The sequence below is a fragment of the Antedon mediterranea genome, chromosome 2 (assembly GCF_964355755.1).
Source record: "Antedon mediterranea chromosome 2, ecAntMedi1.1, whole genome shotgun sequence".
Lineage (NCBI taxonomy): Eukaryota > Metazoa > Echinodermata > Crinoidea > Comatulida > Antedonidae > Antedon > Antedon mediterranea.
In genome coordinates this window covers 25,471,515-25,615,693 of record NC_092671.1, presented here as the reverse complement: position 1 = coordinate 25,615,693, position 144,179 = coordinate 25,471,515, and the positions used below count along the sequence as shown (strand labels likewise).

General features: G+C 33.7%; 6 protein-coding genes and 1 long non-coding RNA gene across 7 annotated transcripts; 6 read left to right on the top strand and 1 right to left on the bottom strand.

The window, feature by feature from the left end:
• The first annotated feature begins 6,212 nt into the window (after positions 1–6,212).
• On the top strand, positions 6,213–20,672 carry LOC140039832 (uncharacterized). Its single transcript, XR_011842635.1, has 4 exons — positions 6,213–6,249; positions 7,140–7,186; positions 8,481–8,603; positions 20,566–20,672. It is a non-coding gene; the product is annotated as an uncharacterized lncRNA (long non-coding RNA).
• Positions 20,673–26,386: 5,714 nt separating this feature from the next.
• On the top strand, positions 26,387–40,072 carry LOC140040784 (rho GTPase-activating protein 1-like). The gene is made up of 8 exons (XM_072086957.1): positions 26,387–26,558; positions 30,934–31,065; positions 31,503–31,688; positions 32,544–32,678; positions 33,766–33,839; positions 35,034–35,240; positions 36,140–36,249; positions 36,784–40,072. Exons 1-8 carry the CDS (start codon positions 26,452–26,454, stop codon positions 37,009–37,011), a joined length of 1,179 nt encoding a protein of 392 aa, XP_071943058.1. The 5' UTR covers positions 26,387–26,451; the 3' UTR covers positions 37,012–40,072.
• Positions 40,073–42,223: 2,151 nt separating this feature from the next.
• Positions 42,224–55,948, top strand: LOC140039798 (mitochondrial carrier homolog 2-like). Its single transcript, XM_072085397.1, has 11 exons — positions 42,224–42,428; positions 45,808–45,892; positions 46,468–46,574; positions 47,238–47,303; positions 47,808–47,917; positions 51,979–52,038; positions 52,871–52,961; positions 53,488–53,520; positions 53,899–53,975; positions 54,656–54,725; positions 55,051–55,948. The coding sequence occupies exons 1-11, from the start codon at positions 42,318–42,320 to the stop codon at positions 55,099–55,101; spliced, it is 861 nt and encodes a 286-aa protein (XP_071941498.1). The 5' UTR covers positions 42,224–42,317; the 3' UTR covers positions 55,102–55,948.
• Positions 55,949–57,496: 1,548 nt separating this feature from the next.
• On the top strand, positions 57,497–75,070 carry LOC140040783 (mitochondrial carrier homolog 2-like). Its single transcript, XM_072086956.1, has 11 exons — positions 57,497–57,634; positions 58,950–59,034; positions 59,666–59,772; positions 60,392–60,484; positions 60,950–61,059; positions 61,565–61,624; positions 64,575–64,668; positions 65,297–65,344; positions 65,745–65,812; positions 71,129–71,204; positions 72,184–75,070. The coding sequence occupies exons 1-11, from the start codon at positions 57,524–57,526 to the stop codon at positions 72,262–72,264; spliced, it is 933 nt and encodes a 310-aa protein (XP_071943057.1). The 5' UTR covers positions 57,497–57,523; the 3' UTR covers positions 72,265–75,070.
• Positions 75,071–77,954: 2,884 nt separating this feature from the next.
• Positions 77,955–106,047, top strand: LOC140040782 (uncharacterized). Its single transcript, XM_072086954.1, has 21 exons — positions 77,955–78,407; positions 86,389–86,508; positions 88,604–88,779; positions 88,980–89,052; positions 90,046–90,173; positions 90,362–90,465; positions 90,580–90,736; positions 91,318–91,412; positions 92,189–92,252; positions 94,073–94,258; positions 95,625–95,876; positions 96,288–96,528; positions 97,003–97,202; positions 97,439–97,581; positions 98,373–98,464; positions 98,891–99,223; positions 99,499–99,567; positions 99,918–100,034; positions 100,868–101,085; positions 102,116–102,237; positions 103,189–106,047. Exons 1-21 carry the CDS (start codon positions 78,104–78,106, stop codon positions 103,325–103,327), a joined length of 3,333 nt encoding a protein of 1,110 aa, XP_071943055.1. The 5' UTR covers positions 77,955–78,103; the 3' UTR covers positions 103,328–106,047.
• A 359-nt stretch (positions 106,048–106,406) lies between these two features.
• Positions 106,407–116,879, top strand: LOC140039797 (uncharacterized). Its single transcript, XM_072085396.1, has 10 exons — positions 106,407–106,646; positions 107,103–107,273; positions 107,616–107,847; positions 108,388–108,531; positions 108,755–108,826; positions 109,079–109,196; positions 110,039–110,172; positions 110,780–110,997; positions 112,668–112,850; positions 116,559–116,879. Exons 1-10 carry the CDS (start codon positions 106,473–106,475, stop codon positions 116,763–116,765), a joined length of 1,653 nt encoding a protein of 550 aa, XP_071941497.1. The 5' UTR covers positions 106,407–106,472; the 3' UTR covers positions 116,766–116,879.
• A 2,988-nt stretch (positions 116,880–119,867) lies between these two features.
• On the bottom strand, positions 119,868–137,144 carry LOC140040781 (uncharacterized). Its single transcript, XM_072086953.1, has 4 exons — positions 135,924–137,144; positions 127,262–127,397; positions 126,616–126,719; positions 119,868–124,438 (listed from the first exon to the last, which is right to left on the bottom strand). Exons 1-4 carry the CDS (start codon positions 136,794–136,796, stop codon positions 123,914–123,916), a joined length of 1,638 nt encoding a protein of 545 aa, XP_071943054.1. The 5' UTR covers positions 136,797–137,144; the 3' UTR covers positions 119,868–123,913.
• Between the last annotated feature and the right edge of the window lie 7,035 nt (positions 137,145–144,179).

Here is a 144,179-nt window from a genome sequence, read left to right as displayed (position 1 = left end):
TGTTTTTATTGTATTCAGAGAACACTTTCTTGTGAAACTAATAAGGGGACAAAAATGTCCCAACTGCTATTCAGGAGAAATCGGGGACAGTTGTGTCCCAATGGTGTCCTTTGAAAATGTCTATGTTGTACACCTTAATATTAAATTGTAAATGTTTAATATACTTTAGGCTGGTATTAATTGTATTTGTATTTTTCATAATTTGTAGTTTCATTAAAATTTTGAAACGTGCAAAACAATTTTTCGTAAAAAGGTAAGAATTATAAATAAATAGTTTAATATGTTAAAAGGAGACTTGTTCCACCACCAGAACTGAGCGATAGTCTCATTATTCTATTGAATGACCTAAGCCTCCCACCTAGCCTTTTGACTATTTAAGTTTTCTTCGTTAAATAGAACATTCAATCTAAATTTATGAAAATTATTCTTTCTATTCAACTCATAAACATTCAATATTTCGTATAATATTTCATCCATTTTCTGATATGACTTGCCAAATGTATTGTATTATAAAATCCTATTATTATTGTTATTATTATTCTGTATTTTTCATTTGTAGTTTGTAGATAATTTATTATACACTATGACCTAATGCACATTATACTACTATTTATAATGATATTTACCGTAATCATTTGGGAAATTGGGTGAAAGTCTATTGTAAGTGGGTTGATACATGTAGTGTGACTGTCTACGTTTCTAATTACCAGGGTTAATTAAAGGGCTATAGTCTCATTATTCTACTGTATACTGTCTAGGGAGTGAAATGATTGTGTAAATATGTTATAGTTATATATTGTTGATGAGCAAGTGTTAATAATAAGCTAATAATAACATACATAATTATTATGTTATTGTAATATAATTACAGTATTATGAAGTAATTATAGTATACATCCTGTGGAGTGAAATTTGTAATAGATAAATGTTCTAGTTTCAGTATATTCATGGAAAGGAATAACTATGATATTGTAATAAATTAATATTATGGTATACTGTACAATAATGAACGGTCCTAAATCAATTCTTGTCATAGACCTCTCTTCTCTATTCTCTATACGTCTTTCTACTCTGATACTCTTATTTTCTCTTCTTCTTTGATATCTATAACATTTACTACTTATACTTGATATGCAAATTAGGGGCTTCTGAGGAGGATCAAATGTTGCCTCCAAAAGTTTCCCACCAAATTTATACTATTCTGATTGGCTCATAAATTAAGCACACCTAGTCTGAAACATCCTTTATCTAACTACAGGAAAACAGAAACATAATATTATGACAGTCACTTGGTGTGCAAATAGTATGTACTTTGTAATGATCGTGTAATAGTACTTTTTACGAAAACAAAATCTGTGTAAAATCAAAGAGCACATTGTCTGCTGATGTAAACAGCAAAGCATGCTATGCGATCTCATTCACAACAAGATCAGAACAATGACAATGACTTAAATGTTATATAAAACAAACAATGAATGTAGAAATAATTTCATTTGATAAAAAAATTCTTCTTTCACTCAGGCTTTATATTTCACCTCACAAAATTATTTGTACCATTGCACTCATAAACATTCATTATTTGCATAGTATACAGTCTGCCTGTGGAGTTATTGTGTATAGGTTTATTCATGGCAAGTAATTTTGATAAGCCAAGAATAAACAATTATTATTACGGTATAATTTACTACAATATTGCAATATAAATTAATTAGGGTATACTGTGGAATAATGAGGTGATTTAATAATATAGTATACAGTGCGTCTGTATAATATAGTATACAGTGCGTCTGTATAATATATTATACAGTGCGTCTGTATAATATATTATACAGTGCGTCTGTATAATATAGTATACAGTGCGTCTGTATAATATAGTATACAGTGCGTCTGTATAATATATTATACAGTGCGTCTGTATAATATATTATACAGTGCGTCTGTATAATATAGTATACAGTGCGTCTGTATAATATATTATACAGTGCGTCTGTATAATATATTATACAGTGCGTCTGTATAATATAGTATACAGTGCGTCTGTATAATATAGTATACAGTGCGTCTGTATAATATATTATACAGTGCGTCTGTATAATATATTATACAGTGCGTCTGTATAATATAGTATACAGTGCGTCTGTATAATATATTATACAGTGCGTCTGTATAATATAGTATACAGTGCGTCTGTATAATATATTATACAGTGCGTCTGTATAATATAGTATACAGTGCGTCTGTATAATATATTATACAGTGCGTCTGTATAATATAGTATACGGTGCATCTGTATAATATAGTATACGGTGCGTCTGTGTAATATAGTATACGGTGTGTCTGTATAATATAGTATACAGTGCGTCTGTATAATATAGTATACAGTGCGTCTGTATAATATAGTATACTGTGCGTCTGTATAATATAGTATACAGTGCGTCTGTATAATATAGTATACTGTGCGTCTGTATAATATAGTATACAGTGCGTCTGTATAATATAGTATACAGTGCGTCTGTATAATATAGTATACACTGTATCTGTATAATATAGTATACAGTGCGTCTGTATAATATAGTATACAGTGCGTCTGTATAATATAGTATACAGTGCGTCTGTATAATATAGTATACAGTGCGTCTGTATAATATAGTATACAGTGCGTCTGTATAATATAGTATACAGTGCGTCTGTATAATATAGTATACGGTGCGTCTGTATAATATAGTATACGGTGCGTCTGTATAATATAGTATACAGTGCGTCTGTATAATATAGTATACAGTGCGTCTGTATAATATATTATACAGTGCGTCTGTATAATATAGTATACAGTGCGTCTGTATAATATAGTATACAGTGCGTCTGTATAATATATTATACAGTGCGTCTGTATAATATAGTATACAGTGCGTCTGTATAATATAGTATACAGTGCGTCTGTATAATATAGTATACAGTGCGTCTGTATAATATATTATACAGTGCGTCTGTATAATATAGTATACAGTGCGTCTGTATAATATAGTATACAGTGTGTCTGTATAATATAGTATACAGTGCGTCTGTATAATATAGTATACGGTGCGTCTGTATAATATAGTATACGGTGCGTCTGTATAATATATTATACAGTGCGTCTGTATAATATATTATACAGTGCGTCTGTATAATATAGTATACAGTGCGTCTGTATAATATAGTATACAGTGCGTCTGTATAATATAGTATACAGTGCGTCTGTATAATATATTATACAGTGCGTCTGTATAATATATTATACAGTGCGTCTGTATAATATAGTATACAGTGCGTCTGTATAATATAGTATACAGTGCGTCTGTATAATATAGTATACAGTGCGTCTGTATAATATAGTATACAGTGCGTCTGTATAATATAGTATACAGTGCGTCTGTATAATATAGTATACAGTGCGTCTGTATAATATAGTATACAGTGCGTCTGTATAATATAGTATACAGTGCGTCTGTATAATATAGTATACAGTGCGTCTGTATAATATAGTATACAGTGCGTCTGTATTATATAGTATACAGTGCGTCTGTATAATATATTATACAGTGCGTCTATATAATATAGTATACAGTGCGTCTATATAATATAGTATACAGTGCGTCTGTATAATATAGTATACAGTGCGTCTGTATAATATAGTATACAGTGCGTCTGTATAATATATTATACAGTGCGTCTGTATAATATATTATACAGTGCGTCTGTATAATATAGTATACAGTGCGTCTGTATAATATAGTATACAGTGCGTCTGTATAATATAGTATACAGTGCGTCTGTATAATATAGTATACAGTGCATCTGTATAATATAGTATACAGTGCGTCTGTATAATATAGTATACAGTGCGTCTGTATAATATAGTATACAGTGCGTCTGTATAATATAGTATACAGTGCGTCTGTATAATATAGTATACAGTGCGTCTATATAATATAGTATACAGTGCGTCTATATAATATAGTATACAGTGCGTCTGCCTGCGGAGGGAAATGATGTTATAGTTATATTCATGGTAATTAAGAAATTGTTATTAAAAGCCAATGTCATATATATTTAAATTTTTATGATATTGCAATATAATAATTATAGTATAATAATCAAGTGAACCAAGTAATTTAAATTTCCTGCAGAGTGAAATGATTGTGTAGTTATATATCACTGACTAACAATAATTATACGCAAGCAATACTAATTGTTAAGCCAATATAAGCATAATTATGAGAATAATTGTTGTAAGTAAAGAATAAGAGAGGAAGTTAAACATGTAATTTATGGTTTCTCTTATTTTATAAATGATAAACTATACTATTAGGCTACAGTATGTTGACACATGGTGTATGTCTGGTGCGGCTTATGCTATTTACAAGGTAATCAGTTGAGTAAACCAAGGCATTCGCTATATTAATGATAAAAGCGCAGTAGCGTAGCAACTATGACCGCTAAATCCAGGGGCCCTTGGAAAAGGCTAAAAATGCCTGAGGCATCCAATGTTGGAGGGCCTCTGTGTTTACACCACTGCAACAGTGTATTCTTTCTTATTTAAAAGAAGCCTAGGGTGATTCCTGAGCTCAGTTCTTCTCAAATGCCAATCTACTGTTAGCCATTGTTTCATCTTGAGTCTTCCACCCTACAATGGTTTCATTTTCTACATTTTTGTTTACTAATGCAAAGGATATCGACCTCTCGAAGTGTGTTGTTGATGTTACTAATGCACCAAGCATTAAAACAATCAACTTATTGTTACAGTACTATTTGTTTCCCAACACCACACCCAAAGCAAACAGGATATACTTAAAACAATATAACACCACTATTGAAAAAAGAAGCTCCTCCTTTTAATTCCATTCTAGAATTTATGTAAATAAATAATAAACAATTATTAAACAATTTAGCTGTATATCTGTTTGGTTCAGAGCATTCCTTATTAGCAGCAGTCGCAATTCAAATCAAAATACTTGTTACTTATTCCAATTGAACTTAGACAGAGAACTCAAATAAATAAGCATCGCGGCAGTCAAGTTTTCGAGCTGCACTGATACAATTGAACGGCTTTTTTCAATTATTTACTGACTTAAACTTCATTTATTATTATCTGAAATGTAACTGATAGAATATTTTTTTTAATTAATTAAATTGCTACAGAGTACAAAAAAATCAAAATTAGCTCTTCACATAGAAATGTCTTCACTGTGCCAAAAACACTTCAGACAGATGTAAAATTGCAATAGTAGTACAGTTTTCCTGTGAGAAATGGGTCCCAGCAATATCTGAGTCTTTACAGGCTACAGCAAATATTATTGACCAGATTTTTCTTTGACATTCGGTTTATACATGCTTTGGTGCATAAGCAGGAGTTAAAAGCTGTCCCCTACTGCAATTTGAATTTGATCCATACTGTAGGTGTATAGAGTCAACCTTTGATTAATCAGCTGCTTCCATTTGTGGAATGGAGGCCAACATTTAGCCCTCCTCTGCTGTGGGAGCAGAATTAGCCATGGAAGAAGAACACTCTACACAACCACAGGACCATCACTGCAACCTACAGGTGGGTTCCTTTTGCACAATATACAGACTTCACGATTTTGTTTACAAAAAGATGAGAGTGCAATATATTATAATTGAAATAGGAAAAAACTAATGGACATCATGTGATATGAAATAAACCAATCAAGTGTGTTTAATCATTTCAGTTTATGGAATGTTATTTATGAATAGGTCCCATCAAAACAATGAAGAAGTGTAGTGGGATAGGGGATTAACCAGTTACAAAAGATACTCCACAGAATGTTCAACCTTGTATATTTCGTTCTACACACCCTCACAACTAAGCCTTTTTCTTTTAAATCTTTTATATATTGTTTACAATTGACTGCATGAAGAAGTATGTGGTATTTTATAACAATCTTTTTATTAGTTTCATTTTAGTTTACTCAACTGTGGAAAGTATTCCTATATTGAGGATCAGGAACTGTGTGTTACATACCTGCTAAATATTGGTAATCTATTTAATATTCATTAGGCCTATTAGTTCTATTTCCATAATTGTAAACAATGTCATATGACTGTTTACACATGGGAGAAAAGTAAAGTCAAATATTTATTTATGGTTTACCCAATGTTGGAACTATACATGACCATACTGTTTTTATGTATGTACAATTCTGTATTACAGGATTTGCCTAGAGTGAATTATGCCATACCTAGATTACAGTAGGTATAACATTTTTCTTTTTTTTTAGTATGTTAACATTTAAACTTAGGTTTTTCTCTGTTTTTTTTTAGTAGTAAGTCGATATAGTGTAGTTGTCAGCAAAATCCTTAAGTAGACATTTTCCAGTGAAACAAATGAGGTGCTTGTTTTACCAGGACTATATCCCGTATTCAGGGGACACCATTATTAGAGGGACACCATTATTAGAGGCACAAATTGTCGTTTCCTGAAGGTGTACTCCAAAGTTGTATTGTTTGGTGTTTATTGATTGCTTAAAACAAGTATTTCATTTGCATATTCATGTTGAACATTTGAATATTCACATTAGTCGGACATTTGCCTATCAGACTGGACATTTGCATAAGTATTCACATTGCCCATTTTGTATTTAGACATTTGCATATTTGGCATTAATCAGTACTTTCTTGTTTAACACTAATTTGCATATTTGAATATTCAGACATTTGTATATTTAAATATTCATACATTTGCATATTTAAATATTCAGACATTTAAATATTAAATGAAAACATTCTTGAATCTGATTTCACATTTTTTTTTCGCATGCATTGATCTGATTTGCTTTAAATACTTTTAAATGTCATTGAAAATATTCATTCAGACAAGCAGAACTTTAGATAGTATCATCCATGAAAATCGTTTTTTTGATGTTGCAATGTTTTAGTTAATCATTGATATGATCATATGCCCACGTACACTGTATGTAATTATCCCTTCAAAGTAACCACGCAATTACATTTCGATGTTTAATATTCGTAGCTTTATTTTTGAATTAGATATTTTTTATGTTTGAAGAAATCTAATGAATTGTTGATGAGGTCACAGGGTCATCGTATAATAATTGATCTAGTTGTTTCCTTTTCTTTAGACAATATCATTCAATAAGTTCAACGGACGCCACTTCCTCCTTCTCTGGTATGTATAATTAGTTGTATAATACATAATTCAATAATTCATTTCTCTTTTATTATTACTGTATATGATGCTATAACTACAATTTAAATGCAACAACATTTTCTTAAATAATTCTATATAATTCATGTTATAGAATTTAATGATTTTTTTTTAAATACATTATTCACTAGCGTAAATATAATTTTTATATTTTATTATGTAAATATTTAAAATTGTGTAAATTTGTATGTAATTTAAGTTGACTGCACCACTATTGAGTGTGTTGCTGCTGATACAAAAGTGTTTGTCAATAAAGTTATTATATTATTATGACAAATTAAATTAATCTTTTAACCACACTGCCTCCAGTCTTTAGTGGGATATAAACGTTCAAGTGGTCATTGTAGGTATAAGTTGACCCACTACATTTTTTTATAAAATAAAACAATAAATAATGAATTGTTTTCAGTTGAATAGGGCTTGGCCATTATTCATTAGACACCCTTATTAAGAAGGACACTTTGTTGGCTGCTGAAGGTTCCCCCATATTTTTATTTTTTTTTTATTTTAACATATTTTACGAGGGTGGTCCATCCAGCCACAGCTGATCATTAGGGACCCTCACAAAAATACATCATGACAATACATAAACATGTAACAAAATATTGTATAATATAATATCGAGTTCTAACCCCTTTTTATTAACATATTATTTTTACATTAGATCATTTTGATATATGACATGTAATAATTATAAAACCTTATTATTGTATCTCTTTGAAAAGGTGTATGAAAAATTTATAATTTCTTGAAAAGTATTACAGTTGGAACAAAGTAGGATTACAAATCAAAGTGTACAAAATTATAAACTATCAATAATATGTAATAATAATTACATATTATTAGTGCTGTAGCCATGAGAAATAAAGTGGCAAGGTGGTCGCAAGAAAAGAGAAACAATATGTGTGCTAGCCCCAGGGTTGTTAAAGGCCTCTGTGAAAAGTGGTCAGGTTGAAACCTTACATCTGGTGGCTATGGCCCTGATTATTGATAATAATCGGACTAAAGAGCCCCAGAGCATAAACAGCCCCAATGCAACTACCAAACGTTGGAGGGCCCTTATGAGTGCTCATTTGGGATACTTCTATTCAGGGGACATACATATCAAAGGGGAAATATATGCATTGACATTGCAGCCAACACCTACTGTATTCAGGGGACACACCTATTAAATGGACACTTTGTTTTATTTCGAAAGTGTTCTACTATATTAAAAGAATGGTATTGTTGTATGAAATCAATTAATTTTATGTAGATGTATTTTTTATATTGTTTAGCTACCAGAAAGTAGATAAGTGTGGCTAAATCCATTTTCATACCAAGTCTGGTTACCATAGTGATGTAGTGTGGTTTACTTGAATACTGACAGCTGAAACAGGTAAGATTCACTATTCTTTCTCTAAATGTGTTATTTTAAATTATAAAGACTTTAAATATATCTTGGCTTTGCTGTTGTTGTTGAGTATCTGAAGTTGACGAAAGATTCTGTAAACTGAAAACTTTATCTTTTAAATCAGCTGCATACGTTGAGACGATGCTTTCTCACATTTACAATACAAAGAGAAAAAAATATATTATCTTATAACAAACTAAATTTAAGAAAAATGAAAGAAATTTAACTTATTAGGAAGTATTAACTTGAATGTTCTGAATCTAGCGTCGTGGAAAAAGAGATTATTGTGAATAGGATTTAGTATTTACCCTAACCGTAACCATGTTTCCTATGTGACACATGTACTCTATCATAGCATTGCCTTGATACAGTAAGGAAAATTGTCTCTTTATAGTCAAACATTGTCAGTCCTTAACATTTTGCATCCAGAAGTCTTGATGTCCTTTTCATTCTCCTATTGGTTTCCAGACTGACAGTAATGCATCTGTCCAATCCACAGCCGAGTAACCTGCCCATGTGTTTACGATTTGTTTAATTGTCTATATTTCTTAATGTATACTGTGTAAAATATATAATTTGAATCTATACAGTAGTTTTAGTGATTGAGGTGGTTCGTTCCATATTTTAGGCACTAAATAATCCGTAACCTGTAAAGAATAATACAATGATTGTATCTACAATTTTTCAATTCTTTTTTGCAATTTTATATTTATATATTTTAGATTTCAGTGTATGAACTAGATGAACTAAAATTTGCAAGTTTTGTGAATCACGTTATTCTGCTAATTTATTGAGATTTTTGTCAGAAACAAGAGAATGCTATGAATTAGGAAGTTTCTCAAATTATGAAATATGAAGATGAAATATGATGATGAAAATGGATAAGACACTCCGTTTGTAATTTGATCAACATTATTCGGCAACATTAAATGTCTAATAAACATTTGAAAATACTAAATTACAAAATGAAAATTAATAAAAAAAAAAAGACTTTGAATAGGCCATTTTGCAGTTTTAATCAAGTTAATCACTTCCACAGAAAAAAAGCAGACAAGTTGACAAAAGGAAATGAAAATACTGTATGTTAGGAGGCCAGTTTCCAGCATTCTACCATATTCCAATGTCAATAGTCTCTCTTATATTTGTTTTTGTTAATGATCAAATAATTAATTCAAATTATACAGTAATTACCCAAAGTAAACAAAGACTAACTCTCTTCCTCTTCACAATTAGTACATATCCATGGACTTTTAGTCTGCACAGTTTCTGGTCATTCCCACATCTAAACGATACTAACTTTACTCGAATGTGAGGTTGTTGTCACTTAGCCATTAGCTGTGCCTTTGTAGGTTAATCCAATGGTATTAACATAGGATTACATTTTCATTTAAAGATTATATTCAGTATTTGTTTCACTGTCGTTCACACTACTTAAAATCGATAATTTTAGTATTTGACTTTTTAAAAACATTGTATTCAGCATATTGTAATCTACTGGATCATTATCCCCTACTGTACCTCACACCATGCCCTCACCCACAATGACAATGATATATATATATGGGGAAACAGTAAAAATCCTTATTTCATTTTTCCAAAGAGAAAACTGTGAAAAATTCAATAAACAACATGAAAACTACTGGAAAAAACACATTTTTTTCTAAAAATTATATACAGTTTTCCAAGATTAAACAGTTGATGTCTTAAGATATATTAAATTGAACTAAAACATAATAATACTATATCTGACCGATTATAATCCCATGCTCGACTATAATCCCACCCCCCTAATTTTCGCCAAATGTCATACCAGATCCCCTGGGACTATGCTCAGTCATATAGTAACACTAAAATATTTAACAATCTTGTATTAATTTACTATTAAATAACACTAATACCCTTTTTTCACATCTGCAAAATAACAATTAATTTGTAACCACGTTTTCAATGTGAAGACAATTTTGTGGAAAATCTCCCGAGATTTCACAAAAACACACATATAAGAGGCCATGTTTTTTTGTTCCGAGATGTCCCGAGTTGCACATGTGTTATTTAATTAATTAAACTGACCAATCATAGTAATCAAATAACGCCAAACTATACTTTCTTTCGAGATTTCTCAAGTTTCCATTTTCCTGTAATAAAACTATGTTGCAAATTATTTATGCAGATGTGAAAAGGGTATTAAATCATTTACATAAGTTAAAGACTGTTGAATATATTTTTTAATACAAAAGAATTTTGTACATGTCATAATCTAGAAATTTTAAAACTTTAGTTTTAAACATTTCTAGATTAGTTTAGTTTAGTTATAATGGGAAAGTTTAGGCGAGTGCCTTTTTAACCCCATATAAACTACATTGTGTCGATGCGATTCTTGAAGGTGTTAGTGGTCTCAGAATTAACAACGTCAGCTGGTAAACTGTTCCAATGGTTTATTACTCGTTGCAAGAAGGTATGTCTTCTACAGTTCCATCCTTTATGGAAAATAGGCTTGAAAAATCTCAGGTGATGTCCTCGAGTAATTCTGCTAATGTGATTAAGATGTGAATAAACGGTTAATGTATTCATCTGTTTGAATTCGCTAATACAGTGAACACTTTATACTTGCTAGACTAAGAGATGTTTATAACAAGATCCTTCCTATGCCAGTACTGTGTGTTACTCACAATTAATCTTCTAGCTGCTCAATTACATTGTAACTTTAATTGATCTTGCCAGGTATTTTAAACAGATCATGAGAATAGTATGGTAAATTAAATGTAATCCTGGTCAGTTTTGTCTTATCAATGTAAATTTTACTTCAGAGTTAAGTAAAAGAAGAACAAGTGCAGAACAAATTTGAGATTAAGGAAGCAGCATGTGCACCAAAATGATGATATAATTATAACTATTTTTTTATGAATGCCGGTGATTTGACCATTGTGTAATTAACCAATCAAATTGCAAGGATACAGGTGTTTTATAATATATTATAAGATCCAACTTACTCTATTTAGTCAGTGTTAAAGCCAAGTATATAGAATTGTTGTGAGTCGAACATAAATGTCAAAGGAATAGACCAAAGATTGGATACATTGTTTAGCCGTCTATTGGAACACAACTAAACTCATGAATATATATAAATAAAATATTTTATTTGCTCGAATTACATTGAGTTTTACACTTCTAATGCCCATAAAATAGTAAAACATGAAGTCTTCATCTGTCGCTACCAGACATGTCTTTGTCTCTCTCAAGGTAGGATCTCAACTCCCTATCTTGGTTAAAGCATGTTCCTCCATGGTTAAAGTAACATGTCAGCCTAATTTCAATGATGCTAGTCAAAATAAGCATCCACGGAAGTAAAACATATTGGGCAAAATGATACAATAAAATATCCCTCCCTCAATAAAGTAGGTCTCAATAATCAAATAAATTCAGTCTCTGACAGAATTGATTTATGTTATTTTAAAAATAAATCAGGGCATCTTTTGTTTTTAAATACATATAAACATCTTCTTGAAATCAATATTCAACACATATCATAAAGATCAATATGTTTACTACACTTTATTAGGTCATCATCATTACTAACAATTGCTAAACACCAATATGTGCTGGGATTCAATATTTCAACACACATTTATAGGTTAAATTAAATAAATTGAAAATAATAGCCTTTTACTCAAAGAAGGTGCCAAAATGCAATGTGAACAACATTTAATGTATCCTATGACTTTCCATAAAGCATGATTACCACGTATAAGTGTTCCTATTTTACATCTCATGCACACATAATAATATAGTTCATTTATGGTGCATCTCAATGTGCTTTAAACAATATTACCACAGTCATTTTGGAAACATACTTCAAATGTTGCAGCTAGTAATCAGCGTAGATATGTTTTGATCTTACCAGGTACCCATTTGCACACCCTGGTGCAGAGGGGCAAACGTATTAAGTAAACTTATAAAGAACACAATTAATACGATGAATGTTGGACTGATCAACCCCTGATCTCCTCCAACGTTGTACACACTGTGCTTTATACCAGCTCTCACAATGTATTTTCTCACACATACATGTAGCACATGCAGGCATCATTCAAAATTTCTTTCTGAATTTGTTTAACTTTTGGTTTAAATTTGCTGGTGAAATTGTTGACAAAACATAGTTTTTTTCTGTACAAACCGGTTGCAAATAAGGTTGTCCCCTGAATATAGAGGCTCAAAGGAGCTATTCTACTGTTATGCTAAGTATACTATTTTAAACTTATTTCAATATTACAGTACATCTTTAATGTTAAAAATATATTTAGGAAATTTAATACAGATTTGTCTTTAAAATTCTAAGAAAACAAATCATAAAAATACAAAATATGTACATAGTTATTAAAATAAAAAAGTTTGAAGAAACAAATATTTGATGTTCACGGTTGTTATCAATTGGGTTGTCGCCTACGGGTGCATGAAAAGACATCATCCATATGGTTGCATCTTCCCACACTATCATTAGCCTTTGCCATTTCTATACTAAGCCTCCTTCGGCTATCATGAGTAGATTTTGATTAACTGTACACAGTGCTAATGTTCTCTGAGATGGTGTATGACCCTTTTATGCTCGTTTTCAACTCGCTGTGCACTGTAATAGTAATCGGACTTGTTCGTAATGCCTTTACTCTGTAAAATTGATACACTTTTAATGTATAATTTATTGCATAGGTAATTCTGTTTAATATTAAATCAATCAATATCTAGAGAAATGTTGATTTTTATTACTGTTTTTGAACTAAAGAAAAGTTGTTAAATTTAACCCTTTAAACTTTGAATTAACATTTGAATCTTTTTATTAAGATTTTACTTCCAATCAAGCTCTACTGTATGCAATTTAACCGATTAAAACAACATCTTCAATTGCTTTAAATTGACAATTATTTATTACCATATTTGAATAAATGCCCTGAGAGTTTATTCAAGGAAGGCGTTTATTTATTATTTTTTTGTAATATGGTAATAATCAATGTAAAATTAACAAATAAATTAGATTTGAAAAATTACAGCACAATTAATATCAAAGAACTGATAAAAATTGTATCTAAATGATTGGTAAATTATACATCATTGATGCAAATACAAATAGAAATGAGTTAGAAATTGTGTGTATACACAAAATATTGCATGTGGCGTTTATTCCAAGCGATGTTTTATTAAGTGGGGGGTTGGGAGGTACATTTAAATTCAAAGGGAAGTTTAATCAAAGTGGGGCATTTATTCAAATAAATATGGTATATATGTGATGCTGTAATGATATATACAGCTTAGAACCCCTATATATAGGGGACACCTTCTCTCTTCCACATAGAGAAGGCTTGAGAGGCCACTCATTAAATATTTGCAAAAGGCAGGCAATTTTTTGAAAATAGAATTATGTTACGATTGGAACAAATTATCAGAAGATATAATTTCTAAATAAAACTTACTACTTACTTACTAAACAAAGAAATTGAGGGTCCTTCCTCAAGGACTACAAAGCTTATCTACCAAGTATGTAACCAAGTATAGGACTACAAAGCTTATCTACCAAGTATGTAACCAAGTATAGGACTACAAAGCTTATCTACCAAGTATGTAACCAAGTAAGTATTGTTTTGTGTAAGATGTACAATCGATAACTCGACTTTGCAACCCAAATAGTGAAAAAGAAATTATGTAGCATACAGTATCTAATTATGTTATTGTCCAAGTGGTCAGCTGTCCAAGAGATGTCGGGATGTTTTCACAATGCGAATCATTGGCATATTTCATAATACAATAGAAAATATAAATGTTATTATAGTGCCTTTTTATATGCAAGTGAACATAGTTGTTACTGATTTCATTGTTATAACTTATCTGGTTTAATTCCATAAATATTTGACATAGAAAAATATTTTCAATTAAAGTTCTTACATATTTTTATTTAATCTGTACTACTTATACACCTCCTATAGGATTTCTAGTTTAATGTTTATTAGTATTGCATATTCTAGCCTTATTACCATTGCTGGTGTTTTCAAACTGTAATGAAATTGAAATAAATAAATTGGCAATATGCTATGAGTTGTTTACGATTTTACGATAAAAGTATCGAAAATACAACTATATTTCATCCCATTGCAATTGTCACACAATGACATAGGATAAATGTCAAATTAAATGACCTGCAGCTCCATTTGTCATTATATGATTTACATCTTCCATTTTACCTTCATTGGAAATAATTTCAGGAATTTTTTAGGACTTTGATTTCAAATTTATACATATAAAATGTATCTTTTAGATATCCCATCTTGTGAATTAATATACTTGAAACTTGTTGGGTGTGGGTGTAAATAACAGGCTAATTTGCCTTTTGTGACCCACAATCAGTTATGCCTGGCAGCCCAGAAAGCTATTAAAGTCCAACTTTCATAGATGTTGTGTTTACTAAATCATATGGCAATACTGTAAGATGAGGGCATTTCAATTTTATTTCTGTGGAGGACTAATGTTGTTCAATTGTACAATGCTATCCACCCTACCATGAAAGCCCCACTGGTCTAAATGGTAAGGCGCATATATGCATATGGTTCTGGGTTTTAATTTTTGTTGGGGTGGTTTTTTTCTCATCCTCGCAGATTTCCTCATCACGGTTAATTCTTGTGAATTAATATACTGAATTAACGAGTATCACTTAGTTTTTGTTGTGCATACATATATTTGAGGACTAAGTGTTGTTCCACGCTGTCCAAGAACCAAACTGTGAAGCTCCAGTGGCCTAATGGGGCCACTTTTCTCATGCTCACAGATTTCCTGATCTCAACCATTTCAAATTAATAAATAATTGATTTCTTGTACCAATTTGTGGTTTAAAATATCTTCTGTCACAAATTGAAATGATTTTAATTTTGTATTTTTTTATTAGTAATTAATATTGTTATATTTCGAGACTATAAGGTTTTTTTTCATTTAATTGTCATTTGCTCTTTAAGTAACTTTTTTACTTTTTTGCCTTTTTAAACATATTTTTTCTGTACAGGAATTTATTTATTTTCTATTCTGTTGAATGTATAAAAAATAAATAATAAAAAAAGAATTCTTCAATTATGTATTTGAATTTTTATTGCATATTATTGTCATCTAAAGATGATATATGTATATATAAATCTCTAGATATACCGTTAATGTATATGTTATTTGTCTCCCTAATGTCAACCGATTTCTCCCTATAGGTCACCTTTCTTTTGTTTCCAATGTACCATTTTTTAACTTCTACCTATCATAGAGTATAGTGGGGTGGGGGAGGTGGGTGGGGAGTGGAATATGGATAATACCGTGATATTACTTTAATCCCAAAGTCTTGTGTCAAAAGTTAACCACTGGGGAAGGATTATACTCGAGTATTAGGATATTACAAACGTTTTAAAACCCATGAGCTGTAATTTGGTTTTGCAAAAAAATCCTGTCGTGAAAACCACATCCAAAAAACTACTAAATTCATGCAGTGTGACTATATAGAATAGCTACTTTAAAAAGTAAAAAAACAGCAAATAATTATGGCTTTATTTGATTATCTGTTTTAAGCCTTGTTCGCACTGGTCAATTTAACCATAGTAGCTTTACCCAAAGTCATCGGAAGATTTGACCATCGTTTGCCCTTTGATATTTTAGTTTTATCGTAATGTTACCAAAATTTAACTGCGATGTTAAAAACAACGATTGACTCGCATGTGTTAGCATGAGTTGCATGTTCGGATTGAACTTTTTAACCGCATGGTTAATTTTACCAAGACCATGGTAAGTTATACTGGGCAGGCAGTGGTCGGGAAAAGTAGCTATTGTACTTGGTTAATTTAACCGTGTGGGGATTGTAGCCATGAGTGTTCAGAATAGACTTTTCTTGGTCACTTAGCCGCAACTTGGTTAATTTGACAAGATTAAGTCACATGCAGCAGATCAGAAAGGACTTTTTAAAATTGTTAACCAACTCCTTCATCATCGCCAGGTGGTATCACCTCTCCCAGATAGTCTTTCTGACTTAGATCTTGCGAACAGGTTCTGTCAGTTTTTTCACAGACAAGATCAAGATCATCAGAGACGACTTCAAGATTGATGACATGTCATTTAATGAGCCTGTGACAGCTGTTCATCAGCATCTCACAACATTTACACCAGCATCTCAAGATGAGATCCGCAACATTCTGATGAAATCACCAACAAAATCATGCAGGTTAGATCCAGTTCCTACTTCTATACTGAAGAAGTGTATAGACGCAGTCGTTCCAATAATAACAGAAATCATTAACCATTCTCTTAATACCGGCATAGTGCCAGATGAACTGAAAATTGCTCACGTTCGTCCTTTAATAAAAAAGCAAAACTTGGATCATAACACGCTGAAAAATTACCGCCCGGTGTCGAATCTTTCTTTTCTTGGAAAGACTCTGGAGCGTGTAGTGACATCACGCATTACTCCATATCTTCAAAAGCATAATTTAAATGAGAATTACCAGTCGGCATATCGTGCATGTCATAGCACGGAGAGTTCCCTTTTAAAGGTACAGAATGATGGGAAAATAACGCTATTGGTGTTGTTGGATTTGTCAGCAGCGTTTGATACAGTTGATCACCAAAGACTGATAACCCGTCTGAGAAATCGCATTGGCATAAATGGTGTTGCTCTTAACTGGTTCCAGTCATATCTTACAGGAAGACGTCAGCTAGTCTGTATCAATGATGCATTCTCAGATGAAGCTTGCCTGGAATATGGTGTACCACAGGGGTCAGTAATTGGGCCTGGCCAGTTTTCCATTTATACGCTTCCCCTTGGTGACATTATTCGCAAACACAGTCTACATTTCCATTTCTATGCAGATGATACACAGATTTATGTGTCAGTAAATCCAGTGCAAAGGGATGTTGCTGCAGCAATCAGTAAGATGGAAGCCTGTATAGAAGATGTTCGCAATTGGATGACAACAAATTACCTAAAGTTGAATGATGGAAAGACAGAGTTTATTATCGTCGGGTCTAAATGTAACATCTCCAAAATCAACATCACACATATCAGAATCGGAAACTCTAACATCGCTCCCTCATCGGTGGTCCGGAATCTGGGAATCATGCTGGATAGTAATCTCACTATGGAAGCACAAATAACAACTGTATCCAAAGCAGCATGCATATCGATTAGGAACCTTGGTCGTATTCGCGGTAATCTTAACAAGAAAACAGCTGAATTGATTGTACACTCATTTGTCACTTCTAAAATTGACATTGGTAATGCCTTGTTGTTTGGCATACCAAAATCTCAAATACAACGTTTGCAGCGCTTGCAAAATATGGCAGCTAGAATTGTAACTTATACAAAATCAAACGCTCACATAACTCCTGTCCTGATGGATTTGCATTGGTTGCCTGTTCAACAACGTATTAAGTACAAACTTGCGTTGTTTGTATTCAAGATCCTAAATGACAGTGCTCCTGCTTATTTATCTGACCTTGTGGATCGTTACGAATCATCCCGCAGAGGCCTACGATCATTGTCACAAAACCTTCTTCAAGAGCGTAGAGCGAAAAATCAGTGGGGTCAGAGATCTTTTTACGTTGCGGCCGCAAGTGTATGGAACAGCTTACCAGCAACAGTTAAATGCTCAACTAGTCTAAACAGTTTCAAGACCAATCTAAAGACGTCGCTATTCGCTGATGTTCTCGCACGTTGTTAATGCACAAAGCGCCATGAGCGCCACATGGGTGGAGGATACCGGCGCTATATAAGTTTTCATTTATTATTATTATTATTAAGTCCAGTGTGATTGCAGAATTAAGATTTATAGGTTTCATTAGTAAGTATAATAAAATGGTATTCAAAATATTTAAATTGGAATATAAAAAACTATAAAATACATTTGACTATGGTATGTTTATTTTGTTTTTAAACTTACACTGCATTGAGATTCACATTTGCCATTTAAGATCCACAAATGTTAAATTTCCATTGATTTATAGCCTTGATCTTTAAAATGAAGTTCTAGTTTTGCTTTTATGCTGAATGCCTTCAGGATACTGATACTGCATGTATAGTCCATGTATATTTTACATACCAGTCTTTCCTTGCAAATTAACTGAGTATCTTAATAAGTTTTTATGTTCTTCGCACATGTGGCATTTCATATGCATGATACTTTAGTTCAAATTGTTTGAAATGCCAACTGGTAGTGGACTAACATAAAAAAGACAATAATTACAGACTTGGGACTGCCTAAGTTTAATGAACATGTGACTTTGGGAAACTCCAAGCCATGTCAGAGAGTAACCCTAGTTCACACTGGACTTAAAAAATAAAAGGTCATTTTATAACAAATGTCATCTGTAAATTTGAAAATTGTTCGCACTTGGATATATTTTTACACAGTTAGTTTCACCCATAGTTTTACCAAAATTTAACAGTGATGGTAAAGTTCATGTGTTTACCTCAGTCGCATAAAGTATGTTCAGATTGGACTTTTAGCCAGAATGCTATAGCTTTACTGAGACCATAATAATAAAGTCTTCTACTGGGCAGGCAGTGGTCAGTAAAAGTGACCATTGGAGTTGCATTTAACCCTAAGGGAATTGTAGCCAGTGTTAGGATTGGGGTTTTCTTGGTGAAATAGACAGTGACATTGTTTTTGAACAAATTACGTCCAGTGCAATTGAGACTTTAAATTTTTTTTTTTAACCTGGTTAAACCATGGAGGACTTCCTCCACGGTAAAACTAAGCATATGAATTTAAAGAAATGGTCAAATTTATCCTTTTTTGTCTGACGTGAACAAAGCTTTAGCAATTTCCATCAACACTTCATTTTTAAAGGTTATAGTTTTCTTGCTAGATTATCAGAAAAGTTATTTATTGATAAATTGAATGTGAACAACATCTTAAGATTGCTTAATTGGCCGCAGATTGCTGTCAACAAGTAATTTTACATGCTATGCATTAGGGAAAGCTATATTTTCATTTTAAATCAAAATTCATTTTAAAATAAACATACAGTATATGTATGAGAGATAGATGGTATGTATCGAAGGCGGTGATTTGTCCCAAAGTTTTTCCATTGTGCTCGCCTACAGTATGTCAGAATTAAGCATAATTTATATATAGATGGTATGTGTGGGTGCATGTATAGGCCACTCTTTCTAAGGGTCTGTCTATGTATACTATCAAACAGTATGTGACAAAAACATGTGATGTGCCCATATAGGACATGATGATGTCACATCACTACCATATTTGGGCATATCACACTTTTTTTATAGCGTATAGCGTAAACAGAGCTAGAGCTGTCCTCTGTTTTAAGTGTGTCAGAACATTTAATTCATGGTCTTGATATTGTTTGCATTGCCTTAATTAAAATAATTTCTTGTGAGGCATGTAAGATTTTGCAGAAGAAATCCAATTTAGAACGCCAACTAATTCATTTACACACCCACATGTTTTACAGCAGAGATTCACCCACACACAAAATTACAGTATGTAGCCAAGATATATTAACCAATCATCCGCATGATCTATGAACTCCTCAATGTTCATCAACCAATCGGATTGTTTAATCAATAAATGGTTTTTATTCAATTCCAATGTCACTGCTGAGTGGTGTGCCCAGATGTATCTTGCTTTCCATTTCTTTAAAACTAATACATGATCCACTTGTCAGTGTGATACATATGAATACTTTATTGATAGCGGTACGAAATGTCCATATTATTTCATGTATATGCTACAGACATTCTTTAAATTCGCTGCACATGTATAGAGAGCTTTAGCTTGAGTAGTGGTCGTTTACATTGCATATTGATTTCTATCTACTATCTAACTATCTATTTTCCCAGGTTTCAGCTGTGCACGCACTTAATCGTTCTTTACAATTTTTATGTCTCAAATTCAATCATTTATCTCATTCTATGCAGTTCACCGAGCGTAACAGAGTGTTAAACGTATTTATTTATTGCCTGCCAATGCGGCTTACTTGAATGTGCTGGATGAAATTAAGTCAACGTCAAATGCTGTCTATTTCTTCGGAATAAGTGAACTCAGATTTGTTTTGCTGCAAACAAAATGGCAAGTACGCTTTTCTTATTAATAGGAACTTGTAATCAATTTCTAATGATCTAGTCATTCAAAGAGACCAACTTTTGAAATTTACATATTACCGAGTTTTATTTAAAAAATATTTTTTACATTCAATTTTTTTTTCTCTCTTTTAATATAAAGTGTAATAACCAAACACATTGCATATTTATTTTACCATATTTAAATTGAAATATATCTACCTATAAAACAATATATAACAATATGTATTATCTAATCATTTATTCAAAGAGACTATAAAATAAATTATTGGGTTTTATTTTCTATTATGTAAACAAATTGTCCTCACATATTCACTTATTCTGTACAATGCTTTATTATCTCTCTTTATTAAAAACAAACCAATTGGCAGCAAATCTGCTGAATTGCATGGTAAGGGAAAATATACATTCAAAAGACAAGTAAAGTAATAGTCATCATTAAACAAAATTATCGCAATAAGAAAATATAAAAATATGTAAATGTAAAGTATAAAAAATATAGTCTTATTGCAAGGATATAGTATATATACATTATTGCTTAATTACAGTATAAAAATATCAGTGATATACGCTAAACAAGTTTGCTTTTCATAAATGGCTAACCTCTAAGAGGACACTTTTTTCAGAGTCTTGCTTTTAAGAGTTTCATGCTTCTTCACCATCAACATACTATAATGCATGCTTATTTAAATTTGTTTGGGTTTTTAGGAGGCCAGCAACTCCCATGAAGTGTATGAAGACATTGCTAGACACAGGATTTTTTCTGTTCCAGGTAAAATTTATGTTTTTATTTTATGACAATAATGACAAAATTAAATGAACAATTCTTCAGCTTTGAAGCAATGCCTTTAGCAAGTGTACAGTATTAGACAGTGGCATACCAAAGGGGTATTTGGCATCTGTGTTATGGCCTTTAGCAGCCCTAAAAGCTGGAAACTAAGAGTTTTAAAGGGCATTATTTTTTCAACATATTTTGTGCTCAAAAGCCCCTCAAGCTCTGAGGCCAAGAGCGATTATAGCTGTTATGCCACTGGTATTGGAATAAATAAATAATTTAAATGTAACATCCTTTGATATTTGTAAGACTTGTTTTCTTTGAATCATCTGAAAAGGTCATGTTTGAGATGTAAAAATGACATCGGTGCAAATTATCCTGTACATATACTTGTCAATTCATTCCCTGCAATGAACCGTATGCCTATGACTGATTATTAAGAGTAATAATAATAAAGATATTGTGATTTATGTTAGATTATTAGCTTGTAGGATTAAATCCAACTGGGATAGCTGTTCATGATTTCGATCCAAGTCGGCCCTAAACCGTCTCGGCTAAAGTCAAGTCGGCCCCAAGTCAAGTCGGCCCCAGTCAACTCGGCCTCAAGTCAACTCGGCCTCAAGTCAACTCGGCCTCACGTCAACTCGGCCAAAAAATAATCGGTCAACTCGGCCCCGTTAAAGTATGGAACGCAAAAAGTGCAAATGAAGGGGATTGATAAAATAATATTTCTTCACAATTTTTTAACTATAAATAATTCTGACTTTTAATGAATATTAATATTTAGACAATAATATATTTAGCAAAAAAAATAGGACTGATTTCACCAACTTTCCTTTATTTACGTTTAATAAAATTTCAAATTGCACAATTGAAAACAATTCGTAGTTGCGCCTCCCTGCGCCTTTGGCAGCTTTTTCGATATCTACAACTGCTACGTGTTTCCCCTTTTTTAAAAACGCAAATCATGGACAAAAACGATATGTACGATCATTTTTTCTATGGCCAAATGGTGGAACGTAGGCCTCCGTCTTCGATTTACTAAAATGCGGTACCTGCACGTGTTTTTGTAACACGCGGGTACTTATATTCATATCAGCAATGAGTTCATTTTTTTATATGATATTATTTAATTATATTATTTTTTTTATTTCTTCATTTTTTCTCAAGCGTGGATAGTAAGAATCATAATAATATTAAGCACTTTTTGCGTTCCATACTTTATTGTGGCCGAGTTGACCAATTAGTTTTTGGCCGAGTTGACGTGTATTTAGTTGAAAATAAAACAGTCGAGTGTCATTTTAGCATCAGTTATACTGCTCAGGTGTCGACAAATTCTAGTTTAACGTACTTGAGTATGTAAAACAGGCTAATACATTATTCAATATTTGATACTTATTTGCTATGATCTTCAGAAAAGAACCCAGTTTTGATCTATTTTGGCATAAAAACAAAACATTTTTACTCTAAATTGAATTTATCTGTAGAATGATATCATAAAGGTATTTTTTTTTCTATTTTTACTGTACCTGTATATTCATTATAATATATTTTGTATTTTCCATTTTGTAGATAAATTATTTTTAACAATTAATTCCTATTGTTTATTTATTTGATTATATTTCCAGATTCCTAAATTTTAAAATTTGAAGCAATATATGTTAAATTTTATTTTTTGATTGGATTTATTTGAAATTGAAAAAGAACAACTCATGTACAAAATGAAATACCAAAGTTGTAAAAAAAATAGTACATAATATTAGTATTTTAGTAAAGGTTTTGATTTTGAAAAACAAAATTATAATAATTGTATTTACTGCATTTCTGTATTATCCTTAGGCTAGGTAAAGCTTAAAGCTAGTAATACTAACAATGAAGGAATTAGTATGTAGGTGGATAGACTCGACTAATTACAAGACATCTAATATCTTGGCTTACAACAAAATCATGCTTTATTGTGAGACTTTGTCACTGCTGATGGATTAACATAAACGTCATACTAAATTTACTTTCCTTCTTTGTTTTTAAAACAAAACACAAAATTGTTAGCATTAGTAATAATTACTGATATCTGAAAACCGTTCCATAGAAAAAAAAACAACATACGGTGTGTTTCACATTTTCTATTGTTTATTGAATATGATTGATTGATTGATTGATTGCTTTTATTCGATATTCACACACAAAAGTTAAAATATACAATGTACAAAAAGAATACCAGGATAACCCATTAAGTTGACAAATAAAAAGTAAACTTATTTCCAATGGGGTCCAATCCGCATTAACTGAAAAAGTGAGTGGTTGGGCCTAGTACAATATATCATTAAGTTGGACGCAGTAAAAATGGAAAAACAAGAAAATACATATAAGACAAGATAACATCAAAAAAAAATATTAAAAAATAACTTAATTAAACTGATATTCCAAGCTGTTATTTTGTATTGATTTGAGTGAATTGGGGAGCCTGTTCCAGTCACGGATACCTAAGAAATAAAAAGTCGAATCATTAATGCCAGTAGCCTTAGGAGTGACAAAATTAAATGTTGTACCCCTGGTGAAATGGTTATGATGATCAGAAATTAACAAAAAGTTATCCTTAAGGAAAGAAGGCGTATTAAAGTTATAGCGAATTTTGTGAACATAATTTAATCTTAAAAACTTATTTCTGAGGCTGACATTAAGAAACCCAAGATCGTAAAGCTCTTTGGCACCTATGTGAGACCTCGGACCAACATTTAAAATGAAACGTGCCATCTTGTTTTGGGCAGTTTGTAATTTATGTTTAACCGCCGTACCATGCCGAGGCAGAATAGTCAAATGTACATTGTATTAAAGCAGTGCTTAATAGTTTACGACATTTTTTATTCAAGCTTGGTACAACAACATTGGTAAATACCCCATTTAGTTTTCAACAGCAGTTTCACAGAATAAGCAGTTTAACCATATCATTAAGATTTCTACAGCAGACCTATCTTATAAAATTACAGAAAAGTCCTTTAACTCTTTTGGGAGTGATATTATTGTTTTTGTTCTGCTTTATACTGTTGAGGTCAATTGAGGTTATTAGTAATGTTGTTGCAAATTTATATTTTATAATAAACATGTCTAAATACGTCCTTAAATTGCTGACCAGGCACTCATGCCCAATTATAGATAGTGCCTACTATATATATCAAATTAATGAATGTGTCAATTTGTAGTAGCCTAGAGTATAACATTCTACTATGTAGTAAGAGACGGAGTTGTAAAATACTAAGCTACGAAAACTTGTTATTACAAAGTGCGATAGTGTTACAAAATGCAACAGCTCAATTAGTGGACAGACTGGTTTATTACTAAGTGTACCAATATTAGAAAGTGCGATGTAATAGACATGCTAGCACAAAATCAACAGATTTGTCAAAGTTTAATCCTTTTTTTTTAATTTTATAATACTATTTTTTTTGGTCTTTTGTCTTAAGTTTTGATTTTATGTATGTGAGAAAGAACAAAAAAGAAAGAAAATAAAGATTATTATACATGGTTAATTCAAGATTCAAGAAATTTTATTTGTCCATAAAAATGGAAATTCACTTTGCTTGGTAGATTAAAACAGCAATATTGCAACAATTTAAAACGTGCAGTATTATAACAGATTAAACATACAAGATAAAAAGTTAAAAATACTGTTAAAAATGTAAAACTATTAAAAAATTGCATTATCGTCTTACATTAGAATTAAAAATATGAATGCTATTTACAACGAAGGATTTTCTAGTTCTACAAAGATTTACTCTTGGAGGTCGTAGCCTAATACCTGATCTATTTAAGTTATATTAACAGTAATGTAACGGATGAGTGGGGTCTTTCATAATATTGTTTACTTTAAAAAAAAATACTCTTTTCATAGATAAATGAACAAGGCATCAGATCAGCTTTAATAATACGTTGTGCAATTCTACGTGGTCTCTCAATATTTTTCTTATCATTTTCAGTAAAGTTACCATAAAAACATCCAATGCTAAAAGATAAAATACTTTGAATAATACTTTGATAAAATAGAATTAAAATAGTGTTATCAACTCTAATTTGCTTGAGTTTTCTGAGAAAGTAAAGCCTTTGAGATGCCTTCTTGGAAATCATGAGAGAGTTTGACTCCCATTTTAATTTGTTGTCAATTATAGTACCTAAGTATTTGTATTGGGTTACTCTTTCAACCTCGGTTTCTTTAATAGTTATTACATTATGTTCAACTGCGGTTTTACGAAAATCTATTATCATCTCTTTGGTTTTAGTAATATTAAGTATTAAGTTCATATCCTCACACCACAACTAACAAATCTTCCAACTTCATTAACAAATTCATTTACATTATGCTTACTATCGCAAAGAAAACCACTAATTACAGTATCGTCAGCGTATTTTACAATATTGCAATCTTTACTTAAAATATTAAAACTACTTGAATAAAAAGAGAACAAAATTGGAGAAATAACACATCCTTGAGGAGCTCCAACACTGATAGATTCTTTGTTGGATAGGATACCATTACATTGCACTTAACCATCTGCGGTCTATTAATCCAAAAACTATATATAACTTTGGCGAGCTGAGGTGAGACATTAAAACTTAATAATCTATCAATTAAAACATGTGGTAAAATACTATTTAATCTTTTTTTTTTTGTTCATTTCTTGTCATTGCAAAAAGTAGACTTCATGATATGAAATTCACAAGGAAATAGAATTAGACACATCAAAGAATTCGGTAGATAGAAATATGAATAGGTTTAGTATATAAACCTTTTAATTCAAGCAAATAGTTTCACTTATGGAAAAACAGGCTAAAAGCTACAGTATCTGGGTATACAATGGGTGATCTCAGATGCTGAGGAGATGACTGGCCAATATCGTGTTGCAACAAAATGCGCATGATTAAAAGAAAGTTCTTCAATTTGAAATGATCATTGTATGTGTTTTTTAGCAGGAGTGGATAGGATATATGGAGGCAAACTTATTCTTTTCTTCTGCTCCAGACTGCCAGCTAGCAATGAAATTGATCATACTCGAATGTTGCAGTAAGTACCAATCATATTTCTTTATACAGTACTTTATTTCTGTTCTACTATGATATATCTATGTTACATCAGAGACTGTTTTAAAACTGGCCAAGGATGAGACTCTGCAAGGGAATATAGCAACCAAGGGTTGTAGACTGATGAAGCAACCTGGGGATATAGTAGGTAGTCCTCAGAGGTTCTTGGAGGTAGACATGGATCACTGATGTTTTGGTAGAGGGTGATTGTGTCTAGAATGTATGACTGACATGACTTTTACCCCATTCACACACACAATAATCCTCTTATGTCAATCCCCAACCGCATAATATAGAAACAAACTATTTTTAAAAAATATCACTTACTCAATCTGGAATGGTGCGGCCACACACATCAAATTCTAAATACGTAGCTACGAGATCTCTTTTCAATTTGTTTAAGTTGGTGTAAGGACCACAAATACATGATTTATGTCTATGTTTGCGGTTGTAGACCCGACAGGGTTCTTTTCATCGACTTAGATACTATGTACTGAATACATAGAGGCACAAACTAATCAAATATGTTAATGCAAGCTTGGTAGTGAGCTTTACATTGTGCCATGTTGACGGTGAATGACTGACTTCCCACTACATTTTCTGTATATCATATTTGCAGAACAACATATTGCATATCGAACGATGTAATGTTTGATTAAGTTTGACCATTGAAAATGTAAATAATTAGTAATTAACTAATTAACATTTTTTGGGGTGACGTTAAATGTTACAAAATCATCTAAAAGAATCAAATAACCCTGTTTGCCAATTGATGCTTTTCTTGGGCAACATAGGGCCTAACAATTATTTGTTGGCCAATGTTTGTTGATGCGTTTTTGCATGTTTTTATATATCTGCATTTTGTTGCAGTTATGTATATCAAATTGAACAGTATATTTGATATGCCTACAAAGAATATTAATTTCTACTTTTCTTTTAACACACTGACTTTAGCATGATACTAAAACATTTTCAAGTTGTCCCTTTGGGTCATTTTTGTCAACAATATTTTCACTTTCCTTAGCTTTTAAACATGACAGATAAAGCATGCTGTCAAATAAAATCTTGTCAAATCAATTTTTATATAACTATATACATATTATTTTCTCTATTAAATGTATTCACTGCATATTACATTGTACATAAGAAATTCGTGAATGTGGATTTTTTTACTGCTTTGGTATGACATATTATAGGAATAGTATTTAAACTACACAAACAAAAATCTCATGCACCTGTGAACCCTTCTGCTATAAAACAAACACTTTCTATACAGGGACACCTCTATTAAGGGGAGACCTCTATTGAGGGACACCTATTAAGGGAACACTTCTATTCAGGGACACCTCTATTCAGAGGACACCTCTATTCAGAGGACACCTCTATTAAGGTAATACATCTATTGAGGGGACACCTCTATTGAGGGACACCTCTATTAAGGGGAGACCTCTATTGAGGGACACCTATTAAGGGAACACCTCTATTCAGGGACACCTCTATTTAGAGGACACCTTTATTAAGGTAATACCTCTATTAAGGGGACACCTCTATTGAGGGAAACTTCTATTAAGGGGACACCTCTATTGAGGGAAACTTCTATTAAGGGGACACCTCTATTGAGGGACATCTCTATAAAGGGAACACCTCTGTTCAGGGACACCTCTGTTCAGAGACACCTCTATTAAGAGGACACCTCCTTGAGAGACACCTCTATATGTTTTAACACTATAAAAGCCCACACCTATTCAGTGTCTCCTTATACCAGAATTATCACCTCACCTTCATTATGCTGACATCTTTTCCAGCAAAATAATATATAAAACTACCCTTATTACTACACATTCAAAAAATGTAGTACAAAACTGTTTTCAGACGATAATTATCTGTATTTGCTAATCAAACTTTCCCAATATTTCTGTGCTATAATTAATTATTGAAATATACAAACTCATTTAGAAATTATTTGACATTTTAATTTGCTATAATATAGTTAAGGAGTGTGAATATCCATATTCCCTAGAATATTATAACAGTTCTGGGATAATTTTTAAATTGTATCCGGCCCATTACCAGCAATTACCAGCATACTAAACTACAGTGTGTATAATGACATGTTAAATGCAGTGCGCTTTGGCTTCTATCCATTTCATTTCCTAAGTAGTATTACACTGCATTAGATGTCATGTCTTGAATTGTAATTTATCATTCCGTTTGACTGCTTTTAACCTGTTCCCTGCGAGCTACTGTATATGAATAAGCGTTCAAGCATTTTTATAGCGGAAGTGCATGGCTTGTTAAGTAGCAACCTTTTATCAATATCGAGAACCTGGGTTCAAATCATTCTCTGGTTCTCAATACCACAAATTTTCTCATTGCAGAAGCATAAAAAAATGTCATAGTTTATTACTGATTATATTTGCTGTTAATTCTGTGCTGAAATATAAAATCTATCAAAGGCCTACGATATTAAATTTTTGTGATTTTATATAATATGCTATATACTTTTTTTTTATTTTGTAACCATTTTGTTGGATGAAATAGAAGAACAAAATGGCAATTATTTTATTAAGATTAGCCCATTCAGCATGCAAGTCTGTCTAATTATTGTACACACATGTTGTTACAAGATTCACACAAATATAGAATGAAAGATGGAGGCAGGAGTTTGTTGCAGTGGGTAGCATAAATTGTAACTCCTGTACGGCAAAATCACTGCTATGTAATTCTAAACTGTAAGTAATTGTAAAGATTGTTTTGCAGTTTAAAAAAGAATAAAATGCTTATTAAACTAAACTGGGTGTTGACACATGTACCTCTCTCGACAGAATTTCCCAGAAGATTGTGTCTTTTTTTGTTGCTGCCATTGAAGACTGAGTAGAGAATTTTCCTCATTAAATTTCCTTTATCATCTGCCAGACTAACACACACTTTTTTGATGCATTCAAGAATATACAAGACATACACAGTAAACACAATTTGTGTTAATATTCTTTAACATAAATTTATGATGTATCGATTGCCTCTTAACCTTCGGTAAAAGTAGATTTGGCAATCATAGAGTTAAGATGATGAAAATAACCAATTTGAGTACTTGAACTAGTCAAATATCCTTCTCATTAGAGGCCAAGGAAGAAATTGAAAGTACGTCATCACCTCAAAGTCTAATATAATAATCATATATTATGTTGACATAAAATATCTGCCTTCCACGTACACTTGGTTTGCTGTCAATAAAATGTACATCACAGTAATGAATATTATGTTTGATAAATTAGTGTTTAAATTTGGCAAATTTCACAATTGTCAGAAGCATTGCACTACAGCAGCTGCAGCATCACCACCAATAAGCAGTACACAAATGGAGTAGCACCACCAGCAATCATCAGCAGCTGTAGCGCCACCACCAATCAGCAGTACACAAATGGAGTAGCACCACCAGCAATCAGCAGTACACAAATGGAGTAGCACCACCAGCAATCATCAGCAGCTGTAGCACCACCACCAATCACCATTACACAAATAGAGTAGCACCACCAGCAATCATCAGCAGCTGTAGCGCCACCACCAATCACCATTACACAAATAGAGTAGCACCACCAGCAATCATCAGAAGCATTGCACTACAGCAGCTGTAGCACCATCACCAATCGGCATTACACCGAGCTGCATGAACCACCACCATCATCAATCAGCAGCACTACATACAGCAGTTGTAGTACCAAACATCACCAACTAGCAGCATTATACTACAATAGTAGCACCACCAAAATTGATCAGTGGTTGTAGCAGTACCAATAAGCAGCAACAGCAGTGCCACAACATTATTTTGCTTGTATAGCAGCATTACAGTATTTGTAGCATTGCCACACCTATCAAATAATTCAGCAACATCATTAGACTTTGCAGTACTGTAGGTATCTATAGCAGCAAAACAATCCATTAACAGCATTATTGCAGAAATGGTAGCAAGTACATACAAGGGACTAGTTGTTCCACCAGCAGTTACGACCTACAGCAGTAGTTGGTAGCAACTTTACACTGCACAGTAAGCAGTATACTGTAGTTGCAGAAAGCAGTATTTGCAGATGTTTTGTGAACTACGGTACATTATATTTTGTGGCAATAGGTACATTCATTTACGGTATCAATAAAAACATGACCATATTCATAAATTAATTTTTGGTTCATTTGTGATATATGCCCATTTTAAATATCAAACATACATTATTTATTAATGTAAATCTACATACTGCTTCTTTTGTAAAATGTGATAAAGCCTATTTTTAAATATCAAACATGAATTATTTATTATTAATGTAAATCCAGTTTGCATTTATATAATTCCACATACATTTCAGGTATATGAAATACACCTTGGACAAACATGTAGAAGAAGATTATACCTTGATAGTGTTCCAACACGGGTTGACATGGAAGAATAGCCCGTCGTTCCGCTGGCTAGCTCAAGCGTACAATGAGTTGGAACGGAAGTAAGTCAACACTGTTTCTATATAATTGATCATCATACATAAGATATACGTTATTGATTTCCAGTTTGCAAAAATGCATTTATCATTTCTAATTTGAACTAGGCAGGTGAAGGTTTTCATATGCATTGTAGAACAGGTGTGACGATGATACTAATTTATTGTGGACAACATGATTGATAAGTTCTGCTTTGCTTCAAGATTTTTATAATTTATTTAAATACAATAAAAAATACGTTTGGCCCAAGGTAACCTCCTGCCACTGCTGGAGTTTGAATCAGATATTGAACTTGTGTTGGGTTGGGTTTTTTTTTCACACCAAGTAAAACGGCAGTCTTGATTTTCCAGTGTTTTAACCTTTTAGTATCATTGTAATTTTTAAAATATTATTTGATATTACTGTACAAGTTAATTGAGATTTTATTATGTTTCCTTTTTAGATATAAGAAGAATCTTAAAAGGTTATACATAGTGCATCCATCTTTCTGGGTTAGACTTGCAGTAGCATTATTTAAGCCGTTTATCAGTTCAAAGTTTTACCATAAGATACATTACGTGGAATATGTAAAAGACTTGCAAAGTATATGCTGGGTTGATAGTTTACAGATACCAGAAGAAATCAGAAGGTTTGTATTCATGATTACTTGTGTAACAGCACTCAACTTTTTTTGATAACTTTAAAACTTGACTTGCCAACCAAATACCAGAATAACTGTGAACACCCCAGTAATTTTGATGACTGGAAAACTTACTTGAGCTACATGATTTATTTCCCGCTTGCCCAGTAAACCATTTTTTAATTACTCCTGGTCTTTAATTAGAATCATTATATGAACCAGCACAAGTGTTATATATTTCTATCTTTAGTAGAAGATACTTAATACAACCATTGTTACAGTAGCTCATCCTGTGGTTGGTTAAGATGAATTTTTTTTTTTTTATGACAATGTCAATTAGTCTTAAATTTATCTAAATGATGGATCAAACTAAGCCAGGACTGTTTAAAGCACCTTTGGCTGGTGCCATCATTGACCAAGGGCTTCGCTGAGGCAGATACTAGATGCAGGGGGTGCCATAAGAGTCAGCAGTGCTGATTTCAAATGCCTAATGGGAGCCCAGCTCTATATACCGCACCCAATATTCAAGCTCGGGCCCAACATTACTTAACTTCGGTGATCTGACAAGAACTGTTGTTTCAACGTGGTAAGAGCGTATATAAAGTTGAGATGATATTAAGCTGAAATAAAGTTGTGTGAAAAAACATGTTTAAAAATAGTACCGGGTAATGATTTAGTAGATGCTCTCATCTGTGTCTGATGACATTTCAACAAATCCTGCAAATGTTGATGTGTATTCTCTCTAGATTTTTTGAAGGTGCAATTGTTAAATTTTAAATATGGAACAATAAATTCTTTTTAAACATCTTATTTTATTTTTTATTTAAATACCTAATTATTTTATCTCATTTTATACCTACCTAGGTACGAACAAAACGAGTTGGTGAAAGGAAGCATAAACCCTGATTCATACAGCAGACCAAACTCATGGCAAATGAGATCTGCAAGTTACTCAGATGAGCATCCTACAACGCAGCAGTTTGGTGTTTCATTGCAATTGTAAGTCTTGAGAGTTGTTGTCCATGGCTATGTTCATACATTTACATTTTACCTTTTACTGCATTTATAAAAGCAGTTCAGAGTGTTCATCATTTCTGTTCCTGGAAAAGTGTGCTTGTGATGTGAGACCTTTTGTAATTGACTTAACTTTAGATGATGTTCAAGTCTTAAACGTGGTTCCACACGACACAACGTAAATTAACCTACGCAATATAAGAAAATGCACTTACAATAATTGTGTCAGCCCTGTCTGTGTGAAATCAAACCTGCTCTAGTTGCCCATTAACGTTAGTTTCCGTAGACTTTGACCTAGTTCACTTGGCTCTGCGCTGTACTTAATTGTTTTCCAGTATTCTTGCGTTGTTGCGTGAAATCAAACTGATTTGATTTCTCGTAGAAATGTTTGCAGCACTGTTGCGTCGTTGGTCCTACTTGTGATAATGTAATACAGCACTTTGCATCAATATGGTGCTGCAGTGAGTTGCGTTCTAGTGGGAACCACCATTTACAATGCCCCAAAAAAACCCAGTCTTTTTATATTGATTATAGCATTTTCTGTCTCTTGATCCAAAACCTTTCAATTTAATATGTTCTCCCCTTGGAGGGGAAAATGCCTATGTCAGTTTATCCAGGTAAGCTTCAGCACGAATACACTTGCATATTCCAATAAAAGTAATAATAGTATTTTCCTAAAGCTTGGCTTTTCTTTGCAACAGTTCCATAATATCACTTAATTATTTATGTCACAATTAAGATCCAGCTAAAATCACCCAAAGGACTTTCCCCCTAGGCCTGTTTGATTCTAGGTGTGATTTAAATTTAGGGGCTAAAAGGTAGCAGTTTCAATCTGTTCGATATGGTGGCTCTGTGTGAACTTGGTACAGAAATTGTGTCATCTGCTTTATTGTTTAAAATAGATGAAAAGGTTCTTAAATGAATATCCTTATACTAATTACTACTGGTTTTGAGTGTTCATATTCAAGGCTTTTAACATGAATTAATGGCTTTATTATGTTATAATTACATCTTCTTTTCTAATCAATCTTTCTTTTAAATAGATTTTTCTAATGGCTTTATTTTTTTCTAGTTTGAAGGATAATAATGATGGAAATCCTGTTCCACTTGTTATTCAAGAAACAATTGCCTACATTAGAGAGAACGGTGAGGCTTTTAGACTAACTTCAACATTTATTAACATTATTAGAGAAGATAATTTGGAAATATCAATGTAAAAAGGCAATGTGTATATATTATATTTTTCTAGTTAACATGCAGTAGGTAAAGGTTTGTACATCTAAATACATCATCAAGGTACAGTAGTTTGGTATACAGTAATAAATAAGGAGCTTTCCCACAAGAATCTCAATGTTAACTTTAAAACTATTTCCCATCATGCAACGTGCAATCTCCATAAACAAATTAATCTTAAATACGTGCATCGAGAACCTTTTTTCTGATTAAAGCCTAAATCCGTGCCTGTCTGCAGAATAATTAAGAAAACAAAATGGTAAATTTAAAGATATGTTTTTGAATAAGCCAAAAAATAAGAATTGTTTATTGCAATGTGCTATTTATCACCCAATATTCATGTTTTAAAATGCCCAGCTAGGCCTACTGTAGTCTAAGGCCAAGGCATTCCATGATTTGTTTTATCAAAATCAGAGTAAGTAAAATATAAAATTCAAAGAGAAAAGTATAATTAAAATTAATAATTACTGTTAGTGTTAGAGACATTATTATATATATACATTGGCCACAGTGAGAAATTTTTGTTGAATGTGCGAGACATGCGTTGCGATCTAAACTTCCCATCGAGCGAAATAAAAACTAACAAGTACGTAAAGCAAATGTTCGCTGAACTACGCTGTTATGCAAATTAGTAGAATTTTGACATTATACGTTCGTGTACATGCCTGTGCTAAAAATATCTATTAACTACAGTATGGTCCCTAGAGGTTTGTAGCTTACAGTTGGTTCCCTTTATGCCAGTCTATACCCAACTTGCCAATTTGGATCAACCAGGGGTATACAAATATTATTAATAATTATTTTTTAAATATATTATTATTGATTATTTTTATACCTTCCTGCATTAACATGGTTCATAATTTCTTCTATAGTTATTTTTGTTTATGATCACTTTGGATGATGCATGATGAATTTTATAAAATTAACTAAAATATATGTTATATTTTTCGCCTTTTTTGGTATGTTTCAGCTAACTGCAATTGCATCACGTTGATTGTTTGTCTTCACTCATCGTGTATCAAATATGTATAAATGTTGTATTGTACAAATCACCTTTGAACAAATATAAAAAGGATAAATGAATGTGGTGAAATTTTTCACTTCCAGGGTTGGCAGTAGAGGGTATTTTTCGACGGTCACCAAATGCAAGGATGGTAAAGGTCATACAGACGCAATACAACAACGGGGAACGTGTTAACTTTGACGATTACTTGGATATCCGTATACCTTGTCTCATTCTCAAATTATTCTTCAAGGAATTACCTGAACCAATCTTAAGTAACGAGCTTTATCCACATATTTTATCTATTTATGGTGAGTTTATTTACTCTCACACTCCAGAGTACCTTGTGGTTTATGTAAAATCGAAACAGAAATTTTATTTGCTCCCATTTTTGTTACACAGTGAGTCAGCAACTACACATGTTGACTGATATGTTCGATCAACCTGTAGTATGCGTTGTCTATAATTGTTCTACCTCACGTCCAAAGTTGGAGCGCTGCCTCTTCAAATGAATAATTTTAACGAGTGAAATTGTACAAATAATTTTATTTTTGTGAAGTTGAATATAACTTTCATTTTATGAAATTATTTTGTACCATTTCACTCAGAATTGTTTGTATAGTACAGTATATTTCATTTGTATGAAAAAGTGTGCCCTTACTAGTGGTTTTATAGATATGGTAACCCTGTTATTGCTTATTTAAGCTAATTTAATTATCAAGATGATGTGATCCCTACATTTTCTCCAACATCACCATTTAAAAAATAAAAATCTCTGTTTGCAATTTGTTTCACTTTGTGGGCTGCAGTTTTAGCTAGATTACCTTAGCTTATTTCATATTTTTAAGAATTGACAGCAAATAAGTAAATGGTTTTTTTCATTTTGAATCATATTGTTTAAAATGATCTGATAGATTTAACATTGTATGTGTTACTTGTTTATACTTTCAACATGATATTCATTTTGGTGAGACCTTCTACATATGCCATTATATTCATTTTCTTGATATTCATTTTTGGTGAGACCTTCTACATATGCCATTATACTCATTTTCTTATTTATGAGTAGAAAAGTAATGTTGGCTGGTTAAGATTCTTGTCCTTACAAGTATAATATCTGATTAAATGCAATTGTTGACCTTTTTAGATGTTCTATATCCATATTATAAATTATCTGCAACTCGGTCTAAGCTATTTTTATCTCTTTTAGATATTCCAGATGAGAATATTCGAGTAGAGATCTGCCGTCATCTAATCAGCGAGAAAATTCCTGACGATAATTATATAGTGCTTGACTATCTGATGCAGCTTTTATTAGATGTAAGATGTGAAGTTCAATTTCATCAGTTTTACGTTTATAATAACAATTTGTTTGCTATACTTATCAAAATCATACGGTCATCATAATATTATTGTTTACATTATTTGTTTGGAATGCGTATCATACAGTATTAATGTTAGTTGTATCATAGTGATAATCGCAAAAAAAAACGCTTTAAAATTATGCCTATTGGAAAAAAAAAAGAATTATTATTTTATTTAAAGACTGTACTTATATGTATATTATATATATTTATGTATTTCCAAGTTTAATTGAGAAATTATATCTGTAGTTCAGCATTCATTGGCTGCAATAATTATGTATGGTATTTTCAAAATAAAGATACCAAATATATCATATCATATTATGTTACCATATTATTATTAGTATGTAATATACCATTATGATTATTAGTATTATTAGTGATATCATAAATTATGACACATTGTTATTTGATATAATATTATAGAATCATTTCTGATATCATAATCTTTCAATCATAGCACATTGTTTTTTTGTTTTTTCTGTTATAGGTTGTTAAGCACAGTGATAAAAATAAGATGTCTGCCACTAACCTTGCTGTTGTTTTTGGGCCAAATCTTGTCTGGTCACCTGGTCAGACTGTTTCATTAGAAGCCCCTCGGGCCATTACGGTCTTTATCTCTACTCTTCTTCTGCATTATCATGACATTTTTGTGCGCGAGATGTTTCAACCAGACTCTGTTAATATAGATCACAAGTATTTGGATGAAGATGTTTGAAATAATTTAGCCACGACATAGTTTGCGAGTTTGAATCCGCACAGGGTCACGTAAAGGTTAATGTCAATTTTTCGATATGGTGCGATGATTATTTGAGATTTTGAATTAATTGATGTACCCTGAAATTAAATCAATAAATGAATCAGACTTATATAGTGCTGGTATCCATAATAATGTTTTAAGGCACTCGACAAAGTTAAAGAGGAAATGCGTCTGCAGTACACAATTGGTTTTTCAGACTATAGTATGGTGCTGTAACTTGAAACACCCACAATATTGTAGTACACAGAATGATTAAAGGATTTTTCAGTGTGATAGTATTTTGCTGTTGTTCGGTCACAGAAGATAGTAAGTTTCACCAAACAACCACCTTAATTTAATTAAACTATTGTATATTTTTAGATATACTGAGCAAGAGCAGGTGTTTTGTTAAGGTAAACAATTATTTAATTTATTCCAATAAATAATTACCTTACTATCAAAACTATTTTGCTGACTGATAATGAGTATACATTATCCAAATAATTATCCTTTAAGTTTATGTGGAATCGTAGATGTAATTGTTGTAACTGTGGTTTGTAACCAGTTTGGTTTGCAGTGGCCGTTCAATTCTTTTGCCAAAGAGATACTAATTGATAATAATAATAATATACTCAAATCAGGCACAGAGGCAATTGTAGAATGTGAAGTGTATACACAGTCCTTAAAATGTTTGTAAATAGATTAAACTGTGGGGAAACATTAGGGAGGTTTCGCAATCTTACGAATACGATAACGAAAACGGATACGTCATACATTTGTGAAACTTTTGAGCTGATCCCCATTTCATATTCGTAAAGCGTATTCGTGTTGACGAATATCACCAGTCATATTCGTAACTACAAAACAAGTATAGTTTTTGATCTATTTTGCATTTGAATTAGGAATGATTCATGATTATAATATAATTATAGATTTATTGAAAGTAATTTACTAAAGTAATTTACTAAAATGCCAGCTCAATTTTGATAAATAGCAGTTTTTAAAGTCCTCACTCGCTTTGATGTTACGCTAGGCAGCTAAGCACCAAGCAACACGTACCTTCGCTTCGCTCAAATTTACCACAGTCATATTTTGGACGCGCCTCAATATTTCGTTGCCATGCGAAACAGATTTTTTTATGGCTTACGAAAACGAATACGTGTGCGTGACGTATCCGTTTTCGTTATCGTATTCGTAAGATTGCGAAGCCTCTCTAATATCTATTAATCAACAAAAAGCAGGATTGTAGGAAAATGTTTTGAAAATGCTTTCTGACAATGTGTACCTGTGTGCATTTTTGCATATTTGAGTATACAATTTAAGTAATATGGCATGTGTATGGTGGAATACAGGGATGGATCCAGAGGTTTCGATGCTAACATTTTTGATATCCATTTTTAATATGTTGACGCTCCCCTGTTTGAAAAAATGTTGGATCCACCCTTGGATACCACGAATGGTGAACAAAATATCATTGAATTGTTTTCAGGACTTATCTTGAAGGAAACAGGACACAATTATACAATGATAGTATCAATATAATTAATAATAATAATAATTAATCAATAATAATTATTTGTACATTGTATTGTAATTTAAGCTGAAAAAGAATGTGTAATTTTTTGATGATGCCAGCCCACAAAAATGGTGCTAAAATGTAGGTAAAAAGTGTATAATAATTTTAAGATGAGATTTTTTTAAATTGTAAAGAGGATATTATCAATACAAATTTGAATTAACTATATATTGTCGCCAAAAACAATCAGACTTTGAATTTGACTTTGAAGCCATGTAGTTTTAATAAAGTTAAACCCTTTTGGTAGAAAAAAAATGTTTTTCCTCATAAAAAAAGACATAACAAATGGTTAAATTCAACCAAAAACCCTTTGGATGGCAGCTAATTTGACTACTATTTACATTTTTTTTAATCCAATTTTTAAATTCTTGGTCAAACTATTATGTGATTTTGATGTTCCCTATATTTATTCACTTTGAACAAAAATGTTATCGAAGAAAAAAAATACCTGAAAAAAACTGTAATTTAAAGAAAAAAATGGTCAAATTGACTGCCAGGTTTTTGATTGAATTTAACCGCCTATTATGACTTTTTATAAGTGAAAACATCATTTAATTTTTTTTTTTATGCGGAAGTAACTTTATTAAACTACAAAATGGCTTATTCAAAATCTGATTTATTAATTAATCTTCATTTTTCATGTTTTTGGGGAACACCTGTGATTAGAGAAAGACCTGGGAGGTCTGAGATTATTTAATTTTTAGCTTTGTTAAATGCTAATTGTATTTTTATGAAAAATGTGAAATTTTACCAAAAGTGTATAAATGTTTATATAAGTGTATGGGTAATGTTTCTACAGAAAGAATGTTATTAACATTAATGTTGTTGGCAGCATTAATTAATGATATTAGCATTAAGACAAGGATGAAAAGTTGTGTTTAATGAACAGAAAGAATGAATTTTATGTGTTGATAACCAATAAAAAAACAGAAATATATATATTTTTATGAATTTATTTTTAATTTCTAGGACAATTTGTACTTGATAATGTTAATTATTTCCAATAGAAAATACTTTTGCTGAGACAACATTCAATAAGTATGAAAAATAATGAAGAATAAAATCACACTTTTTATAGGCCATTTTGTTTTTTTAAATAATGTTATACTGTAATTCACTAATTAATAACCCATTCTAGGCAATGCGCTTCTGGTTAAAGGATTTTATCTTTATACATTACTGTTTTATTAGCCAAATAATTTTTTTTTTCTATTACGACATTAAATGGCCTATTCAGCAACATTTTTTTAATTGTTTTGTTCACCGTAAACCTTTGATACGAAGCCCATCTAGAAAAGAAGCCCCACCTCGGTTTGTAAAAGTGGTTTTCCAGAAGAAGCCACTCTGGGCTTTTTTAAGGTTTTATGGGCTTTTTTAATTTAAAATATAGTACTATGTGGTTACGTACAGTAGAACAAATGTATGTTTATGTTAACATGAATGTCAACAACAGAAATAAACGATGCACACAAGTCATTAGTTAGTTGAGTGATTTGATGCCAGTTGTTTTTTATTGGTATAATTTCATGGTTGGGAAAAACATTTTAAGTTATATTGTTGTAGTTTTAGCAATTCAAACGAATTCACAGCATTCATTTATAAAAAGAATAACACATTTGCTTTAGTTGTATACATGATCTCGAAAAGGAGCTCCCTGAGAGTTCTAAAAAAAAAGAAACTGGAGGTTCTAGTATATTAATAATATATTTAAAAACGAGTCGTAAGAATAATTGACAGGCTATGTTTAATTATGATGATCTACCTGATTGGAAAGATCTGGTATCCACAGATGGTTCTCGAATACACAGTAATTTCAGCGTAAAAAAACTGGTGATTTCAAATGTACGTACCACAGGACTATAAATACATTGTCGTTTTCAGAAACGAATAAATAGACACGATGATTAATGTAGTCAACTAAAATTAGCACACTGGGAATTAGGCCTACTTCCGAAGGAGAAACTTGTCTTAAAATGAGTCCAAAAAACTAAAACTGTGCCTGTATAGTCGATTAAAATAGTAAAGTACATGTAACGATACACCACTACGACGTTTATATTTTTTATAATTACTAATTAATACAATAAACAGTAACCACATTCACAGTAAGAAAATTTCGATTCAAATGGTGACCAAAAATGGTTCGTACAGTATTTACAATATTGTCAAAGTATTGCAATGCTATATCTCAGTTTTAAGTTTATTCTCAAAGGGCCCATAAATGTACATACTTGTGTTAAACCATGGAGGGCTCATAAATTTACCTACAAACTGGGAGTCTGAGAGATTGGAATGTTCCATTCATCGCAAATCAATACATTTGTATAAACGTATATTAAATCTATCAAAATAGTATTTTTTTAAGAAAATCGGCCAGTCTTCAACATTATGATACTGTTCAACCGGTTTCAGCTATTAAAAACAATTATCGTAGGAGGAGATAGGAAAATGCGAAGCATAAGATAAGATAAGATAAGATAAGATAAGATAACTTTTATTGATCCTCAAAAAGGAAATTCATTGCTCGTCATAATAACAAAGAAAACACTATAAAAACAAATATAGCATAAAGCCATTCATACAAAAACATCAAAAAAATTACAATATAAAATTATCTTCTTGACTTCCTGTTGTACTGGATGATACCGGAAGGAATAAAGGATTTAGCAAATCGATTTGTTTTCACACTGAGGAGCCTCAATCTACCACTTGGATTAAGTTGGTCTATGATCACTTTGTGGAGAGGATGAGAGGCATCCGACTCAATGCGTTCGAAATCTTTCTGGAGGTGTTCTAGGTGCACATCGGTAAAGGAAGGCAGTTCCAGACCAATCATTTTACCAGCCCGACGGATGAAAGTTTCAAGGCGTCCTTTATTCCCTCCGGTAACATTACCAGCCCAACAGGAGAGGCAATACGTCCAAACACTACATATAACGGATCTATAGAACGAAAGTAACATCAAATCACAGGAGTTAAATTTATATAAAGTTCTCATACAATACATTCTGGGACTTAATTTTTTGCTGATGAAGTCTATATGGTCTCCCCAACTCAGTTTATCATTGAAAACAATTCCTAGATACTTGTACTGGTCAACAATTTCAATTTCTTTACCTTTGATAGTGATTGGTTGAAAATTAAATTTATGTTTAGTCCTAAAATCAATGATCATCTCCTTTGTTTTTGATGCATTTATTTGGAGATAATTATCGTCACAATAATATCCTCGTATTATTGTGTACAGGTATTTTTTAAGAGGACATCCATTAGACAGTGTATACTACGGTCGGAAAACACCCCTATTTGGGGCAAATCGTTCAACCTAAATTCGTTTTAATTGTCAATAACTAATTATCTAACTCAATTTAATTAGTAAACAGGGTTACATCTGGTGGTTTAAATCAGTACCGAGATTCTAACCAACTGTATATACCATCGAGTAAACATTCTAGAAATAACGCGCGATTTACCGAATTTTGCCCTTACGTAAATTTATAATTATATAGATGAGTGAAAAAAGCACGTGTGCACTCCTCTTTAAAACCTTAAAACAAACTTTTAAATACTCTTGAGGGCAGCAAACACATGAAAAAACCTAAAAGAGATCTGCTAGTGAGGATCGACTGTAGGCTGGGCTCTCATATTTTTTTCTAGGCCTCCCCTAGACATTAGGCCTATTATAGGCCTATACGCACGGAAAGATAAGATGTCAGAATCATATCTTGATCCATGGAGGGAAGTTTACCATAATTTAAAGCAGCCTGTTGTAAATCATCTTTTACGGTATCCAGGACGTTATTTGGTGACAATTAGAAAGGTACTGACTCTTTCCCGTTCCGACAGGTAAACAGCAGTTGCAAAACAATTACAGCAGTTGCAAAACAATTTCTGATCCAGAGACGTTTGGGCCCAGGTTTTTTTTCCACATTTTTAGGCCAAATTAAAAAGGAAATGCGATAATTTAGCCATAGTTGAATGAGATAATTTAAATTTTCGGTTAATTTTTCTAATCTAGAACGTACAGTAATCAGTTTTATTTATATGCCTTTTTTCTACAGGAACTTCATCGGTTAATTTTGGCTGCGGAAACATGGCCTTAGACTTGGGAGTAATAGTTGACTGAGATATTTAAATCATCTGTTATTTCTTTTCTCGAGCGGAATTTGTCCCGATTCCACATTTAGATATTAATATATTGGTTAATTTTTATCAGTTAAATAATAGTCAGGCAGCATTTGTCACTATATTAACTTTACTTCATATATTTAGCCAAGTTTGATTTTTCACTTTTAAGTGATCAAGGACATCACAAGAAACAACTTCCAACTTGTTGTCCAAATTCTAAACGCGTTTTTCATTCGCTGGGGGCACTTTTTCAAAATGGCCGCCTATGCTATCAAGTACTTATATCTCGGCAACTACTAATCGTAGAGACTTGGTTTTAGTCTTAAAATGTTCATAAGGTACATAATTCTATTCACTATAATGGAACATTTTGCCCTAAAATGACCGGAAATACTATTTCTGACCATTTGACCTTTGACCTGATCTTATCATATCTCAATAACTATTGGTCAGAAAGAGTTGATATTTATCCCAAATTGTTCAGAAAATACATGTTTCTATTTGCTTTAATGCAAAGGTTTGTTTCAAGATGGCCGGAAAAACCATATCGGACCTTTGATCATAGCCTGTGTGATATCCACAACATGTTGGTTAATATAGATAACATTTTTCGATAGATTGCTCAGAACATCCATATTTGCAACACATTATTGTTTTTTAAATTATTGATGCTTTAAAACATTCACTTAAGCTTGGTAATTAAAGTTTTAAAATAAATAAAAGCCACTCATTATCTCCATACATAATCCTAGCCTGTGATTGGCTGAAAGTTCAAGCAGATTAGATTTCATGAGTTTAAATGGCAAGTGTTTTTTAAACCGATTTAAACAGTGTTTGCTGGGAAATCATACTTATTATTAGTACATATACATTTACTTGTATAATAATGTACCTATGCTGATATAAATGTTGTATAGAGAGGCCTTAGTTAAATAGTTATAAACTAGTTCCAGCCTAGTTTCAGCAGGCCTGTACAGAAAGATGATACAAAAGCAGCATCAATCCTAATTATTGATGGAATGTGTGTCGTCAATATGGTAAAGAAGGTGTCTGATAAGTTCAATGCTTCTGACTTTGCATCTGAATTTGTTAACCTGATTGTTGGTATGAGCAAACCATATGATGAAGTTCGTCTTTTATTTGATCAATATCTATCAGGATCTTTAAAAGAATCTACACGAGATAAGAGAACACAGAAAACAACTACCATGTCAATGACAACACGGAGATTAAGAACATTAAGACATTTTTATCGCACATAGAGACCAAAGCTGAACTTACAAAATACCTGTCAGAGAAGATACTTAATCACTTCAGGAACAACACGAAGAAGGTCCTAGTAACAAATCACATGATGGCAAACTGAAATCTCTCAGAAATTACCATGATGCCAGAGATGACACACGGACAACACACATTGGAAGAAGGGGACCAACTGGTCTTATTGAATGCCTTTGATTGTATGAACAAAGACCCAAGTGCCAATGTTGACATATTTTCTGTAGATACTGATGTCTTTATCCTTTTAACAGGAAGCTATCCTCTACTTCCTCCAATGACCACATTTTGTAGGAAAAGAGGGGAAAAAATACCTATATGGGAATGCTATTACCGACTTTGAAAACAAATATCAGCAGCACTGATTGGATGGTACGCATTTAAAGGTACAGATAACACAGGTACATTTGCTGGAAAAGGAGTGTCCGCCCATTTCAAAGCACTTATGAAATGTGACGATGAAATACTAGATGCATTTGCTGTATATGGACTGACCTCTGAAATACCAAATTGGATTTTCAGGCAAATGGAAAGATATGTTTGCATATTATACAGTACTTCTAAGATCAAGGCAGATTATGTCACAGACTTGAGATGGATGTTATTTGCACAGAAAGGCAAGGAAGGACAACAATTACCTCCAACTATGGGAACTCTTAGACCACACGTGGAAAGAGCATACTACATGTCTATTGTATGGAATTCATCATGCAAGCCAACTCCATCTATTTCACCAGCAACTGACTACTCTTGGCAAACTAGAAGATGGTCACTTGAAGCCGGTATTTTGCAACAATCCACCAGCACCAGAAGCTCTTCTAGGAATTCGTCGATGTAACTGAAAATGGATCATGCTCAACAAATCGCTGTAGTTGTAAGAAAAACAACTTGCTCTGTACTGATGCATGTGAGTGTGGTGATGGATGTGGGAATACAAAGGACTCGAATGTAGAGCTAGTAGACGATATCGATGAACTTTATTGACTGGAGAGGGAATCTGACTATCATCAATATTTATGGTATGTATTTATTTATTATAACAGTTCCATTGGTGATTTGAAATATTGATTTTGGAACAAGGGATATCATCAACAAAACCACAAGTACCGGTACAAGTTATAAACAATACTAGACAAATATGTAGTCTCTCAGTTGTGGATATTACATGCATTAGGGCAAGAGGTCAGATATGGCATTTCTGTTTGCTTTAAAAAAAAAACATTTAATTACAGTAAATATAAAAAGGCATACTGCGAACAATTTGAAACAAATTTCAAGTCTGTGTGACCATTAGTTACCGAGATATGATGATAGAAGGTCAAAGGTCAAATGGTCAGAAATGGCATTTCCAGTTATTTCTGGTCAAAATGTTCCATTAGAGTAAATAGAAATATGTACCTTACGAACATTTAAAGATTAAAACCAAGTCTCTACGATTAGTGGTTGCCGAGATATAAGTACTTGATAGCATAAGCGGCCATTTTGAAAAAGGCGCCCCCAGCGAATGAAAAACGCGTTTAGAATTTGGACAACAAGTTGGAAGTTGTTCGTTGTGATGTCCTTGATCACTTAAAAGTGAAAAATCAAACTTGGCTAAATATATGAAGTAAAATACAAATGCTGCCTGACTATAACAGTTGACAGTCTGAATACTGAGAGCCATCCGACTAAGTCTAAGTTTGCCTTATTGTTTGCAGCATTCATAAAACATTCATTCTCTTTTCGAATAATACACCCATCCATATGACCAAGGATAGAAATTGTAGTTTAACCTATTTTTTGTTTTTAACTAGATGAGAATTGAGCCAATACCAGGAAAAGAGAGGGTCAATATCTTTGGAAAAACTGTAATTGATTACTCAAACATATTTACATATGGTAAGAATAAAGAGGAGAGACCATATACAAATATTGAATGGGCTAGGGCTAATAGTAAACATGATTTGTAGACTTGGAATAGGTCACCGAATTTGTAACTTTGTCATGGATTTTTAATTTAAAGCTCAGGTACAGGCATGAATTTTAAATATAATATCTGGTTAATTTTACATAAATCAGATATTTGTAATAGAAATCAAGACGAAAAAACATGAATTCCCTTGAAATGGTCAAATACTAGATGTGGCAAAATTCTGCCATAAAAACGAGAAAGATTTTTTTTTAGTAGTTAGGTAGTTTAACCTAATGTAATATTTATAACATCTCTGGTGACTCCCTAGAAGGTGCTAAAGATGGTGGATAATTTTTACTCTAGCTGAGGGCATAGCAAAATTATAATCGCATTTCAACATTTCAATTCATGGCGTCTGATTGGTTAATAGTTTTGGTATAGTTGTTGCCATGTCCTCTAACTGTAAATCAAATAGAGACCCATGAATCAAAACAAGTAAACTCCGGTAATGTACTGTACATGTGCTTTTTTTATGTTATATGATATTATTTTTATTACATAGCTAATCACATTAGAAAGGAAGATGGTATTATTGGCCTTTATCGCGGTCATTATGGTCTTTGTCGGACAAACATTATTGCAGGATTTACACAAATGGCTGTTAAAAAAGTATGTATGACACATTCTAACACTACTGTTGAGAGACAGTGTTATAGCATGGCACTAAAAGCCCTTTTCTCGCTGTGCACCAGGAATATACATGGAATGTGCCATTACCATGTAGATATATGCTCGAATGAAAGTTAATATGTGCTGGTAGATATTTATATTAAACAGTTTGAACAAGAATTGCATTTTTTACATATGTCCTCATCAGAAGAGCGAGTGAGTGGCCGAGTGGTTAAGACAGTGGAACCATAATTACGTAGCCATAACATCAGCAAGGGTTCGAGGCTCACTCGCTCCATGGTTCTGGTGGTAGAATGAGTCTTCTCGGATGAGGACTATAAACCATAGGTCCAGTGTACACATAGCTCATGTGCACTTTAAAGAACCTAGTACATCTTTCGAGACAAATAGAGGGTTACCCCGGTGTACTAGTCCAAACAAACACAGCCACTGTCACACACAGCCACTGTGCAATTGGGACTGGACCGTTTTAGAGGTGTTTACCACCTGTTGGTCCAGATCCTTCACTTACAGAGTTATTGAGAAGTTGATTAAATAAAATAAAGAAATCCTATGTTGTGAGCATTATTGAACCTAGTACATCTTTCGATATAAGCATTTTCTGATGATTTATTCTGTGTTTGTACTTTTCATCCTCCACAGATGTTAAATGTGTTACTCCCACCTAGAATGAATGCTGCATCTGATCTTAAGGCATTTTCAATTGAGGTTTGTGATAGTAGAATTACAGTATGGTTATGGGCTAGGTCGCACTGCTGGGTTGTTTGAGAATGAACTGCTATTCCTAACCGATTGCATGAAGTCTGTTATAAAAGATGAAATGAATGAATGTGTAAAGCTCTGTCTACACTATCAAGCTTTATGTGACAAAACAATGTGATGTGCCCATATATGGACATGATAATGTCATATCACTAGTCTACCATATTTAAGCATAGTTCCCAACTATTTTTCTGAGATTTCTCATGGTTCGCATATGCATGTATGAAAACGAATAATAATGTGAGATCAAACTGTTTTATAATTTTTAACAATTTATGCAGTATGAAAAGGTTACACAGGCTACAGTATATAATACAAAATAATTTGAAAAGCAATAGTTTCTTCCAACAAATGTAAATATACTGCTTAGCTAAAGTGGTAATTTGTACAGTACTTCATAGATTTATAGCTTTCTTTAGTGTTTCATGTGAAATGATTCTCAAATTGCAGACATGCAAGGAAATTGCATCTCGTACTGTTTCAACAATCATCAGCTACCCATTTTTGGTTGTAAATACTAGATGCTTGGCACAATTTGTAGGAAAGGAGACACTCTACAGGTATGTGAATATAGTGAATATTTATATATTATTTAATTCACATGTTCAGTCTGTGAACTGAGGACTCCTACTCCAAACAACAGAATGCTGTGCTGGTCTGGCTGCAACAGGATCAGTTCCAAGCCCCTTAACAGACACAGCGTGTCGAGGAGAATATGTACAGTACTGTTGATATTTGTCACAGCCAGACATAAGATCAAAGGACTGTTACGAGTTCCTATCTTGTCAAGGCGAGCTCAGTGTCATGTTGTTAGATTGCCTTGCTCTTGCAGTACCAGTACCGTAGCCCAGTGGTGAGTGTGGCAAAAAAATGGGAATAATCTCCTGTGCGGGTATCAAAGGTGGTCAGTTTAAAATCTTACCGTACTGGTAGCTATGGCTCTGCCTACTGTATCATAGCAGAATTTTGGAGGTTAGTTCCCACAGCCTTGTATGCGGTGTTTACTGACAATCAAGTTGGCTGCATGGTCATGGTGTCAGTACTTTGTGTCATTTATGTTCCTGGCCATTAACTATAACATTCATGTTACTGGAGTAGGTGACGTTTCTGTAGCGTCATTTTACGGAGGTATTGGTGATGGTTTTACTGTGAAAGAAATCCCACTGATTTTGTCTTTAACAAACATTCTCTTGAAATGAAGATTTCTCTCTCATGATATGTTTTTTTTTACAAATGTGTTAAGTCTTCACTTGTTTGCTATTCATGTCAAAAATTTCTATTGATCATACATTCCAATAATTATCGATCTATAGTTTCCCCTATGTTTCATAATTTGTTTGGGATTTTATTTGTGTTACACAAGCTTGTCGAAAATAAGCACTTTTTCATCAGTGGGGAAGGAGGAGATAGTTCAAATTACACAGTAAAATCTTTATTCTTTTGTACACAAATATTGTAAATAGAGAGACATTTAAAAAAAACTATGAAAAATAAATGGTGTGGTAAAAAATGTTATCAGGTGACTAAATATAGGTAATATAACTTGAATTTTACATTTCTGATATTTTTATTCAACTTCAGTTTTATTTTCATGCTATAGCAAAAATTATCCACCATCTTTTTTCACCTTCTAGGAAGTCACCAGACATGTTATTACATTAGGTTAGACTTCTCCTAACTACTTAAAAACGTCTTTCTGGTTTTTATAGCAGAATTTTGTCAAATTTTGTATTTGACAATTTTAAGGGAAATTCATGTTTTTTCATCTTGATTTCTATTACAAATATTTGATTTATGTACAATTAATCAGATATTATATTTAAAATTAATGCTTGTACCTGAGCTTAAAGTCCAACAGTTGTTGCTCAATTAATGTTCCACACTTTGATATTTGTAAAAATATTGTTATTTATTTTTTTATTTATTTTATTTTATTAATTTTAGCAACATTAAAACAATAAATAAAATTTATCAAGGAGTAGCAAAAGAGGTCGAAGGACCATTGTCGCCACACCAGCACTCAAAGCATACATTAAAACATAAAACAATGTAAATATGTAATATTAATACCATACATTAAAGAGGCATAGTATTGTTAAAGTGGTCCATTAACATTTTTTTAAATTGTACCCTTCCGCAAACAAAGGCGTCTTTAATATTGACCGGTAGTGAATTCCACAAACGAATAAATCTGGTTGGGATACAATGCTTTCCACTATCAGTTTTGGATGCAAGATGTTTAAAAGTTAGAACATCCAAATGCCTACAATTGATAATCAAAATATTTAAAATAAAACTATTCTGTAATTTATATAATATATTTGTAACAAAAATAACGGTAAAATAATCTCGATTTGATTCAGCTGTCATCAAATTCAGTCTAGTTAATCGGTCAGAATATGGCTGATCTAAGATTCGTTGATGAAGGATAAATTGAATTGCCCTTCTTTGAATTTTCTCTATCTTATTAATATGACATCTTGACGATAAAGATACCAAACAGGGAAGCAATATTGAATATGGGGAAGAACAAGACATTTATAAAGTTTAAGTAAAACAGATGTAGAACAACCTGTGGCAATTGACCGTATAAAACCTAACATCCTATTGCATTTAAAAGTTACATTATCTACCTGATGTGCCCATGACAAATTATGAAATATTACCACACCAAGTAACGTAATGTCATTAACGTTCATGAGTTCATGTCCATTTAGAATGTAAGATTGAACAACGGGATCTCGTTTTCTGGACAATGACAGGACTTGACATTTATTAGGGTTAAGGGAAAGTGAATTAAGTGCTGACCACCAGGAGATCGTGTCAATGTCCTGTTGCAGAGATAAACTATCTTCCTCCGTCATTATACATTTAGCAATGCAAGTGTCGTCTGCATATTGATATGGTTTTGCACGTAGTCAATAGTGTCCGGATGGAAGAAGAAGAGGAAAAGATGAGAGTCCTAGACTCGGGTACCCCGAGTAATAAAACGAAATATACTCTATATCATATTACGTATACAGTATATTTCACCATAATGCCAGGGCTCGAACCGGGACCTTCTGCGTGTTAAGCAGACTTGACAACCACTACACTACGAAACCTCTTACACTAAAAATGTGGGTTACACAAAGTTTTTTAATCCATTTAAATTACAAATAAATATGGTAATAAGCACAAAGCAAAATAAACATGTGTAAAAGTGATAATTACCGATTACAAAAAATAAGTATTTAAAAAAATAATAAAAATAAGATATATTGTGTATAATTATCATATTTCGTATACAGTACTTTTCACCATAAAGTTAAAAAAAAAATGGTTTCGCCCGGGCTCAAACCAGGTACCTTCTGCTTGTTAAGCAAACGTGATAACCACTACGCCAAGAAGCCGCATATAACTACATAACGCTGTGGTGTGTGTCACACATTGTGGCTTCTTAATTAAACAAATTAATTAACAAAAAAGCACGAATGTGCGATACTCGGGGTACAGCAAATGAAGCTGTAATGACGTCATAAGACGGGATGTGACGTCACATACACATCAATAACCTACCAAATACGGTATATATGGTACCATCTTCGAGACGTCATATGGCTGCATCCGGTTTGAAATTAAAAAATCCGGCTCTATAGATTTGAGGAAATGTCCCTGTAGTATATTCATGCCAAATCCCAGCTCAATACTACAACTAGGGAGGAGTAGTACTTTAAAAATCGCACTTTTTACTCAATAGTGTCCAGATGGATGAAGAGAAGATGATTAAGTCCTAGACTCGGATTCCAACCAAGGCAACATGGAACCACAAATTCCATAGGTTCTTTTTAGTTTGGAAATCATTGTAGAGTACGAAATGGAATCAAATGCACGACTGTAGTCCAGTGCAACAATGCCAATGCGTGGGACACCTTTGTCAAGTAAGGTTGTCCATGATGTTGTCGCCTCGGCAAGCAAGCTTGAACAAGATTTACCAGAAGTAAATCCATGCTGCGCATCATACAGAAGGCCGAACTCGTTTAGGTGGTTACGAAGTTCATCAGCAACTATGCTCTCCAATACTTTGCAAAATAGCGAAGTTAAGGCTACCGGTCTGTAATTTTTCAATTCGCCTTTCTTGTCCTTTTGTGAATGGGAGCAATATTTGCATCTTTCCGGGCCGAAGGTACTTCGGCACTAGACAAGCTATAATTGTATATGTCTGTCAGCAACAGTGACAGACTAGCAGCACATAGCTTCAGCATAGACGATGTCACACAGTCAGGACCAGGTGCTTTTCCGTTTTTCAAGTTTCTCAATTTTTTATATACAGTGACAGGGTGAATATATATGACGAAAATAAGGAATTAAATGAATCTGCGATAATGATAGGATCGGAACATGCTATACCGTTGACTTCCTTTTTATAACTCAATATAATTCAATTATATTTGTAATACTGATATTGATATTTTTCACTTCTTTCCATTCCACAATTTGAGATTTGATATTTTATTAGTGACGATGGCTAACTGTATTTTTGCGCTATTTTGTAAACATCGTCACTACTTTTGCGAATAAGTAATTTTATAATAAATAAAGCTTGTATGTTTATTCAATCCATTCATTTATCTTTTTTTAGTGGATGGTTTCCTCCTTTTAGACACATGTATAATGAATCTGGAATTAGTGGTTTTTTTGTGTAAGTGTACTTTAATATCTAATATTTTAATATTAGCTCTTGGGTTGGTTATCCAGGCTAAGAGCGCTAACTTGCTAAACCCTGGGGTCCCTGAGCAGAATAATAGGAAAAAACAGGCATTATCATATGTCTAAAATAGCTAAAAACACCCGAGGCATCCAGCATTTACTTATTATTAGGTTCCCTAAACCAGGGGCCTCTGCGTTTATGCCACTGCCACGATCTGGCATTCTAACATCAATGCTGACATATAGACTATCATGTGACGTAGTAGTCATCCCACAATGTGTACTCTAAGTCTATTTCTAAAATTCTAAATGTATGCAAGCCTGTGTTATATTATGCACTACGCATTTTGTTCAATTCCCATATGATGATGACCTGAAGTGTATAAGCCCTATAACATTGTGGAGATGATTGTAAAGATATACGGTAACTAAAAACGTGATTTAAACTTTTCCTAACTATGAATTTTTGTAAAGGTGAAAAAGTCCCAAATTCTTTCCTTACTATGTATGCATTTGGTGATAATTAACAGCCTTAAGCTGCAATACATTCATGATGGAATTGTTTTCTAAATAGTGGGAAGTCACACAAAGAATTGAACAACACAATCCTTCCTTCCGACAAACAGGCATGAATGTACTGTACCTGAAGGCTTGGTTCCCATCAGTAGCTAGCAAAGACATACACACAAAAACACAAGCTATTTGACCAATCACAAGTAACAACTCTGATAATCTGTAACTCCTTTCTGGTACCATGTACTGTACATTCCAGGTTTACTTTATTTATTCCATGCTTGACACTGTGTTTTCATTTTTCATTTCAGTGGTCTGGTTCCAGAACTAATACATGAAGTGTGTTGTGTGTTAATATTAAAAGGAATGTATTATCTTTGGAGCAATGTACTTGATAACCAGGTTAGTAGTAAAAAACTGTATGTAGGGAAGGTTTTAAATTTCAATTGTACCAGCTTAGCTATGTTTTGACTAAATATAATTAATTATCTACATTTTATCATTTAAATACAGTCGATTCTCCTAATATTGGACACTCTGAAAAATGTTTACCTTAGTTTGTCCTTTTTATTCAAAGATTAAAAAAAAAAAGATAATCTAGGCCTACTGTGTATACTACCTATATCTATTCTAGATGTATTTACGTTTATTTTGAAAGAAATTTAAGGTCTGTGAATAGGCAATTGCAATAAAATTTGTTTGCTGAATTCTACTAGCCCGGCGAGCAACATGATGATGCAGATTCGCTAACCCGGTATGTTTTTCACTAGATACTGTACGCAGGGCTAAGTACTAAATCAAGCCCTGCTGTACCAGTCCAGCTCAAGGATGGGAGAGTTGACTTTATTTCTGAATTAAAAGCCATCCACTTTCACCCATGTGGGTTATGGAAATGTTATGTTTTATTTTTGTTTTCATTTTTACACAGACTCAAAGAACTTCAATCAGAGACCTGTCAGTGGTAAGACCCGTCATATTGCTGGGGTTTTGACTAGATTTTAATTTGTCATTATTGCGCATTACATGCATATATACTTATGAATTTGTCGGGAATCTTTATAAAATATATTAAAGAAAACAATTTTATTTTGTTGTTACCTGAAACATGTTATAAATTAATAATGTTATATGCTCTTCGCAACATTGGCTATTCTGACCTGAAATTTACCTGATAGCTTATTGAGGCTATTTATGGCCATAGAGGAATATACTCAGAAAATTGGATAAAAGCTTGTTAGTTTGATATAATTGATAATTGACGGACAAATAATAATAGAATAAAAAAAGAAAGAAATAAAGGCAAAATCTTCAGTATGTATGAATTTGTCTTTTTTTATAGGTTTCTGGGTTTTTTGTGCTCCAATTTCTTTTACCATTTGATCAAACAAGTCTCATCATGTGTGTCAGTAATTCTGGGTAAGTAGTAGTTCTTGTTCCTGGTTGTGGGCAAGTGGACGAACACCTGTCCCACGCTGATGATGGTTGTCCACAAGATATGAGGTGCCTTCACTGGCTGTTCTGCAAGAGGATAACCAGGTGCACTGGACTCAACAGCCACAATCTTTAGTACGTAGAGTTCTGCATTGGTCGCTAGTAAATCCATACTCTTCTAGAAGCATACTAGGAGCATGACTCAGCTAAAGCTACTGTACATTATCAAACTAGTTTGAAAAAAAAGGTGTGATGTGCCCAAATATGTTAGTGATATGCCCAAATATGGTTGTGATATGAAATCATCAATCATGGGCACATCATATTTTTTTGTTTGATAGTGTAGACTAATCTAAAGACGTACTGTAGAGGAATCCTACTTTCAATTGACCAAATCATATGGCATCAAGGTCTCATGTTAACAGCTACACACCAGGTTTGCAAGATAGGCTGTCGTAGAAACGCCCTCAAATAATAAAAATACTGAAAATTTACAAATATACAAACTTTCCACCAAAGTAGCCAGAATTTCATATACTTTTATACCAGTACCACTGAACTGGTGACTGAGTTATTTCTGATATACCACAACAACAAAAATACATTCAGTTGAATTCTTTTTATATTTATATTAGTTTGTATATTTTTACATTCGTATTTGATAGACTTGAAGCTGCTCGTAAAATGCCAGTGTATCATAAATGGACCGACTGCCTTCGTGATCTATGGAGAGAAGTAAGCATTTCATTTCTCTGTTTTAAAATATTGCTAAAAAGTGTAATTAATGGAAAAATGGTTCTGTCAATATTCACTGTCTGTTGTTTATTGTTACAAAATTTACTATAATTTAATTGAATAGGATATTAAAAAATTACTTGTTCATTTTAATGAATAATGAGTATGCTAAGAAAGTAGATGATTTTACTTCTGAATTTGATAATCACAGAAAGGTAGTAAGACAATGAAGATGTGTCGATGGGTTTTAAACCTGTCCTTAGTAAATTTCACTTTTGCTCTTGTGTACTGATATAATTTTTTTATTTTCTGTTTTTTTTCTTAGGGATTTCTGAAAAACTGGTTAAGGTTATATTGGGGACAGATTCCTGCATAAAGCAATGATGCACGAGTCATGAACACTTACTAAAGAAACCTGCTTCTATATCAGTTTGTTATGTTGTCATATCAGTGTTTCAACATCGTATATTCATAGGATGTCTACATACTGTATCTAGCAAAAGATTTCAATTTGTGTCTTAGTTGAACCATGGTTGGAATTACCTTTTTTAACTTTTTTGCCGATTTTCTCAGATCATCTCTACCATTTTTAAATCGTTATTTTATATCAATATTCCACACTGCTTTAAAGTTTATTTTCGAAATTATATATTTATGTTTATTGGTATAGCAGTATAGTTTATTAGAGGGTCTACTAATAATTCTAATATATGATATAAAACAACCGACATGTGGTAAGTGATTATGATTCCATAATTCAAACTTGATTTGATCATGTTGAATACTTTCTTATGATAAATATTGAAATATAGAATCATAATGACTTGCCTCACTATTTTTGGTATAATTTAGGAAACATAACTGAAGTAATTATTATGTAATACTGGTTGAAATCTTAAAATCTTCTTTTAAGCGTTACTTCCTTTAGGTATGCCATGTTATTGCAATAAATAAAAACCAAAATATGATTTATATCCATTTTACATTTTATTCAGCAAAACTACTGTACAGGTACCAAATTTGCCAAGAAATTTTTTTGTGCGGTTGCATCTTTTTAAAAAAGTTGCAAGAAGTGAAATGTGAAAAAGCCAAAAAAAGATATATATATATATATTGGAATTTTATAAGCAATTTGTTAAGTATTTCTCTATATAGACCCATGCAGAAAAATCTACAAACTATTTTTATTTTTCGCTAGTCCGTCAAAAAGTTTATAAAATCACCTTGGTTTATTTTATTCTTATAACATTTTTGTTACCAGTGAGTGGTGAATTTACTATAGAATAATTTTGAAATACCAATTTTTTTTTTTAGTAAGTATATTTGCAATTTTATAATAATTTGTTTCTGCAGAGTTATGAAAGCAAGAATGAATAAAATTGTACTATGGTATACTGTTGTATTTTTATAATGAAAATATAGATTTAAAACCCTATAAGTCTTTAGAATAGGATTGTATATTTATAATGTAAATGGTATATTATAACGGGGTAGAGGCAATAGCTTAGGCTATTTTAATATTGATTTATTACATATACAATTTTGAATTTTGTATTAACTGTATACTGTGTTTGTCTAAAGGATTGTAAGGGCCTGTTGTTTCAATGTTTTTAAAACCGTATTTCCTTGCCAAGAGTCCTTTTAAAAACCAAAATAAAAATCCAATTTTAAAGCTTGGTTCCCACTAGAACGTAACGCAAGGACGTAAAATCAACGCAAGGGTTGCAACCAATGACAAGCAAAGTTATAGACAGTTAGCAATCACAAGCGAATAAGCCATCGCTTGTGATTGGTCAATTCACTTGCGTTGCGTTACGTCGTTGTGTTGTGTCACTAGTGGGAACCACGCTTAAATACGGTCCAATCAAGGTAATCTTACAGGCCTGAAAAGCTTTCACACGTTTGTTCCAAGGTAACAATTTGTTACAATGTGATTCATTTTGTGTGAATCCGGTATTAAACATGAATTTTGATCAATTCATAATTCATATTCATCTCTCTTTTTATATATTTATGGGCCTACAGTCAACCAAGGCAATCTAGATTGCATTGCGTCCCTTGAGCTGGCCCAGTATCTGGTTGTCTAATAAATTCTGGTATTCTAATGTTTTTAATTATAACTAAAATGAATTTGATAGCTTCCTGAGGAAAAGTTTTGGGTTTTTTGAGAATTTCAGGTTTTCATAGAGTCCAATAGGCCTATTGGAAGAGTTAACTCTATATAATTCACACAATATAATATTGTATAAATTAATAAGGTATGATGAATAAAAACAAATACATCATGTACAGCACAAAATAGCCATTTATGATTCTATGGAAGGTTGTACTGTATAACATTTCCTTTGTCAGGAGGCTACTAGTTTTTTGATATAAAAATTAATTTCATATAGTTTTTCAATTTCATTCCAATGTATGTTTGTTATGTTATTGTTGTCGACTTTTTCATTAAAAAACTGTTGTTTTTACCAGTCATTGTTTTTATCAAACCTTTTATCGAAAACATTTACAGTAACTGTATGATGGATACAGCTATAATTAATACTAGATGATGATATTTTCAAGGATCATCAGCAGAATAAATTTTGGTGGCAGTGATGAATCGATTACTTAGAATGGGATACACAGGATGTTCTCATAAAATTCCATAATAACTACAGTATTATACAGTAATTATAAAAAGTCGCATAAATTCCAATTTTGGTATACTATATAGTCTAGAGGGCGGGCTGCAAAATATTACAAGCGTTATCCCCTTTTTTTGTGGTCGGTCGACATTTTTCAGAAAATCGGCGAAAATGGCATCCATGCATAGTGGAAGTGGTCCTGATCCATGGACTCAATTTGCCTTAAACATTGGGCTAACTACGGTTGCTCATCCTCTTACTTATGTCAAAACACTTATACAGGTATAGGTCTAATTTGGTGTCATTCTAACTGTATGTAGTGTGTATACTCCTCTAAGAAATGTGTAGGCCTAGCTATAGGCCCTAAACCTGTACTGCTCTAGCTAGCTACTACTACTACTAGCCTAGGCTAGGTCTAGGACTAATAATAATAATACGATTGCGACCATCAATTGTGTGCAGGTTGTGAATCCATTAGTTAGGCTAGTATTTGTATCTATAACTGTAGGGCCTAGGCATTAGAAATTAGATAGGCCCGGGGATAGACCTAAGATTGTATCAAATAAAACGTTGGAAATAAGTAATAATATAGGCTAGGCCTAGCTAGCTGGCCTCTAGGGCCTACTAGGCCTAGCCTAGTATGAATATGATTAATTTTGACTCCTTTTTTATCTTGTATGTCGAGTTCATTAATAATTATTTGCACGATTGTTGCAGGCCCTAGGCCTAGGTATATGTAATATTTTTGAATGTTATTCTTTTTTGTTTAGCTAGCCTAGCCCTACTACTAGGCTAGCTATAAATTGTACAGTAGGCCCAGGGGTATTGGTGTTGCTAAAATAAGCAGACCGAGGCTAGTCTAGACCTAAATTAGGCATGTTTGATTGTGAACATAAAGTTGGTGACATTTTAAATCATTGCGATAAAAATCAACGGTGGGTTTGTAAGTGTGCTTTGGCCTAGCCTAAATACATTTTAATCACTTAACGATAATCTGAATATAGAATTTTTGGTTATTTATAAATCAGACCTTGTTTCGTTCAGGGATACCGTTTGGGAATTTTAATATGCACTTGTCAATCCTATGACCCACTATACAACCCCCGGGGAGAGGTAAGTCATGAATGCGTCATTTACAAATATTTACTGATGCAGGGGTGCGTCAAAAACCCTAGATGGTATGTCACGTCAATGAACAATGGTGGGTCAATTTCTGTCACTTTACCACCCACCATATATTATGGTCACAGTGTGTCAAAATGAGTACATTATGGTCACCTAAAGGTAAGTCACATTTTTGTTGCACAGGTGCATTATGGTATTCATAAGGTATGACATACATTGAAAAAATGGATGCACCTTTCCCGGGAGTCATATAGTGGGTCATACAATTATAAAAAGTGCATTAGATACTGTGTAGACATGAGAAAGAGGTGTATAAATGGTATTGTAAACAGGTTATAGTCCAAATGCACTACTAGTACTAGTTTCTTCTTTGAACTCAATTTACCAAAACCAGTTTTTTGAGACGTTATATGTTTAATACAGTACATTATTGTATATGTAATAATATTTTTTTTTTCATTTTGATTAATAGATTGGATTTGAACCTCTTCCTCAAAGAGAGGGGAGGAATATTTTTATGAGAAGAGTGACCTTCTTGCCAGGTTTCTTTGAATATGGTAATTATATAATTTTTTTTAGTTTTATTGTTTGAACTTCAGTTTCCTTGGCTCCCACATTCATATAGTTTTGATGGTTTCTAGGTCCAGTCGATGACCCATGACACATCATAAAATGAAGCTGAATGAAAGCTCTATATTGTGATGATAAATGAATAAATAACTTGCTTGCTTACTAATCCCAAGGTCGTTGGTTCATATCCTGCCTATTTCAGATTATTATGATTTTTCTCATGTCGAAAATGACTTAGATTTTGATCCACTAATTATGCACTTGTCAATTGTATAACCCATGAATACTATGAATGATGCACCCCTACGTCAAAAAAGTGGCTTACCTGTAGGTGACCATGACACAGCCATTTTGACGCACAGTGACAATGTTGTTCATAATAGGGTGGGTGGCAAAGTGACAAACATTGACACATCATTGTTCTGCACTTCTGCATCAATAATTATTTTTAAATGACGCATCCATGATGCATCTTTCCTGGGGGTCGTACAAATGACAAGTGCATTATGTTCAAACACCTGTAGATTGAAACACTTTAGAGTACCTTTTTCCACTCTGCCAACTACCAGGCCTACAGTACAATTTTCCATTTACATTAAATTTTGTTACCATATACAGCTGGTCATATCAAAAAGGTAGACGGCTTTACAGGCCTTTACCGTGGTCTGTGTCCTCGCATATGTGAAAGTATTGTGGGTAATTCTGTTTCTCAAGCTGTGCAAGAGGTATGTTTTGCATGTATTTTTGCTAATTTACATTTTCTTTAATGGTTATAATGTTTTGATATACTGTTTAGTTGCCTTTACAGTATGGAATAATAAAAGAATGTCTAGGGCACCCAGATAATTTCTTCACATTCAATTATATATTACCTAGTGATCTCAAGAGCCCTTTGGTACAACATTCTTATTCTAAGGGCGCTTTTATACAACATGCTAAATCAACACGGTTGTACACTGGCATGTTGTATAAACATGAATGGATTGCGTGTACTTAGGAATCCACCTGAAAAGGCTACCAAGACCGGCCAAATTTGGCCGGTTGGTTAGCTGTAGTAGCGTTTTTAAGTAACCTCAGGGGACAAGTCGCAGCAGAAGTTATAGCAGCAGACGTTTGGCTGTGACTGACCTTCATGTTCACAACACGGCATTTGACATTCATGTATGAACAGCTCAGTTTAGGGGATTGGCCTTTGTCTGTGAAAACATGCATACATAGTAGGCATGTAAAGTAAGAAGGGTGTTGTATAAACACAGCCTAATATTCTTTGATGGCAAAAACATTAAAAAAAAAAAAATTATTTACTATCATAGATATTATTTAGTCTGTATTTTACTTTAACAGAAATTGGATGATTTATTTCCAACGTCCGATTCAGCAAAGCAGAAGAAGTTTCGTGGATTAGGCAAGTCTGACGTTAAGACATTTACAATTGAGGTTTGTATCTATAAAAAACATTTTTTGAAAAGCAGATTCAAATTTAATTAAAGAAGGACATTATGTGGTGCAGTGAACTAAACATGTGGTATAGTCAACTGTTCACTGAACCATGGTAATGAAAATTGTTTTTTATGCTTTCATCAAATTAGATCTTGGCTATGTTTGGGATACAACTTGATCATTTATTACCCAAGAAAACAATTTTGATTTGCTAAATGAAGACATTTCTTACAGTTACGGTCATAAATTCTATCTAATGCAGCCAACTCTCCCAATACATAATGCTAGCCTAATATGTTCTTAATATTTCAATTAAAAAAAATTGTAAAACAGTATTTTAGACCTCAAGGTTTTGGAGAGTCTGGTATGTGGAGAGTTGAGAGAACAAACACTTTATAATTTTTTTAAAGTTATACAATTATATTATTAATAGTCTTAATACCTATTTCTAATTCATTTTAGACATCCAAGGTAATGGTTTCCAACTGTGTTGCTGTTATTATCAATCACCCATTTCATGTTGTAGCTGTTAGATCTATGGTACAATTTGTAGGGAAGGAAACACTGTACAGGTAACATTTACAACAACTTTCTGTCATTCATATTCAGGGGACACCTCAATTAAGGGGAAACTTTCTCATGAAAATATGTGTTTTACCACTATATCCAATCCCTATTCAGGGGGTACTACCCCTATTAAGTGGACACATTGTTCGGTCTTGGAGGTGTCCCGTAATAGGTGTTTTACTCTAATTGTGCCCATGTATGGCTTTGTTTGTGTATATAAATCCAAATTACCTAATAAAAGGCAGACGTATTTATAATATTAAGATAATAATCATGAAAATTGTTGTAGAGAAATGGAATATTTATTTCACTAAAAAAAAAAATTAAACAATAAGTAACATGTGTTTTGTGATTAATTAACAATCATGGTAGCTTATTGATTTTAAATATCCAGTTTGTATTTGAAAGAGAAATAAATGATTTTGCTAATAAAATCACAAATTACTGCAATGTTTTTATGTTTATTTTAAGGTATAATGTTTATTTACAATTCTTTTTTATTTTATTTAGTGGATGGTTTTCACCTTTTACACAAGTTTATAATGATAATGGAATTGCAGGATTTTTTGCGTAAGTAACTCTGTAAACTCTGCTGCACTTGACATAATGGTAAATACCTACTTATAATATTGCAGTACCTATTGTACATTTCATATGAGATAATATTATTGCATATTGTTCTTTTCATATTGAATCACATAATAGGCAATTGCATTTCATATAGATATATCACATAATAACAAATTATTTATTATTCTTTTTAATCCTATTGAATAATTTATTATATAATAAGAAATGTTTTATTGTTCATTGCATAATGAATAATGCATTGCACAAAAATCAATTATTGTTGCTCTTGAAAAGTAGTACTTTACATTTAATAGGCAATAAGGGCAAGTAATTAAAATGGTAATGATTCTGAATGGGCACTCGTTTCCTGGTTTTTAGAACCCAACTTTTCGAACTCCCCTTAAAGGGACGCGTTAATATGAAAATAAACATTATCAGGGTAACCCATTAGAGGACACCTCTGTTAAGGGGACGTATTGTTGGTGTACATGTCCCCTTATATAGGGAGAGGAGTGTTGCAGCGCCCATGTGGCGGCTCTATATTGCTCTGTGCATAACAACTTCGTATCTGTTTGCAGATGGTTTTTTTCATCAAATAAGTTTTACTGGATGCTGGAATAGCAAATTGAGCACCATATATTCACAAATTTCTTATGTGGAAATAATCATATCTTGGAGTAAATCGCAGTTGTTTTTCTTGTTGTTTCCTGAAGTTCAGCTAGGCCCTGCTTGTGCCTTTATTGTTTTAATTCAAACTCATCACTGCCCAAGAACAATGGTCTACTAGCATCAGTGGGAAGCTAGCCCTGTACTTTCAATCTGACTGTGCATATTGTTATGTAAATGACCTTGTACACCTCATGCTTGAAGATCTGCTGTTGTCATGCTAATTAGCTATAGCTCTGAGTTTCTTCATGGTTTACAGGGCTGTGTAACCAACAACAATAACAGTTGTGAACTTCTTGAAGAATCTTGCTTAATTATACAATCTTTTAAGTTGAACTCCAGTAGCTGTAGTATCCACCTATTACCAAGGAGGCCAAAAAGAAAAACCAGGCGTGGTACAAGAGCTGGGCGTGACAAACACACTAAAAACAATCTATCATTTCCGGACTTATCATCAAACTCTCTCTTATCTAAAAACAATATTAAATTTTGCAGTATTAATACAAGATCCGTTCGGAACAAAACAACAGAACATAATCTGGATGTTGTTGCCCTTTCGGAAACGTGGCTTAAACCAGAAGACACATCAGTTATAGGAAATATTACACCCAACGGATACTCTCTCAAACATGCTCCCCGTGCTGGTACTAAAAGAGGTGGTGGAGTTGCACTTCTTTACAAGGAAAGCATAGCGGTTAAATGTTATGACACGGGATTATTACCAAAATCATTTGAACTGCTAAATGTGGAAATAGTCAGCAATGCATCCTCAGTTTTCCTCGTAGCAGTATATCGTCCTCAAAGCAAATCAACGGGTTGCAGTCTAAATGTTTTCACTGAAGAATTCTCAACTTTGGTTGATCACTATGTATTGAAGCCGGCTCCCATACTATTCATTGGAGACTTTAACATCCATGTGGATATGCCAAATGATGCAGATGCAATTCATTTTCGGAATCTACTTGTAGCAAGCAGTCTTCAACAGCATGTGTCTACACCTACACACCGACATGGTCATACATTAGACTTGCTGATCACTCGTTCATCTGATCCTCCTGTTTTCTCAAACCTTAATGTCATTGATGGTATATCAGATCACTATGCAATCACATGTAATCTCCTTATCAAGAAGCCACCCGTAATCACTAAATCCATCGAAACTCGTCATTGGAATGCTATAAATTTTGAGACATTATGTAAAGATATCACACAGTCTGATCTCGGAACTTCGCTCTCAAATCTTGATTTATCAAGTAAAGTACGACTATATGTCACCACTTTGAGTGAACTTCTTGACAAACACGCACCACCGAAAAAGAGAACAGTAAAGGTCCGACCAAACACTAGTTGGTATAACAGTGACATCTATGCTGAGAAAAGAACAAAGCGTAAGCTTGAAAAGAAATGGAGAATCTCTCATCTGGAAATAGATCGTCAAGCTTACATTGCACAGAAGAGGAATGTAAATTCCTCATCGGTGGTCCGGAATCTGGGAATCATGCTGGATAGTAATCTCACTATGGAAGCACAAATAACAACTGTATCCAAAGCAGCATGCATATCGATTAGGAACCTTGGTCGTATTCGCGGTAATCTTAACAAGAAAACAGCTGAATTGATTGTACACTCATTTGTCACTTCTAAAATTGACATTGGTAATGCCTTGTTGTTTGGCATACCAAAATCTCAAATACAACGTTTGCAGCGCTTGCAAAATATGGCAGCTAGAATTGTAACTTAAATACAAAATCAAACGCTCACATAACTCCTGTCCTGATGGATTTGCATTGGTTGCCTGTTCAACAACGTATTAAGTACAAACTTGCGTTGTTTGTATTCAAGATAGTAAATGACAGTGCTCCTGCTTATTTATCTGACCTTGTGGATCGTTACGAATCATCCCGTAGAGGCCTACGATCATTGTCACAAAACCTTCTTCAAGAGCGTAGAGCGAAAAATCAGTGGGGTCAGAGATCTTTTTACGTTGCGGCCGCAAGTGTATGGAACAGCTTACCAGCAACAGTTAAATGCTCAACTAGTCTAAACAGTTTCAAGACCAACCTAAAGACGTCGCTATTCGCTGATGTTCTCGCACGTTGTTAATGCACAAAGCGCCATGAGCGCCACATGGGTGGAGGATACCGGCGCTATATAAGTTTTCATTTATTATTATTTATTATTATAGGGCGTCTACTGTCCATGAATGCCAATCCAATTTGGAGGAAATAATTTACACATTTTACATCAATTCAAGTGGTAAAACTGTTATATTTTGTCTTTACAGTGGCTTGGCTCCAAGACTACTACTTGAGATTAGCTCTCTATGGTTAGCGAGGGCGCTGTATTACCTTCTCAATAATTATATACTTGATGAACAGGTTAGAGAAATAGTTTTCTATTTCACTATTGAGGAAATAGGTTGATGTACATATTCTTTATTTGAAATTGTCAAACTTTATTATTATTTCCAATGTTATTCTTATGCCTTTGAATTTTCTCTGTTCTTATAGTGAATGTCAAGGGTTATTTTATTGTTATTTTAATATTGTATTCAATATTGCTTACTTTGTTGCAACAAAGAATTTGAATATAGTATAATGATCTCTCCTCACAGATGTCATCTGTCTAATTTATGCTCAAAATGTTGATATGTTGTGCATATAATTAAAAACTGTGGGTGGAATCAGCACTTTTTCATTTTGGAAATTTGAGTTTAAGAGTACAATTTCTGGGCAACTAAAGGTTCATAATCTTCTAGTTTTGATTTTGCCCACATATTAACATTTAAATCCATTGTAAGGATGACAATAGCTATTCAATCGAATTTGAACAACATATATCCCTTGGTCTAATGGTAGGTTGTTAAGCAGATGAATCTGAGGTGGAATATTTGTTTTGGGTGATTGTTATCACTCAAAGAATTTCATTTTTCCATCATTTATTTTAGTCTCTCCTTCTTTGACTTCATTTGTATTCATATCAATTTATTTATTTATTTCTTTTTAGACTCATAATGTGACAGAACTGCGAAGCTACAGCCGTGCAATAACAGGGGTATGCTTGTTACACCACATATATTATTTAACTTTTGTGAAAATTAAAATATCAAACAATCAAACGGTTTCTATATTGCTATATGATCATTGTTTACCCCTACTAGGTAAAACTATTATTTAAACTTTCTGAAAATGAAAATATTGTTTATATATTGCTATATGATCATTGTTTACTGTAATAATTGAGAAAATTTAATAAAATGAATAAGTTTTTTAATTTATTTAATTCGGCACGAGACATTTAAAAAATTATGTTGAGCTTGGAAATAGCGAACATGCTAGTTTTTGTCGTAAAGTGACATAAATTATGTATATTTCAAATAAATGATGGCAAATTCAACACATGAGATGTTCTTGTCTAGCCGTATCTCTATTATAACTACATTTTATTATTACAGTTCTTTGCCAGCATGATAACATATCCACTTGGTCTTATAAGTAATATCATGGCTGTCAATAATTCTGGGTAAGATTTTTTCAGTCTTTGAAATATGTATTAGAATGTAATTGAAGCTAAAATTATGTCCAATTTTCTTACGATTATGCCTCTTTCTCTTTTTAGGAGATTTTAATACCTACTGAGTACAAGTATTATACTTAAGTTCTTTTACCAATGTCGTTCCTTCAAAACCTCTAATTATGCTTTAGAAAATTACATTATTTTCAAAATTTAAGGTCTTCCTTTCTAAGTTCTTTGTTTGTTTGAAATGGTTTTCATTGGTATTTGTTTTTCTTGAGTTTTTAGTCCAGGAGTATTAGACTTTGAGGTAGAAATAAATATGCTAAAGCTGAATTTTTCAGGATAGGTCCCTAATGTTGTCTGAAACAACATACTAAAAGTCCCCGGGTTTCCCCGTTGTGCTTCAACCAGATTGGGCCATTTTTCAAAATGGCGGCCATCTTAAAATTATTTACCATATGCTGACAACCAGTAGATGTAAGTAAACAATCTTGGTGTCAAAATACTCAGAAGACCCATATTTATATTCACTGTAATGAGAAAGTTTAACAAAAAATGGTCAGAAATGTTTTGACCTTTGACCCTAAATTTGGATTATCTCAATATCTCATCAACGACTGGCCATAGAGACTTCAAAGTTGTCCCAAATTATTCAGAATGCCCAACTTTCTATTCACTTTAATGAAAGAAAAATACCAAATTCCTTTAGAAACCTTCTATTTTGACCTTTGAACTATTGACCTAGACATATTTTAATTGTATAGACATCTTGGTGATCAATAGGAGTACACAAGCGAAATTGGTGTCAAAATACTCAGAAGACCCATATTTATATTCATTATAATGGAAAAGTTTTTAAAAAAATGACCGGAAATGCATGTTTTGAACTTTGACCCTAAATTTGTATTATATCTCATCAACGACTGGCCGTAGAGACTTCAAAGTTGTCCCAAATTATTCGGAATGCCCAACTTTCTATTCACTTTAATGAAAGAAAAATACCAAATTCCTTTAGAAACCTTCTATTTTGACCTTTGAACCCTTGATCTGGTCATATTTTATACCAAAATTGTATAGAAATCTTGGTGATCGATAGGAATACATAAGGGAATTTGGTGTCAAAATACTCCAAAACACCCATGTTTCTTTTTACTCTTATAGAAATAATGTACTAAATGCTATTGAAAGTGTTTTGACCTTTGACCTTAATCATTACATTTTAATGAGAATTAGTCTTATTTCGTGCCTAGCTTACCTGTATAAACCGACAATAGCCCGTGCTCTCCAGAGGGAGGGCTTAGATGCAAAAAGTTAAATTTAAGTTGACATAAAGATAGACAGAATCTAACAATTCATCAGTATGGCCATTGCCATGAGAGGTAAAATTCATTCCAAATTGCTCAGATGCTAAACAGACAAACCAAGCCCCAATTTTAAACTATATACTGTATATATGATACATTTTACTGTCTGTTTGGGCTTTAGCCTGTTTTCACTTCTTTTATTCATTAGTAACCAAACAAATGTTATTATTTATTTATTCTTGAAATATTAAGGTTAGAAATTAGTCCTTCAAAAAATGCCACGCATTCTCTATATGGCTAATGTCCATGTTTAAACTTTGGAGCTACACCAATTCTGAAATGTTTCCTCTTCGGCAGTGTCATTTAATATATAGCAGAGACCACTACTGGTTGATTTGACACACACTTATTGGTAAAATTGTTGGTTTTTTTTCAATTGAGCTGCACTAATACATTTCTTTGTGTATATAGGTCTGGAGTACATAATTCATCTTATAACATTTTTTAAATTGTCTAAAACTGCACACTGTACATAGTCACCCACCCAACCATTTATCAAGGTCTCAGTCTAAGTCTCATTTTAGGCTCTAGTCATACGACAGTACCTCCGATCCAGCCCACGAATTTCACGTCGGCAATCGGCAATTGCCGACCTTATTGCCGACCTTAAATTGTCAGAGGACGGCAAGAGATTGCCGACCTAGAAACTAGGCTAGATCCCTCCTTTCAAGCCTCCTAGCAACAACATGGTACTTTAAGGGATCGTATCATTGAAATTTTAACAGGCATATTCACCACCATGTTGTGTTTAGTTAACAAACCATGGAATTAAGATGATCCCTGAATTCACTCAACCATTACATCATTTTGTGTGTGAGCTGCATGCTTTCCTATCAAGCAAGCTGGCTGGGCACAGTGCTGCGCGCCACAGAGCTGTGTATGGGAATACCCTGTTATGCCAAGCAAGCAACTATGCTCTGTGTACAGCTAGCTCCAGAACGGGCTCCAGAACCATGATGTTCACCAATTAATTATCAAATAGAATTTATCTTGTAGATTTTAGTGTTAGGTTTTTATATTTTTTTTTAGTTAATTTTGCTAGTTCTTTTTGCATAACATATAGCTAGGGAGGCTAGGCCTAGCTAGGCCTTTTTTAGGTTAGCAAGAGGTTTAGACCTTGGGGTGAATTTTCTATTTTTAGAACTGCCGAGACTGCCGACCTTGGCGAATTTAAGGTCGGCAATTTTTTGCCGACCTTCTTTTTTCTGAATTTCGTGGGCTGCCGATCAGTGGCGTATCCAGTAGGGGGGCCGGGGGGGCCCGGGCCCCCCTGATTTCGTTTCCGTCGGCACATCATCGCGGCCGTCGGCAAACAAAGGTGCCGGGGAAAAAAATAAACTATTTATTCTGACAATAATTGAACTGTAAACATAATTCTTTTGAGTGTTTGTTTATTTACATATCATATCATCATTGATCCCTTCAGATCAACTATTTTTTATTTTCATTACATCTAACGAAACACGTAAAAAATGTGTAGCACGTACGTACGGCCGTACGCGGTAGATTGTTTACTCAAAAGTCTTTGACCTTACCCTAAAACCTTGTTTTTGCATGCAGTTGAGCCTCTCATGACCTGGGATTTGTATGTCTTCCTACGCTAAGAGATTATATAGTTCCACATGCCATGTGCTTTTTTGTCTAAGATATATTTATTATAAGTGCCAAAAACCCGGTTTTTTTTTCTCGATATGAGGCCTTTATTATTCAAAATTTTTAAAGAAAAAGCACATATACCATAAAAAATATCCATGTAGGCCCTATTTCATTTTTGGAACAGAATATTCCGTGAGGCTCAACTACAAAACCACCATTTTGTGATATGATGTCATCGTAAGCCAATCAAAGCTGAGCTTTCTCGCGATTGGCATTGCTCACGGTTGAATGAGTTAGGATTCTAGCTGATTTGATTGGTGGATGCGAATCACCCGCAGCGGAATGTTTTCTCTCGCGCGTGTACCATGAATCTCTCTGATCGTTACTACACAAAGTTAGAGCAATGAATTTGTCCGAATTCCGTTAAGTAAACAACTTTATATATTTTATAAGCATTTAATAACATGTTTTATTGATATTTGCAATGGTGATATATAAAATAAATTACTAAAAAACGTAATTATATGTAATTATTTTAACCAAAAATGGCGTAGTTAATAGAATTGTCGACTGAGGCCGCAAATTGTTTTACTTCTTTCGTGGCTAAAAACGATCATTTTCGGCGATGTTTTAGACCCTATATTTCGAAAACTACAAATCAGATTTTCCTAATTCTTTCTTTATTGTAATATGAATATAACATACTAACAGATAATGTTGGTTTGGTTTTAATTTTGCATCGTTATCCCATATAAGACAATAGACTATGTAATCCTAGAAAATATATTGATCAGAGACGTCGTGTATGTACAGCAGATAATGACACCAATTTTGTTGGCAAATTGGCAATTCCCGGCCCCCCCAACTTCAAAATCCTGGATACGCCACTGCCTCCGATTCTTATCTGATATGATGCAATTTAATTTTAAAAGAATTATTGCATTTATCTTTAAGAGTTTCATATTGTATTTTATTATTTAGGTGATTTGTCAAATGACACATTGTGACCCTTTGATACCTGAAATTATGGCCTCATATCTATATTGATGAATATTATTATTCGTCCATCGGACATTTTTTCTAGGCTGTTTCAGATAAATTTGACATCTCATGGCATGATGAATGGTATGATATGTCCATCATGCTATTTGGGACTTAAATTATTAAATTATAATCTAGTGATTAAAGTCAAAGGTAAAAAAACATGGGTGTTTTGGAATATTTTGACAACAAATTCGCTTATGTATTCCTATCGATCACCAAGATTTCTATATAATTATGATATAAAATATTGTATTGGCCAGATCAATAGTTCAAATGGCAAAATAGGTGGTTTCTAAAGGCTTTTAGTATTTTTCTTTAACTACAGTGAATAGAGAGTTGGGCACACTGCTTAATTTAGGACAATTTTGAAGTCTCTACGGCCAGCAGTTGATGCGGTATTGAGATAACCCTAATTTAGGGTCAAAGTTATAAATTTTGAAACCAATTTCGTATCCTATCGATCACCAAGATGTCTATAAAAATAAATATGCCTATGTCAATAGTTCAAAGGTCAAAATAGAAGGTTTCTAAAGGTTTTTGGTACTTTTCTTTCATTAAAGTAAATAGAAAGTTGGGCATTCCGAATAATTTGGGACAACTTTGAAGTCTCTACGGCCAGTCGTTGATGAGATATTGAGATAATCCAAATTTAGGGTCAAAGTTCAAAACATGCATTTCCGGTCATTTTTTTAAAACCTTTTCCATTATAATGAATATAAATATGGGTCTTCTGAGTATTTTGACACCAATTTCGCTTATGTACTCCTATCGATCACCAAGATGTCTATAAAATTAAAATATGCTTAGGTCAATAGTTCAAAGGTCAGAATAGAAGGTTTCTAAAGGAATTTAGTATTCTTCTTTCATTAGAGTGAATAGAAAGTTGGGCATTCTGAATAATTTGGGACAATTTTGAACTCTCAACGGCCAGTCGTTGATGAGATATTGAGATAATCCAAATTTATGGTCAAAGGTCAAAACAGGCATTTCCGGTCATTTTTTTAAAAACTTCTCCATTACAGTGAATATAAATATTGGTCTTCTGAGTATTTTGACACCAAAATTGTTTACTTACACCTACTGGTTGTCAAAATATGGTAAATAATGTTAAGATGGCCGCCATTTTGAAAAAAATGGCCCAATCAGGTTGAAGCACAACGGGGAAACCCGGGGACTTTTAGTATGTTGTTCCAGACAACATTGGGGACCTATCCTGAAAAATTCAGCTTTAGCATATTTATTTCTACCTTTGGCCCTTTTTTTGTCTAATACTCCTGGACTATTTGTTTTCATCGACATTTTCATTGTTTTTTTTTAGCCTTGCAGCTTCTAGGCAACCTTACATGCCAACATATACTAACTGGCTTGACTGTTGTGAAGCTCTACGAAGAGATGTAAGTAAAAACAGGGAGAAAATTAACATATTAAAGATATTTCTCTTAGATATTGGCCTCTAAATATTTAAAATTAGATAATAACTCTATTGTCTTGTATTATCGTCAAAAAAACATATATTAAAAGTATGAAAATTATCTCAACAAATTTTATAATAATTTAATAATCATCATATGACATGGCTGCAGTAGGTCTATAGTGTATAATAATGGTCGCATACGTCTGTTTATAGTTTATCTGTCCACTTCGGTCTTTATAATAATCATCACATGACATGGCTACAGTAGGTCTATCGTGTATAATAATGGTCGCATACGTCTGTTTAAAGTTAATCCGTCCACTTCAGTCTTTATAATAATCATGATATGACATGGCTGCAGTAGGTCTATAGTGTATAATAATGGTCGCATACGTCTGTTTATAGTTAATCCGTCCACTTCAGTCTTTATAATAATATTGATGCTAAAAAATTATATTTTCTTTTTTGGTTATAAATTTTAAGGAGCATGTCTTGCTGTTTAATCAAACTATAAGCCTATCTGGGTCTAACCCAAGCTAGGTTTGCAGACGCACTTATGACCCAGTATGTTTGCTCAATGCGATTAAAATCCAAAGATAAAAGTTTACCAAAATCATGAACTTAAATTTTGACCGCTGCTGTCGATAACCATGTATTTCCCATGGCCTTATAGTAGATACACTTGATTTACAATACCTTACTCCTATTTAGGGAACACCTATTAACACAATGATCAACCTTTTTTAATAATATTAAACGAATGAAGGTCATGTTTAACCACTACAGCCGACCCCCAATTAAAGGGACACTTTGTCCTGTCCGGAACGTATCCCCCTTAATATAGGTGCTAATGCATAGTGTATTCTTTTACTTTGTGTAAGTGTAGACTGGTTCATTTCTAGTACAGTAGATAGTACATCGATTTAATTAGTAATACATTTAATATTTTTTTTATCTAGGGTGATCTGAAACGAGGTTCCAGCATATTCTGGAGACAGGTTCCAAAAGGGCGAAGCAGAGGAGCAATCAAACTAAACTAAAACAAATCTTGCTTTTAAAATATTTTGATCTGCTTTCATTAACAGCTAAATTATGGGTATTAAGAAAATGTGTAGTAGTTTATAGTTGATCCAATTTAACTAGGCAATAACAATAATTGTGATAAAGTTTTAAACAATTAATCCAAAAAGTATATTTCAATATAGGGACCTTAAAATGGATAAAATTTACACAAAATTGTATTTGAAATATATTTTCAAGTACTTTGATGTTTTTAATTTTAGAGCTTCAGTATTCTGTATACAACTTCTGCACCAATTACATCATGATACCATGTGACATCATGATACCATGTGACATCATGATACCATGTGACATTCAATTTCAATATGAATTTCTAAAAGTAGTTCTTCAGAATTTGACGACATTTTGTTTTCATGACATGTATAGTATACTACGTGACTATCGTGTCAAAAGTCATTTTGCACACTCTCAGAAACATGTGAACCTGCACAGAATAATTTGGGATCAATCGCTTTGTAGTGCTTGTCGTGTCATGCAAATGGTGACCATCGAGTCGAAAAGTTATTCTGTGCACACTCAAAAAGAGGAGCCAACGCAGAATGACTGCTGAACTCAATAGCCATGTAGTTGCTTGCTGTCAAGTTTGCTATATTACAAGAGTTGTTAAAGTATGGAGAAGCTATTTAGATATAAATTTACCAAGAAGTTGTATCTAATATTACTGACTTTACTATCAGTGAAAAGCAACATAGAAAAAAATCTTTTTATAATTCTATATCAAATGGATTACATTATTTGTGAGAATAACATTTTGTTTCTTCTATATATTAAATTTCTAAGTGTGTGCACAGCAATCTAAATATTTTCACTGTTCATATTTTGTTTATTCACTTGTGTATGTAATTCAAGGAGGAATTAGTTTTAAATTTATTCCTTCTTAGTTTATTTAAATTGTTCTTAGGTCACATTTCCTTGTTTCCATCATTTTCCCTAAACTAAATACATTAACACTATCAAACTTTATGTGACAAAACAATGTGATGTTCTCATATATAGACATGATGATGTATCACATTACAAGACAGAGCTTAACAATAAGGAATAATTATTGAAAGAATATATGATACAGCAGAACCGTCCATCTGAACACTCACATTTATTAATTGAACACACAGTACAGCCAACTGCTATTTAGAGTTTCTAATTTATTTGATGTTTTAATGGTTTGTATCATATATTTTGGTATGAAAGAATGTATAATATAGTGGAACCTATCTTTTGAAACCACCAAATTCAGGAGAAATCCCTATTAAAGGCCCATTTACACTAGGACGATAACGATGGACGATAAATAGACAAATGTGCATTTTTCATACATAAAACAAAAGAAATATAAAAACTTTTCATTCTAGAACTTTAGAATAACCTTCTATGCTTCCTTTGATGAAAATGATATTTTCACACGTTCAATCAAATGACGTCATGATTAGTAAGAGCAATAATATCGTGACAATACAACGATTTTATTGTTTTTATTTATCATGACGTCATTTGATTGGAATTTTAAAAATATTATTTTCATCAAAGACAGCATAAATGATTATCCTATAGTTCTAGAACGAAAACCTTTCTTTATTTTGTTTTATGTAAAAAAATGCATGTTTATATATTTATCGTCCATCGTTATCGTCCTAGTGTAAATGGGCCTTTAGGGAACACTTCCCTGTGAAGCATACAAGGGGAAATATATGTAACATTATGGCAAACCCATTTTCAAGGGACATCCCTATTAAGAGGATACTTTTTTCAGTCCCAAAGTTGTTCCCTTAATAGGGTTTCTGCTGTACATAAATCCAAGCAATGAAACACATCTAGGATTCAATATACCTACTGTTAATACTACTATTTTGAATACTACAACAGTAGTTTATGGGTGCTTATAATTTGTACTACCATATCCCATCTAACTTTCAATTTTTAATTATGCAAGTTACAAACTTTTTCGATTTTCTGTGTTTTACCTTTTATATGTCAGTTCGTAAGATCATTTAAGATTTATTAGATTATTTTGCATAAGATTTTACAAAAATATAATAAATTTTCACCCTTAAAGTTATTTAAAGGTGATTTTGAATTGCACTAAAGCATGTGTCGACCTGCAACTGAAAGCAACTCAACTAATACCTGCCATTGTGTTACTAAGCTCTGCCTACACTATCCAACTTGATGTGACAAGAAATGTGATGTACCCATATATGGACAACATAATGATTTATCACTACCATATTTGGGCATATCACCCGCATCACACTTGTAGGCAGTGCTTTACTTGAGTCAGTCGGGTTCAGTTGCTTTAAAGGCTGGTTCAGTTGCTTTAAAGGCTAGTTCACACTGGACAATTTACACATGAATTTTGATGCAACGAATGATTTCAGTGCGAACATCCAATCGAATGCGTCAGGCGATTTTTAACTTCAAGAACTGCATTTCGAGCTCACAAAGGCTCGCGAGTGACTTCTCTTTGAAAAACTTTTGTGCAACTCGCTTCTTCGTTTTGACGCTTTCTGCTTGTCGCTTCGTGTCTAGATGTTCAGTGCGTACTGGCCTTTGTGTCGATAAATTTATGTTCAGTTGCCTAATTCCATTATACTTTAGTGATATTATTTTTGGATATATTAACTATAGTAACCAAACTGAATGATTTGATATGCAAAAATTAAAATATTTGCTTTGTTTCAATCATTTTTTTAATGACATTTTGTTCTTATGTACCGTAAATGATATAAAAAGGTTTTTGTCCAATAAAAGCCACATTAAAATGTATCTCAATGTTTTTGCCGATGTACTTTATGTTTTATGTTGCAAGACTTGATTGAAAATATGTTGTACCTGTATGTTGATTTAAGACTATTTCAATCAATGGCACATCTGGAGGATGGGGTCAGAAGTCTTTTCTTGAATGTCTGGTGTTCACCAGATGTCTTTTCTTGAATGGCTGGTGTTCCCCAGAAGTCTTTTCTTGAATGGCTGTGTGTTCACCAGATGTCTTTTCTTGAATGGCTGTGTGTTCACCAGATGTCTTTTCTTGATTGAATGTCTGATGTTCACCAGATGACTTTTCTTGAATGGCTGGTGTGTCAACCAGATGTCTTTTCTTGAATGGCTGGTGTTCACCAGATGTCTTTTCTTGAATGTCTGGTGTTCACCAGTCTTTTCTTGAATGTCTCGTGTTCACCAGAAGTCTTTTCTTGAATGTCCGGTGTTCTCCAGAAGTCTTTTCTTGAAAGAAATGAATTGTATCGGCGACCTGATTTAAAATACCACCTAGCTTGGGAATTCTACTCAAATAAATAAGCAATAGGATTCACACTGAAACCTAGACACGTTTTTATAGACACTCACACGCATGCTGATGCCGATGTTCCACCATTTACAGTGTGACTTAGACACGTTTTTATAGACACTCACACTCATGCTGATGCCCATGTTCCACCATTTACAGTGTGACTTAGACACGTTTTTATAGACACTCACACTCATGCTGATGCCCATGTTCCACCATTTACAGTGTGACTTAGACACGTTTTTATAGACACTCACACTCATGCTGATGCCCATGTTCCACCATTTACAGTGTGACTTAGACACGTTTTTATAGACACTCACACTCATGCTGATGCCCATGTTCCACCATTTACAGTGTGACTTAGACACGTTTTTATCACACATGCATGCTGATGCCCATGTTCTACCATTTACAGTGTGACTTAGAAACCACAAACAAATGCAGTATCTGAAAGTCAATATTTCAAACTATAGATTTATTTACTTTCTGTTATCGTTTCTTAATTAATAAGTACACTAATAAAATCATTATGGCTTGTAGCTGCACTGACTTCAGTTTTCCATTCAATGATAAATGATCACCCTTTTGTTCATATTTAAAACACTTCCATGATGATAAGTGTATATATAATCGAGTTCGAACAATACCATGAAAGCCCCAGTGGTCTAATGGTTAGGACATCTGCATATCAAGCAGGCGGTCCGAGTTCGAGTCTCGGTTGGGGCGACTTTTTCTCATTCTCACAGATTTCCTCATCTTTATCGTTTCAAATTAATTAATTAAATTTCAGTATATCACCGGGCGGTTTAGAATTAATGTTCTTTGCCTCTTGTGTTTATATATATATATATATATTAAATCCAAACTTCAATGAATAAGCATGCCTGATCGAAGGCATGACATTTTACTTTAAGCCTCATGGGACAATGATTTTTTTATGATACTTTATATAATACAGTTAGGCTGATTGTTTGGCGGATTTTTTTATTTATTAATTATGTATTATAGACTAGATATGTTTATAGTTCACTATAATATTTGTCAAATACCTTGTCCAATCCAAACAACACTGTTGAATAAAAATACAACAAATTTAATATTATTTCGTAATTTTAAATTTACTGTACCTGTAATTTTTATTAAGGCCTTTTATTTTAAAGAGTTAAAATTTAAAAAAAAAATACAGTAATGGGCATGTGATGTTGATATGGTCATGCATCAGTGATTTGGTTGTAGAAACGTGTGATCTTTAAACTGAATTGAATAGTAAACAAAACACGGCAAATCAAAGAACTTCCGCCTTCTTGTTGTTGGCAAAACACCCTCGTAACGTATGATTTTGACAGATTTCTCATATTCACATTAGCAGAGAATATATACTGAACGTTTATCAGCAACTGAAGAAGATATTTTATGTCGGTCTAGCTAGTGTATACAGTTCAGTCAGTGTGGTAGCCAGCCCAGCCAGGTGAGTTCATATATAACTCAGCAGCAGCTATAAGGAAGCCATTACATTAGTAGTAGTAGCAAGCTACCTTGCTGCAGTAGGCCTCAGGCCTGGATTATTTTTATCCATTCATGCCCCATAACATAAAAAAACAACATTGAATTTGTCTTTACGAGTTGTATCCCGCCTATCAGTTTTTTTAGGTTTCCGATTCATGTGGTCATCTGGTCATTTCAAACGCTAGTCAATAATATTTAATAATAATATATAACCACTAGCTCTAGGAGGCCTAGCTAGCTTTTTATAGATTGATATTTAATATTTATTTATACCTAATATTGTAAATATTTTTAATGGTAAATTCTAAACTTTAAAAAGAAATCTTGTTAATAATAATAGTTTTATTTTCTGTACTATAAATTTTTAAACCATTATATGGTGTTTTAACTAGTTTTATAAAGTAGTTTTTTTGGTTAAAATTTAGTGTTAGACCATTTCCCCTCAATCGTTTTAATGAGACCCCCTTATATCTAGTAACTTTTGAAAGGGACCCAAAACAGGGGTTCTACTTTAATAATATGAATTATTGGCATTCGATTGAAAACAGTATAGTACTGTACTGTATTTTTATATTATTTTGACTTAAAATGAGTTTAAAAAACCATATCTGTACTCAACGAAAAATCTTATCAGATATGCCATGTTTTTGTTAACATTCACAAGAGGCCAGAAATACACACATTTACAAGCTTAATTTATAATAAAATCAACATATTCCATTTACAAATTTATCATTTTATTTTAAGGATGTGTTTTCAAATAGAAGAATGTGATGTTTTACAGAGATCGGTTGCTGTCATACAACGTTCTCAGGATGACTAATATAATGTACACATGCTTAGCTAACTACTAGAGATCCTCAAAACTAAAAGTTATTCCTATAGTTTTACAATGGTGAAATATTTAATCAAAGAAATGCTATTCAAGCTAACTACCAGGAGTTACCATACAGACTCTGTATATTGTTTTATCATTGTCTAATTCTGTATCTGTGGCAAGCAACATGAATGTTAGAACAGTATCATTGGAATCCATTGACATTTATCAGACCTCACCAGTACAGCAGAATGCAGACATCAACATCTGCAATGCATTCTGGCGACCAAGTCTCAAGTGCCATCCATTCCAATATGGAGACCAACTGGTCTCTTTTGAGTCTCTTTGGCCAGATGATGAGCGCCTTAAGGCCTTAGTGGAAGTGTTTAAGGCACCAGAGATGCGTGCGTTCCTCCCGGAATGCTGCAAACTGGTCACAAAATGCGGACCAACCAGACTCCTTAAGCAACTTGTTAAACAGAAAATTATAGGTAAGTAATAAACTTCTCGTATAATTTAAAAACTATATTTAATACAGTAAAAAGCCCTGCGGGACCAAACAAAGTGCCCCTTAATAAACATTCTTCTCTTATCTTAAAGCCTATTTTCCATCATCGTTTAATGCCTTCATTCTTTGAATAAGAGTGTCCCAAAAATGTATTCAGATAAAGATACTGGTCAAATAAGTAATACACTACTCAAATGTTGTTATACAAATTGTTACATGGTACAGTATAAACGTGTGAAAGTTATACCGATGTAAAATCTTGGAGTGATTCGGAAATCTTACATGCTTCATCATGTTTATGGCTAAATCAATCAGTCTACGCAATACACATTATCCTTCATATGAGTTTTTACAATGTGAAAGCGTTTCTGTGTTCTACATAAATGATACCGAAACAAATAAGTTATTAAAACTGTACATGTTTCAGCAAGGCCTATGTAAAGATTACATGAAACAGCAATGTAACACAGTGGTGGTGCGCTGTATGCATATGTGAACGAATCTTCCTTGTAAATCACACAGTGACAAAACTCCCGTGTGATAACGGATAATCTGTAAGATTATCCTGGAAGATACTGTAACCATGTAACAATTTACATTGTGATAAAGTATATGTGTGAATATTGACCTATATAATATTGGAAATTATATAAAACCTTTTATCAAAGTTATCCAATAAAGATGTTTTATAGTGTTAACCGTTTTAACATCTGTTTCTAAAATTGACAGATTTAGAAGTGACTTTAATTTCCTGTTAGATGTCTGGTGACTATATATTTCATAATCTTTGAAATCCTTGTGAACAACAAGCCTACAAATATTACTTTCAGTTCAACATTATATCATTATTACTATATCATGTCTATTTTTAATAATTTGTGATATTTGTTAATTTATTTATAACTAAAGTTAAGAGATAAATTACTGAATTATAATACAAATTAGTATTAGTAAATAAAATGATGACAGTAGTACGTTTAGTAACGTTCCCACATGAGAGCATAGTTGCAGACTACAGTAGTCCATTACGCCACAGGGCTGGTTCTAAGAACTTTTTGTATCTTAGCCCTCCCTCTGGAGAACATAGGCTATTGTCGGTTTATCCCGGTAAAGCAGCACACATAGACTACTATCACCATTGTTTTCATGTAAATTCTGTACAAATAAGTTAAAATTGTAAAATTTAGCAAGACTGTTTATGAAGAGTATACATGTAGAATAAGTTCACCTCAGTCCATACAGCAGGGCCTACTGCACAGTAGAATGAAAGACTACTTTCAAAGGTAAAAAAAAGTGCAATCGGGAACAAAAAAAAGTGGATTTGGAAACAAAAAAAAATTGAATTAGATCCAATGTACAGAATAAAAACAAAATATAAATACTTTCCTTCTAGGCCATTTACAACTACATTAAAGAAATAACTTGTAAAAAGTGATCATAATTTTAAATTGAGGAAGAGAAAAATAAGTGAAATATTAAAACTACCCTTTGTAAGCATGAGAGAATTTCTTTTGTTGTGAAATTTGCCCTCATGTCGCTTTAATTCCCAAATGCTAACACTTTTCTTTTATCTTGAACTTAACCATTCGTATTTCATTCTTGTTTTATGGATCATTACATAAAACATTTGTTAAGAGATTTTGGTCTGGCTTACTGCACATTCCATGTATCAAAGGTTTGATAACAAATTATCCAGTACAGTACATTATTTCAATAATTCAATCTTTTTGGATTTTCGGTAATGTTTTTCACTAAATAAAAAATTCAATAACCATTTATAATACAAATTACAAATAATATTCAAAATATTGAAATTACTATCAAGCAAAAGTTACATTATTATAGCATAAATTATGTTTAAATTGCTACTGTACATTATATTTGATATTATAAATTGTAGGCCTACGTTTTATACATTTTTGATGTAAAAACTGTCAAAATACTGAGGTCCTCTGTGATAAGTGATGTTTTGTTGTTGTTGACGGGTTGTGACGAATAAAAAGTTTAATAATATTTTAACCATTTGAACTTGTTTGTAAGTTTATTATTTACCACTAAAGCATAAAAACATTTACTTGACATCATTTTCATTAAACCCTACCTGGTGATACTGGGCCTACCAAGGTAAGATAGAATGACCATTTATGTAACAATTGTACAGTTAAAATTCTTATCTACTGTACTGTATTACTATGTAATGATACTTCATATGCACTGCTTAATCCTGGTTCAAAGTACAGAAGTTGATAAACAGCTACTGTATGGCTAATGCTCACCTAAAAGACCACAATCTTTTGAATCTTTTTACAATCGAAGCGGTATATTCTCATTCCAAGCTCTTTTCCCTGACAAATTCTTGAGATTTTCACGTCAGCAAAACAGTTTCTAAAATGAATTATAAAACAAATTTCAACTACTGTACATGCTGTACAATGTCATGCACACCACAATCAATCAAATACTGCAGGCACACGATTGAATTGAATGATAAAATAATATAAAATTGTAACATATCCATACATAACATTATTAACAAAAATGTTGATGGACACTTAATTTAATTTTGATAGAGAGAGCCTACAAAAATAATTTGTATGTTTTTGTAATTGTATACTATGGTCTTTTTTATGACGAACGGACATAGCCATTTGGAACATTTGGGTTAAAATTATTTGTATTATTATAGTGTTTTAACGTATATTTAATTCAAAGTCTTCATGAAATCTTTGTATCCTTCTGTCATGTATGCACTGGAATGCAAAAAGTGCGCAGCAAAAAAGAACAGCACTCTGCATGTAAATTACAGATCACCGATCACGTTATACACTGCACAATTTCCAAGTAAAAAAACCATTCGTTTGTGCTGCGGTCCCATTTAAAAACAAACACACATATACCACTAAGTAAGTATATCTTGTCATTTCTTGTACAGGCTAGGATACTTTTGGGTATTCACAATGCCGTGCAACATGCACTCGGCTGCGGCTTGTGCATTTCAAACCGGTGTAAATACCCTTGAGTGTGCCGCATCTCCACTAATGCACTCTGACTTGTGCGCTGTGTTTATTCAATGTATCTAATGATGTTGAAATGTACGCCTAAATTCCTCATTGTGGCAATCATGTTGATGAACCAATGAATCAATTGCTTTTATGGTTTATGATTGAATATTGTACTTCCTCTTTGAAATAAGGTCTTATGACTATTAATAAATGGTGCCCAAAAAAATAGTGCACTTTAATTATAATATTTTGATACTGTAGGTGTGTTTGCCACTTCCCAATACAGTTTTCTTCATCCTGTTTTGTAAGCCAATTTGAAAAACACCAACCTTGAAACGTGATAATAAATGTAGGCCAGCAATGGTAAACTTCATAAATACAGATGCACCAGGAATCCCTGGGCTCTATTTTGGATGTCCCTATTCAGAACAGGGACACTCTTCAGGGATATATACCCTTCATTAAGAGAACACTTTCCTGATAACAAACAGAGGGAAATACAGTAAAATCTTTTAACCCCTATTCAGAGTAGTAAACCCCTATCTGGGACAATTTCTTGTCCAAGGAGTTGTTCTCTTAATAATAATAATTCAGACTTACTGATATAAGCAGAATTATTTGCACTACATTATTACCCTTTTTATTTCATCTTCATCTTGGAGAAACTATTAAAAACTAAACTTGGCTAATTGTTTGCCCAATACCTTGTTTTACAAACCACAGTCCAAATATATGCTAATAACATATTAAAATTTAACCAATTACAGTATACAGTATATCTACACTAATATTATTACTATAGTATTTTTATAGTTTTATTAATAACTAAAATAATTATAGTTTTTGTAAAATACTCGGGAATCATGAGCTGATGACATCACACCATGTGTACTCAGAAAACAAGGATGTTTTCAAAAATCCGTAATCGTTTATCAATGTGTTTACTTTAAACTAATATTTGTAAATAATACAGTACTTAGATTGTGTTTCTTTACAAAATAATCAAGGATATTACCAATGTTGATGCTTGACCACAATTGTAGGCAAAGGTTACTATATTTTTAGGTGATCATTTAGAATAAAATGATCACCAAATCTTTATTATTCTTCTTCTTCTTCTTCTTCTTTCTGTACACTTTTTGTTTAACAAATATCTCAAAAAGTTAAATGTCAATGATTACAAAAATTTCACAATGTCTTTCAAATACTGTAACTTAGTCCTAATAAGTTTTTCAGCGTGATCACTCATCCGTGTCAACACGTATACGCCATTTTGTATAATCACATTATCAATCATATCTCCATAATTCATTATCACATATTAATGAAATTCACTACATGTAAACTTCAGGTCAAGGTAAAAAATATTAGCAAATAAAAACCTGCGAGTTTCAAGGTCATGCGCATGAAATCGCGCGTTAAAATTTTAAAAAGCTCAAAATTAGGTTTTGATCAATTTAGAGCTTGAATTTGGCCATTTGCGTGTTTCAAAAAATTACTCACGCGATTCGTAAAAAGCGTACAAAATAAAATTTGATGTTTAAATCACATTCTACTCACAATCTTTAGTACATTCACCAAATTTTAGTCCATTTCCATTTAAAATAGTGCTCTACAAGCACATTACAAATGACAAAATGCACACATTAATTGTACAAAAGTGCTAAAAATGGTAAAAAATAAGGCCTTTTTAAAATGAAAATAACTCTTTAGAATGCACGATGACCCCTAAGTTGTTTAACTTATTCGGGAAGCCATTGAGTTGTAGATATAAATGTATATACACATTAGACGTACAAAATGGTATTACGTCATCAAATGGCCACTTGAATTTAAAAATTAGGATTTTTTTCCGGTTTGTGTAGGTTATCACATTCAATAGAGCGCATCTCCGCTTTTTGAGCTCGATTTTCGCGCAAATTTCAGTGTGTGCTTAATTATTTATTTTTCTCATAAGTTGTCAGTGTTTTCATTTTGATGACGTCATCACGCGTAAAAACTTGAATAACGTAGGTTGTGTAATTTCACCTTCGTCGTAAATTTGAATATCTTACAGCTCTTCAGAATTGAAGGTTACCTTGATGATTATAATTTATTATGAAAGCTGATGAAATGTAGATATGAATTCATATAAAAACCAAGCCTATCGGATGTTGTGACGTTAACATATGGCCAGATGAAGTTAAAAAGTAGTTTTTTCATCTTTTTCGTCAAAGTTATACAAATTCCAAAGAGCGCGCACAGCGCTTCTACGTGCCAGATTCTCTTCCAAATCTTATATTTATTTGCTCAATTCATTATCTTTCGAAATTGTCATCTTTGAGTTTATTTTGATAATTCCATCATACCAAAAAATTAGAACATGATGTGTGTCCCGTAATTTCACCTATGCTACACTGTATATAGATATACAGTATATACTGTACATATTGTATATGGCATATAATAGGCACAACTCAGCGATATAAGTGTATGCATCATGTACACAGCTTTTCATATTTATATTAATCATATTTAAAGCATCTTTGCCTCGTCTGTTTTTAACCGTTCACTACGACCCAGTGTTTTAGCACCCATAAAGGGGCCCTCCAGCGCTGGATAGTTGCATTGGTCTGATCATGCTCTGAGGCCCTTGATCTCTGGACCCCTTGAGCTCTGAGCCCCTGGGTTTAGCCAGTGAGCACTCATAACCATACTCCACTGCTACCACCTTAGCAGGTACCGTTGTCCTTGATAGTGGTGGATATGGTGGTACTGTAACACTGCTACCGCCTTAGCAGGTACCGTTGTCCTTGATAGTGGTGGATATGGTGGTACTGTAACACTGCTACCGCCTTAGCAGGTACCGTTGTCCTTGATAGTGGTGGATATGGTGGTACTGTAACACTGCTACCGCCTTAGCAGGTACCGTTGTCCTTGATAGTGGTGGATATGGTGGTACTGTAACACTGCTACCGCCTTAGCAGGTACCGTTGTCCTTGATAGTGGTGGATATGGTGGTACTGTAACACTGCTACCGCCTTAGCAGGTACCGTTGTCCTTGATAGTGGTGGATATGGTGGTACTGTAACACTGCTACCGCCTTAGCAGGTACCGTTGTCCTTGATAGTGGTGGATATGGTGGTACTGTAACACTGCTACCGCCTTAGCAGGTACCGTTGTCCTTGATAGTGGTGGATATGGTGGTACTGTAACACTGCTACCGCCTTAGCAGGTACCGTTGTCCTTGATAGTGGTGGATATGGTGGTACTGTAACACTGCTACCGCCTTAGCAGGTACCGTTGTCCTTGATAGTGGTGGATATGGTGGGTACCATTGTCCTTGATAGTGGTGGATATGGTGGGTACCATTGTCCTTGATAGTGGTGGATATGGTGGGTACCATTGTCCTTGATAGTGGTGGATATGGTGGGTACCATTGTCCTTGATAGTGGTGGATATGGTGGGTACCGTTGTCCTTGATAGTGGTGGATATGGTGGGTACCGCTGTCCTTGATAGTGGTGGATATGGTGGGTACCATTGTCCTTGATAGTGGTGGATATGGTGGGTACCATTGTCCTTGATAGTGGTGGATATGGTGGGTACCGTTGTCCTTGATAGTGGTGGATATGGTGGGTACCGTTGTCCTTGATAGTGGTGGATATGGTGGGTACCGTTGTCCTTGATAGTGGTGGATATGGTGGGTACCATTGTCCTTGATAGTGGTGGATATGGTGGGTACCATTGTCCTTGATAGTGGTGGATATGGTGGGTACCATTGTCCTTGATAGTGGTGGATATGGTGGGTACCGTTGTCCTTGATAGTGGTGGATATGGTGGGTACCATTGTCCTTGATAGTGGTGGATATGGTGGGTACCGTTGTCCTTGATAGTGGTGGATATGGTGGGTACCATTGTCCTTGATAGTGGTGGATATGGTGGGTACCATTGTCCTTGATAGTGGTGGATATGGTGGGTACCATTGTCCTTGATAGTGGTGGATATGGTGGGTACCGTTGTCCTTGATAGTGGTGGATATGGTGGGTACCGTTGTCCTTGATAGTGGTGGATATGGTGGGTACCGTTGTCCTTGATAGTTGTGGATATGGTGGGTACCATTGTCCTTGATAGTGGTGGATATGGTGGGTACCGTTGTCCTTGATAGTGGTGGATATGGTGGGTACCATTGTCCTTGATAGTGGTGGATATGGTGGGTACCGTTGTCCTTGATAGTGGTGGATATGGTGGGTACCATTGTCCTTGATAGTGGTGGATATGGTGGGTACCGTTGTCCTTGATAGTGGTGGATATGGTGGGTACCATTGTCCTTGATAGTGGTGGATATGGTGGGTACCGCTGTCCTTGATAGTGGTGGATATGGTGGGTACCATTGTCCTTGATAGTGGTGGATATGGTGGGTACCATTGTCCTTGATAGTGGTGGATATGGTGGGTACCATTGTCCTTGATAGTGGTGGATATGGTGGGTACCGTTGTCCTTGATAGTGGTGGATATGGTGGGTACCGTTGTCCTTGATAGTGGTGGATATGGTGGGTACCATTGTCCTTGATAGTGGTGGATATGGTGGGTACCGTTGTCCTTGATAGTGGTGGATATGGTGGGTACCGTTGTCCTTGATAGTGGTGGATATGGTGGGTACCGTTGTCCTTGATAGTGGTGGATATGGTGGGTACCGTTGTCCTTGATAGTGGTGGATATGGTGGGTACCGTTGTCCTTGATAGTGGTGGATATGGTGGGTACCGTTGTCCTTGATAGTGGTGGATATGGTGGATACCGTTGTCCTTAATAGTGGTGGATATGGTGGGTACCGTTGTCCTTGATAGTGGTGGATATGGTGGATACCGTTGTCCTTGATAGTGGTGGATATGGTGGGTACCGTTGTCCTTGATAGTGGTGGATATGGTGGATACTGTAACATAAATTATCATTAAAAGTTCTATTATTTCTTTCTTTTTTAAAGATGTGAATCACAAACTGGATGGTTCAACGTTGCTGCATTTATCATGTCTGGCAGGAAACCACAAAGCAGTTTCTTTTCTTCAATCTGCAAATGCCTCCAACAAAAAAAAGGATAAAAATGGTAAATGCTTATTGCTTTATATTTCAGATGTTTCTCTTATATAACAATAATTAAGGTAGTACTGTACATGGATCTCTGAGTGACGAGTCTGTAAAGAGAAAGTGAGATTCCATATGGCAATTTAAAAAAAAGGATTTTTGCACATGTGTAAAAATTTATAATATATTTGTATCTGATAAAGAAAGATTGAATCTCTTGACACATAAATTCACTGGCACAGGTTTGTAAACTTGCCAAAATGCATAACATGATAAATATAACATTATTAAAAAAATATAAAAGTGAAAATAAAACACAAAGTGCATAGAGCTTTTCAATTGACTTATTCCTGGGACCTTTGTGCTCAGCAGAAAATCTATTTGAATGGTAAATATTAATTTGTACTTTTTTTCTTTTAACTTTATTTTTCAAAATACTCTCTAATACCTAAATCATAACTGGATAACTATAGGCCGTGTTGTCTAGTGTTATTCTTTACTAAAATAATATAATACTCAATGAAAATACAGTACTCAAATTTTTCTTTTATTAATTATATGATGCACTATTTAATTTAAAATCATTAAAAGTTTTATAGAACAGAAAAGTTCCAAAATCATGTACTGTATTTTAATAATTATTTTTTTTTACTTAAAAGTGCTATACATACATCACATGTATACTTTCACATCATGTGATGGTTTCTGTTAATTATCTACTTTTTGTTAAAAATATTGAAAGTGAAAAAGAATAAACCTTTAATAGTGGTCTGGTGAAATATAGCTGATTGGAACCGATCAATCCATAAGCCATGGTTCCTAGAACGCAATGACGTAAGCGCAATACAAGTTAATTTGACCAATCATGATCATTCATCGTATGAATCATGTAGCGATGGACTATCGATTAGATTTGTCAAGCCTCTACATAGGTTGGTTTCGTACATGGAGTACAACTCTAGCACTATAATCTAGGAAAAGATTAGTACCAATTAATAACGATAGTGTATTATGCTTACAATATGAAAGTCTCAACGCTTTTGAACTCTAGTCATATTATATTTATTCCTACATACTGCCAGATTGTCACCCTGATTGGTGCTCAAAGTGTATATAATCAAGTCTGATAATAATGTGACCTTGCTTAATACTAAATAATAGCAGTATATGTAAACACCCAGAAGCTGAGTAGGAATGAGCCCCTTGGCCGGATCTTAAAATTTCAATGAAAGCATTACACATAAACATTTTAATTTACTGCTGGAAACAATTAAAAAAGTAAACTATATCTAATTACATGTTAATTGTTATGTATAAAGGCACACTTAATAAGTAAGTAAGTAAATTCTATCCAGAGAGAACTTTAGTTTTCAGAATAACAAATTGCCATAAAAGTCTCAATTTTTATAAATCAAAAAAGTGAAAATTAAAATAAAAGTGTATACTGGGGGCGGATCGAGAGCAGCGGGTGCCTTGCGAGCGAAGCGAGCAAATAAACACAGGCTGGGGGCCAGGGGGCACCAAGGGCCCTCGGTCGGGGTCCAGGGGGGCGAAGGCCCATGGAAACTGTGGCTTTTTAAATTACTTTAGTTCATTTGACTTGCTTTACGGGCACATAAATCTCGCCAATTTTCGTATAAATTTTAAGTAAGAATTTGATGGGAGACCATGTTGTCAACTCACGAGGAACTATACAGTGCCATGCGGTTGAAAAATTAATGCAGTTACTTTGAAAAAGTAGATAAAAAAAACAACAGGCAGAGCTGCTGTGTATAATGTTTACATCAGATTTAACTCAAAGAGATACGTTAGCGAATATTAACGAACGACCGTAAGGTATACGCGGGCATCAGTACTATTAAATTGGTACATCATGTAACAATAACAACGTATATTGATTGTGCAATTTTTGGTGTGGTGCTGTATACAGTAGCATGGTATCAACTTAGATCTTGAGAAACACCTGTAGTGAAGTCAACTGATACTGGTGTGTATTCGTCAATGATGGCCATTTAGGTCGTCAGAAGAAGAGTATCAGTAAAAGTTATTATTTACCACTGATGACTATTATTAACTATGATGTTTATTGACAACTATTACCATTATCACTATCACAGGTAATACGCCAGATCAAGTGTGTTTCTGCGCCCACACAAGAACATTTTTAGGAAAAAGTTACACCACACCATCGAAGCTTCCTAAAAGAAAGCAATGTACAATGCAAGACCATAAAACCATATTTGAACTGGTTCGATCACCAAAGAATGCAGATGATCTACTATTTAAATTACAGGTTTGCAAAGCACATAAATCATTTTATTCATTTTGTGATTATATACTATAACTCATATTAAACTTTACTGCAGTACATTAATGAAAAGTTCAATGAGGCGAAGTTGAATTGAATAGGCTTTCAATTAAAAATCTATTATTCGTTTTAAAGCACACATGATTTTAAGATATTTTATACTTCATTCACCATACAAAACTTAGATGTTTCAGTTTGATGTAAATAATGAAAAAGATGCAAGAGGAGAATTGCTCATACATTACATAACGAGAGGAGGTGAGTGCTTCTTATAAGAACACTCTTTATATATTAATACTCTTATTTATAAAGAACACTCTTTTATGAGAACACTTTACAAGACCACTCATTAATACAAGAATGCTCTTTATAACAGAATTTTTTTTCGTTAATAACAACATTCTTTATTAGAAACACTTACTACAACACTTAAAGAAAAGTTTTTAGAAGAACAATCTTTTTAAAAAGACTCTTTACAAGGACACTCTTTACAAGAACACTCTTTACAAGAACACTCTTTACAAGGACACTCTTTACAAGAACACTCTTTACAAGCTGGAAGACAATCTTTTTAAGAACACTATAAAAGAAAACTTTTAATTTAACACTTTTGAGATAACACTCTTTATATAAGAACATTCTTTTTAAGAATGAGCCCTACAGAACACACATTACAAGCTCTTTACACAAACACTCTTCAGAAAAACAATTTTGTAAAGAACGCTTTTATAGATATTACACTATTTGTAAGAACACTTTCACAAGAACACTTTCACAAGAACAACTAGAAAGCCACTCCGAGAGTGCATACCTCCGCCTACTGTAAAATTCTCCTACATAAGATTTATCCGGTAAAAAAAAAAATATATATATATATTTGTGTGTGTCTTAATGCTGTTTGTGATTTAGGCTAATTTTACTACAAGTATGTGTATGCGAGTTTGGTGTAATGGTTATGTAAGAAGCCTTTCAATTAACAATAGCTTCAGTTGACTAGAACAGCAACGCGAAAATCAAACGAGTAAATTTTAAAAGTAATAGGTTTTTTAAATTACTCGCATCAAAAAACATCCACATTAAATCAAATTATGTTTTAAAATTATTGGTGTATATTGGTTTAGAGTTGAAGGCTAATTGAATATTGAATAATGTATAAACGAGTATTGCTAAAATGAAATATAATTCAGGAGTGGGTAAACATAAATCGCCAATCACCAATCTCAATATAATTGATGTAATTCTTTTTCATAGGTTTACCACAAATAGGTTTATTAATCTGTATTGTAAATTTACTTGGTGCAAATGTGGAGTCTGTTAACAGTAAGGGGCTTACACCACTCTGTCTGGCAGCCAAGTTGGGCCTAGAAGTTGTTATGGAGGTAAATGTTTATAAAACAAAAAGGCTATACTATTATGTTACATTTCAGATCAAAGCAATCGGATGGTGGAAAATGAAGATCTGACTTTGTCACCAGTTAGGTTGCTATGGCCCTTCATATTTCTTTTCAGTTCTAATAAAATAGAAGAGATTCGTTCTATTTGATAAAAGTTAATAATTTTCTTCCAGATTTTGATTTGCGTCCTTGGTGCAAACCCAAATGCATACAACCCAATTACTAAATGGACTCCTCTCCACTACGCTGCCAAGTACAATCATATAGACATCATAAGGTTTGTTGTTATTCAGTATATGTTTTAACACTATACAGTACCTCCAATCTATATTCATGGGACAACGCTATTAAGGAGACACTTTATTGATCCTGAGGTGTTTTTCTATTACAGTTGTCTTTTGAGAAGGGGTGCTGACATGAACTTAGAGTGTGGGTTTGGTTATCGTTGTGATGATATAGCATCCAGCTTAGGTCATGATGAATGTAGAGATCTCATTGAGACAATGAGGCAAAACAGAGTTGAAGAGATTTCTAAAATTGCTAAAACGGTAAGTAAATTCTGGTACCTATTTATTACTGTAGTACAAAGTTTATAATATATGCGCAAGTTAATATTTTGTATAGCTTAATTACCCTCTTCTTTTGTAAACTGTTCTGATATTTTGAGCAAGTGAGTGGCGAGGGGTTAAGACAGTGGAACCGTTATATGTAATCATATTAACATCAGCAAGGGTTCGGAGGCTCACTCGCTCTATGGTGGTAAAACCAGTCTTCTCGGATAAGGACTATAAACTGTAGGTCGAATGTACAGTTCTAGCTCATGTACACTTTAACCTATTACATCTTCCACTGTCACACACAGCTACTTGGCCTTCTGAAAGACTTTGATTGCAGAGGTCACCCAGATGGAAAAAACAAACCCTTGCTTTTTATTATGTTTCTGAACAATTTAGGTCTAAATCCTATCTAAACACCATCACTATTTTTATAAGAAAACAATTTCTATTTTTTTTCTTAACAAATACATATGAATATACATTTACGTTATGTATTTTACTAATTCAAAATCTACCGGTTTTTGTTTTGACTATATTATTTGAAATTGATAATAAATGTTACCTATTTATAGGGTAATCTATGCGCACAGCATATTCAACGCTCTGATCTCTTTAATATTGATGAAGATGGAAATACACTGATCATGGCTGCAGCACTTGCTAACAGGTAAACATCTCAATTGTTTCAATAATCCTTTTTGGTCTTATATATATATCGGTATATCTTTATTCAAATGACACAAACAGCCAATGGCTGAAACCGTAGTCGTACAATATTAAAAACAATCATGATGAAAACAGGTAAAAAAAAAAAAATATATATATTTTAAAAAGCAGATAATCAAAATAACATTACAAAATATTATTTAATAGTCTAGCCATAGTAGGAACAGGTGATTTCTTAAATCGCTCAGTTCTGCCAAACGGAATACGAAGGAGTGGGTGAGACCGAAGGCCAATATCATATTCATCACTTTTAGCGCTGTCAGACATTAGTAACATTATTTTTAAAAAATCAGGATGTTCAGACACATTTCTTTACCAATATCCTGATTGGTATGTTATGAGAATGCTCCCTGATTCACTATGCATTACATAGTACAGCCAGGGAGTCTAATAACAACTCCCTGGTACAGCTAAATGTTTTATAACAACCAGGAGGTACAAAATACCAATAGCTTACTGTGTAATGTTACACTGCCAAGAAGTACTACTGTATAATAAAAACAATATTTTGGAGAAAGGTTAAATTTACATTTGGCAAAAGTATGGTTTGTATGTCCTTGTTGTATAATAATAATTTTCTTATAATAATACTCTCTCAGTTTCTTCTCTTTATCTTTGCTATTCCTTGATAAATTGTCTGCAAGGTGCATTTTTATACCTGCATGTTTCATTTGGTTTGTACACATCAATTGTAATTTACTGTTGTTTGTGTCATAGATCAGATAATCTGACCATTCTTCTTAAGATGAGAGATTGCCCCATTGATGCTCAACATGTTAAAGTAAGTTCACACTTTAGTATAATTTCAATTCAGTATTAAATCACCACCATCATTTTTACTATCACATCACCACAAAACCCATCGGCATCAGATCATCATCATACCACTAACATCATTACCATCACCATACCACCAACCTCATCAATATCACCATGCCACCACCATCTCACCTTCACCATATCACCATCATTGTCATCATATCACAATTCCATCACCATACCACCATACCACAATCATAATGACCATACCACCATTATCATCACTTTTATAATCACCATACCACCATCATAATCACCATATCACCATCATAATCACCATACCACCATCATCATACCACCATACCACCACCATCCTAATCATTATCACCACAACAAGCAACAACATTATCAACAATACTATCATTATTCTCATCATCATAACACTTCTGTTGTCATCATCACCATAAACACCATCATCATCATTGTCACCATCATCTATATATAAATTTACGTAAGGGCAAAATTCGGTAAATCGCGCCTTACTTCTAGAATTTTTACTCGATGGTATATAAAGTTGGTTCGTACTTTCGGTACTGATTTTAACCACCTGATGTAACCCTGTTTACTAATTAAATTAAGTTAGATAATTAGTTATTGACGATTAAAACGAATTTAGGTTCAACGATTTGCCCCAAATAGGGGTGTTTTCCGATCGTGGTATACACTGTCTAATGGATGTCCATCTTGAAAAATACCCGCCACAAAAATGCGAGGAGGCTTCGCATTTTCCTATCTCCTCCTACGATAATTGTTTTTAATAGCTGAAAACCGGTTGAACAGTTCGAGTACAGCATCATAATGTTGAAGACAGGCCGATTTTCTTTAAAAAATACTATTTTGATACATTTAATATACGTTTTTACAAATGTATTGATTTGTGATGAATGGAACATTCCAAATTATTTGGTTTAACCATACAGGTATAGATTTAGATTTATGGGCCCCCTTGGAGAATAAACATAAATAGTATTGCAATGCTGTACAATACTGTTAAGGTATTAACCACTTTTGATCGCAATTTGAATCGCAAATTTCTTACTGTGAGTGTTGGTACTGTTAGATGTAATATAAAAATATATACAAATAAACTTTATTACTGTGAGTGTGGGTAGGCCCTACTGTTAGATTATAAACATATAATATACAAATAAATAAACGTTATTACTGACACTGACAGTTGCTTCTCAACGTTTGTATTAATTAATAATTTAAAAATATATAAACGTCGTAGTGGTGTATCGTTACATGTACTTTACTATTTCAATCGACTATGACAGTGAGAGTTTTAACAAAGTACCGTATTAAATCGTAAATGTTTTACTGTATTTAGTGGTATATTATTTATAGGCCTATAAACATTAAAAACAATATTTCGTTACTGAGTGGATAAGAATATATTTTAAAATGTTTCCTCTTTGTACCTATCTTCTTCCCCCATCCCTCAACCCTTAATGTTACATACAAAACACACAAATTGGGTTTGTTTAAATGAGTCCAAATAAAAAAATTTGACTCATTTTGTTTCTCTCTCGGAAGTAATTCTCAGGGTGCTAATTTTGGTTGACTACATAAATCATTGTGTATATTTATTCGTTTCTGTAAACGACAATGTATTATAGTCCTGCGGTACGTACATTTGAAATCTCCATTTTTTTCTCGCTGGAAATACTGTGTATTCGAGAACCATCTGTGGGCACGACCTAGATGGTACGCGAGCAAAGCGAGCGTACCATCTAGTAATAATAATTCCTGTACTAAGTTCTATATTTTGCTTATTTGTAGACTGGCCGAACAGCTCTTACAATAGCAACAGTTAACAATTGTCGCAATGCAATTCAGACGTTACTGCACTACAATGCCAATCCAGTCATCAAAGACGTGAATGGGATGACACCTTTACAGTATGCTTGCAAACTACAACATCTTGAAATTGCAACCGTTCTTGCCACAGAGACTAGAGGCCTTACAGTATGTCAATTTTTGCATTTATGTAAAGCCTTCATAATTGAGTGTTTGGTTTATACTTGAAGATCAAAAATGGTTTTTCCCATTCAGTTGGGAAAACCATTTTCTTGAGTTTCTTCTTTCAGGAGGAAACCTGAGTTGAATCTACATAAATTCAGTCTACTTAAAATAAACTCTCCTGTCATTGTATTTCCATCTATGAATTTTTTCCAACCATTTTTGGAATTTTTGGTCCCTCTTAAGTTTTCGCACCGCTGCTGTAGCCAGCTATGTCCCATGAGGACATAATTATTCATTAATAAGCTGTTTCGTAGCGGTAGCTTTAGTATCTAAGGCCGACAGTTTTGCAAATTTGCAAACTCGACTATAATTTATAGGTCCCAGTTGCTGGACCCAAAAAACGTCTGGGAAAAGAGAGTCTATGAGGGCTCACGGTTGAACGATTTTTGTTTCTTACTCTTTGATTGATTGACGCGAATCAACAGATTGTGGAAGAATTTTCACTTGTACCACACACGTTGTCTCTACAGGGTATTCAGTTGCATGCCTACAATAGTTAATGTTTAGGTCACACATAAACAGGCTACAGCACATTAAAGTTCAAATTGATTTTTTTATTAGTAGATTAATATTTGTTGGCAAATAATACATTGTTGGAAAGGTACACATGTCTTCTTTCAAATGCTGTGTATACAATTAACTAGTGAAAAAATGGGCATGTGATTCATAATTAAATAAGTATCTGTGATTTGTATGTATCTTTGTGATTACATATATATATCTGAAGAAAGAACAATGATTAATTTTAAAATGTCGGGCGGGGTTTTTTGTAAAAAATATTTCTTGTTTATTCTTTCTCCAGTGGTGGTTTATGGTTTGGACAAATTCCCATTAAATTAAACACAAAAATTATTGTTTTTAGATAAATCCAAGTACATTGCTGTTTCTGTAGAAACTGTTACCCACTATTGGTACTTTTAATAAATGGGATCTGGATGCAAATTGTTTAATATATCTAGTACCAGGTCAGGCAGGAAACTTACTGTTGCAATTGAATATCAGAATCCAAAACATATTTTGTTGTCCTGGATGGAGTATGATATTTCACTTTCATCAAGGTTATTGTTCCCATCAAATTTATATATGCTGGCAGACTATCCAAAGTCATTTTTTATTTTCAATTTTAATCTTGGCATTTATGATTTTTTTATTTTTTTATTATATATTTATTTATACAGTATTTTTGAACAGATAAAATGAGCCATTTTGATGAGTTGCCCTGTTTGTATCATTTCACTGTTGCCTAGTTGACTCTCTAGTAGTTTAATAGTATCTTTGATTATAAATGTTAAATCATCATTCTTTTCAGGGTTTACAACAGATTTTGTCATATCCATTAAATGAAGAAGTTAAAGATCTGCTTATCGTGATTCGACAGCGTAGGCAGACAGAAATCGTAAATCCAACTTTATTTGAATGCGCCATCACAGGTGATGTTAAACGCCTATTTTGCACATTGGAAGAAGGGGATAATGTTAACCCTATCACAGGTTCAGGGGACTGGCCAATGTACATGGCCTGTGGCAACGGTCACCTTGAAGTAGTCAAATTATTACATGAGGTAGTGTACACTTAATTTATGTTTGTTGGGAATGTTGTAGTATAAGTAATTGTTTTTCATTGATCTGGTATTGTTAATGTTAATGTATTTATATAGTGCATTCTACAAAAAATGTTGTTTCAATGCGCTTTGGACTAAAAAAATGTACTAGGTTCTAAAGTGCACATGAGTATTTTGTGTACACCGGACCTACGCGTTCTACCACCAAAATCAAATAGAAAGTTATCCTTGGACCCTTGTCATAAGACTATGGATTTGCCTAACTGATAGAAATCTGGCTAACAATGCTTGATTTTAACAGAATAATGTTTCTCAGCCGATCTTCTTGCTTTTCTTGATTCTTTAGTTAATTCTTCAAATGTTGAAATGTCCAGCCACTCATTCTGAACTTTATTCATCATTGTTTTATAGAATGGTGGGGACATATCTAGTCAGCATCCAACAACTAAATCCACAGTGCTTCACGTAGCATGTGCAAGAGGTTTAGTAGACATAGTCAAGTATTTGATTGAATTTTGTGGTGATGATCGTAACTTGGGCCTAACACCAAGCCAAGATAGTCAATCGAGCCAAGGTACCACATGGGATAAGTTAGACATTGATGCAGTCAACAAACAGGGTTTAACTGCATTACAGATTTCGGCCTCAAAGGGTAGGTGATGTCATTCATGATTTTCTTTTAAACATAGCCTAAACTCTATCTACACTATCAAACCTAACAATATATAGATATGATTATGTCATACAGTATCACTACCATATTTGGGCACATCAAACTTGTTTTGTAGTTTCCTACAAAAACATAAACAATTTAAGTTAATAAAATGAAACTTTGAATAGCCCATTTTGTATTTTTAATCACGCTGTCCACTTTTAGAAAAAAAAAACCAAATAGTTATTAGAATTGTAAAAAACGAAATTAATGATAAGTGGAAACATTCTGTTGTCAAATGGGCTTCTACAGTAGTTGACTTTTCCCCCTTTTAAAATTAAGGTTTTATCAGATCATATTTTTTAGTCAAAGTAAATAACTATTATGTGATATTAAAATAACTTATTCAATTAAACATATAAAACAATTTTTACATCTTTAATTCTCTTATATAAATTGAATGTTTTATTTTAGGTTACAGTAGATTAGTTAGAAAACTTTTTCAAAGAGGGGCAAGTTCTGCAGTCCTGGATTTGCGTGGGAAACTTTACACATGCCGAGAGTTTGAAGGTGTTCAAGTATTGATCGAGACGCACAGAAAAAACAGAACAGATAGAATTATGTTAGCAATTAAGGTGGACAAGAAACTGAAAGAGCTAAGGAAATTATGGCAGGTATGGTGTTGAAATCATTATGAAAAATGAGCTTGACTCATTAACAAGAATCACTCGTCAAAACAAACTTGATAGATACTGTACTACTGTATATTATAACACACCTGCTACTCTATATATTTCTTTGAGAGAACCTAAACAAACTATTATTATGGTCATGCTATTATTTGTGCTGAATGAATAATACTTTTCTTTGTTAACTGTCATATTAAATATATGTTTTAATTTTTCATTAGGGAAAATTTGATCATAATCTTCGTGATCGTAGTGGCAATACGCCTTTGATGGTTGCTTGTTTGTTTGGAAAACTTGAAGCCTTAAAATTCTTATTAAAGACTGGAATACAATTCCTAGAAGAGAATGCTGAGGATTTTGAAAGGTATCAGTATTTTAACAGCTTTCATTAAAGATCCCAATTCATTCATACTATATATGCGAGTGAGTAGCTGAACGGAAGACAGTGGAACCGTAAGCAGTGACATAATAACTATGAACTCTCACTGGTTAAACCCAGGGGCTTGGACAGCCCCAATGCAACTACCCAGTATTTGAGGGATCCTTAGGAGTGCTAAACAAGGAGCCTTTGCCCCATGTGTTACGCCATCCACTGAAGTACAGTGAGTCATCATTAGCTGCACATCCTTTAGGTGACAGTGGGTTCCCTGCTTTTGGGACTCCCTAGACGGCATGCCAAATGAATACAATAAAACGAAAGTTTAGTATTGTCCCTTTATTTAAATTACATCATATTTAGTGGATGTTTTTCATTCTTAGTCTCTATTCTGAAAATTGTTTGTAGTACTAGAAAGTATCGCTTGTTTTAACACTTATTCTTGTGAGTTTTAAAATGTAATGCATATTAAGTAAACAGATTTGAAACTTGGAGTTGACAACAACTAATGAACCATTCTCTTAAAATCATTGGTACAAGAAACAAGATATATCATTCACTTTTAAAAATACAAAAGTAAAATTCTTTTTTCTCATGCTAAAACAGATGATAAAAACAGACAAAAATTCAAACAATTTAAAACATTTTAAAAGTATTGCACAAGGAATCATTATTAGTCAAAGCTATAAATAAATTATAAATATATACTGAGTTGTGAGTGAATAAATGAATGAATGGTACTTTGAAGTTGATAAGTTTATTTTCCTTGTAAAATGTAGGTCAATGCAGGTGGATCGTTTTTCTGACAGTGACTCGGGAACGTTTGTTGAATCCACTCCAGGTGTTCCAGCACGTTCACCCTACTTATTTGGTTAGTTTACAATTTCTGAATTTAGATGTTATTATCTAACTTTGATATTTGACAAAATTCATTTATTGTTCAAATTAGTTTTAAAAATGGTTTGTCAAGCTACACGATTTACAATTAACACTGATTCATATGATAGAAAATGTAGTAGTAACGTAAAGTAAGTAGAAAGAAAGAGTGTTCATAAACTGAGCCAAATACAAAATACAACAGAGGGTATGCTATTTATTATTTCAGCCCATGAAGACTGGAAAAGATAGTGTATGGCCCAGGGTAGTTACCTCACTCCCCAAATTTGTATTTAATTACTAAATTCAGAAGCAACTAAAAGCTACATTTTTCATTCAGATTTGTTTGTCCATTTTGTGTTCAAAAAGTTCATTACTGGGATAATTTTCTAATTTAGTTTTTTTATTTTTGCTTTAAAAGATACCAGTTATGGTGAAACATCAAACACAGACTTTAGTGATCATGAAACCAAAGAAACCTTCTTTGAGCAAGGCCCACTGTTTACCAGTACACAAACCGTCTCTCACGAACACTTACGAGGAAGTTTCTATAATATTGCTGGCCCATTATCTAGAATTCATGAAGGAACATCATCTACCTTTACTTCAAATAGGCCGCTTGCTCAGAGGAGGAGGAGGAATGGCTCAAGCCAGAAACCTTACATGACTGATACTGAGCTCCTATTTGAACAGTCGGCAGACCATACGCAAGTCACCTCTCAAGATATTTATGAGAGGCTTGCGACCACAACTGGTAAGAGAAAAAAACTACTAAAGTAACATTAGTAACCATGAAGGAAAAAATAATAAACTGATATTTTGTCCTCCTATACTGTGGCATTGTTTCACTCCAACATTATTCATAATAATTCCCATTTGCTTGATTTTAAGTTCCTCTACCTACAGTATTTATAATAATTGTCAGCTGATTAGCTTTAAATGAAGGCTATCCAGTTAAAAAACTAAATCGAAAATGAACATTGCCACACAGAGAGTTTATTTAAATTTTTTATCTGTATCTATATTTAGGTTCTATGTATCAACCTTCTCCATCATCTGTTAGAACAGCTTCTGCATATGGAAGAAACTTTAGACAAGGTAAAAGCACATTGTTATATTACATTGCCCGATACATGAAGCTGTCAAAGGGTGCCTTAACATGGTTTAGTGTGGGGTTGGGGATTTCATTGGGGTGGGGGTAGTGTGGGATCCACCTCATTCCTATCTAATATTTTTTTTAGAGAGGCTAAATATGTATTTCAATTACTAGAATTCTCACCTGACATTTCTAATTGCTGTTATTTTTAACTAACCAAAAACAAATAGTATAATGTTTCTGTTTCATGCAACGTTTCTTTTGCATTTGAATAAAGAAAAAGGTATTAATATTACATAATGTAGTAGTCATTCAGCCTTGATCCTTTTACATGTTGTTTCTTTTAAACCAGGATTTGTTCCTAGTATTGGGAATCAGAGTGTAGTGGGAGGATTTCAAGGAAGTGCAGCGGATAACTTAAGTGAGATGTACTTTGGAATAACACAGAATGGGCCTGGCATATACCAAGGTATAAGATTCATGTTTTTATTTCCAATTGTTTTTGTACATCATACTGAAGATAATCCTTATTTGGTTTTATTTTAAAAGAGTACAATGAACCAGTCGCTTATGAGTTGTAGATATCATTTGATGCATATTATTATTATTATTACTGATATTATCTTAACAATGTCAATTGAATTGTTATCTCATTTATTATTGTTTTATTCCATTCTCATATTGTTATGGATGGTAATATTTTCTTTCCGGAATATGATCATGTAAAAAGAAATTATTAAACATAGGATATGATAAATTAAATTTAACCCTAGCTTGGTGGATTAGAAGCTAGACACTTAAGACTAGTGGTCTCTATTGGCCAAAATTTAATTTCCAATTGCAATATTCAATTCTCATGTTAAAAAAATTAAACATGGGTTACCAACCTCTGCCATATGAGCTTCATTTTTTCATGTTTAGGATGTATTGTCCCCCAAGAACATGAAAAAAATATTAAGAAAAAAAAAAGACAGTTTAAAAAAAGTAAATCACTAAAAGTCAAAATTAACAGTGGAGACAATATATCTTTAAGAAATGATATGATATTACCTTTACCCTCTTCTGAAATTATATAGCTGAGTTATGTGCTTTTTGTGTTTAGTGACTTTTTTGTATATTCTGCTAGCATATCAACTAATTCTTCTGAATTTTGTTATAGTTTTATTTTATTATTGGAACTTAACACACTGAATAATAGAAGCAAATAAAGCTTGTTTTGTAATGAAAATATAAAATAAAAAGAAATGTCTGAATGAAATGTAATATACCACTATTAAATTAGCAATGTTGGCAAAATCTTAGGCAGTATGGTCAACCATTTATGTGCAAGAAACTTACAAGAAGGTTCAACATGTCTGCATCGTGCCGTTGAATGTGCGGATCAGAAACGTGGCCTTAAGGCTCTTGAGTTGCTTCTGGACACAGACAAACTGGTGGCAAACATCCAGAATAATGCTGGTCTAACTCCTTTACATCTGGCATGTCAACTCGAAAGGCGACTGATTGTCAAAAAGTTAATTGTAAGTATGTTTTGATCAAGTCAACTAAGGCAGAGCTGTCCCACACTGTAGCCATAAAATCAGCACAGGTTCATGGCTATCCTCAACCATACAGTTATGGTAGTAGAACTAGTTGTGTTCTCAAATAAGGATTTAAAATACTGGTCCTGTGTGTACATCTAGCTTGTGTGTACTTTAATAAATCCAGTGCATCCTCCAGAGGAGTAAGGCATTGTCAGTATACTTGTCCAGCCCCTGTTATTGTAGACATATGAATTAGCACCGTTTGTTGGCAGATCGACAGAAAGAGAATCTTAGGGTAGATGAAAGTAGTTTAAGTTTAAGTTGTGTTTAAGTTTTAAGTTTAAGTTTAGTTTATTTATTTATTCAACTTCTCACTAACACTGTTAGTGAAGGATCGGGACCAGCAGGTGGTAAACACCTCTAAAAACGGCCCAGTCCCAATTGCACAGTGGCTGTGTGTGACAGTGGCTGTGTTTGTGTGGACTAGTACACCGGGGTAGCCCCCCTACTCGTCTCGAAAGATGTACTAGGTTCTTTAAAGTGCACATGAGCTATGTGTACACTGGACCTACGGTTTATAGTCCTTATCCGAGAAGACTCGTTCTACCACCAGAACCATGAAGCGAGTGAGCCTCGAACCCTTAACCCGTAATTATGGTTCCACTGTCTTAACCGCTCAGTTAAGCTGAAAGACTCAGGTTATTTCCTTAAATGTCTACCAACATTTCTATGTCCTTCTATGAGACTGGGTGGGGTAGGATCATTCTAAAACATTCTTGAGGTTTAGCCCTATAAAGAAAGGAAGTATTTAAGTACTTAAAATACAGGAGGTGGTTCATTATATTGGTAATCAGATTTAGGGATAATTGTTTTTTATGGTTAATTACACCAATTACTGCTGCATCTTTAGGCTATAGTTGTCAATAAACAAGCACTTCTGTGGTTATCGTTTTTTCAAAAGTGATATACTAGACATAAGGAAACTAATTGCAATATTCTATTTTTGTCTCTTCATTTATCTCCATAGAAACTTCGCTACGTAGACTTAGACTTAAGAACTCTAGATGGAAGCTTGCCAGAAGATCTTACTACTAATCCTAAGATCCAGAAGCTGGTTTACAGTGCCAGAGAAGAACAAGATTTCCATAGGTAAATATTTGCCACAACATAACAATCATTCCAATTTACAATTTATGTGAGACCATTTTGTGTGAATAAAGAATTGTATAAAAAGAGAAAGTTGTTGTTTGTTATACCAGGGAAGACTAGTTATACACATTCTACGCATCTATACACATGGTGTATCAAATTACCGCAATTGTACTGAGAAAGTTTTAAAGTACATTTGAAAATTATCCACCTGCTTGGATCCAATGTTATGACTACAACAATGTTAGAAATCCCCACTTTTCACTGCTTATGGTTATGCCTGTTCAATATACAAATTTGTTTCGATTGTATAGTGTATCAAAATTGCTGGAATTTACTGGGAAGATTTTAAACTACATTTGAAAATTGTTCTTACCTTCGTGGATCTAAAAAGGTTGTCAAAATGGCATCTGAAATGGCCCACTTTTCACCACGGATGTTGTACTGAGAAAGTTTACTACATTTGAATAGCTTAGTCTTTCTTGGTATTTCATAATTTTATATTAAAAATTGTTTATTCTCAATCATTCAGTAACTACAAAGAATATTTTTTAATGTAAAAAAAAATAATGGGTTGTGGAGTAGGACAATTGATGTATACCTTTAATGTTGATCAACATACATTTTTAGGTTCATCAATTGTACAGAATATTCAGTTCATTGAGAAAACTATGAGAAAAAACTTGTTTTCTCAATCTGTGTGTTTCCAATGCACATCAGCATTCATTACAATTTTGTTACAATAGAACAAAACATCAGCTGGATTTTAGGATAGCTCTCTGTCGCAAAGCTATTGCCTTAATATAAACACTGGCACAGAAAATTACATGGGAACCACTCTTCAGCCTATAGAGTATCGTTGATATTTTCTTACAATCAATAACCGACTCAACTCAAGAATTTATTTTTTATATAACATTTTTGAATTTACTTCATTTTCAATTTGTCTAGGTCCACAACATCAACTTTGACAGGAGGGATAAAGGCACCATCACAGGCAGCTAGCACAATAGGACCATCGAGTATTGATTTTGATAAGTTATTTGATCTCTATGAAAAACATAAAAGTGAACTCACTTACCCTAATTGAGATGTTATTTGATACAGTATGTTAATCATAATTATGTTTTTTTCCCCATCCTTTTGAAATATTAGATAAAAAGTGAATTTTCAAGACACACACTTAACATAAATAGTCCTTCGTTCAGAAAGTGAAGTTGGCTGTACCTGACCCTACATATCCAAACAGAAACGTTAGAAATTTACATAAATCTCATTACATTGACACTATTACTTGGCACAGCAATACATTACTTTTTTACTTAAAATGTGTTTTGTTTATGTACTTACTTACTTTATACTTACTCTACTTACTTACTTTATACTTACTCTACTTACTTACTTTATACTTACTTACTTTATACTTACTCTACTTGCTTATTTACTCTCCCATCCACTCCCTCCCCTACTTACACACTTATTTACATAAAGTACTTACATGTACATGAAATCATTGAAAAAAACAAAGTTATTATTTTGTTCAATTTTATATTTTTGTATAACATCAATTGTGTACAGTATGTCTATCTGTTAGTACTTTCTAGTAGGTTAAAATGTTTAAAGTTTTTTCATACATGTTAATTGTTTACATATCTACCTTCAATATAATTTGTATATAATTAATTTATTCAGTACACGTTTAGTATATTATACTCATAGATTATTCATCAATATGTTAAAAATAATTTAATTATTATTGCGTGTCACATACTAAGGGTTAAACTATTGTGTATAACGGTATTTATATTGTGTCGTTATGACGTCACAAATATATCGATTTTTCAAAAAAACCAATAAGCAAGGTCGGTTATATAGCTATTATTACAACAACAAATAATGAAACTAAAGCATCTTGCCTAAGGATACATCAATATGATACAAACAGGCTCGGCCAACCCACCTCTCACATGCTAGCCCGATCACTCTGTTCTTTAGACTAAAGCACCCGATATTCCAAGACAATCGACCTACCATCATCCCCACAGATCTATACCGGGCCCAGCGTTGCTTAACTTAGGTGGCGGTGGTGTTGGTGATCTGAGGAGACACCTGGTGTTTGCGCATGTTATAGCTGTATAATTCATTGAATTATACCTTTTAGTTGTCATTATTGATGTCTTGTCTTGTGATGTCTTTAGTAAATCCATTTTTTTTTTTATAATACTACATCTACTGTACTTATGTCGCAAACAAAATTTAATTTAGTAGGTTGGTTGCTATTTTTATGTGATGTATTAATTGTCGTTATCAATTTGTCCATGTTTTTTATTCATGCTTAATTAAAATTGACTACTGTCCCCTAGTTTGCCACTTAATCAATTTAATTTAATTTGAGTGTTGTTTAGTTTTATGAATATAGATAACAAGGACGTTTATATTTAGAATTGTTGTGTTATTGGAAATCAATATATCTAATAAATACATTTACTAAAGATTCCCTGAAATACACTATAGACAATATAGTGCAAATGGAATATAGAGTTAAATTACTCATTGTCGAAGCGGATCTAGAATTTATAAGGAGCCAAATACGAACATAAACATGAATTTAGAAAACGTCTGTACTTAATATTACAATCGCACTACGTGTGAAAAATATTGTTGACAGTTTGTTGTTGCACTTGGATATGTAATGTATGTAATGTATTGGATGTAATGGATATTTCCTTGAGAAGTGCAATAACTGTTATTACAAAGTGCGATAACTGTTATTACAAAGTGCGACAACTGTTATTACAAAGTGCGATAACTGTTATTACAAAGTCCGATAACTGTTATTACAAAGTGCGATAACTGTTATTACAAAGTCCGATAACTGTTATTACAAAGTGCGATAACTGTTATTACAAAGTGCGATAACTGTTATTACAAAGTGCGACAACTGTTATTAAAAAGTGCGATAATTATTATTGCAAAGTGCGATAATTATTATTTCAAAGTGCGATAACTGTTATTACAAAGTGCATAGTTGTTATTACAAAGTGCAATAACTGTTATTACAAATTGCGACAATTGTTATTACAAAGTGCGATAATTATTATTACAAAGTGCGATAACTGTTATCTGTATTTTTGACTGTAAACATATTTTAATTTACAATGTCCGAAATAATATTTGTTGTATATTCATTCATTATATATATTTGTATATACAATATTGAAAAGTTTAGAATTATACACAATGTTATATTATTTTGACAGCGGTTTATTTATACTAATGTACATAATATAAATAAAGGAAGGTTTTAAATGTATTATAGATAACATAGATAACGTCCTAATAAGGGAAATGGCGAACAGACGTCTACAATCGAGTGAATTGAGTATTAAATTATAATAAACCGTCATGGAAGTTAAATTCCCTTTGCTTATAATGTATTACTACATAGTGTGTTCTCAATGTGTGTACTGTAAAAGCTGATAATTCCTGATGTATTCATAATTTGTTTAAAATATGTGTATTTTCGTTAAATTATTTTGATGGAAAGGAAGGGAGTGAACTCGTATCAGGCGGTCTCTGGTTTCAAACAATACCACAACCAGAATCGATCATTTTTTATTGACTTTATTTTTCAAAGTCTGAATACATAATTTAATGGTCGCTCTTCTATTCGTTGAATATATTGCAGCAATTCGTTGGTATGCTACCTGGCGTTTCAATCAATAGTTAAATTTTGAAATATATATATAGTTATTGATTTTTATTGAGTGTGCATGGTTGTGCATGCATAATTTCAACACATCTATTTTCTATTTTGTATTGAATTACTTTTTTCAATTACGGTATATGTAAAATACATCGCGGTCTTCAAAGCAGTCGACAGTGTATTCCCTTTTTCATGTTCCCTTCTTCCTCACTCTCGGCCGGTCAAACAATGTAAAAAAAGACAATTAAAACAATAGGCCTAAGATATCGATACTTTATTGGAAGTAAGCATACTGTGTATGCATTTTCTTAGTACGGCTTGTTGTGTGCGCGCGTACATTAGAGGCTAATTTTTATTAAAAAACACGCGTGCGCATGGTTACGAAGACGGTTGTTATCGTTACGCGCTCTATACATACAATAAATTCCTCAAACACCTGCATGCGATAACATCTAGCAATGGGCCCTCGTTAGAAGGATGTCTAAAGATTATACCTATTAAATCATTGAGTGTCTTAGAATATCTATTGATGTCTTCAGAAGGCACCCAACGAAGAGGAGCAGTGTTTCTGCATGCTAATCAGGTTGAGCAGACAAGAATGAGTGATTCTCCGAAAGGATCAGTAAATGTCGATACACCTTATCGACAAAATTTTTTTGGCAAATCCAACGTCAAACGAAAAATTTCCTTAAAGAACGCAAAGGTTTGTTTGTGCATAAAATGTTTCAATGGTGTATTTGAAGATTAAAAATCACAGAGCTTTATTTTATGCGGGGGATAATCACATAAAACAGGGCCCGGGGGAGACGCCTATTAATTTAATATGCCGACAATATGGGATCAAACGCTAAATTTGTAATGTTATCACTTCTTGTATTGTGTTGTAACACAATTACGCACATTTTGTTTCTGTCTTCCCTGTTTTTTAAACACTTTTTTATTGTTATTGAGTTATAAAATAGCAACAGTCTAGAACCCCTCCTTCTTTGGGGCACCCATACAAAATGAACGAGGGGAAATATGTTTTAATCCCTATTCAATGGACACCCATATCAATAGGACACTTTCTTGTGTCCTGAAGATTTATACCATATGCATGCATTTTTAATATTAAAACATTGATTAATCTTGATTTTATATTTTTATTTCCGCGGAACAGACAAAAAATTCATCTGTCTCAAAGATCAACAAGCGATATAGTGTTGAAAATGCTGGCCCCTCAGGGAAAGTATCTGTCGCTGAGAGGCGAGCCAAGACCACCGTTCCTGACGATGATATAGAAGGTGAAGATACTCTGTCCACATTACCATCTCATCTTTCGGTTACTATGGTAAGTTATAGTGACTACTGTACCAATACTTTACTATTGATACGCCACTGTGTAGGGTACCATATACAAATTCCACGATAAATGTGCAAGCAAGGCTATCTATGTTTGATAGCCTGGTGCAAGAAATGTTTTTTTTAGAATTCTGATACCATATTTTCTAGAGTATGCGATAATTTTTGTTCTTGCATTGCTTCTTGGAATGGCTGATATTTCATTTGTGCATATTGTTCTTTTGTAATCTTATCTTTCAAATCATAATTCTGATTACCATTCATGGTTTGTCTTCATCTTTAACGTGGAGATTACGCAGTTTACTTCTTTGATAACAATTGATTCTAATAGGCCAACCGCCGCCGCACCAGTATCAGTATTCGTCGAGGTAGTAACGTCGCCGGTGCTCAAGAACTCAACCGAGGACGTCGCATGAGCCCCAGTGGTGGTGGTGGTCGACGAAAAAGTGTTTCTCCGTTTGGAACGCCAACTGCTGCCTCAGGACATCGACGTCGAGGAAGTGTACAGGCACCAAACAAGAAAAAATTAGAAGAGCCTTCCCTCACCAGCAAGCAAATTGAAGGTTAGATATTGGAAGTCGATAGACTTAAGGCCAACTTAGACAGCGTCGTGCGACGTCTCGTCGGAGAAAGTTCTCCTGACGACCTAAAAACAACACCCGACGCTACACTATCTCAAAATGAATCGTCTCCTCGGGAATCAGCATCGACGATTCAAGACGGGCCTCATCGTACGATGCTGTCTGAGTTGGCCTTTACTACCACCAAGCTTTATATCATATCTACTTAATAATGTAAATGTGTGGGAATAACTGAATTGCACACAGGCGTGGATAACACTATTTCTTCTTCCTAAAGGTTTCTTCGTGTCGTAAATATCTGAATCAAAGAGCGTTATTCGTCTATGCACATACAATAAACCAATCCACCGGCGTAACCCCTACTCCTATCTTAACATGAGAAGCATTGCCTAAATTTAAAAAAAAAACGATCTCTGTTGGTAAAATTAACTTTGCTTTACTGCAGTTTGGATGACTAAAGAAAAGACATGAACTATTTCAATATATTTCTGTTTTCCAAATTCCTCTCTTCTTATCATACAGCTTTCCAGGAAGTATTCGATCTGTTCGATACTAATGGCGGGGGGTCTATCAACGCAGACGAGCTGCATTCTGCACTAGAATCGGTAGATATCTACATCTCACATAAGGAAATCGAAGATGTCCTTTCCCAAATTGATGTCGACGGTAAGATAATGAAACATTGTCGTATAAAAATAAACATTTTGTATTGAGAATATCGATAAATAGCGGATCGGAATAATTAAACCGTAGAGATTATGATTCTATATCATAGTATATAATACAAATTCGATGAAAATTCAATTGTTTATTGAATTAATTGATAACTTAAAATCAGAAAAATAAACGCTGTTGTATTTATTAATGATTTTTTTTTTTTTTTTTTTAGGTAACGGAGAAATTGACTTTCAGGAGTTTCTTACTTTGATGACCAATACAGAAAAATTTCTGGAAATGTTTGGTAAGGTTTATACAATAAAAGTATGTTTTATTGATTAACTAATTAATCAAAGCCTTACCAACATTGAATTGCTAGCAAGGTTCTACAAGCCTTTTACAGACACTCTCCCTACCTCAATCCTGGTTACATATTCACTGACACCATCCTCTTTCTGTTTTTACTGTAATAGACACATATTACGTAAACTTATATATTGAAAAATAGATATGTTAATTTTTGACTGAGATGTAAGCCATCTTTTATCTTTAAAAGCCGCTCAGAATGACGAGGAACTGCCGAAGCAAGACTCTGGTCGAGAGCATCTTCTCTTTGATGCACTGACACAATTTATGAAGAAGTCTGCTCTTAAACAGATGGATGAGCTTGTCGGGTAAAAAAAATAATAATTTTTTTCTGCGATTGTTTTTTTTTTGTAACCTCACATGACCACATCTATTTGTAACAATTCATTCATCTTCACCTTTAACATACCTCCATATATTCTCTCATCATGTCATCCATACTGTCTGTCTAGTATGGCATACTATACTGTAATGGTAAGGATATCGTACACTCGTGTGTGAGAGGCACACATTATTAGGACTCTCCTGCGTAATGCTTCATCCTAGTTAGATACACTCGTCCAAACTACTCCAAGTGGTGTCATCATTCTTCGCCGACAACATTCCTAAATGCATTGATATTTTTGCAGCTTGAGTTAGTCAGTGTACAAGTTTCACATGCATAACATTGACAAGTCAACCTAGTATAAAAGCAATATCGTTTTTTTTTAAATTAATCATCTTTCCTTCTAAATCATTATATACACATCAACTCATAACGCATACTTATCCATTCTTAATACTATCCATTCATTCATTCTTCATCTCATTCGTTTGGGCTTTCACATTCTTAAACATGATCATTGATTTAAAGTAATCGCTGATGACCGTCAAAGAAATTAAAGTGAATGGTAAAACGGGGGAAATTGGTGATTATGGCCGGTTAGATTCCTATATTTTCACAGTATCGGGTTTTATCAACCCATAACCTACCATACACATGGTACAGGCACCATGTCATGGAGATGGTATGTGGATACAGCACTAATAATGGGTATAGATTTCCCTTTCATAAATTTAGTATTAAAAACAAACATACTAGATGACGTTGTTGGTGTTATTGAAATGATCATATTGATAATTGCATTTCTTAAACGTTTTCTTTATTTAGTTATTTCCATAAGAAATACAAAAGAATGAATGCGCCACACGTTGTGAGTCACTACGCGGCCGGTGCACGATTAATAGGCCTGACAGAGAAACAGTTGCAGGAGCATTTAGACAGAATCCGACAAAGCAATCGAGGTAAATTATTGATAGTAATAAAATGTGCCCGCCTTATAATTTGACTTATTAGAATTTACGTCATATACGGTAGTAGAAAGAATATATTGAATTTCCGACACTAATGTAATCGATTAAAATTACGTCATTACCGTCAATAAATTGAATTTTAACGAGTGCCTTTGTATGGTGTATAGTGCCTTCAATTCAAATACTGAAACCCTTCCAGTTCTCAGGCTGTTCATTGGTCGACGTCTACACAAAGCATTGTTATTGATTCTTCCTTTATTTAAATTAATGTCATCACTCGAGTATTGCAATTTCACTTTTAAATGTTAAACCACGAATTAAAGTACAAAAGAATAATATATAATGATAAAACTACTTTTATGATATGTAGCAGGCTTTTAAACAAATTGCTGCTCAGCTCGATATGAACGTAGAAAAGAAAAAAAATAACGTAAATGTTAATGAATCCCGGTTGTCATTATTGTGCCGGAGAAATTACAATTTTTGGTCGATGTATTTTGTCTAATACGTGATTCATTAATAGGCATATTAATCTTTACTATATAATTCATGTATTATGCAGTAATTGAAATTTAAAAAAACACCTTTTTTTACACAGATAACAACTACCATAGTCCCTATGCCGAGCCGCTTTACTTATTGCATTCAGTGAAAGCGGCCCGACGCGCGGTCACCAAGAAAGAAAAGCCAATCGCAACGGATTTGCCTAAAGGTCGAACTGGTAAGATTCGATTGATAATCAATATGCATCGATCCAGAGAATCGCTCCAGAAAGAGGAAGAACAGGAGAATAAAAAGGAAGCTGTTGAATCAACGGTAACTATTGAATTTTATCTCCGTATAATGGCGGCTGGCCTGACCTTTCAGATATGGTAGAATACAATTCAATGAGCGCTTAAAACACCTTACCGATGGTCAGACCCGCGATTTCTGAGACGAAAGAAAACTAATAATACACCGGGCCCATCTAGGGGCACACGTACCATCGAAACAACCGGAATTTTGAGTCTAGTTCCCTGACCTTAGATTCTTCCCCTAGGCCCTACTGTATCAAGTAGGCCCTATGTTAAATTCTCTTTGTGGTGGTTAGGCTTATTGTTATCTTTGGCCACAGTTTTGCTTTATTTTACTTTACTACAAATGAGCGTTATAGGTACTCGTCGAAGGTACGAATTAGCGTACCTTCGACGAGTAAATCCACTATTGGTTCATACATAACCCGCTCTCCCCCCAACACACCTCCCCAATTCCATCTCTAAATTGGAAACAAGTCCGACTGGAGGACTGCGCCTAAAAACATCCCATTTTGAAGGATAACTTGAACATTATGAAGTTATTTTTGCAAGCATTTTGCCAAGTAGTAATTAAGCCCCGACTCTTGAACATTGATCGATCTGTTTATTTGTTGGTGAATCAGAGCGCTACTATCGTCTTTCCAAGATTATACTCATTGCATACTCAATCATAATACAAGTCTAATTGTACTATATGAAATAGTTCCCGTTTAATAGCCCAACGTTGTTCATTTTACAATAAATCAATTTTTTGTAGTATAATACGATAAGTGTAAGTATGACGTCATTCGATTAATACTAATATTAATAATGGTAGTCTCAGATTTACCAAAACATGTCACTCGAGACATATCGATATTCTCAATTAACCTTATTAGAAATGTGTTATTATTAGATCGTCATCCATACGGTAATTTACAGCAAACCACTATCATGTATTGTATTCTTCTTGTTATAACCCCTCATATAGAAAGTTACAACTTATTACCACCATCTCTTTTATAAGTAGTGATCGGTTTTATTGTATCGTCCTAGTTGACAGGGGCTGGTCAAGCACATCACAAGATGACAGTTTTATTACTTTTGCTTTTCCACTACTCCCCTGTTATACTTTATATTTTTTGTTATGTAGAAAGATTGAAAATAAAATTAAAAAATAAATAATTCACCTTTTGGCAGTGATCAATAGTGCTACTCACTTCTTGCACATGCAGTGGCAGTAGGAACCACTTATTTATACAGTGGGCGGTGGCTACCTCATGTATTTAAGCAGTGCCATATATTTTGTATAGACAGTGATGATTTTTAGGACGTCATGCATGTCAGCTTTTGCAGATTTTTAAGTAACCCTCATTTAACAAAGCTTAATAATAAAGAAATAGAAATAAAGGATGGTTACTTTCTTCTTATAGACAGTGGCGGCCACCATTTATGAACAGTGTAGTGGCCATTTCATGTATAGGCAGTGGTGGCCATTTCTTGTATGACAGTGGCAACTATAAAAATGTTTGATGTGCCCAATATGGTAATGACATCATCGTGTCCATGTATTGGCACATCACTTTTTTTGTCACATCAAGTTTGATTGTGTAGACAGAGCTTTACGAATTTTCCTCAAACTATTCGCGTATGTTGTAACGTTTTTAACAATTTATAACATTAATATCTTACTTATTGTCTTTATTTTAATAGCATTCTAAATTAAATTCAAGTGTAATCAACAATCCAAACGCCTTAGCAGGAGGAGGCGAGCTTCACACACCTCGTTTAGGATGGGTTAGCCACAGGGCTAAAAGTATTGCTGGACGACTTATATTCTTAGGAAAGAAAAATACTGCCTTAACAATGGAAGATCTGCCAAAAATCCGTAAAAATGTAAGTACGATTTATTGTAATAAAAGTTACTTTATTTATTAATAAAATTACAATGCAATTACAAGTACAGTACAAGATCGGTTACCCCTATTACGTGGTTGCGTTGTGGCAATGTAACACCGTCGTACCGATATCATTATTAACAATGTTCATTATTAACAATGTTCATACTGTCTCGTAACGCCGTCGTCTAGTGGCCCGTACCGATGCCATTATTAACAATGTTCATTATTAACAATGCTCATGATGTCTCGTAACGCCGTCGTCTGGTGGCCCGTGTCGATGTCATTATTAACAATGTTCATTATGTCTCGTAACGCCGTCGTCTAGTGGCCCGTACCGATGCCATTATTAACAATGTTCATTATTAACAATGCTCATGATGTCTCGTAACGCCGTCGTCTAGTGGCCCGTACCGATGCCATTATTAACAATGTTCATTATTAACAATGCTCATGATGTCTCGTAACGCCGTCGTCTGGTGGCCCGTACCGATGTCATTATTAACAATGTTCATTATGTCTCGTAACGCCGTCGTCTAGTGGCCCGTACCGATGTCATTATTAACAATGTTCATTATTAACAATGTTCATACTGTCTCGTAACGCCGTCGTCTAGTGGCCCGTACCGATGCCATTATTAACAATGTTCATTATTAACAATGCTCATGATGTCTCGTAACGCCGTCGTCTGGTGGCCCGTGTCGATGTCATTATTAACAATGTTCATTATTAACAATGCTCATGATGTCTCGTAACGCCGTCGTCTAGTGGCCCGTGCCGATGTCATTATTAACAATGTTCATTATGTCTCGTAACGCCGTCGTCTAGTGGCCCGTACCGATGTCATTATTAACAATGTTCATTATTAACAATGCTCATGATGTCTCGTAACGCCGTCGTCTAGTGGCCCGTACCGATGTCATTATTAACAATGTTCATTATTAACAATGTTCATACTGTCTCGTAACGCCGTCGTCTAGTGGCCCGTACCGATGCCATTATTAACAATGTTCATTATTAACAATGTTCATACTGTCTCGTAACGCCGTCGTCTAGTGGCCCGTACCGATGTCATTATTAACAATGTTCATTATTAACAATGTTCATACTGTCTCGTAACGCCGTCGTCTAGTGGCCCGTACCGATGTCATTATTAACAATGCTCATGATGTCTCGTAACGCCGTCGTCTAGTGGCCCGTACCGATGCCATTATTAACAATGTTCATTATTAACAATGCTCATGATGTCTCGTAACGCCGTCGTCTGGTGGCCCGTACCGATGCCATTATTAACAATGTTCATTATTAACAATGCTCATGATGTCTCGTAACGCCGTCGTCTAGTGGCCCGTACCGATGCCATTATTAACAATGTTCATTATTAACAATGCTCATGATGTCTCGTAACGCCGTCGTCTGGTGGCCCGTACCGATGTCATTATTAACAATGTTCATTATGTCTCGTAACGCCGTCGTCTAGTGGCCCGTACCGATGTCATTATTAACAATGTTCATTATTAACAATGTTCATACTGTCTCGTAACGCCGTCGTCTAGTGGCCCGTACCGATGCCATTATTAACAATGTTCATTATTAACAATGCTCATGATGTCTCGTAACGCCGTCGTCTGGTGGCCCGTGTCGATGTCATTATTAACAATGTTCATTATTAACAATGCTCATGATGTCTCGTAACGCCGTCGTCTAGTGGCCCGTACCGATGTCATTATTAACAATGTTCATTATTAACAATGTTCATACTGTCTCGTAACGCCGTCGTCTAGTGGCCCGTACCGATGCCATTATTAACAATGTTCATTATTAACAATGTTCATACTGTCTCGTAACGCCGTCGTCTAGTGGCCCGTACCGATGTCATTATTAACAATGTTCATTATTAACAATGTTCATACTGTCTCGTAACGCCGTCGTCTAGTGGCCCGTACCGATGTCATTATTAACAATGCTCATGATGTCTCGTAACGCCGTCGTCTAGTGGCCCGTACCGATGTCATTATTAACAATGCTCATGATGTCTCGTAACGCCGTCGTCTAGTGGCCCGTACCGATGTCATTACTAACAATGTTCATTATGTCTCGTACAGCTGTAAACCACACAATCGGTGATAAACACGAACTTTGCAGTTCGTTTCTATGGATATTGATAATTATACAAATGAGTGTCAAATTAGGGTTAGAAATATTGTAGATGGATTAATTAATAATATAATTATAAAATTTACAGTCGACAATATCAATAGTTAATTAAAAGTTAATATAGAAGATGATTTACCTCTAAAAATAGAAATCGACTGTTTTAGATTACGGTAATAAAACAACAAATTAACTTTTTTCTAATCGAATATTATTTTCATGATAATTAATTGATTGATTGAAATTTATATTTATACTGGGTAACCTCTTCAGTCAAAGACTGGTCTCAGTTGGTGATCAGTGGCTGTGATGTACTAATACACCGGGGTAACCCCCTACTCGTCTCGAAAGATGTACTAGGTTCTTTAAAGCGCACACGAGCTAGATGTGTACACTGGACCTACGGTTTATAGTCCTTATCCGAGAAGACTCGTTCTACCACCAGAACCATGGAGTGAGTGAGCCTCGAACCCCTGCCGATGTTATGGCTACGTAATTACGGTTCCATTGTCATACCCGCAGTATACAGTGTTTATCATCATCTTTTCAGAACATTAAAAAAAAACTAGAAATGCTCCCGTATACGAGTGCAATTGTAATCTGATGGAGATTTGTACCACTGGCTATGTAATGGGGGTATAACCTGCGACGTTCAGTCTACTCGGCTGAATTGCGCATACCACAACTTTCTACTCTCTAAGGGTCTGCCACCAAACGGCGTCCGTTCGTCTGTCAGTGGCTGAAAGGACCAATACACCGGGGGAACCTCCTAGAGTCCTACTCTTCCGAAAGATGTACTGGGTTCTTTAATGTGTAAACTAGACTTCCAGTTTTAAGTCCTTATCCAAGAAGACTATTCTGTAATAACTCATTCCTTTTTATAATCCCTAACTTTGCCATAAGGCCAACAAATATCGTTATTGACCACGTTTTGGGTAAATTAAAATTATTTAAATGACTATGGCAACGAATGTTATAATTATCAAAAAGTTACGAGTGGTAGGCCTAATATTATTAACTCTATTTGAGAATACAGGGGAAGGAGTTTTATCCCTCCATGGTATAATTATGACTCGTGACATTTTCGAATAACTTATGCCATAAGATTGTACTTAACTGGCTACACCGTACTCAAATCTTAACTTTTTTTAAGTAATGTGTCAACTTCATCCAACCAAAAACAACAAATATTATTGAAGTCACATTTTACTATACATACATAAAGGAATGGAATAAACTTCCAAGTGGTTTTAAAATAACAGTTTTGTCAGCATATTTTTTAAATTGGTAAAACAGCATTCATCGACCCACGGGAAGGTTTACTAACTATGGGTTTATTTCAATTGAATTCTACATTTTTATTACAATTGTTATTACTGTTTAATTTCAGGACCCCAATGAATGTATTATCTCATGCTTTTCTGCTTCTTATTGTTTTATTGCAGTTTTAGACCATTGTAACTATGGTTTGCGGCTCCCTGTCTTTAACAGCTCGGCCATTTGACTCGACTGAATTTGTAACCTATTATTGTTTATTTTCATTTATTTTCAGATCCAGCATGCTACGAAGGCTTTTAATAAAGAAATGAGTGACGCGAAAGCGCAGGAAACCATTAAATATTGGCGTAAATTAAAGCCAAATCACATCAATTCAAAACTTCTTCAGACCCGTTTCCAGAAAGTTTTCTGTGCATATTCATCCGCTGTCCGCTACGGATACAGTTGTCAACCAAAAGAGATTCCATATAAAATGCATTAATTAATACTTGTATTATGACAATATAGATTATGAAAATATTATTATGTAAATTAATAAATTATGATGGGCATATAAATTAAGAATTTATATTATTCAAATGAATAAACATGATATCAACTAAATTGGTTGTTAAGAATGTTATTTAAAAAGAAATTATAATAATAAAATGCTATTATTTTTATACAGTTTTAATCCTATTTCGCCAAACAACTAAAACCCTTTCTACAATTTCTGTTATTGCTACTTTCCTCACTTCATATTATTATCTTTACCCGAATTACTTTAAATAACGAGTACTTTAACCACACAATTAATTTTTTAATCGAAATTCAAACGTATTTAAATGGATGACAACACTTCAGTAACAATAAAATAAATTGGTAATAATAAATCTTATTGTTATATTTTTCTCTGCGCCAATTCTGTAATTGTAACTCAATTAAAATGATAACTCGTCGCCATGGATTGTCCATGGCTATTTCTGCAATTAATGTTTGTTATGGTTACAAGTCAATTCAATATTATTGTATAACTATACATTATAATAAGTATTTAAATGGCGGGAATTAGGCAGTGCTAACAAGCCTTTGCATTCATTACAAAGATCATAGTCTCACAATTTAGTACCTCGTGACTGGTATTTCATATAAAGTTTAGGAAAAAAAAGTTTATGCATACGTCATAACGGATTGTACACCATCACATACAACAAATCCTAAATAGACCACTTACTATTTTAATAACGAATAATGAGTGTAATATTTTCATCCATTGGTATAATATTGTCATGTGTTGAAAGATTAACCGTTCTATTCAAAGAGGCGAAGTAATATAATACATAATACAATACAATATTTTTGCATAAATTTAAAATGTATATTTTTGTTGATTTTTCAAACATTGACCATCTCACAAACTCGCCGCACTTAATAATACCTGTCACACTCACCATCAAAAGTATCGCACGTTGTATGTCGCACTTCGCATCAAAAGTGTTGCACTTTGTATGTCGCACTTAGCATCAAAAGTGTCGCACTTTGTATGTCGCACTAAAGCTTGGTTCCCACTAGAACGTAACGCAAGGACGTAAACGCAACGCAATTGTTTTAACCAAGGACAAGCGAAGTTATAGACAGTTAGCAATCACAAGCGAATAAGCCATCGCTTGTGATTGGTCAATTCACTTTTGTTGCGTTACGTCCTTGCGTTGCGTCGCTAGTGGGAACCACGCTTTAGCATCAAACGTGTCGCGCACATTGTATGTCGCACTTAGCATCAAAAGTGTCGCACTTTGTATGTCGCACTTAGCATCAAACGTGTCGCGCACTTTGTATGTCGCACTTAGCATCAAACGTGTCGCGCACATTGTATGTCGCACTTAGCATAAAAAGTGTCGCACTTTGTATGTCGCACTTAACATCAAACGTGTCGCGCACTTTGTATGTCGCACTTAGCATCAAAAGTGTCGCACTTTGTATGTCGCACTTAGCATCAAAAGTGTCGTACGTTGTTGTATGTCGCACTTAGCATCAAACGTGTCGCGCACATTGTATGTCGCACTTAGCATCAAAAGTATCGTACGTTTTATGTCGCACTTAACATCAAACGTGTCTCACTTTGTAATAAACAAGTTGTCAGTGTCTTTAATTATGTTTTATTTTATAGCTGCCATATTTTTAGAAAAATCCTTGTACAACAGGTGGATTTTATTATCTAAAAAAATTGCCATATTGATGTAAAAATGTAATTATTATGCTATAGTAAGCAGTTACCTAGACCTACAAACATTTTGCCATTTTTAAAAAATCTTTGATTATATTGAAATATAGACTTTTAAAAATATGTTTAGGTAATATGCGCGGAACACATTAATCTGCGCATGTCAATTATGATAATAATAATCCATTAAGTAAAAACATTAATATAAAAAAATATTAATATCGAGAAGTGATAAAATACAGTAAAAACTGTATAAAATTGCTTGGTAAATTGTAGCTCATGTCAATACTAAAAATAGAAAATTAATATATGCATGTGGCGGGGAGTTTATTTGAGGAAATAAATTAAGGCTCCGGGGCGTTTATTTAAAGCGGGGCGCATCATTGTTTCTCCTATGAGACTATGAGACGCTCTGCGCATGTCAATTATTATAATAGAAGCCCGTTATGCCAAAAAGCAAAACGTTCAACATTTAGCAAATTTCTTCGAAAATTTCCCTGTACTATTAATAGACATACAGGGATTTTTCTGGCCAAAACACAGACTTCTTAAAGTATGTTGACGTAACATGCGCAGAACACATATATGATTTGCGCAAGTCAATTATGATATAGTAAGCAATTGGTCGAAATTTGGCAATTTTTAAAAAATGTCCCTGTACTTTTATAGTATTTTGATATGGCCATGTTGAGGTAACATGCGCAGACCACATTAGTATTCGATTTGTATAATATACTATACGTCTAATACAGGGAATTTCTTTAAAAAAAAATGGTCATATTGAAGTAACATGCGCATGTCACATTATATTATAATATAGTAACCATTTTTGTCAAAAAAAATAAAAGGATCGAAATATTTAGGTAGCATATTATTCGATTATGCGCATGTCCATTATGACACAATAATAACACGTATGTCAAAAATTAAAAGGTAGAAAATTGACCAATTAAATAAATACTATGATAGTACAGGAATTGTTTTTTTCCTTAAAAATAGCCATATTGCGCAGACAATATTATTCAATTAAAGTAAAAATATGAATTAAATTACTATACGATAATATTTGCATATTGTGTCATTATCTTGAAACGAGTTACAATATGTCGAAAAACTAGCTAGTAAAGGATTTTGTCGAAAAGTGACAAAATTCAATTGTTATGCGATTATATTACTATATAATTTTAAGATTATATAGTAACGAGTTATATAAAAAGGTAGAAATTTGCCCGTTTTCGAGAAGAACATATCAGCAATAAAATGATTTTTTTTTTCAATTTTGCTTTGAGAAAAAGTAGTGATATCGTCCGTAATGTCTCCGCTCTGAGTGTACTGTACGTCAATATCCATCCAAATTAATAACAACGAATAACAGTTTAAATTGTAAACACGTTTATTTGCACGTAAACGTCTACTCTCTCTTACTGCATAGATTTATGTTATCATAATATAATGAAGTCATTGTTTCATTATCTATCAAGTTTACAAATCGCTGAAACACACACTAGCCAAGCATACTGAACATTATTTGTTTAAAACGCAGTAGTAACTAAATATATTTTAAAATAAATTAGCGATGACTATTATCTAAATATATATGTGCCGCCTCAACGACACACAGTACTGACTACAAATCATGTACCATAACCCGCGTTATGGCTAGGCTAGGGCTTGGTATGTAGTCAGTACTGTATTGTTGCATGTCTCAGATTGCGCCCCATACTGGTGGACACATAAACCATTCAAAGCTTATCAACTGTATCTATACTGTTATGACAATAACGTTTTATCTTATCGTAATAAATATAATATATCATACATAATATAAAATTAATGAAATTCTCGTCGTTGTAAAATAAAATCTAATAACACAGATATGTTATAAATATAATTATATAGGATATAAGACAAAATTATAATTATCGCCGTATCGTCAAATAATATAATTGTATTTTCAATTTTAAAAATAATATAACTAAATACTGTATTTATAAGTGATATACAATTTTATTGAATGATCTCTTCCTCCTGGACCGAATTAAATATTTCTCCTTCTCCCAAATGTCGAGTTAATTAATAATAAAAGATAGTTTTAGTCTTGAACCTCGATTGCACTGGACTTAATTTGGTCAAATTAACCTCCAATAGAATAAAGTGCATTGCATTAAAACTCTAAAAATGTAGGAGTGAGAGTGGGGCGACCCTGAACAACAACATACTGCTTATGTGTTAGGCCCTATATGTCAATCAATGTGCAGGCCTACATCATGAAATACACGTTCCGGTAACATAGTGCTAACTTTTTTTTGCAATTTATTGCTAATTTACACAACATAACAAAAGCGTTATTCATATTATATATATAATATAACAAAAACAGTTTAATAATAGGATGATAAACTACCTTTAACGTTTACCTTTTATAACCATGGTTACTCTTATAAACAGCCGATTGCATAAAATCTTGACTTAAATTTGTAAAAAGGATAATACAATTTTTGTATTTCATTTCTCTGATAATCTTCGCCTAATTACTTTATATAACGTTTTGTTACATCATTAAATTCGACTTTAACTAACATTATGTCTAGCACGGTACTAGTCAGTAGCACGCACAATTAGTGTACATTTTTTATAAGGCCTACATGAATTTACATATTGATTCTAGAGATTATTAATTCCACGATAATCTACAGAATTTCCTGTACGGTGTAGGTCTACATGATCGGAATATCTCAGAAACTCCACCTTTATTTAAATGTTCACATTATAAATTGCCCAATGATAATATTGAACCAGGAAACAGATGAGAATACTTCTAACTTTAGTCACACACAGGTGGTGGCGTCAAGAGTACCCACTACTTCTGACAGGTTTACTGTGTGCGTGGTATGTTAGCACACATGTGTCGTCAAAGCGTAACCACGCCAAGGCTTCCGTTAGCATGTTATAGGTTATACCTAACGCAACACATGTGGCGTCAAGCCTAAAGCATGGTTCCCACTAGCGACTTAACGTAACGCAACCTACGTAACGTAAGCAAAATGCCCTTTTAATTGTGTTTGCCTCCGCCTGCGTGAAATCAAACCTGCGATGTTTGCAGCACTGTTGCATCGTCGGTTCCCATTTGTGATTACAACAATACAGCACTTTGCATCGATACATCGCTGCGTTAAGTTGCGTTGCGTTCTAGTGGAGACCATGCTTAACCAATACCGCACAGATGTTTACCGTTCTAATGCGACACATCTGGCGTCAAAGCGTAACCAATACTGCACAGATGTTTACCGTTAGCATTGTACACCTGACGTAACACATATAGCGTCAAAGCGTAACCAATACCGCACAGATGTTTACCGTTAGGATTGTACACCTGACGTAACATATGTGGCGTCAAAGCGTAACCAATACCGCAAAGATGTTTACCGTTAGCACGGTACACCTGACGTAACACATGTGGCGTCAAAGCGTAACCAATACTGCACAGATGTTTACCGTTAGGATTGTACACCTGACGTAACACATGTGGCGTCAAAGCGTAACCAATACCGCAAAGATGTTTACCGTTAGCGCGGTACACTGGACGTAACACATGTGGCGTCAAAGCGTAACCAATACTGCACAGATGTTTACCGTTAGGATTGTACACCTGACGTAACACATGTGGCGTCAAAGCGTAACCAATACCGCACATATGTCCATCATTAGCATGGTATGTCACACCTGACGTAACACATGTGGCGTCAAAGCGTAACCAATACCACACAGATGTCCATCATTAGCATGGTACACCTGACGTAACACATGTGGCGTCAAAGCGTAACCAATACCGCACATATGTCCATCATTAGCACGGTAAACCTGACGTAACACATGTGGCGTCAAAGCGTAACCAATACCGCACAGATTTCCATCATTAGCATAGTATGTCACACCTGACGAAACACATGTGGCGTCAAAGCGTAACCAATACCGCACAGATGTCCATCATTAGCATGGTACACCTGACGTAACACATGCAATAATTGAAACAGAATTATTAACAACAATATTTCATTGAATTAAATCTTAAAACTAATTATTAATAATAATACCAGATTTTAGTTATACTGTCACACTACCATAACCAATATTATTTACTAAATTATTGAACGGACAATAAAAGCATTCAGTTCCTTTAACGGATTGAAAAAAATAAAATAAAAAATAAAAATAGCTATAAGGTCAACCAATGTACTAATATTATAATGCAGTTTGTTATTTCTTTTGTAGACTATCGATCAGCCAATATCACAAAGCGTTCCCTGACGACAATAATGATTAATTCGTATTATGTATTGCACAACGAAGAGAACGGCAAGCAAGAACAACGTAATTGGTCCTAAAAACAAAATACAAAATGGCTAATAATAAGAAATAAGTATTGTATAATTTATTATAAAAATACAGATAATATTTAAATTTAAACATATATAGTTGATCGACAGTTACACCTCATCCATCCATCCATCATAGTATATACATTCATAAACAGAAATATATTAAATTAACCAATGAATTAGTCAAGAAATCCGGAGGTGGGCCTTATGCACACGCACGCCAAGACAATCTATTAGCGTCTTCCTTAGCATCAACCAAATATTGCTTTAAAAAACACCCCGCAAAATAATAAGAAAGTGTTCAACGCGTGAAATTTAAATTACAAATATCTAGAGGGTAAATTTGCCTAATACTCCTACCATGTAATGTTTAACTCTATTGACATAAACATTTAGCTAAACAAACATGGAGACATATTATTGATCTATTCACCAATTACTTAGGACGGGGACACATTTTAAGAATTCACCATATTTAAATGAATACCACTTTAAAGAAGGAAATATTTTACTTAAGTGTGATTGAAAAGTACGACCAAATGTGCATGACAACTAAAAAGGCCCACGCCATTTTGAGTGCTCATACTGTTCATGACCACACAGAAAACCGGTGTGACGCATACGTATTATTATTATTTTGTATTGTGGCAGGTTGAATACTTTTTGTATTTGTTGTCAATGTTACCGCCTTTGGCACTTCTGATAGATGTGTGTGCTTTATAATTAATCTTAGCTGTGGTCTGTAAACCATCTTCGTTTATTATAGGTGTAAGATACAACTTAAGCAATAATAAAAATGAACACTGTTAAATAGGCCTACATATTACTAAATTTTAACGCCTTTTAGTGCTTTTGTGAGTTGCATAAAAAGTTATTTTGTTCTGCATTTTGATCGTAAGCTTAACACTCCGTATGAATTTGATCTATGATAAAACAAATTGTAAAATCAAATATTTCTACAATTTGTACATATTTATCTGTTATGTTATAACTCTAACACAAATTTATTTTTTTTGTCTAAAATACTTTTTAACGTAGCTTTGTTAATTATTAATCTTGCATATTTTTGTCAATATTTTCTACTTCTTTGTCTAATTCCTCATCAGAAAAGTCGTCGAGTTCATCAAGAACGTCATCATCATCTTCGTTGTCCGCTTTCACACTGTCCTTCTTTTCACTTGCCATACTGGATTCATCATCACCTTTCTCATTTTTCTCAAAATTGTTTTTCTCTTGTAAACTTTCCTTTTCTTCTTTATTGTCTTCGATGTTTTCTTCTTCTTCTGTCGATTTTGTTTTTTCTTCTTCATTTTTCTCATTATTGTTAGTTACCAGTTGTTTTTGTTGTTGTTGTTGTTTCTTCTTTTCTTCTTTTGCTTTCTTTTTCTCTTCTTTTTCTTTCGCTTTCTTTTCTTTCTTTTCTTGTTTCTTTTTCTCCTTTTCTAAACGTTTCTTCTCTTTTTCTTCATCGTCATCATCATCGCCTACTCCAAGGTTTTCGATCTTGAGATCAGAGCAGTCCCAGATTCGAACCTCTCCATCGTGGGATGCCGTATATAAACGTTTGTCAATAATCTGGATAACCAAATAAATATATTCAGTCAATTTTTAAATACATGGTTATATTTTTTTATATGTTTTTATTAGTGTCAATATAAGTTTTTGTTCTTAATAACGTAAGTTTAGCGTGAACACATAACTTTTCTTTACTGATTTTCCTTTAAGAAATAATTTATTTAAAGCCACACAAACCACAAAGCATAGATAAAGAATAAATGTTGGATAAATGGATTGATGGATAGATTGAAATATCGCTAGATTGATTGAAACAATGATGTATGGACTGAGTGTTGAATTAAAGGGTGGATTGATATACCAATGTATTGAAATATCGATGTATGGACTGAGCGTGGAATTAAAGGGTGGATTGATATATCAATGGATTGAAATATCGATGTATGTATGGACTGAGTGTGGAATTAATGACGGACTGATAATATCAATGGATTGAAATATCGATGTATGGACTGAGTGTTGAATTAAATGTTGGATTGATATATCAATGGATTGAAATATCGATGTATTGACGGATTGTGGAATTAATGACGGACTGATAATATCGATGGATTGATTTGATACCAATGGATGGATGGATTGATGAATTGATATATTGTATTAACATAATTATCGATAGAAGGATTGATGGGTGGATGGACTGAATTTTTGAATAAAAGATTGATAAAAATATAGAGGATCGATTAATAAATTAATTGATATGACGACGAATATATTTATAAAAGCATTATGGTCAAAACAAATATAAAAAGTATTATAATTATTATTGCAGCCGAGGTCAAATTTCATTATGAAGAGCCTGTTATTCATATAGAGTACAAAAGAGATGTAGAGGACTACTTGGTTGTCAAGGAAAATAATTTGCCGCTTTTGTCGTGCACTCAGCTTATTAATGCGTCGCCATATATTACAAACGTAAACGAGAAAAAATACCCTTTGAAATAATGCATTTCCTATTATGAAAATAGGTAAAATAAAACAATTTGACAAAAGGCTAAGTTCAATTATCAATTAAAATAATGTTGAATTGCGTCCACCTATAATATTTCCAAAATAATTATAATTTGTATATATATTGTATTGATGATATCGATTAATATGATGATGATGACGATTCTGCTGATAACGATGATAATTTATTTTTATTTTCTCTGTACGATGAAATTAAAAATGAAAATATAAAAAATTAATAAAAATATTGTTTTTAACAAAAGAATTGGGAAAAAAAGATATCAATTTTATTAAAATAATATGAAAACAAAAATACAGGATTTGAAAGATTTAATCTATAATGATAACAGAATAAAGATTAAAATATAATAAAACCAGATATCTAGAAAATTCAGATCTAGAAAACTCAGATCTCGGAGTCACATCACCTAATAAAAGCATCAGAAAACCAATACCCACAAAACATAATTTAAGTAGTAATGGGTGGTATTGTAAATATAGACTAATACAGTAGACATATAGGCCTATGTACATCTCAGACCTGGGTTTCCATGCACATTCTAGGAACAATTTACAGTAGTGCAATTATTTTGTTAATTGAATAAATAATTAACATACTGAATCAGCATTGCTTTTATTAATGTCTTAATAAGACGGTGGTACATGTAAATTTTGCTTTGAACCGACACTTAATTATATCCTTGGCATTTGATTGGTTAATTTCGTATCACGTGCAGGTGTTATTTAAGTTTATTGTATGATGGAAAAATAATTGTGTTATAAAACAAATAATATGCATAGTGAATGTTCAACGAAATACAAAACATTAATTTTTGTTTTATATTAGAACTGCTGTTCTAATATAAACATTTACAGTATTCAATTAATCCGTCGAATATTCCATCTTGCATCAAATGTCGAAGGCTAGGTAGGCCATAAAAAGGAAGATCTCCGATTTTTGCCGAGAAGTGGACCGCGCAGACACATGCATGTATGGGCAATGGTCACCAGCACCATGTTCTATAACATTCTAAAATTGTTATTGATTTTTAATAGAAACATTAAAATAGCACTATTCCCGTGTAATTAGAACTTATACTCTCATCATGTGATACGAAATTAACCAATCAAATGACAAGGATAATCAGGTGTTTTATAATACCTTATATTTTTTAATTGTTTAAAGTTGAAAATGTGTTCTCTTTTGTAAAGTAATATTTACTCACCGCTATAGCATTGATGGCGAATTCATGACCCTTGAAAGTGCGTTTTAACGTCCCTGATTTAGCATCGAACACCCTGGCTTGATTATCTCCACTTCCGGTGTAAACTATATTAAATTCATACAAAAAAATATATTGCACTTTAGCACATATTGAACGTGTTATTAAATGCGTGTAGAAGATAATGAACGTTTATAATTTCTGAATGAATTATGTTGGTAGAGGTTTATGTTTGTTTGTTGTAAATGAATAAAATAATACATAAAGTGATCGCCAGACACGTATTAACAAATTCTACGCATGCTCAGATACATCGATATTTCTAAAGTATGGCTGTACAACCATAATCAAAGTTGAGGGTTCGATTAAGAGAAGATTAACAATAAAGTGTACTGAACTTATCACTTGCAAGTTTATTACTTGCTTTGTATGCATTTTTGTTTCTTTTTTTGTTGAAATCGATGTATTGTTGACTTCACAAACGCTTAATACAATCTCGAGTTATTAGTATCTTCAATATGGGCCGATATAGTAAATAGCACGCCCTCTGTCGTCTCTGCATTTTACCACGTATTTTGCTAAATTTCCGAGCACTTTTGATATAATAATATTATAATATCTAGGTTTATTTAATGTAATATTGACTTACATAAACCATCGTAGAACTTGATAGCGCTAACAGTGTGTTTATGACCAATGTATGTACGTGTACAGTCGCCAAATTCTGTCACCCAACATTTGGCGAACTGATCAGAACTCCCTGAATACATCAGTTTACTAAATACCTGAAAAACAGAAAGAAACAGAATGTTGCAAAGTAATTTTATGTATTTACATTGATATAAAGCTGCAATATTAAATAACAAATGAATCTAACAAATGTAAAGTTATAGTTATTATATTTTACTGAAGATAATCGGCTACTTTACTGAACATAATAAACTAACTAAACAAATTAATTTATATAATGATTGGTAATATCTGGAACGTGTTTGCCAAAAGCAAAATCCTGTTGCGACAATTCATGTGATTATATGAGTCAGAATTTAAACAGTCTGAAAACTATGTAATTAAGCCACATTATCTCACATACATCGAATTTTCTCCATCTAAAACATTTTATGTATGTCATTCTTTAATTTTTAAAAATTGTATTTTATCTTTACCCTACAGTGACCACAAGTAACAATCTACAGGGTTGAAATACATAGAAATATAAAAAATCATTAAATCTACAAATTAGTAAAAAAAAAAGATAAAACAAATTAGATATTTGTAACTTTCTGACGGAAAGAATACCATTAAAAAACATTACACAGCGACTGATATGACTTTGGCAGACGATTGACAAATTCATTTTAGTTATCAATATTAACCCTATATAGCGTATCATTTTTCAACGGCACCCAATCTCTACGTCATGATATGTTGCCGAGTTTCTGTGGATCTGCATTTGTATAGGCGCATTCGACTGGTCTGGTTCGATAATATCTAGTTCCACAAACCCCACACTGATTCTCCCCGAGGAGCTCGTCAGCGACCAGTCGACTACGCCTCATTAATTTGAGTGTGTAAATACTGCTCTTGTTTTCACTGCATTGAAAAGTAAATTAGACAAATTCTAAATATATTAAGGCCTAGCAGCAATTAGAAATGCATTGCATTCTACAACACACAACGAAAATATGCATATATATAAGCGCCGCCGTGGCGCGTCATTGTCATTTTGTCAAACGAGGGCCGTGGATCAATACTTCTTGTTACGCTTTCTTTTAGCCAGACACTGAAATAACTACCTTATTACCAGACCCTATTGAGCCTAATAAACAGAATAGCGTGATTGTCTTGTGGTTTTTACTACCCATACTGAAATAGATATGATGTAGACCAATAAGCGCATAGTAAATGAATTACTGCAGATGAATACGCACCGCAGCAATTTGAACACTGCACATTTATCATGCAGGTCTGGTGCGCAATAATTATTAATAATATAATTATTAATTATTGCAGAAATATCATCTGTGCTAAAGATTCACTGTTTTTCTTACTGTAAAACGTTACTCAACAATACCATTTCTTTTGGGCACGCCTCCAGACTGATCCGTTTCAAAATGAAGAACACAAGGTACTCTTTCGGAAGTCTTGTAACATTAGGTCTTTTGGAGAGGAATTCAAGAAAACAAGAAAAAGAACATCTTTTTTGACAGGAGCTGAATTCAGGATCCAAAAGCTCCATAAATGTTAACATATCAAGTCTTCATTATTAATTAATAATTAGAAACTGACTAGAATTGTTCTTTCTTTTTATTGAATGACTAAAGCATTAATGTACTAATTAATATCATTTGGTAGGCCTAAGTTTGACTAATAATATATTATATTGCTTTAGATTGAATGATTATTTTCAATGCTATGGTCTGCATGTTTTTATTGCCGATTATTATTATTAACGATGATGACATGATAAAGAAGAATTATTGAATAGTGTAATATTTCCTATACTTTAGTCATGAATCCATGACTAAAATAACTAATTTACAAAGTTAGTCCTAAAACTATGCAATCTTGTATGCGTTTTAAGTTTGTCGATCTATGATCTACGGCAAGAAACAAGAAACCAGTTTTGAAGTTCATCTAATAAATGATACATAATCATTCACAAATTAATCACGTACACTGAAATTAAAACAATAAATATATTTTGAGAAAGTGCGTTGAAAGCGCACGAAAGTCGTCGCTGGCTGAGTATTCAACTTTCTTTCATTTCCTTCAGATTAATAGAACATTTGCATTCAAAACATGTAGGCCTACAATGACTTTGTATACCAGTTTCATCCCAGTAATGCTGCATAGACATTAAGTACGAAAACAGGAAATAAGAGTCTTTCACAAAATAGATTCACGTATGGTAAAACACAAACGATCTGTAACATGTACTGGATCGATACTAAATACTCAATCGTGATTGCAGTAGGTGGACGTAAGCAAAACCCAATTGAAATGAAAAAAAAAAGAAAAATAATTACTCAAGAAACGAGATTTTTCTGATTCTAAGTTCTAAAAATGTTCTTTGATTGAAAGTAATTGCACAAACCGTATCGTAAATTGACATAGATTTATAATTACAAATCAATCTATTCTAATTTGCCCTTGGCATAATGGCCAAACTCTATTGTTGTTAATTTGGTAACAAAAATATACACACTCAAATAATATGTTAATCAATTTGTAAGAATTTATGAAATTTATCTTTATCATAAATTTAACAAGCAAAAAAGTTTTGTAAAGATTGATTTGGCCGCTTAATGGAATGTGACACATTCTGACCAGTGATGACCATGACCATTCTGACCAATGATGACAGTTGAATTATTGAATTGATGTAGAAATTATGGCCGATACTATTTTTTTTGTCGAAAATAAAATTTTACAAAGGAATTGAGAAGCTTGAAGAGAATGGGCCATATGGTTTAGGAAGAGAAGTAACATATTTTGGGTTAGTGCTATTAATAGAATGTGGGCAAAATATTGGAATGAAGATTATATTTTTTGAAAAAATAATTTGGATAGCAATAAGGTACTTCACATATGGCTAACATACAGGGCCCGTTTAGGTCTAATTATTATTTGCCGGGTAAGTTAGTGTTATGACTTAACGTTTGTGAGTAGGTATAAGTTAAATATAACTGAGCCTTAGCGAAAGTTATTTTATAACATATTTCTCTAAATTGATGTTTTCTAAATTTCTATACATTAGACACTTAGTAGTATAAACAATTCATTTTATTCTAATTCTAAATCATCCTCTTAAAGTCATTTATTAAAACTATTATTATAATCATTTTTTATTATCTTATTTTTAAAGTTTTTTTATTGCTCTTATTTTTTTTAGGCCTAATATCTTTTAATTTCTGTATAAGCTTTGTGGGTAGAATCGTCGTCTTTGTGGGTAGAATCGTCGTCTTTGTGGGTAGAATCGTCGTCTTTGTGGGTAGAATCGTCGTCTTTGTGGGTAGAATCGTCGTCTTTGTGGGTAGAATCGTCGTCTTTGTGGGTAGAATCGTCGTATTTGTGGGTAGAATCGTCGTCTTTGTGGGTAGAATCGTCGTCTTTGTGGGTAGAATCGTCGTCTTTGTGGGTAGAATCGTCGTCTTTGTGGGTAGAATCGTCGTCTTTGTGGGTAGAATCGTCGTCTTTGTGGGTAGAATCGTCGTCTTTGTGGGTAGAATCGTCGTCTGTATTGAACATTTGTGGTTGTGGGTCTACAACATTAAACAAAAGTTTATGTTTGTTGTGCTGTAACAGCATTTCTCTATCAACCACATTTCAATTTACACAGCAGAGTGGTAACGGTAAGCGAATTAAAATTAATCTATGTTATTTGTTATGACCATTTACACACTGGCCGGACGGACGGTTAAGCGGGAAACCGTTTATGATAGATTTTACGTGGGACAATCACGCGGTTTCCGCTTATAGTTACCGCTCATCTGTAAATTGACATTTAAAGGCCAGATGCGGGCAAAAAATTTCTATTGATCACAGATTCCAATCATTATCGATCTATAGTTTCCCCTATGTTTCATAATTTTGGGGATTTTATTTCTGTTACATGAGCTTGTTGAAAATAAGCACTTTCTCATCAGTGCGGGGATAGTTCAAATTACACAGTAAAATCCCTATACAAATTTTGTAAATAGAGTGGCATTTTAAAAAGCTATGACAAATAAACGGTGTGATAACAAATTTTATCAGATGACTAAATATAGGTAAAATAACTTGAATTTTACATTTATGGTATTTTTATTCAACTTCAAATTTTTATTTTCATGCTATAGCAAACAGTATCCACCGTATATCCGCCATCTTTTTTCACCTTCTAGGGAGTCACCAGACATGTTATTACATTAGGTTAAACTAGCTAACTACTGAAAAAAGGTCTTCCTGGTTTTTATATCAGAATTTTTCCAAATGTTGTATTTGACCATATTAAAGGAAATTCATGTTTTTCGTCTTGATTTTTGTTACAAATATTTGATTTATGTACAATTAACGAGGTATTATATTTAAAATTCATGCCTGTATCTGAGCTTTAAGCATACCAGAAAGGTGCCCCATAGATTGCTGTACGTCTTCAACCCAATTTGTGACTTATTATTATTATTATATGCTTTTCCTACGAGAGCAAACATGGTCAACCCTCCTGGTCGATTAAATTACGGCCTTTAATTGATAGAAGACATTGTTTATCGTCATGCAAAGTAATTTTATATCTTTTTTTGGGTTAGATGGTAGTATGAGGTGTAAAGAAGTTAACGTACATTATAGTTTTAACCCATAGGACCCATGAGTAAACAAGATTTCCCCAATACATAAAAACCTCTCACTGCGAAAACCAACTCACACATTAGCGTTTATGAAGACCATTTCGTAAACGCAGAGACGTTATTGATTATATATTTATATATATTCACATTTTCAGCATAGATCGAAATCGATCGTGTAGTTAATTATGCATGCGTTTCCTACCAATTGTTTAACGATCAAATTGAAACATGATAAATATACAAACAGACAAAAGTTTCCATAGTGAATATATTTTCTATCAACAAATATCATAATGATTATGAAAATTTCATTGTCCTTTTAAATTCTAATTAGGTTGTGATCAATACAATTATCACCGGTCGTGATGGCCATGGTATGTTCAATAATAATTTGAACGTTACAAAGCTGTTAAACACACCACTAGCAACCGCAATATTCTGTATAATAGTTCATTGTTATAGCACATACAACATGGTTATCAATACGGTGTATAATATAAATATAAATTAAAGTAAAAACAGGATCGTAAAAGTGTCCAAAAAGCACTTGATAATAATAGTAATAGTTAATTATGGCATTTACAATAAACGTGCAGTGGAGCTTAGCTTAGGTTCAATCCTGACATACACTAGTGCCAGGGCCGCCAGGTGAATTATTATATAATAGCTGTTATCCATTCTGTAATCGGCGAGTTACTAAATTAACTATTAACTAATTAATTAATTATTAAACTAAATATTAAATACAAAAAGTTTAAAAAATGACAAAATTGTTAAATACATAAAAAGCTTGTTCTTAACGAACGAACAAACTAAAATGAAGAGAAGGACACATAGGCCTACTAAGACTTCTGATGGATACTTCGGAGAAACTAGCTCAAATTTGTACGGAAAGCTAAAAGACCAGTTGGCAGACCAACTATAACTATTTGGATAGGAAACATAAACCAAGATCTAAATGTAAATATAATTTGCAATATCAAACTAGCAAATGAAATTAGAAAAATGTTCGTTTTTAATTGATTTAAATCTATGAATAGGAAGAAATTGATAGATTTGAGCAGAAAGAAAAGCATGGACATGCTTAGCAAACGTATTGTCTACCAAAGACAAATAGCGTAATAGATTATGATGATGAAAAGTGTTCAAAGTACTTGAAACTAATAGTGAATGTCACAACGTTGTAGTCTTTGGATCCACTTATATGACATTAGAATTCCTAATTGGTTATAGTATTATTTTTTATAACAGTATATGCTGAGAATAAACTGAAACAATGTTTTGAGGAAATTACTCGCCAAGTGTTTCTGTAATAAATTGTGGATTTGTAAAAGTAAATAAATGCACAAGATAAACTAATATAATATAAAGATGTAATATGATTGAACAATACAGATTAAGAATATAGCTGTGTCTTTCTCCAGACAACATAATTGTTTAATGGATTTAATGGCCTTCGTTATCAACGACATTAAGAATGATCTGGTTGTGACAATACAGACAAGCACAGCACACCACATTATGTTTCTTTATAACACACCTGAATGTACACCGCTCGGTATTAGTTCTATTGCACGGTAAAGATTCTATTCAATGGTTACACGGCAGCTTTTTGTTCTGAAGGATTTTCGAAAGCCGTCTATGACTATTGTAATCCGTAGTAGCCACTCATAATTCTCTTTATTTATTGGTAAACTTCATGGGATGATGTACTGTGTCCATCAGGTACTTTGATAGCATTTGCATATTGGTGGATAGCTATTAAAGTAATCTAATTTGCATATTATTTGACAGGTTTGGTAAAGGTAACGAGTGGCATATTTATATATAAACATTTCCTCCCACCCAAGCTAATGTTTAAGATCGAATGGTATTTACAAAATTGTCATTTTTTTAAAGTCGGTAATTGCGGTTCAACGTTGTAGCGGAGGTCAAAAATATGTAAATTATGCGCATGTGATTTTTAATATTAAAACGATTGTTACTCTACCACAACCGGTTTTTCAAATAGTTCCTTATAATAAGATTGTTAACGTTTAGCAATCTTTAGAAATAACAAGATGTTTCTAATTTGATAATAATATACAAATATTCAAACTCACTTAAACTGAATCTGATTTCAATTTTGTATATGTTTCATGATATATGGTATTGTATTATTCTGGTCAAATAAATAGATGAAACAAAATATCTGCTCAAATCTATCAATTTCTTCCTATTCATAGTTTTAAATTAATTATAAAAATGAACATTTTTCTAATTTCATTTGCTAGTTTGATACTGCAAATTATATTTACAATTTGCTCGGTAGTTTCTATGTGATGTTGCAATTACCTTAATGAATTATGTGATCCTAAACAAACAACTAAATATAAAATTAATAATATTAAGTGGTTTCGGTTTTCTTTAAATTTGAATTATATGTTACTTCTGTTGATATCCACCGTGATATTCCGGTTTGTGTCTAGGCCTTTACAAGAGGAAATTGGCCAATTAGGCCTATATATTTCACGATATGTTACACTTTTAGTTACAGTATAATTACTTTGTGTTTATAGGTGGCAACAAAGTTTGTATGAGTATTGCTTTTCTAAATCTCCTTCCACTACTTTGTTTTATATCTCTATGTCACATATAGGCCTATTTTAAATGGAGAATAAACTGAAACTGAAAAACGAAAACATTTGTGTTTATATTAACATAAAAAGACATTTTTGGCATACACCGTTATTCATGCTATATTTTTCTCTTTTTTTTAGCCGGGTGTATTACAAACTGCAAATATTCCATTCATATTGCGCATCAATTTACTTTTTACATAACAAAAAGGATAAAAGGTCAACAATAGGAGAGATCTAAATTACATTATTTGAGATCAGAATACTGTTGTCTAAAAACCACTCAAATAGGAAATCCAGAATTAATCATTACGGAGAATGTCAACATCTGATTCAAACTCGAAATTATATTTAAAACATTGTTTGTAGAAGAGACGCCTATACAAAAACGAAGTAGACCGATACCGGAATAAAAGCATTGCCACATTATAAGGCCAATTTACACAGACGAGCGATAAGCGGAAAAAGAACAAGGCCATACATGGCTGCAATCGTGTGCGCAAACTTGAGTGTTTACCGACCGACCGAATACCGACCGACCGACCGAGCGACCAACCAACCGACCGACATTGTAAGCTATAGAGTCGCGTTTGCACGCGACTAAAAACCAAGAATCTATGTAATTTCTAATGATCATTTAGACAAAACGCAGAGCGGACGGGCGAAAACAAACTCACTCAGGATAAATACAGATTTAATGCGAGACAAGTTACGCTTTTTCCGCTTAACCGATATCGCTTGTATCTGCGTAAATTGGCATTAAATTGTATTTAACTACTGTGGATTAGCTTCGTCAGGGAGTTGGCCAGATGTTTGCCATACTCTGACGTGTTCTACTTAGAACACTTCCGACAAATCGTAAGTAAGTAAGTAATTCTCTGGTGGTGAGACTCGCTGATGGCTTCCTGACGCAAAGGTACAATTATCATCATGTTGGTGCAGTACTCGCTGCTTACTTGGGCTCGAATCTAACCAAACTGTATCCAAACAAGGTGGTTAATATGTTTGATATAATGCAGTACAATGAATAATACATAGACAACAATTAACCAAACATTTGTCAAACATCAATAATTTTATGGTTGTGAAAACAATAATGCATATAATGGAAAATCTCTTATTTTAAACAATTGTAGTTATAGCAATGAAAACGCGGACGTTTGAAGAAGAAAAATGAAATTATAAAAGCAACATGATATGTATACTAATTTTTTTTGTGAAGAGAACATCTGTAAGCAAACAAATGACGGTGTATTAAGTAATCATGATAATAGTTGATGATGAACGATGTCATTATAACAATTTCTTAAACTTGTTATGTCTCGGTGTATTCATATAGAAGAGACTGCAAAAATTAGATTACCTGTATGCATAGTACAGATCCTTGGTGCCCCTCGAATGTTTTGTATATCTCACCAGTGTGGATATTCCAACTTTTTATTGTATAATCCGTGCTTCCAGTATACAATACTGAACCAGCTGGGTCAGAATTTAAACACAATACTGCTCCTTTATGACCTTTGAATGTAGCCAAACAATCTCCAGAGTCCATGCTCCACGATTTGGCTAGGCCGTCAGCTGCCCCAGTGATCAAAATGTCTTTGTTACTTTCGATGTCCACAACGTCATCATTAAGGGCATCTTCGGCGGGAATGTACATCATGGGAGTAACACCTCTGCGATGACCTCGGAAAATGTGCAACAGTTCACCATCGTCCGGGTCCCAACACATCGCCGTTCTGTCGTACGAACTTGTGAATAGAAAATCCCCTGTACATATGAGACGATTTATAGGGGCACCATGACCCTCAATAACCACTTGACATTCGCCCGATTTTACTGACCATTTTCGCACTGTCTTATCGGCACTACCTGTATACGCACTTCCTTCTAAAATTTGACAACATGTAACATAAGCTTTATGTCCTTTAAGTGTGTGATGAAGCTTAACTTGTTCTACTGACCACACTCGGGCTGTGTGGTCCTCACTACCGGTAATAACATATTTTTTATCATCGCTTACACCCATGCAATTTATTCCTTTCTGGTGTCCAGTAAGAGTTTTTATTAAATAAGTTTTCTCCTTTTTCTTCTTTTTCTTCTTTCCAGTTTTTTCATCAATCACCTCTTCTTCTTCATCACTTCCATCATCGCCATTTTTCTTTTTTTTTATATCTGCTCTCTCCTTCTCCTCTTTTTCAATTTGTTTCATTTTCTTTGATGAACCGCTTCCCATTTTAGATTCGTCGTCTGCTCCGCAGGAAAAATAGTTTCGTGCATATGCCAGCGTTGGTTATTTCTATCAATATATACGTGCTCTGTTTGAAAAATGTAGATGAGATATTCGTCTTAGTTTATAAGCAAACAGTTGAACTTATCCGTAGCAATAAACCGCCATTATTCAATTCAATGGAACAACAAAATGATATACTTTAATTACCTAACAGTTATATCCAACAGTATAATCTAAAATAAAATGTGAATATTTTTCTCGCGTGTTGTTACGTTGGTCTTCTTAGCGTTCACACTCGACTAGGAGAAGACAAACATATTTACGTCAGTGTTGAAAGAAACATCGCTCGATACATCGTCAATCGAATACCATGCCATACCAACCCTTCACAACAAACACAAAAGAAGAATATATATTATGAATATTCATTAGTTCAGCTACAAGACCCGTATGAAGATTTGAAATTAGAAATCGCTCAAGTAGCAATGAACAATAGAAGATTGCTACAGGATGCGACCGGCTGAATTGCCCGTGAAGCCTAATCGATAAGTGAATGATGACGAATACTAGACCTAAGAGTTTTAGGAGTTCATTAGGAACTGCCAAACCATTTTACTGCATATAACACAAGTAACAATGCATGCAAATAGAAATCGAGTTGGACAAAATTGGATCGTACTTATCATGCGAACAATATAATAGCAGCATTTCTTTATTGATCGCCAACTCTAATTGGCATAACGTTCAGTATCAATATCTCTCAATTTACTAATTTACATACTACTTGTTGATAGTCAGTTTGTAGCGCAAAGCATAATTGCCTTTGTTTGTAGTATTTTTCATAACTGGTACATAATAGTTTTAATGAGAAATGCATTCAGTAAAGATGTTGGAGTGTGCGTAACGGCGAATCAGGAGTGCGGATAAGCCGAAAACGCAAGCTATTTGGTTTTGTAAGTGAAATTGGATAATTATAAGAGGGCAGTCATACTTGAATTGTTTTTCTAAATGTGATTGCCGGTTTAATTATTCGTGATAAGTACAGTATCCTTTGAACTGGTACTAATCGACCTACTTTTATCATAATTACAAGTAGCAGTTATATAATTATTTATATTATAATAATAATAATATAATTATAATAATAATTATTATATAATAAAAGTTTGAAATCGCCCCTCAACATGAATTTCGACAACCTAGAGGTAGACGCAACTTAAAAAACTAAAGCTTGGTCTACTAGCTAGGACACAATGCAAGGACGTAAGCTTGGTCTACTAGCTAGGACACAATGCAAGGACGTAAGCGCACCGCCTACTAGCTAGGACACAATGCAAGGACGTAAGCTTGGTCTACTAGCTAGGACACAATGCTAGGACGTAAGCTTGGTCTACTAGCTAGGACACAATGCAAGGACGTAAGCTTGGTCTACTAGCTAGGACACAATGCAAGGACGTAAGCTTGGTCTACTAGCTAGGACACAATGCAAGGACGTAAGCTTGGTCTACTAGCTAGGACACAATGCAAGGACGTAAGCTTGGTCTACTAGCTAGGACACAATGCAAGGACGTAAGCTTGGTCTACTAGCTAGGACACAATGCTAGGACGTAAGCTTGGTCTACTAGCTAGGACACAATGCAAGGACGTAAGCTTGGTCTACTAGCTAGGACACAATGCAAGGACGTAAGCTTGGTCTACTAGCTAGGACACAATGCAAGGACGTAAGCTTGGTCTACTAGCTAGGACACAATGCAAGGACGTAAGCTTGGTCTACTAGCTAGGACACAATGCAAGGACGTAAGCTTGGTCTACTAGCTAGGACACAATGCAAGGACGTAAGCTTGGTCTACTAGCTAGGACACAATGCAAGGACGTAAGCTTGGTCTACTAGCTAGGACACAATGCAAGGACGTAAGCTTGGTCTACTAGCTAGGACACAAGGCAAGGACGTAAGCTTGGTCTACTAGCTAGGACACAATGCAAGGACGTAAGCTTGGTCTACTAGCTAGGACACAATGCAAGGACGTAAGCTTGGTCTACTAGCTAGGACACAATGCTAGGACGTAAGCTTGGTCTACTAGCTAGGACACAATGCAAGGACGTAAGCTTGGTCTACTAGCTAGGACACAATGCAAGGACGTAAGCTTGGTCTACTAGCTAGGACACAATGCAAGGACGTAAGCTTGGTCTACTAGCTAGGACACAATGCAAGGACGTAAGCTTGGTCTACTAGCTAGGACACAATGCAAGGACGTAAGCTTGGTCTACTAGCTAGGACACAATGCAAGGACGTAAGCTTGGTCTACTAGCTAGGACACAATGCAAGGACGTAAGCTTGGTCTACTAGCTAGGACACAATGCAAGGACGTAAGCTTGGTCTACTAGCTAGGACACAATGCAAGGACGTAAGCTTGGTCTACTAGCTAGGACACAATGCAAGGACGTAAGCTTGGTCTACTAGCTAGGACACAATGCAAGGACGTAAGCTTGGTCTACTAGCTAGGACACAATGCAAGGACGTAAGCTTGGTCTACTATCTAGGACACAATGCAAGGACGTAAGCTTGGTCTACTAGCTAGGACACAATGCAAGGACGTAAGCTTGGTCTACTAGCTAGGACACAATGCAAGGACGTAAGCTTGGTCTACTAGCTAGGACACAATGCAAGGACGTAAGCTAGGTCTACTAGCTAGGACACAATGCAAGGACGTAAGCTTGGTCTACTAGCTAGGACACAATGCAAGGACGTAAGCTTGGTCTACTAGCTAGGACACAATGCAAGGACGTAAGCTTGGTCTACTAGCTAGGACACAATGCAAGGACGTAAGCTTGGTCTACTAGCTAGGACACAATGCAAGGACGTAAGCTTGGTCTACTAGCTAGGACACAATGCAAGGACGTAAGCTTGGTCTACTAGCTAGGACACAATGCAAGGACGTAAGCTTGGTCTACTAGCTAGGACACAATGCAAGGACGTAAGCTTGGTCTACTAGCTAGGACACAATGCAAGGACGTAAGCTTGGTCTACTAGCTAGGACACAATGCAAGGACGTAAGCTTGGTCTACTAGCTAGGACACAATGCAAGGACGTAAGCTTGGTCTACTAGCTAGGACACAATGCAAGGACGTAAGCTTGGTCTACTAGCTAGGACACAATGCAAGGACGTAAGCTTGGTCTACTAGCTAGGACACAATGCAAGGACGTAAGCTTGGTCTACTAGCTAGGACACAATGCAAGGACGTAAGCTAGGTCTACTAGCTAGGACACAATGCAAGGACGTAAGCTTGGTCTACTAGCTAGGACACAATGCAAGGACGTAAGCTTGGTCTACTAGCTAGGACACAATGCTAGGACGTAAGCTTGGTCTACTAGCTAGGACACAATGCAAGGACGTAAGCTTGGTCTACTAGCTAGGACACAATGCTAGGACGTAAGCTTGGTCTACTAGCTAGGACACAATGCAAGGACGTAAGCTTGGTCTACTAGCTAGGACACAATGCAAGGACGTAAGCTTGGTCTACTAGCTAGGACACAATGCAAGGACGTAAGCTTGGTCTACTAGCTAGGACACAATGCAAGGACGTAAGCTTGGTCTACTAGCTAGGACACAATGCAAGGACGTAAGCTTGGTCTACTAGCTAGGACACAATGCAAGGACGTAAGCTTGGTCTACTAGCTAGGACACAATGCAAGGACGTAAGCTTGGTCTACTAGCTAGGACACAATGCAAGGACGTAAGCTTGGTCTACTAGCTAGGACACAATGCAAGGACGTAAGCTTGGTCTACTAGCTAGGACACAATGCAAGGACGTAAGCTTGGTCTACTAGCTAGGACACAATGCAAGGACGTAAGCTTGGTCTACTAGCTAGGACACAATGCAAGGACGTAAGCTTGGTCTACTAGCTAGGACACAATGCAAGGACGTAAGCTTGGTCTACTAGCTAGGACACAATGCAAGGACGTAAGCTTGGTCTACTAGCTAGGACACAATGCAAAGACGTAAGCTTGGTCTACTAGCTAGGACACAATGCAAGGACGTAAGCTTGGTCTACTAGCTAGGACACAATGCAAGGACGTAAGCTTGGTCTACTAGCTAGGACACAATGCAAGGACGTAAGCTTGGTCTACTAGCTAGGACACAATGCAAGGACGTAAGCTTGGTCTACTAGCTAGGACACAATGCAAGGACGTAAGCTTGGTCTACTAGCTAGGACACAATGCAAGGACGTAAGCTTGGTCTACTAGCTAGGACACAATGCAAGGACGTAAGCTTGGTCTACTAGCTAGGACACAATGCAAGGACGTAAGCTTGGTCTACTAGCTAGGACACAATGCAAGGACGTAAGCTTGGTCTACTATCTAGGACACAATGCAAGGACGTAAGCTTGGTCTACTAGCTAGGACACAATGCAAGGACGTAAGCGCACCGTCTACTAGCTAGGACACAATGCAAGGACGTAAGCTTGGTCTACTAGCTAGGACACAATGCAAGGACGTAAGCGCACCGTCTACTAGCTAGGACACAATGCAAGGACGTAAGCTTGGTCTACTAGCTAGGACACAATGCAAGGACGTAAGCTTGGTCTACTAGCTAGGACACAATGCAAGGACGTAAGCTTGGTCTACTAGCTAGGACACAATGCAAGGACGTAAGCTTGGTCTACTAGCTAGGACACAATGCAAGGACGTAAGCGCACCGTTGCACAATGGGCCAGAATCAATTCAAAGTGTGCCAAAAGTCCAAATTGGTAAATGTGGCAATCCAAATTTTTAATATTGGGTTAGAAAGAAGACATCTTAAATTATATAAATCCACTAATAAATTTATATTTTGTAAATTTTATAGTGTCTTGTAACCATGGAAACTGGAAGAAACCATGACATTTCACTTAAAATGAGCAAAAAGAACAGTTTTGTTAAATTCGCTGTTATTTTTTCTAGAAAAAAGCAATGGATTTCATACTGCATGGAATTGTTGTCTGTTATTAATCATATTAGGAAGTAAAATAAAATTTTCATTATTGCTTTATTTTGGGGTTAAAAGTCACCAAATATAGCCCAAAAATACCGATAAATTCTTAAAGAAGATTCGGCAAGAGTACCCCTTCAAAGCCTGCTGGACCAAACTGCACTTCGAATTGTTCAGGAAAGAAAAGAAGAAATTACAGAAGTAGTTGAAAATTTAAAAAGATACTTCCTCGCGATTTTGCCGACCTATACACCTGTAATTCAAGAAAGAAACGACTCAACTCTTACAGGTAGAGAATGAATATGTTCAAGGTTATATATAAGATATAAGATTGTATTAAGTACAAACTTGCGTTGTTTGTATTCAAGATCCTAAATGATAGTGCTCCTGCTTATTTATCTGACCTTGTGGATCGTTACGAATCATCCCGCAGAGGCCTACGATCATTGTCACAAAACCTTCTTCAAGAGCGTAGAGCGAAAAATCAGTGGGGTCAGAGATCTTTTTACGTTGCGGTCGCAAGTGTATGGAACAGCTTACCAGCAACAGTTAAATGCTCAACTAGTCTAAACAGTTTCAAGACCAACCTAAAGACGTCGCTATTCGCTGATGTTCTCGCACGTTGTTAATGCACAAAGCGCCATGAGCGCCACATGGGTGGAGGATACCGGCGCTATATAAGTTTTCATTTATTATTATTATTATTATTATTATTATTATTATTATTATTAAGATGAGATAAAGAAGCTGCAACCAACGAAAATATGATTTGATATTAACTATGAACTGGCTCCAGATGAAAACAGAAAAGACAACATCTAAATACACTACAATTTACAATTCACCATGATTGACAAAAAGGTCGTGAATGATTTGACTGAAACCAAGTAATCAATGCGATGTTATATATGTGGAGCTACTCAAAAACAGTTTAATGACTCCCATCTTTAAGCGAAGAAGCCACTACACAAATGGAGTAGGTGCTTTGAAATGCTAATTCATATTGGGTACAGAATGCCAGTAAAAAAGTGGCGTATTTCGTCTAATAGTGAAAAAAAATACACGAACGGTTTAAAGAAGAAATAGGACTGAAGGTAGATTACCCTAAACAAGGTTTAAGAAAACGATGGCAACACAGTTTGCAGAGCTTTCCAGGAAAAGGAGATTTTCGCTGAAATTTGCGGGCTTTACAATTTGGGACTACTGCCGAAAAACAGCAGAGTTTTATTATATATAACTCTATCCACGGTATAAAATGCCAGTGAGTGTACATGTTCTTCTAGTTATCAATCATTTCGTGTTCTGTATTAGCGATAGGTGTGGTGAGCGAAGAGGCTCAAGAAGCAAGGAACAAAGACAATGGAGTTTATCGACGAAAACATGCAAAGAAAATATCACGAGTTGACAACATAAGTGATATATTTCAGTAATTTAAACCCTTATTTGTAACATGCAATAAAACCCTATTTTCAATATCTATATATAAATTTACGTAAGGGCAAAATTCGGTAAATCGCGCCTTACTTCTAGAATGTTTACTCGATGGTATGTACAGTTGGCTCGTACTTTCGGTACTGATTTTAACCACCTGATGTAACCCTGTTTACTAATTAAATTAAGTTAGATAATTAGTTATTGACGATTAAAACGAATTTAGGTTCAAAGATTTGCCCCAAATAGGGGTGTTTTCCGATCGTGGTATACACTGTCTAATGGATGCCATTTTGAAAAATACCCGCCACAAAAATGCGAGGAGGCTTCGCATTTTCCTATCTCCTCCTACGATAATTGTTTTTAATAGCTGAAAACCGGTTGAACAGCTAGAGTACACCATCATAATGTTGAAGACAGGCCGATTTTCTTTAAAAAATACTATTTTGATAGATTTAATATACGATTATACAAATGTATTGATTTGCGATGAATGGAACATCCCAATCTCTCAGTCTGCCAAAGTTTGGTTTAACACAAGTAGGTAAATTTATGAGCCCTTGGTTTAACACATACGGTAGGTAAATATATGGGCCCTTTGAGAATAAACTTGCAATACTTTGACAATACTGTAAATACCTATTATAGATTAGATTAGATGTAATATAAAAATATATACAAATAAACTTTATTACTGACATTGTGGATAGGCTCTACTGTTAGATATATAAACACATTATTATTATACAAATAAACTTTATACTGACTGTTCCTTCTCAACGTTTGTATTAATTAATAATTACCAATAATATAAACGTCGTAGTGGTGTATCGTGACATGTACTTTAATATTTCAATCGATTATGACAGTGACAGTTTAACAAAGTATTAAATCGCAAATGTTTTACTGTATTTAGAGGTATATTATTTATAGAATATAGGCCTATACAACATGAAAAAAATATTTCGTTACTGAGTGGATAAA

Coding starts and splice junctions, on each gene's coding strand:
- LOC140040784 (XM_072086957.1), top strand. CDS start 26,452: ATGTGTTTTTTAGCAGGAGTGGATAGGATATATGGAGGCAAACTTATT. Junction 35,241..36,139: donor ACATATTTTATCTATTTATG/GTGAGTTTATTT, acceptor TATCTCTTTTAG/ATATTCCAGATGAGAATATT. Junction 36,250..36,783: donor TGATGCAGCTTTTATTAGAT/GTAAGATGTGAA, acceptor TTTCTGTTATAG/GTTGTTAAGCACAGTGATAA.
- LOC140040783 (XM_072086956.1), top strand. CDS start 57,524: ATGGCATCCATGCATAGTGGAAGTGGTCCTGATCCATGGACTCAATTT. Junction 57,635..58,949: donor ATGTCAAAACACTTATACAG/GTATAGGTCTAA, acceptor TTTGATTAATAG/ATTGGATTTGAACCTCTTCC. Junction 59,773..60,391: donor TTTCTCAAGCTGTGCAAGAG/GTATGTTTTGCA, acceptor TTACTTTAACAG/AAATTGGATGATTTATTTCC.
- LOC140040781 (XM_072086953.1), bottom strand. CDS start 136,796: ATGGGAAGCGGTTCATCAAAGAAAATGAAACAAATTGAAAAAGAGGAG. Junction 127,398..135,923: donor GATCTGTACTATGCATACAG/GTAATCTAATTT, acceptor TCTGTTTTTCAG/GTATTTAGTAAACTGATGTA. Junction 126,720..127,261: donor CAAGTTCTACGATGGTTTAT/GTAAGTCAATAT, acceptor AATTTAATATAG/TTTACACCGGAAGTGGAGAT.
- LOC140040782 (XM_072086954.1), top strand. CDS start 78,104: ATGAATGTTAGAACAGTATCATTGGAATCCATTGACATTTATCAGACC. Junction 97,582..98,372: donor AATGCTGAGGATTTTGAAAG/GTATCAGTATTT, acceptor TGTAAAATGTAG/GTCAATGCAGGTGGATCGTT. Junction 99,224..99,498: donor GAGGCTTGCGACCACAACTG/GTAAGAGAAAAA, acceptor ATCTATATTTAG/GTTCTATGTATCAACCTTCT.
- LOC140039798 (XM_072085397.1), top strand. CDS start 42,318: ATGTCAGAATCATATCTTGATCCATGGAGGGAAGTTTACCATAATTTA. Junction 47,304..47,807: donor TTAAGGCATTTTCAATTGAG/GTTTGTGATAGT, acceptor CTCAAATTGCAG/ACATGCAAGGAAATTGCATC. Junction 54,726..55,050: donor TTCGTGATCTATGGAGAGAA/GTAAGCATTTCA, acceptor TTTTTTTCTTAG/GGATTTCTGAAAAACTGGTT.
- LOC140039797 (XM_072085396.1), top strand. CDS start 106,473: ATGTCTTCAGAAGGCACCCAACGAAGAGGAGCAGTGTTTCTGCATGCT. Junction 109,197..110,038: donor CAGATGGATGAGCTTGTCGG/GTAAAAAAAATA, acceptor TTCTTTATTTAG/TTATTTCCATAAGAAATACA. Junction 112,851..116,558: donor TGCCAAAAATCCGTAAAAAT/GTAAGTACGATT, acceptor ATTTATTTTCAG/ATCCAGCATGCTACGAAGGC.